General features: G+C 52.9%; 3 protein-coding genes across 5 annotated transcripts; 2 read left to right on the top strand and 1 right to left on the bottom strand.

The window, feature by feature from the left end:
* The first annotated feature begins 6168 nt into the window (after window positions 1-6168).
* On the top strand, window positions 6169-15764 carry NAPSA (napsin A aspartic peptidase). The gene is made up of 10 exons (XM_068993114.1): window positions 6169-6277; window positions 9110-9251; window positions 9369-9492; window positions 9683-9801; window positions 10124-10323; window positions 11399-11521; window positions 11729-11873; window positions 12436-12534; window positions 12715-12902; window positions 15680-15764. The coding sequence occupies exons 1-10, from the start codon at window positions 6198-6200 to the stop codon at window positions 15762-15764; spliced, it is 1305 nt and encodes a 434-aa protein (XP_068849215.1). The 5' UTR covers window positions 6169-6197.
* Window positions 15765-17254: 1490 nt separating this feature from the next.
* Window positions 17255-24939, top strand: KCNC3 (potassium voltage-gated channel subfamily C member 3). Its single transcript, XM_068992497.1, has 4 exons — window positions 17255-18142; window positions 22209-23316; window positions 24405-24596; window positions 24836-24939. The coding sequence occupies exons 1-4, from the start codon at window positions 17255-17257 to the stop codon at window positions 24937-24939; spliced, it is 2292 nt and encodes a 763-aa protein (XP_068848598.1).
* Window positions 24940-32877: 7938 nt separating this feature from the next.
* Window positions 32878-105912, bottom strand: MYH14 (myosin heavy chain 14). Of its 3 annotated transcripts, XM_068992485.1 has the most exons (42): window positions 105505-105912; window positions 100676-100832; window positions 99166-99193; window positions 98935-99037; window positions 98216-98239; window positions 96257-96349; window positions 95815-95878; window positions 92201-92299; window positions 91140-91280; window positions 80057-80152; window positions 77479-77597; window positions 76139-76291; window positions 75689-75862; window positions 75168-75341; window positions 73544-73658; window positions 71338-71436; window positions 69581-69768; window positions 66918-67039; window positions 64734-64803; window positions 64439-64599; window positions 62903-63011; window positions 61714-61845; window positions 60659-60865; window positions 59108-59245; window positions 56819-56942; window positions 56084-56255; window positions 54060-54272; window positions 53347-53491; window positions 51798-52004; window positions 49862-49966; window positions 49612-49764; window positions 48202-48450; window positions 44610-44822; window positions 43833-44045; window positions 42555-42716; window positions 41477-41605; window positions 40831-40919; window positions 40613-40736; window positions 37599-37807; window positions 35666-35774; window positions 33816-33988; window positions 32878-33620 (listed from the first exon to the last, which is right to left on the bottom strand). In XM_068992485.1, the coding sequence occupies exons 1-42, from the start codon at window positions 105910-105912 to the stop codon at window positions 33461-33463; spliced, it is 6123 nt and encodes a 2040-aa protein (XP_068848586.1). In that variant the 3' UTR covers window positions 32878-33460. The 3 variants fall into 3 exon arrangements, with proteins under 3 accessions (XP_068848586.1, XP_068848587.1, XP_068848588.1); XM_068992486.1 differs by lacking the exon at window positions 71338-71436; XM_068992487.1 differs by lacking the exons at window positions 71338-71436; window positions 98216-98239.
* Window positions 105913-116303: the final 10391 nt, after the last annotated feature.

The raw sequence follows: 116303 nt of genomic DNA, 5'->3' as shown, positions 1-116303 counted from the left end.
TCAATCTTGCCCAGCATCAGAGCCTTTTCCAAGGAGTCAGTTCTTCCCATCAAGTGGCCAAAGTATTAGAGTTTCAGCTTCAGCATCAGTCTTTCCAGTGAATATCAGGACTTATTTCCTTTAGGATTGACTGGTTTGATCTCCTTGCAGTCCAAAAGACTCTCAAGAGTTTTCTCCGTGCTGTGCTAAGTCTCTTCAGTCGTGTCCGACTCTTTGTCACCCCATGGACTGTAGCCCACCAGGCTCCTCTGTCCATGGGGATTCTCCAGGCAGGTATACTGGAGTGGGTTTCCAGGCCCTTCTCCAGGGGGAATCTCCCTGATCCCCTGGGATTGAACCCACGTCTCTTACATCTCCTGGGTTTTACCCTTAGCACCACCTAAGAATTGGGAATGGGAGATGCTGAATCTGGGTGAGGGGACCCCAAGGTGTCAAGACTGAGTATTCTAGCTGCTTGTTGTAAGAGTTATTGTAGAGAAAACTGGCCCTCCACCCTGTTGTGTCAGGGAAATCTCTCAGAGTAACCAGTGCTCAAAGTGGGTCCTTAAACATATTTATTGAGTCTTTGCAAGATGCTAGGTGCTGTCCTAGGTGCTGTGGACAGAGCGGCAAGGGGAACAGACCAAGGTCCCTGCCCTTGCATCGAAGAAGCATGTGGCTTACTGCTCTTAACATTAGTTATGTTGTGTTAATTGCAGTTAGTAAAATGTTAGAAGATGTCAATACTATGGGGACAAATTCCCTTGTGGTCCAGTGGTTAAGAGTCTGTCTGCCAATGCAGGGGACATGGGTTCGATCACTGGTCTGGGAAGACTCCACATGCCTCGGGGCAGCAAAGCACACGTCCCACAACTACTGACACCTGCACGTGTAGAGCCTGTGTTTCACAAGAGAAGCCAGCCCAGTGCAATGAAGAGTAAGTAGCCCCTGTTGGCCGTAACAAGAGAAAGCCGTGCACAGTAGTGAAAGACCCAGCACAGCCAGAAATGAATACATAAACTTCAAAGAAAAGTATATATATATTTTTAAAAGGTATGGGGGAAAATTAGATCTGGGTAAAAAAGATTGGAAATTCTGGAAGAGAATGGTTTCCATATTCAATAGGGTAGACAGGGTAGACATCACTAAGAAGGTGGAATTTAAGCAAAGATTTGAAGGAAGAGAGGGAGTGAGTAAGATTTTTCTGGAGGGAAAACACGAGGACAGAACAGCCTGTGAAAAGGGCCTGAGGCAGGAGTATGTCTAGGATGTTTGAGGAATAACCAGGAGTGAGGGGGGGAATGAGAACGGACAATGCCAGGGAGGTTGTTCCTCAGTCGCTCAGTCGTGTCCAACTCTTTGTGACCCCGTGGGCTTCAGCATGCCAGGCTTCCCTGTCCTTCACTGTCTCCTGGAGTTTGTTCAAACTCATGTCCATTGAGTTGATAATGCGGTCCAACCATCTCATCCTCTGTCTCCCCCTTCTCTTCCTGCCGTCAGTCTCTCCCAGCATCAGGGTCTTTTCCAATGAGTAGGCTTTTCACATCAGGTGACCAAAGTATTGGAGTTTCAACCTTGGCATCAGTCCTTCCAATGAAGATTCGGGACTGATTTCCTTTAGGACTGACTGGTTGGATTTCCTTGCTTTTCAAGGGACCCTCAAGAGTCTTCTCCAGCACCACAGTTCAAAAGTATCAATTGTTTGGCACTTGGCCTTCTTTATGGTCCAACTCTCACATCCATACATGATTACTAGAAAAACCATAACTTTAACTATGTGGACCTTTGTTGGCAAAGTGACGTCTCTGCTTTTGAATATGCTGTCTAGGTTTATCATAGCTTTCTGCCGAGGTCCAGCCCCGGTGGATCCAGGGAATTTGAAGCGGGGACAGAGTCGGTGAGGAAAAACTTATTTATTTGGAAATATAAAGAGAGATTAGGGAAGAATAGTGTAGTAGGAAAATTAGTGGAGAGAAGATGCTGAATAACTTGGTTTATGCGGAAAACCAATAAAGTTCCAAGACAAGGAACTTGCACCGTCTACGTAGGCCACTGGCGCCCACTTGAATAGCAGAGGGTGCCTTGCCTTGGGCTCCCTCTTGCGTGGGTCTTAGAAGTCAGGGCAAATAAGTAGACTGGGTGAGCCTCCACGCTCCAGATGGGAATTCAGCCAGAAAAACGAGAAAAGAATGGCATGGGGGAGGCAAGCATCGGTGCCAGACCCACAACTTTATTTTCAAAAGCAGCTTATATACCCCAAGTTGTACATAAAGAAATAATGGAATATGCAGAGTTATGCAGGGGCAGCAGTCCTGACCCTTATTGAGACCAGGCTTTCTCTTTGCATACCTTCCCGTATACAAAAGTTCTCAGGTGGTTTACATTATCTTCTGGCCAATAGGCCTGTTAACATTTTTATGGCTCTCTTCCTAGATAAATGTCTGTCAACCAGAAAACTCTTTTTCCCTTGAAGTGTTTTTTTCTTTAATCTGCATCACCCTCAAAGTACTAAATAAAGTTACATTCCTGCAGAACAAAGGTGCAGTGGGTTATAACAAAGAAAGTGCTTAATTCAAAGATCTAGTGTTGCTAATACCAGGGCTACTACCTGTTTTTCTATATACCAACTATATCTAAAAATAAAAGATATGAAAACTTGGCAGCAAGTATTGGCTCAACAAATGAAACCCTTAATCAGTCCTATTCTAATGATTTTGACTCCTCGGAAGCCCCTACATTCCTAGGATGTTTTAAGCTTCCTGTGCCTCTCGCAGTCGGGAGGCCGCAAACAATCACATGCGGAGCTGTAAGAGTCTGACAGGCAGGCTAGAAAGCCATCAGAGGGGTTTTTGGATTGAAATACTCTTATTATGCCCAGGAGACTTATTATCTAAAAGCTCTAAAGTAACTTTTTCCAGAAAAGGGTGGTGGGGGGACAGCCCCCTGTTAATGTCAGAAGAGTAGGTGGAAAGCATAACACAGTAAAGCAGGCAGACTCTGGTTTTGGGGATAGATGCTCGAGAATTTCCAGGGGGACCCCTGAGGCTCGATCCCGCTTTTGCGTATGCCGAGCCTCCTTCCTCGTGACCTTTGCCATGGGCGGGGTTCCTCACACTGGCTCCCGGCAGCTTTCCTTCCAAGAAGCTTGCATTTCATGGCTGTAGTAACTGACTGCAGTGATGTTGGAGCCCAAGAAAAGAAAATCTATCACTGTTTCCACTTTTTTCTTTTGTATTTGCCATAAAGTGATGGGACTGGATGCCATGGTCTTAATTTTTTGAATGTTGAGTTTTAAGCCAGCTTTTTCACTCTTTTCTTTCACTCTCATCAAGAGGCTCTTTAGTTCCTCTTTGCTTTCTGCCATTAGAGTGGTATCATTTGCATGTCTGAGGTTGTTGTCAGGCAGGGACAAATTATATAAGGTCTTTCAATTCAGGAATGTCATTGGTACCTCTGACTCTTAGATCCCACCTTTCCCACCCCTCCCCCATTTCTCTCATCTCCTCCTGTGTCCTCCCTTCCTTAGACTGCATAGATTCTGTGATCAACCACCATAATCGTGCCCTTGCACAAATGACATGATCTCCCTTCCTCTTTTTCCCTCAGTCATACTTGCCCAGCAAAACCCCAGCCCTGGTTAAAATGAACTCACTGCCTTCTCTGTGCCTGCTCCCACCCAGCTGAACTCAGGAGGGAACACATTTCAGATGTGTGGCTGCAAACACTCAGAACCAAACTGCAAGGCTGCCACAGTTTTCTTCTCCAGCCCCTAAGAAATCATTTTCTCATCTCTTCTCTCTAAACCTCCAGCCGTTCTCCCCGCTTTCATTCTCACTTCTTCTTTTGCTGAAAAAAATAGAACCAATCAGAAAGAAACTTCCTTAGGCTGGCCCCAGGGACACTACCAGCTCACTTGCAGAGGTGCACTCTTGCCCCTCCCGTGAGCATGTTTGGACAATCTGTAAGAGGCCAACCGCTCCACTTTGGCACTGAGTCTCCTCTCCTCTCTCTCCTCAAACATTTCCTTCTTGCAGTGTTTCCTTCTCTCCATTGCATCATTATTTGTGCAACACCTGAGCCTTTGCTCCTTTATGATTCCTCTTCACTGCCCCCACTTCCTCATGGTGCTCTTGAGAATGCTTCCTGAAACTCGGGGGTCCTAGGCCCTCCCTCTTTGTAACTTCACCCTTGACAATCCCTTTCCTCCAGCATCCAGCTAAGCTACAACACCCTAAAGGAAACCCAAAGTCCAGAGACAGAGTCCCAACATGATTTTGAAGCAGATCTTCTGGCCTTACTGAAGCTTTCTGATGATGGCTGCCTCAGCTGACATCTGCCTGCAACCCCACGAACAGAACTGCATAGTCAAGCGGCTTTCAAATTTCGAACCCAGAAAGCTCATCAAAAAATTATAGATGATTATTTCTTCTTTTTTTTTTTTTCAAATTTTCAACGTTTTATTTTGTACTGGGGTATAGCCAGTTAACATTGTTGTGATAGTTTCAGGTGAACAGTGAAGGGATGCAGCCATATACATACATGTATTCATTGTCCCCCCCCACCCCCTCCCATCCAGGCTGGCACATAGCATTGAGTAGAGTTCCACGTGCTTTATAGTAGGGGCTTGTTGATTATCCTTTTTGAATATAGCAGTGTGTACATGACCCTCCCAAACTCCCTGACTATACATCCCCCCAGGAACCATCAGTTTGTTTTCTAAGTCTGTGAGTCTCTTTCTGTTTCACAAGTAAATTCATCTGCATCATTTCTTTTTTAGATTCCACACATAAGGGATGTCATAGGATACTTCACCTTCCCTGTCTGACTTCTTCGCTCAGTATGAGTCTCCCTAGGGCCATCCGTGTTGCTGCAAATGGAGTTGCTTCATTCTTTTTAATGGCTGAGTAATATTCCAGTGTGTATGCGTACCACATCTTCTTTGATCCGTCTTCCGAAGATGGACATTTAGGTCGCTTCTGTGTCCTGGCCATTGTAAACAGTGCTGTTTCTGTCTTAAACCACTCGGTTTTGGAGTGATTTATTACACAGCATTAACTAACAAGTACACCCTGCTAAGTTTGCTTTTCTCTAGTTCTAATCAATCCTTGTAAATGGAAATACCATTAACACAGTTATAATTGTAATAATGTAAATGAATTTTTTTTTCTGATAGATTCTTGGGCTGTATCTTGGGGCTTTGAAATCAGAAACTTTGAGGGTGGTATCTAGAAATCTAAGGCACTTTTCAGTTGGATTTTTGGATGCTCCTCAATATTTAATTAGGGAAAGGGGGCAAACGCAGACACTGAATTATTTTTATGCTTCCCTGGTAGCTCAGATGGTAAAGAATCTGGCTGCAATGCAGGAGACCTGGGTTTGATCCCTGTGTTGGGAAGATCCCCTGGAGAAGGGCATGGCAACCCACTCCAGTATTCTTGTCTGGAGAATCCCTTGGAAAGAGGAGCCTGGTGGGCTACAGTCCGTGGGGTCGCAAAGAGTCAGATACGACTGAGCAACTAACCACAGCACAGCAATGGGACTATGAACTGTTTTTATTTGTGTGTGTGTTTCAGTATTTCCCAGATAAGACAATAAGTGGGTCCTAGGACTTCCCTGGAAGTCTAATGATTAAGACTTTGCCTTCCAGTGCAGCGGGTGCAGGTCTGATTCCTGGTCAGGAGTCGAGATCCCACATGCCTCATGACCAAAAGAAAAGAAAAGAAAACAGAAGCAATATTGTAACAAATTTAACAAAGACTTTAAAAACAGTCCACACCAAGAAAACCTTACAAAACAAAAAAGAAGCAGGGTTCTTGATACTCTGGCAGTCTGATTCTCTCACCCTTCCCCCAGACCCTTCACAGACACCCTGCCCATCCCTTTGGTGGCCCAAGAAAACCCTTGTGGTTAATGAGTCTCAGAAAAAAATGAAGTGAAAGTTTAAGTGAAAGAGACAATATCTAAAGAATGGAGGGGGCGGGGCACAGAAGACCCTCCACCACCACTGAATCTGGGAGTGAGGCACGCCAGTAACACAGGATAATACTTCTGGAGACCCTACAAAAATATTCTGCACATCCTTTCAAAAGTACCACCCGTTATCCCACATCACCCATCAAGAAACTCCATGTCTTAGTGGAGTGGGCAGTGAATAGGGCGGAGTCTCCACTAAAGAAAACAGAGCTGCAGGACGCCTGGGTCCACACAGGCCCCCGGAGATGTCTCTGCCACTGCTGCTGCTGCTGCTGCTGCTGCCTCCATTCCTGACCCTGGAGCCCGCCGGGGCCTCGCTGATCCGGTACTGGGGACCCCCATCACCCTCAAACCTGGGACAGACGCTCTCCCTCTTGCCCTCAAGTCCAGGGCTCCCCAGTTCAGGGACTCCCGAACCCGGCACCCCAACATCCATGACGCCTATCTTTTCAGTTCCTGGGTCTCTGAATTGGGCTTTCACCCACTGAAGGGTCCTCCCTGATCTCTCCTGAGACCCAAGCCCTTTCAGTCCAGGGTCCTCCGCCCTGAGACCCTGGGTTGGGGCCCATCCTGAAGTACACATTTTTGGAAGGACTCTGCTGGCCCCACTCTGAGCTGTGATCATCTGATACTGAAATCTCCATACCTGTGACACCCCTCTTCCAACAAAACTTGGAGAGACAGGTCTGTGACATTTAAATTGAGACTCCCCCAGTTTTGCATCTTCCAAACTGTTGAGGTCTCAAGCAGTCCCATTTTAGGGACCCCTATGACCTCACCCCCACCTCTGATGCCTCCCCATCTTTCCCTTCCTCTCCTCTCTTCTCTCCACTTTCTGGAACTCTTAATGGCAAGAGAGGATCTACTCTTCCAGGAAACATTTTACCCCCACTTCACATTCTTAAGCCTCTCAAGGATTGAGTCATGGGTGGCGGGGTTGGGGCGGGAGGGCATTGCGGAGAGCAGAGCCCCAGGGAGAAACTACAAGCAGGTACAGAAAGATTACTGCACATGATGTTTGCTAACCTACTTTTTCAACCTAATAGATCATGGCCACTTCCCAAGCTAATGCAAAGAGACTCTCTGAGTGTTGACTCAGGACCAACAACACTGGCATGAGCAGGACCCAGGAACCTGGTAGAAATGCAAATCTTTGGGCTCCGTCCTAGACACCTACTCAATCAGAAAGTAGCAGTTCTAAAATTTATTTCACTTTTGCTGCTGCTGCTGCTAAGTCACTTTAGTCGTGTCCGACCCTGTGCGACCCCATAGACAGCAGCCCACCAGGCTCCTCCATCCCTGGGATTCTTCAGGCAAGAACACTGGAGTGGGTTGCCATTTCCTTCTCCAATGCATGAGAGTGAAAAGTGAAAGTAAAGTGGCTCAGTCGTGTCCAACTCCTGGCAACCCCATGGATTGCAGCCCACCAACTCCTCCTGTCCATGGGATTCTCCGGGCAGGAGTACTGGAGTGGGCTGCCATTGCCTTCTCCAATTCCACTTTTGAATATGTACTTTTTTGGCTGCACCAGGTCTTAGTTATGACATACAAGATCTTCTCTGCGACATGTGGGATCTATTAGTTGTGGCACAGTAACTCCCCGTTGAGACATGTGGGATCTTAGTTCCCTGACCAGGGATGGAACCCGCGCCCCTTGCAGTGGGAAGCTCAGAGTCTCAACCACTGGCTGTGCTGGGACTCCATTGCTTTGCACAGGTTTTCTCCAGTTGCGGCGAGCGGGGGCTATTCTTCGTTGTGGTGTGAGGGCTTCTCCTTGCAGTGACTTCTCTTGTGGGGGAGCACGGGCTCTAGGCATGTGGGCTTTGGTAGTTATGGCGCATGGGCTTAGGTGTTTCGTGGTGCGTGGAATCTTCCTGGACCAGGGATGGAACCCATGTCCCCTGCACTGGCTGGCAGAGTCCTATCCACTGTGCCACCAAGGAAGTTCTATATACATTCTTTTTCCTATTCTTTTCCATTATGGTTTATTACATGATATTGACCATAGTTCCCTGTGCTATACAGTAGGCACTTGCTGTTTATCCATTCCTCAGTTCAGTTCAGTTCAGTCGCTCAGTCGTGTCCAACTCTTTGCCAATGAATTGCAGCACGCCAGGCCTCCCTGTCCATCACCATCTCCCGGAGTTCACTCAGACTCACGTCCATCGAGTCCGTGGTGCCATCCAGCCATCTCATCCTCTGTCGTCCCCTTCTCCTCCTGCCCCCAATCCCTCCCAGCATCAGAGTCTTTTCCAATGAGTCAACTCTTCGCATGAGGTGGCCAAAGTACTGGAGCTTCACCTTTAGCATCATTCCTTCCAAATTATCCATTCTATATATATGACATTGATAGTTTCCGGGACTTTCCTGGTGACCCAATGGCTAAGACTCCAGGCTCCCAATGCAGCGGGCACAGCTCTGTTCCTTGGTCAGGGAACTAGATCCCCCATGCCACAACTAAGTTTGCATGCTGCAATTAAAACATGTCACAAGTAAAAGATGCTGCAACAATGGCCACTCTCCCACGTGCAGTAACTAACACCTGACACAAAATATTAAAAATATTGATAACTTGCATCTGCTAATCTCAAACTCTCAATCCATCCTCCCACCCCGCCCTGATTATGTTAGAATCTTGGGAGAACTTCATGTACGTCCATTCTGAAATGGCTTATTTTACATTATTTGGAATGTCTTTTATTGAAACATTTTGGGGAGAGTCTGTTTGGGATGGTTTGCTCTTGGGAGAGTCTTCAGGGGGAATCTGTCATTGTGGTTTGGTAGGTGTTTGGTGGGGGTTTTCTGGAAGGTCGCTTTTGTAGGGCTCCTGGCAGTGACCCTGATGCTGGGAAAGGTTTAAGTCTGGAGGAGAAGGGGACAACAGAGTTTGAGATGGTTGGAAGGCATCACCGAGTCGATGGACATGAGTTTGAGCAAGCTCCAGGAGTTGGTGTTGGACAGGGAAGCCTGGTGTCCTGCAGTCCATGGAGTCACAAAAGGTCGGATGTGACTGAGTGACTGAACTGAACGAGTAGTGACCATCACTCCAGGACCACGGAAATGTTTACATAGTCATCATATCCTCTTTGGGGCAGTCTGTTATGGAGGATCTCTAGAAAGGGTAGCTCCTTAACTGTTGGCATCTCTTCCCCCACAGGATCCCACTTCGAAGAGTCAACACTGGATTCAAGGCCCTGAACCCACTGAGGGGATGGGAGAAGCTAGCAGAGGCCCCCAGGTTGGGGGCTCCATCCCCTGGGAACAAGTCCCTCTTTGTGCCTCTCTCCAATTACCTGAATGTAAGTCACAGCCCTACATAGGCTGCCAACACCGCCCCCCCCTCCGACAGCCCCCACACCACCCTTCCTGCCTCAAGTCAAGCTCTACATCCAAAACCTCTCCTGTTTTGCCATCAGGCCCAGTATTATGGGGAAATTGGGCTGGGGACCCCACCACAAAACTTCTCTGTCGTCTTTGACACTGGCTCCTCCAACCTCTGGGTTCCGTCTGTGAGATGCCGCTTCTTCAGTCTACCCTGCTGTGAGCTTTCATAGGGGAAATTAAGGTTGAACTTGGGCAAAGGGAGAAGGGGGGCGGGGCCTGGCCTTCCCAGGGTTTTTGAAGACCTGTTCTCTTCCGACACACCCTCACAGGTAAGTTGGCCAGAGGGGCAGGAGGCACCGGGAAGACCTCTCTTCCCCAGTGACGTCTCCCTGACCCTCTAACCTAGGGCTCCACCACCGATTCAACCCCAAAGCCTCCAGCTCCTTCCGGTCCAATGGGACCAAGTTTGCCATTCAATATGGAACCGGGCGCCTAGCAGGCATCCTGAGTGAGGATAAGCTGACTGTGCGTGACCTTGTTCCCGGGACGGCGGGAGCCTAGAAGCAGCCCATTTCTAACATTATCTGGCTTAGGGAGAGGTTTGGAGAAGCGGGTCCTCCTGGGTAAACAGGGAGACGGGGCTTCCTGGAGGAAGGAGCGTGGGGCGGGGGCTCCTAGGCAGGGGTGGCCCTTGGCCAGGCAGAGCTTCCTAGGGAGTTGGAGATATTCACAGCTCCAGGGGGTTTTGAGGACCCGATCTGGGATTCATGCCCCGGTTTGGGAGACCTCAGAGTTATGTAGGTAACGTCCTCCTAGAAGTAACTCACTCCTTTTGAATCTACCCCAGATTGGGGGAATCACAGGTGCAACAGTGACTTTTGGGGAGGCTCTGTGGGAGCCCAGCCTGGTCTTCATGTTTGCCCACTTTGATGGGATACTGGGCCTTGGTTTTCCCGTTCTGGCCGTGGGAGGAGTTCGGCCCCCGCTGGACAGACTGGTGGACCAGGGCCTACTGGATAAGCCTGTCTTCTCCTTCTACCTCAACAGGTAACGGGTGAGGGTCTACCTTCTGCTTAAGTTCTAGTCCCAAGAAGGAAGTCCTGCCCTCCTTCAGGAAGTCCCTTGCCCAATAAACGAAGTCCCACCCTCCATTCAGGAAGTCACTGTCCCAATAGAAGAAACACCTGAACCCTAGTCAGAAATTCCACTTGCTAAGCAACACCTTGAGACCTATTAAAGAAACACCATCATTTAAAATGTTCCACATTTCAAAACTCAAACCAGGAAATTTCATGCCCTACCCCATCAAATACTGAATTTAAGAACTCCATCTTCAGCATAAAGAAATCCCAATTCCATTTGGGAACACACATCAGAAGTCAGGAATTGGCCCTTTTAGCCTAAGAAGTGCCATCTACCTTTTAGGAACCTTAAACCTTACACTCAAAAAGCCCCAGCTGTCATTCAGGAAGTCTGCAGGGAGGAAATTCTGTCTTTTAGTTATCTGGATGTCCAACCCAGGAAGTCCCATCCACTTTTCTTCTTTTTGCCCGGTCAGCATAGTTCCCCAACTGGAGATCAGACCAGTGACCCTTGCAGGGGACGCACAGAGTCCTAACCACTGGACTGCCAGAGAATTCGTCCACCTAACACTAAGTATATCCTGTCCTTCCACACTTCTGGGAAGTCCCCACCCTCAACCCCCGTTCCCATCAGTCTCAGCCAACTGAGGTCTAATTCCACTGAATGTCTAGACATGCAATTCAGAAAGTCTCATCATCCACCTGGGGTGCCTCACTCCTCTCAATCATGCCACCCAGAGCCAATTCAGAAATCTCAATGCTCTACTCCCCCAAAATCCTACTTTCTATAGGCAAATCAAGAAGTCCCATGCCCACTTCAAGAAACCCCCAAGACCCTGAAATCCTAACCTCCCCCAAGAAAATCCCCATTTCTCTTCATTTCTTGCCTTGCTTCCAGTCCCCACATTGAGGTTCTGCCTGCATCCCACTATCCCACCTAGAACCCAGACACCACTCCTTTGGCAGGAAGTCCCTCCCTTGGCCATTCCTGGGGCTGACAGGAGAAATTCCCTGACACCTACAACTGTCTGCCTCTGCAGGAACCCTGAGGCAGCTGATGGAGGAGAGCTGGTCCTGGGTGGCTCAGACCCAGCACACTACATCCCACCCCTCACCTTTGTGCCAGTCACAATCCCTGCTTTTTGGCAGATCCACATGGAGCGGTGAGGAACCTGGCCTCCTAGGTCTGGGAGGAGTAGGCTAGAGCCTAAATTCCAATGTCCTGGGGAAAAGGGAGTTGGGGATCCAGATTCCTGGGTCTGATGGAGGAAGGGTTGTTGGCCTGGTCTCCTAGGTCTGAGGGAGGAGAGGGCTGAGGGTCTTGCCTCCTAGGATGCCGGCTCTAATGACTGTTCCCTTCTGCCTCACAGTGTTCAGGTGGGCACAGGGCTGACTCTCTGTGCCCGGGGCTGTGCTGCCATTCTGGACACAGGCACATCTCTCATCACAGGACCCACTGAGGAGATCCGGGCCCTGCAGAAAGCCATTGGGGCAGTCCCCCTGCTGATGGGGAAGGTGAGGACCTGGTGTCTGGTGCACATGGGCTGGGGAGACTCACAGGGATTTAACAGTGGTCACTGTACGGGATGCTGTGGCCTGAGGGTGGGAATCAGATGGGTAGGAGGGCATCCCAGGGCAGAAAGCACTGGACCTTGTGAGTGAGAGGTTGGGGGGTAGTGGGAGGAAGCAAAGACACCTCCCTAGAGTCTATCCTGAGTGTCACAGTGCATAGGAGAGGATGGTGATCCAGGTTTACTGGATGAGAGTGAGTGAACATAAGTATAAGACTAGTTACATATACCTGCAGGCCCAATATGGCCCGTGGGCCACCAGCTTTTGATTTTCAATTAGAGGTAAAGAGGACCTGATCAAATGGGAGCCTAGGATAAGTGGCAACAGTTATACAGGAGTGAGGAAGAGCCAGTAAGGCTACAGAAGACAGGAGATCTTGACCACACAAGGTCTTTAACACCTAGTTGCCCAAAATGGACATGACCCTGCTGCACTGGGGAGTCACAGAAAAAAATTGAGCTGAGAAGGAATCCCTCATCTCGGACTTGTTCCTCTTTTTCCTCAGTACTATATCAAGTGTTCGAAAATCCCAACGCTCCCCCCAGTCTCCTTCCTTCTTGGGGGGGTCTGGTTTAACCTCACGGCCCAGGACTACGTCATCCAGGTAAGTGGCAATGACGTCAGAGTGGCGCCTTTGGAAGGGCGGGGCTGGGAGTGAGACGTCACTAGGTCCAAGTATGCGGCACAGAAACATATCTAGTGGTGGGCAGGGCGAAGCTCTGGCTCCTAGGAGGAAGGCAGGCCGGTGAGCGTGACACCTGTTACTGGTCTTATCGCCTTGCAGATTACTCGGAGTGGCTTCAGTGTCTGTTTGTCCGGCTTCATGGCTCTGGACGTGCCTCCGCCCTCAGGGCCCTTCTGGATCCTCGGTGATGTCTTCTTGGGTAGCTATGTGGCCGTCTTCGACCGTGGCGACAGGAAAAGCGGCGCCCAAGTGGGGCTGGCCCGAGCTCGACCTCGCGGAACAAGACAGTAAAGGGGCGAGCTTGCGCAGCGTAGTCGTTCGGCTGAGGCCCTGGTTAGGCGCATGCGCACACCTTGATAGTAAAAAAATTTACTGTTTACATTAAACTTATCGAGGTCTCTTCCTTTTTTTTTTTTTTTAGAGGGAGATTTTAGGGGGAGGAAAAAAGTTAGTGTCCGGCTCTCTGGAGTTGAGACAGAAAGGCACTGCTCCTTTTCTCCCACAATACCGGTGGAAGGATCTTGTACTACGAAGCCCATGAAGCCCCTCGCCTACACTGCCTCTCCTTAAAGGCACTCGAAGCCGCAGAGCATCACGGACGTTGTAGTCTGAGCGGTGTTCACGCTCTGACGTGGGCGGGCGTAGCCACAACACGCGTAGGAAGCGACAGGTCGCGACCGCAGCGACAGGTGGCAGTGGCAGGGGCGGTGTCTGAAACCGTAAAGGGTTTACCAACCTTTGTTCTAAGGGGAGGGCATACCATTCCCGCACAGTTTATCTCCTGTTCCTCCTCTCGACCTTTGGGATTTCGGGACCCCTGGGTACGCCATAAAGGCGGGGCTTGAAGCCCCCGGGTGGGTGGGGGAGCTGAGCCGCCCCTCCTCCGGCGATGATGTCACTCCCCCCTCTGCAGCCTCTAGCTGCCCAGAGCTGCCGGGGTTGGGTCACCCCTCCCCCCATCGCCAGCCCCGGATCTCCCCATCCCCGCCCCGCCTCGACTTGGGGTGAGTACGGAGAAGGGGTGGGGGGGAGAAGGCTCAGGGTCCGGGGGTGGTAAGACAGCCCAAGTCCCAGTTTTGAAGGCGAGGGACAAGGGAGACGGGAACTTAGAGATTACAGTGGAGAGGTACTCGGAGGGTCTCTCGGAGGGATCAAGGATCCGAGGCAGAGAGTTCCCACATTTTCAGCTTTAGTGCCCGGGGGAGATTGTCCGTCCTGGATTAGGATCTGGTAGGAATGTGGGCAGAGGAACAAGGAAAGGGTCTTGGAAGTCAGAAACAATTCTAGGGCTTTGGGGAATGAGGGAGGGAGAGTTAGGAGGGGGCACCAAGGATGATGAGGGTGAGAGTTTGGGGCTTTCAGGAATTTTGTGTCTTGAAGGCCTGAGAAAGGATAGACTGGGAAGGAGGAGGGGCGGGGAAAGGGTCTAAAGACGTGAACATTGACCTCCCCTCCCCTGGTGTCTGTCGCCAAAAATCGAGCCCACTTCCCTGTGGTCTGTTTGCCAAGCTGGTGTCCCATAACCCAAGGCCTCCTTATGCCGTCAGAAGCCTTCCGTATGGATGGAGAATCCAGGCTCATAAATCCCCCCTCATACCCCGGTGGGGCCTGGAAGTGAGGGCATCCACGTTTCCCAGGGCCTGATGGAATCTGGATCATCATTGACCGAACCTCTTCCCCTCATCCAGGGTCTCTAATCCCGAGTCTCATTCTATATTCTTCCCTATTTCAGCCTCCTCGCTTCTTCCTCCTCCCCTCCCTTCTGCCCGGGCACCTTCTTCCACACCTTCTGACCTCTGCAAAAACGCTGATTTGGTAACTTGGTCCAGTGCCTGGCTGCTGTCAAATGCAGAAAAGTATAGAGTTGGGGTGGGGTTGGGGGGAGGGTATAAGGGGGGGATACTTAACTTAGGTCCTTACCCCAGCGCTTACTCCCAGCCCCTAATGCCCACTCAACACCTACCCTAGCATCCATCCTCACCCCCACCTGCCCCCAAAGCCTCACTCAACCCAAGCCCATTCCTCCACCTCAAGATTCACAGCTTCTGCCTAGGGATACACCAGAATTTGGAGCAGAAGAAGAGTAGGAAGTCCCGATATCCTCCCGGGTCCCATGGGAGCTTGAGGACTGTCCGAGAACCCTGAGGGGGCAGTGGGGGATCCTAGGTCTGGGGGTGAGGGAGTTGAAGGAAGCTACCTCCCAGGTCCGCAGGACGGGCCCCACTTCTGCAGCTCTGCAGTGACGCAGCCTCCAGTCCTGGCCAAGATGAGGGTTAGAGAGGGCGATTCAGTAGGAGCCGGAGAGAGAGGGACACAGATCCAGGAGAGGGACAGAGGCCAAAGGATAGCAGGACAGAGCCCCAAAGAAGTGGGGACAGAGACGCAGGAAAACGGGGACAGATTCAGAAAGGGGTCAAAGAGGCACGGGTGGGAGGGGGTAGAGGCCCAAGGGAGGGAGAGAGAGAGAGAGGACAGAAAGAGAAAAGGCAGTGACAGAGGGGCGAAAGAGACGGAGGAGGGGGAAAAGACACAGGGAAGGAGGTGGTCAGAGAACAAGAGCTGGGGGGACAGAGACCCAGAGAGAGGACAGGGGAGACCCTAGCGGGAGGGGAGTACTGAGGACAGAAACATAAAGAAGGACAGAGACAGGAGGGAAAAGAGACCCAGAGGGAAGGGTTCAAAAACCCAAGAGAGGAGAAAGAGGCTAGAAGAGAGAGAAATCAGAGAAAAAGGTAGAGGCCAAGAGAAAGACATTGAGGGTGGAAGACCCCGCCATGGTCCGGGGAGAGGAGACTGAGGCTTAGAGAGCAGAGGTAAGACTCGGAGGAGGGGGACAGAGACCCAGAGGGAGCGCAGAGACTTAGAATGGAGGGGTCAGAGTCTCGAAGGAGGAAGGGCAGAGGCGGGGGAACAAATATTCAGAGAAAAAGAGACACTGATGAGAGACACAGAAGCCGGAGCGGGGATGGGTAGGGAGGCGATACCAACCAGCCGCCGCACCTGCCGGCGATAGGGCAGAGCGGGGAGGCCCGCAGCCCGTGACCAGCCCCCTTCCCTCCCACAGGCACCGCCTCCGGCCGTCGCAGCCCCAGCCGCAGCCGCTGGCCCCGCCCCTGCCCCGCGCCTGCGCTCTACTACCCGGCGACTAGGCCCGCCCAGGGGGCGGGGCCGGACCCGCTGCTAGGCGGTCCGCCTAGTTCTGGTCCCGCCCTCCATTGCCCCCCCGCCCCCCGCAATCTCCCCGCCCTCTCTCCGGGATGCTCTGCCACTTGACTCCGCCCAATTTCCTATCGGCCCCGCCTGTTTCCTCAGCCTAGACTGTGCTTCCCGGTGATTTTATTAGTTTCTGCCCTCCGCCTCCCTTAAGACTCTCCTCACCAGTTCTCATCCATCCCTCGGTTCTCCTGGCTGCAGCCTGCCGTTATCTATTATACCTTGTCCCTTTTCCCTCACCGCGTTACCCCCTTTAAGGCCCTGCTGATCCTTAGGACTCTCTCCCAGGTTATTTGGCCTCCAAGACTTCCCGTTCTAGGTTCCACCGCTCCGTCCATTCCGATAGACTTATACTCTTTGCAGGTCTCACATTTTCTTTAGCCATTCTCTACACTCTTAGCCCTGCCCCGCCCCCGCCTACCCTGGTTGCTTTCAAGTCCCTGAAAGACCCTCTCCTCTCTTAGTCTTGCATTTCCACAGGCAATTCAAGACGTTTTCTACCATTCGTGGACCCCACCCACCTCTCTCAGTCTCTCCCCATCCATCTTGGCATTCTTCCGGTCCAGCCCCGGTTAATCGGGCCGAGTTTGCAGCTCCGACCTGGTACTTTCTTCACCTCGCCTCCTCCATTAGACCTAGTCAGAAGCTTTCAGTTTTCCAGGCCTCGCCCCATTCCGTCCCCTCTCTACTGGGTCTTAGTCCCTGTTCCCCTTTCTCTTTTCCTTTTCAGTCCAGCCTAGTGCTACTCTTCCAGTTCCCGCCCCTCGCTCAGTCCCGTCCCCTCACCCTCCCAGAATTAGGACTTTCTAATTTCTGTGGCCCTGCCTCTTCTTAAGATTCGCCCTGCCCCGTCCAAGCAATGTTAGGATCCCAACCCGGCAGTCTCCATCTGCCCTACTCCACTAGGTACTGCTTGCCGGCGCTTTAGGCCCGTCTCCATCCAATTCGGAAGGCCATCCGCCTTGTGGCGCAACCCCTGCCTCCGCCAGTCTCGGTCAGGCCCCTTTAAATAGCATGGACGAGTCCTATTTCTCTACCCGCCCCGCTCCTTTTTTTTGTTAAATCAGATATCTTTCTCACATCTAGCCCCGCCTCCTCTGTTCTCCTAGTGCGGCCAAACCGGGCAACTCTCTTGTCCCATCCAGCCCCTTTAACACCTCGCTCGGCCCCGCCCCTTATCTCAGAAAGACCCAATCGGTGTGTCGCATGTGCTGCCCCGCCCCATCCAGCTAGGCAGTGTTGGAGTCTGGGTCCTTTTCCCAGTTTCAGCCCCGCCCCCATCCCGTCCAAGGCCAATCCATTCAGCTCCTCCGTCCCTTCGGCCCCGCCCCTTTCCTCCATCACCTCCTCTCACCCAGTCACATCTGTCTCTCCCCGTGGCTCCGCCCCCACAAAGCCCCGCCCCCGCCGCTCCGCCCCCCATCCAATGCTGAGCTCAGTCTGCGTCTCGTCCTTCCGCGGGCGCCAGGGGGCTAGCAAACAGCAGCCGGCGCCGCCGCCGCAGCCGTCCGAGTCCCCGCCACCGCTACCCTCGCCGCGACCGCCACTGCCGCTGCTGCAGCAGCAGCAACCTGCGCAGCCCGGCCCCGCCGCGTCCCCGGCGGGCCCCCCGGCACCCCGCGGGCCCGGGGGCAGGCGCGCCGAGCCATGCCCCGGGCTGCCGGCGGCGGCCATGGGGCGGCACGGCGGCGGCGGTGGCGACAGTGGCAAGATCGTGATCAACGTGGGCGGCGTGCGCCATGAGACGTACCGCTCGACGCTGCGCACCCTGCCGGGGACGCGGCTGGCCGGCCTGACGGAGCCCGAGGCGGCGGCGCGTTTCGACTACGACCCGGGCGCCGATGAGTTCTTCTTTGACCGGCATCCGGGTGTCTTCGCCTACGTGCTCAACTACTACCGTACGGGCAAGCTGCACTGCCCGGCCGACGTGTGCGGGCCGCTCTTCGAGGAGGAGCTCGGCTTTTGGGGCATCGACGAGACCGACGTGGAGGCCTGCTGCTGGATGACCTACCGGCAGCACCGGGACGCCGAGGAAGCGCTCGACTCCTTCGAGGCACCCGACCCTGCGGGCGCCACCAACGCTGCCAACGCCGCGGGCGCCCACGACGCGGGTCTGGACGACGAGGCGGGCGCGGGCGGCGGCGGCCTGGACGGCGCCGGCGGCGAGCTCAAGCGCCTCTGCTTCCAGGACGCGGGCGGCGGCGCCGGGGGCCCGCCAGGGGGCGCGGGCGGCGCGGGCGGCACGTGGTGGCGCCGCTGGCAGCCCCGGGTGTGGGCGCTCTTCGAGGACCCCTACTCGTCGCGGGCCGCCAGGGTGAGCGCTCTCTCAGAGCCCCCATCCCCCTCCCCTCTTCTGGAGCTCCCAGACCCTCAGGGAGCTCCCCATCCTCGCCCTCAGCCCCTGGCCCCTCTCAGACACTCCTGGTCTCTCAGCCTCCCAATTTCTTAGAAGCCTCTCACCCCATTCCTGGGTCTCCCGTACCCCTCTGAACACACCCCTCTCTCTTGGCCATCCCCAGATCCTCAGAAGATGTTTCTCCAACCTTCAGAGCCCTCCAGAGCCCTCCAGACCCCTTTCAACCCCACCTTGCTTCTCTAGTCCATCCTAGACCCTTAGAAACTTCTCCGATGGGCCAATATCCTAAACAACCTACCTGAACAGCTCCACCCCCGCCTTTCCTGGACCCCGCTAGAGAGCTTTCAAAAGACCTTTCCTCAACCCTCAGAGTCTTCCCAGCCTCTTTTCACCTCTTCTCACCTCTCTGGGCACCTTTCAGACACTCAGCGGACTCTCCCCCAGCCTTCAGTTTCTTGGACCTCCTTAAATCCTCAGAAGACATCGCTTCTTCACCCTCAAAGTGTCCCAGGGCTTATGAACACTGTCTCCATCCCCTACAGACCCCATGAAGCCTGCTCTTCAGTTCCCCAACCTTCAGTCCTGCAGGCTCTCCCAGCACCTCTCTCATTCTCCCTCTGCCCATCTCCAAATCCCCGCCCTCTTTCCAAGTTTGCGTCTCCTGGTTATCTTTGAACCCTCCTGCTTCTTCTGCCCTTTAAGTCTCAGGATAGTTCCCACCCCACTCTCAGAGTCCCCAGACCCCTCTGAACCTCCAAACCACTTGCTCCTGCTAGGACACTCCCCCCTCACCCTCGCTGCAACGGTGAGTCTTGGGGCATCTTCTCTCCTGGAACCCTGCTGCCACCTCTGTGTTTCACATCCCTTCTCACATCCTTCACACCGACTCCTCTCCTGAGGGTTTCTCAATACAGCTCCAGACTTCCCCCAAGGCTTTCACACTCCTCAACGTTTCCAGAAGAGTCCGAGCCCCCAGAATGTCTTTCGTCTTCACAACTTCCCATATGCCCTCTAGAATCGCTTCTGCCTCATCCACAGATTCTCCCAGCTTCTCCGTTCCATTGTTTAAACTGCACAGCCCACTCTCTGTCTCTGGGACACCCCCACCCCCAGCCCCATCCTCAGCCTCCCAGTCTTTTTCCTAGTCAGTAAATGACTTTCCTTCCTGCTCCAGAACTTTTACCTAACCTCAATCCTTGGGACCCTCAAGTTTTTCAGACCCAAAGCTTCCTTCTCAAAATAGCTCCCAGTTTTTTCTTGGTTTCTTTCCGCCTGTCCCCTCATCCCCAGCTCCAATCCCTCCTCGCTTCATCATTCTCAACAACTTCTGCCCCCCCACTACCCAGTCTGAAGCCTAGAACTGGGCTCCTCAGCCCTTCCCGATCCCTCTCCCTCCAAAGTGAACCAAAGAGCCCACACTCCAGCCTTATCCTCTATCCCGCCTTATCGGCCTCTAAATTCTAGACTTCCCCCAAAGATCCCTTCATCTCCCCGCTAAAAAACTTTCGTCAAAAATCTGTAACTTCTTTGGCTAAATAGCTACCCTCCCCACTAGTTCTCACTTGAACCTCTTCCTCCTCCTAACTTCCTCCCTGTGTTGATGGAGAGAGGACAGTTCAAGATAGGGGCAATTAGAGAAAGGAGGGGAAGAGGAAGAGACTCCAGCCCCCCTCCTAGCCTCCTGGGGACCCAAACACCCGGAGGAGCCGTCCGGTACCCTCCCCCCACCGTGCCGCGTCCTGGGCCGGGAAGGACGCGGAGCCGCAGTGCCGCATTCGCGCCGGGGGAGGGAGTAAGAGGGAGGGGGGCCCAGAGACACCGCATAAAGTTTGGTCCCCGGGAAGCGCTGAGTTGGCAGGATTTGGGTTTGGGGTGGGGGGAGGTGGGGGAGAGGAGGTGCGGAAGGGACGTGGCCCTAGATGTCCCCTCAGGCCTCTGAGAGTCACCCTTCTTCCATGGCCTAGGGCGCCCTTCCCTCTTGTGACCCCATTGAAGGGTCCTGAGGTGAAGCTAGGGGTTCAGGACAGCTCCGGAGGACATTTATTTACTTTATAGCTGTGTTGTGAGTGTCCATGTAGTTTCAAGCACTTTCTAGCCTTCAAGTGAAAGTTTGAGAGTCGATAGCTGAAGCCAGAGCAAAGTGGAGGGTCCGGCTTCCTCCCCACTCGCGCCCCTCTCCGTAGTCTCCCCTTTCCTTCTTACAGGGACTCCATGCCCTCCTACCCCTTCTACTTTTGAACCATCTTGGGACAAGGGGGTAAACCAATCCTGACGCTGTCCAGCTGCGCACTGCGGCGGGTGCCCACCTTTCCTTTCTGTGTCCTGGGAGGGAAGGAGTTACTCAAGCTCCTGGCCTGTGGCCTCCCTCTGTGAAGCGGCACCGCGGCTGCGCATCGCCTGCTCCGCTCTGGCCCGGTAGGGGTTAAGACTGCTCCCAGGCCCTGCGGCTGCGCACTGCGGCGGGGGAGCTGTCCGTGGTGCTGGCCACCGCGCGCCCCGCCCCCTGGCCCGGCCGGCCCGCCCCCACTGCGGTGCCGCAGCCTGCGCGGTGCGCCGAGTTTGGAGTGGGGTGCGGGGGGCGGCGGGGGGGAGCGGCAGGCACCGGGCATGCGCTCTGTGCCGGCCTCTGGCCTGTTAAACCACTGCGGAGAAACGAAGAAGGGGGTGGGGCAGAGGGCCAGCACTGACCCTCCCTCCCCACAGGCCACCCCAAGGTCTAAAGTCATATCTGCAGCCTAACATTGGTTCTCCTCTCTTCTCTGCAGCCCCGTCTCTCTCTCCTCTACCCATCTGATTAAAGCTCCCTCTGCCTCAGCGCCCATCCCCTTCTCTCAGGACTAACCCTACTGCTTTGACCTCCCTTCTACATATTTGATAAAGCCAACTACAATTCCTAGAGGCCTTCAAGATCTTGGCCCTGCCTTCAGTCCTCAAGGCCTTTATCAAAACCCACACCATTGTGTGTTCAGGACATAGATCCTTCCCCATCTTGAAATGATCCAGGCACCCCATACCTCTGAACCTCTGACCAGTCCCCTCACCTCTCCTTGGACCTAGCCCTGCCCTCTCCCCTTTTTCTATGCCCAAGCCCCAGACATTCCCTTCGTTTCCAGAGCCTTAAACCCCACCCCTATCATCTTCCCTCTTTTTCAGTCTTGACCCTTCACTTCTTTCTTTCTTCAGAGCCCTGACACTGCTCCTTTCCTCTGTGGGTCCACCCCTTTGCTGTTTTCTCTGGGTGAGGGCCTCACCCAGCCTTCTCTGTTTTCTTGGACTCGGTCATTAGCATCATGGTCCTTAAACATTGGCACCTGAGGTCTCAACCTTGGCACCCCCTTTAACTGATGCCCCTATACCCTAACAAAAGCTCAAGCACTGGTTTTGGAGCCAAATCCTTTGTATATTCATCTAATGTAATCCTTACAATAATCCTTAAAAATAAAACACCAAAACTTGAGGTTCAGAAGGCTTAATCTCCTTGCCCAATTAGGCAAAGAAAACGCTGAATTCACACCTAGGCTTTCCTACTCTTAACCACCTCCTGGTTCTGCCTCCCCACCCGCCTTCTCCCCTTCCCCTTCCCCCCAGCTCCAAGCCAAGCCCCAAAGCTTCTGAGACACAGGGTGCGTGATTTTAGTCTCCCTTCCCCCACCCCCCAGCAGAATCACTGGACCCTGCCAGGGACCCCTGAGATATGACACAGGGAACAGGAGGGTTGGGGGGGGGGTGGTCTAGGAGACAGCACAGAGCCAGAAATTGCTGTTTCCAGGAAAGAAGTGGACCATCTGCTGCTGCGGCTGGGGCCAGCTCCTCTCCGGAGCTGGGGGAGAGCTGCCTCTGATCCTTTTGCAAGCTTTAGAGAGAACAGGATGCAAGAAGCGATGGACGCACTGGGGCTGGGAAACCCGGATTCCCCTGGAGTTTGGGTCTGAGAAAGGGGCCACCGGGAGGGTCTTGGGTAGATGGCTGGTTGACCAGATGCCTGGGTCACCTTTTGCCCTTTTTCTCCCACCCTGCCCCACAGTATGTGGCCTTCGCCTCCCTTTTCTTCATCCTCATCTCCATCACCACCTTCTGCCTGGAGACCCATGAGGGCTTCATCCACATCAGTAACAAGACAGTGACGCAAGCCTCCCCGATCCCTGGGGCTCCGCCGGAGAATGTCACCAATGTGGAGGTGGAGACGGAGCCCTTCCTGACCTATGTGGAGGGCGTGTGCGTGGTCTGGTTCACCTTTGAGTTTCTCATGCGCATCACCTTCTGCCCAGACAAGGTGGAATTTCTCAAGAGCAGCCTCAACATCATTGACTGTGTGGCCATCCTGCCCTTCTATCTGGAGGTGGGGCTCTCAGGCCTCAGCTCCAAGGCCGCCAAAGATGTGCTGGGCTTCCTGCGGGTCGTCCGCTTCGTCCGGATCCTGCGGATCTTCAAGCTCACGCGGCACTTCGTGGGGCTGCGCGTGCTTGGCCACACGCTCCGCGCCAGCACCAACGAGTTCCTGCTGCTCATCATTTTCCTGGCCCTGGGTGTGCTCATTTTTGCCACCATGATCTACTACGCCGAGCGCATTGGCGCCGACCCCAATGACATCCTGGGCTCCAACCACACTTACTTCAAGAATATCCCCATCGGCTTCTGGTGGGCCGTGGTCACCATGACAACCCTGGGCTACGGAGACATGTACCCCAAGACGTGGTCGGGGATGCTGGTCGGGGCGCTGTGTGCCCTGGCCGGGGTGCTCACCATCGCCATGCCGGTGCCCGTCATTGTGAACAACTTTGGCATGTACTATTCGCTGGCCATGGCCAAACAGAAGCTGCCCAAGAAGAAGAACAAACACATTCCCCGGCCCCCGCAGCCTGGCTCGCCCAACTATTGCAAGCCCGACCCACCCCCACCACCCCCCCTCCCTCCTCACCATGGCAGCGGCGGCATCAGCCCTCCACCCCCCATCACCCCGCCCTCCATGGGGGTGACTGTGGCCGGGGCTTACCCGCCGGGCCCCCACACGCACCCCGGGCTGCTCAGGGGGGGAGCGGGGGGGCTCGGAATCATGGGGCTGCCTCCTCTGCCGGCCCCTGGGGAGCCCTGCCCGTTGGCTCAGGAGGAAGTGGTTGAGATCAACCGGGCAGGTGAGACGGGGTCACCAGGGATGGAGGGAGGCGGAGTGGGCAGGCAGAGGTGGAGTGGTGCTGAGGGGGGCATGAGGTATGTGCTGAGGCTCAGAGGTGGTCAGCAACAGACACGGGAAAGAGGAGAGGGAACAGCAGGTGCTGAGGCCAGAGAAGCAGGGAAGCAAGCACTGATGGAGAAGCAGGTTTCATGTGAAAGAGTTTTAGGGAGAGACAGGCCTACAGCCAGGGTATTCAGGGGGTCTCGGGGGAGGGCAGAGTGATCAGCCATATGGAAAGAGGGACTCAGAGAAAAGGGGCGTGGGGTTCACGTGGGAATCGAGGGCCAGAGACAGGCCAGGGGCAGCTGCAGCTTATGTGATGAAGGAGATGAGAGGAAAGTTGACTGAGCCTGTGTGTCCCTCCCCCCAGGGGAGTCTGTGTCTCAGAAGCGATTGGGGCGTCTGTCCAGGGGGAGGGAGAGGCTTGGGGGCCCCCACCCCCATGCCTTAAATAGGTCAAGAAAGGGAGCTGGGCCGCCCGGCCCCCCATCTTGCTCCCTCAGCCGCTGACCCAGTTTCACACCAATTAAAAATAGCTGGAGTCAGAGCCTAGGGGACCCCCACCTCCCCATCCCTCATCTGTCACCTTCCCAACGCCTCCCCACTGTGCCCTTGCCAGCGTCCAACAACCCTCCCTAGACAACCACCTCCCAGCCTCCTCATCCTTCCCAACCACCCTTCCAAACCTATCCCACAGCACACACCCAGCCACAGCTGAACCCCATTCGGTCCATTTCAACCACGCAGCCCACCAGTACCCAGCTCACTTCCCAGCCACCTCTTCTGTTCCTGTCCTTCCAAAGACCCAACGCCCTAGTCTGGCACTGCCCTTCTCGACACCCGGTGCCTGGCCTGACTCCACTTCCTGGCTTTCGACACCCTTCCCTGCTGTCCTCCCCAAGACTCAACGCCCTCCTGGCCACGACCCCACTTCCCAAACCCGCCAGCCACACCCCCCTGACCCCCTGCACCTCTGGCACCCTCTCCTCCACGAGTTCCCACACCTCACTGTTGCCTTTGTGTCTCTGTCTGCCCCTCTGAACACAGATCCCCGCCCCAACGGGGACCCTGCAGCTGCTGCGCTTGCACATGAAGACTGCCCAGCCATTGACCAACCCGCCATGTCCCCGGAAGACAAGAGTCCCATCACCCCTGGGAGCCGGGGCCGCTACGGCCGGGACCGAGCCTGCTTCCTCCTCACCGACTACGCCCCATCCCCTGATGGCTCCATCCGGAAAGGTGAGGTGCCCTCCACTGGCCCCTGCCCCGGGACCCTCCCTCTCTGCCCTCCCCTAGGGGAGGGCAGAGAGGGAGATGGGGGAGGAGGTGCTGGACTTCCCTTCCCCCACCTGCTGGCCCCAATTCCCTCCCTCTCAGACCTCTTCCCCCGAATTTCCTCACCACTGACCCTTCACCTGTCTTTATTGCATCTCCATTCCCACCCCCCCCGACCCTCTGGCCTCTTCCCCCCCCCCCAGCCACCGGTGCTCCCCCACTGCCCCCCCCAGACTGGCGTAAGCCAGGCCCCCCAAGCTTCTTGCCCGACCTCAACGCCAACGCTGCGGCCTGGATATCCCCCTAGTGGACGAACCCCCTCCCCCCGGGGTAAGTAGCCCCCACCCCTGTGAACCCCTTCCCTCCTGACTAACCCATCTGAGAACATGCAGCCCCCACTGACCGAGACTCCCACCCCCTCACTGTGAATAGCTCCATCCAGTTAACTTCCAGCCCCGACACTGACCCCACACCCATCTACCCAGGACTTGCCCTGCCTCTCACTAACCGCTAGAACTCACCCCACCCCTCCCCACCTCAACGGCCTCACGACTGACCTCCATCCTCACCCCCATCCACATCTCTCCCCCTGCCTCCAACCCCCCGCTTGGTTTTGCTTTTGTTTGTTTAATCAAGAAAAGGAGGGCACACACCCAGGATGTTCTTCTGAGTACAGGATGAGGTGAGAAAGACTCAGCCACTTATGCGGTCACCTGTGGCTTGGCCAGCACTTACCAAGCACCCACATACATGCTCCTGGTGCTAAGCAGGGGGAATCAACGGGGAGCATATCAACCCTGCCCCCTACCCCCAGTTTGGTGGGAGAGGCAGACGCAGACCCAGACCTGAGGCAGGAGAGCAAGCTGAGCTGAGGAGCCCTGTCCTGGGATCTGGGAAGGAGCAGGTCGGACATGAGTGTGAGCAAGCTCTGGGAGTTGGTGATGGAAAGGGAGGCCTGGCGTGCTGCAGTGCGTGGGGTCACAAAGAGTCGGACACGACTGAGCAACCGAACTGAACTGAGGTCCACTCTGGGACTTCACGAGGAGGCACTAGAGTGGGGAGACTGCAGGTCAGGAGGCCGAGGTGGAGGCTGGGATGAGGGACCCGGGGGAGAGGACAAAGCCTGAGCCAGGGTCAGAGCTACAGGGATGGGGAAGAAGAGAGGCAGAGGAACAGGGCCAGGACTGGACAGTGGGGAGACCAGAGAGAGAGTGAGGGGACAGTAGGTGAATTATTCAGCAAACGTAACCACGCACTTTCCATATGCCATATAATCTGTAATCCTCACAACAACCCCAGCTAACCCCTAACTTCATTCATTCATTCAGCAACTAATGATTGAGGGTGGAGTTCCAGGCACTGGAGATTTGGCAGGGCACAAAGCACACATCTCCCATCACAGAGCTGATACTCTAGAGCCCTGTGGCAACATAATATAGCCAAGGGCCAAACCTGTCCACCAGTTGCTTTGTAAATAAAGCTTTATTGGAACACGGCCACTGTGTACAACAGCAGAGTGAAATAGTTTCAACAGAGATGGTAGGCCCACAGAGCCCTGGAAATATCGACCACCTGGCCCTTTACAGGGAAAGTTCTCCACCCCATGAGTGGGGGAAACAGGAAACAAGATAATTACTCTAACGAGGTCAGATAAAGGTTGAAGGTCTTTCTGAGAAGGCGACCTAAAACTTGAAGCTCAAAAAGGACCAGCGAGCAGAAGAAAGAGCAAGCTCAAAGGCCCTGAGGTGCTGAGGTGGGATGCCCCTGGTTTGTTAAAGGAATAGCAAGGAGGAAAGTGTGGTTGGAGTTGAATGGCCAAGAGGAGAGGGGAGGAGCCTGGGGGGAAGTGTTTTTGGCCATGGTGAGAGGCTGGATTTGATCTTAAAAGTGTTGAGAAGCCACCTGAAGGCACCTGGTCCATCACTTATTCATTCAACAAACACCTATGGAGTCTTCCTTCCAGATGCAGAGATGCAGCTTAAAGAATCCCTAGCCGCAGCCTAAGGAGATGGCAGAGCAGGACTCGGAGCCTCCAAGGAGAACCGCATCCAAAGCCCCTTGTTTCACAGAAGCTCAGAGAGGGCCATGGTCAACCCCCAGCCACAGAGCAGATGCAGGACAGGAAGCAGGCTTCCGGGCTCCTAGTCCAGAGGGGACTGTCTGGCTCTTCTTGTTCCGTTCCTGGACCTCTCCTATTGCAACCCTCCCCCCACTCCCCCCTCATCCTCCACTGTCATCTCATTACCAACCCCCACCTCCCTGTTCCCATCTCAGCCCACCCCCCGCTTGCACCCAGCCCTGTTGCCTACTCCCTTTGTTCCCCCACCCCCAGGTCTGGATGGCCCCTATGAAACTGAGGGGTGGGGCAGGAGGACTTGCGAACGTGGGTGAGGGAGGAGTGGAGGGACCGGTGGGGGTTGGGGGGGAGGTCTCTGCTTCTTTTGCCTCTGATGCCAAAATCCATTCATTGAACTCAAATAATGGCTGGAGCTGATGGGGCTGGCTGAACTCCCTCCCCCAAGGTCCTGGATCCCTACGCCTTCCACTCGCCTGTCTTCCTCTTTTAGCTTCTCCCTCACCCTCCACTGTCCCCTAGCCCTCCTTCTGTCAAGGCCCTTCCTCCTGTGCTCCCCACCCACCCCTTCAGCCCCCTCCTCTGTCTTCCCTCAGGTGCTGCTGGGTCCAGCACCTGACCCGCATCCCCTCCCTCCTCCCCAGTATTCCCCCTCCTCTCTCCCTTCACCCTCCCCCACCCCACCCCCCCAAGCCACCCCGGAAGCTCCTTCCATATTTGATGTCTCTGGCCGCCCCCCATTTCACTGCTCCCCTCCCGCGGAAAACACCAGAGAGGAGGAAGAGATCCCGGCGTTTCTCCGGCCCCCCAACAGTGAGGCTGTGTTGGGGGGTTCTCCCTGGCCACCCTCCCCCCGCCGTGACTCTGTGTATTTCTGTCCCCAGCTCTTGTCACCGCCTGAGACCTCGCGAGACCCTCGATCCCCCCCCGCCCCTTTCCCCCAGGTTAGCAACTGGGAATGGCTGGGAGGGGGTGACTCCAAGATACTGGGCTTCCGACTACCCCCCAGGCCCTGTCTCCTGTCAAGATGCCCACGTCCAGAGTGACCCCTTGGCACCGGCTAGGAAAGCCCTAGAACAGCCCAGATACTGGCAGAACTCTCAAGACATTCCTAAGTTTTCAAGAAACCCCACACCTGCCCCTAAGCCTTAGATCCCTTGAGTCTCGAGACACTATCAGGACCTTCCCATCAGAAGGTTCCCATCTGAAATCTTGAGCCTTTAAAGACAGCCCATTACAACCTTCGGCTGAGCCTTGCTGACATCAGACTGCTCTTGGAGCTGTCCTTCAGCACCACCCCGCCCCGGCCGCGTCCCGGCCCCGCCCAGGGGGGCACTGCCGACTTGTGCTCCATTCAGCCCCTCACAGTCCACCCCTCCACGCCCCGTCCTCCTTTCTCCATCTAGGTTAGCCCCCTACCTCCTGCGGCCCCACCCATCCCCTCCCAAGCCCTCCCCACCAGCTGCTCGCCCACTGGCATTCCACCCAAGCTCCCTCCCCACGCCCGTGCTGCCCACCATCTGCCTCGCTGCCCTCCCCCCACCTTTTCGCCTCAGACGAGGGGGCCAACTGGGGGGACGGGGGTTGGGGGGGCGGGCGGCGGTGGGGGCAGGGTGGGGGAGGCTCGGTGGGTGCCACCTTGCTTCCTAACCCTGAGTCTCTCCCCCCTCCCCATGTCTGCACCTTTCTCCTCGATACCAACTGACTGTCCGATTTGTTCACTTCTCTCTCTCTCGTCTCCTTGGTCCGCCTCTGTCCATCTACCCGTTTCTTGCCGTCTGTCGTCTTGTGTCCTGGTGTCCAACCCTCTTGTCTCCACCCTCTCCCTCTTGCCTTCTGTGTCTCACCTTCTCCTTCCACCTCTTCCTGTCTCTGTCTCCGTCTCTCTCTCCATCTCGTATCCCTTCTGTTTGTTTCTCTCCTGCTTCCCTCTGTCTTGGGGTCCCGCTGTCTGCTGGACCCTCCGCCTGCACCCGCATCTCCTCTCTTCCTCCTGTGTTTCTGCCCTTCCCCCCGCCCCCAGGTTACGAGAAATCCCGCAGCCTGAGCAGCATCGCGGGCCTGAGCGGGGTGTCCCTGCGCCTCGCCCCCCTTGCCACTCCCCCCGGCTCCCCCAGGGCCGCCCGCCGCGCTCCCCCAACCCTGCCCTCCATCCTCTAGCGCTCCCCTCCCCCCCGTGGGGGGACTCGGGGGTGACAGGGAAGAAGGTCAAAGGAGCTGGGGGTGGGGGGTGGGGGAAAGGGTTTTTTTTACAAAAAAAAAAACAAAAACAAAAAGTCATTAATAATATGCAACGGAGACGACGACGCCAGCAGACACCCCCGGGCCCCTCACCCCGACCTGGGCCCCCAGGATGGAGGGGGAGGAGCCAAAACCCATCCCCCCAACTCTGCCCCTCCTTAAAAAAAAGCCTTCTCAGGTCTCCAGAGCCATAGACCCCTCCCCATCAACTCGTGTAAATACGTCCAAATTATGCCAATCACATTTTGGGGCGCCTCCCCCCAACTCTGCATGCCTCCTCCAACCTGGACCCCCGCCCTCTCCAACTCCACCTCAGCAATAAGCCGCGGGGGGCTGCATGCCGTGAGCAAGGGAAGGGACATTCTGGGAAGCGGGTGGGGACCTTCAAGGGGGTCGGGCTGGCCTTTAAGCCACACCACAGGAGGGTCTCCTAGCCTCCTACCCTTCACCCCAGGAGGGCAACCCATCATGCACTGATTTTTTTAAAAATTAGCAGCAGTGTGGGGGAAGGAGGAACAGTCACCCAAGCCAAAAACGGGAACTGAGCTCAGATGGTAGAAGCGGAGGCATGAAGGGGGGCGGGGCGGGGAGGGCCTGCGGACAGCTGCTCCCTCAGCCTTTAGGAGCATCCCGCTGGTGAATTTCACTCTTTTCATCCGCCTCTCCTACTCCCCCTGAACACCCCCCCCTCCTCCCCCAGGGATCTGCTCGCCTCTATTGCTGCATGGACTCAGACCTCCCATCCCGGTATTCCTGGGATGTTCTGGTCCTAGCACACAAAATTCCGCAACACCGGCCCCCGCCCCCTCACCCCCCGCCCTCCCCTAGATTCCCAGGACTTGAGACCTGCCCTCAGAATTCCTGAGGCTGATTCTGGCACGCATCTTCCAAATCCCAGCACGCTCCTGGGACTTAACCTCTCTGCACATAGATGCTACCTGCCCCCCAAGTCCCCCCTCCCCTCAGTCCTAACCCCTGGGCTGCATCCTAGCACCTCTCAAACCTCCAAGACTTGACCCAGCCCTTGAACTCACGTTCAGCCTTTGGGATGCTCCAATTTTTGCCACGCTCTGAACACTTCCTGGACACCCCTAAACCTGACATCAGACATTCAGCTCAGGTTCCCCTGACTCTAGAATTTTCAAGATAGGCTCAACCTGTCTGCAATTCCAGGGAACCAGATCTTTCCGGGGCACCCCCCTTCTTATGGATAACTCTGTCCCCTCCAAGAGCCCCTTTCTTTAAATGGTGTCCCAAAGGCACCCTCATAGACGCCAATGTTTCCCAGAGGGTCATATTTGCACCCCTGGCGATGTGCTGAGGTTTTCAGCGGTACAAGGACAAACACTTTTTGTCTTTCCTGGCATTTCGCATATAAGCCTGTAAGTCCAGATACTGCTGCTTGGCCCGGACACCGTTTATTTAGGTTAGAGGTGTTTACATTTAAAATGTAGAGGCTGTTCCCGAGTGGAGGAACGCTGGAATATCAGAAGCTTGGGAAACAATGACATATCCACCCGGGCTGGGATTCCAGCTAGCCCCTCCCCCGCATTCCTCAACCCCTGACGCTCGTGGGTGGAAAATCTTCTCACATCCCATCCTGGCTCAAGGATGCGCTACCTCCCCCAAGCCCAGAGACCACACCGGTCCCAGAGTCCTTAGGGGACTCCCCTTTTTGGAGTTGGGGGCCCACGGAATTAGCAACCTCCCTCCCTCTGCTCCCACCGGCCTCAGGAACACCCCCCACCCGCGGCTTGGGGGGACGTCACTGAGCACGATTCTAGATGCAACGATTCCTATGCAAGGGGCATTTTGAGTCCCCCCATTCTGCCCTCGGACCCTGAACCCTGGCGAACCAGGGGCGAGGGGTGGGGCGGGTTCTGGTGGGAGCGGGGTGGGGCGGGGTAAAGGGCTAGAGGCTTCAGACACCAGGGTATGGGGTTGAAGACTGATTATATTGCCAAAGGGTTTAACTTCTTAAAACCCCAGATACCCCTGACCCTCACGGAAGCCGAAAGGTGCGGGGAAAGGGGGTGAGGATTTTTCTAAAGGGTACAGACTTCTTCCCAACGTCCACCCCCACCCCCTCCGGCTCGCCAATCTGCCACACGTACCCAGCTTTTTAGTTCAGCTTTTGAAAATAACCACAATCATTACAAACCTCTACAAACGTTATTCTCGTCCCCCGTCCCCCAAGTCAACAGTGTGGGAGTCGGGGAGGGAGAGAGAGAGCTGAAGGGACAGCTTCCAAGTCCCGCGCCCCTTTCCCCCCGGCCGCCAGGGTGCCTGCAACTACACGCATGCGCTGCATGATGCGCTCCCCACACGCACGTCGCGCCCCTCCTGCGCTCCGGGACGCACCGACACGGGGCAGGGGGCGGGGTGATTGGGGAGGAGTGGACGGCGGGGGTCTTTCTGAACACAGCGGCTCCTCCCGAACGCGCACACAGCAATAAGTTTCTCACTCAAAAGTGGGCGGGGCGGGCCTGGCCTGTCGTTGGGGTGGGGGGGAGTGGCAAGGGGGCGCTCTCAGGGATGGGGGAGGGTGTCCGGAGTCAGTCTGGGGAGGGGAGGTCTGCAAATCGTCCAACTCTGGTGCTAATGGCGGGTCTTCTCAACCCACCCCCAGGGCAGGGAGGGAGGGGTCGGCGTGGCCTCTCCCCCAAGCCTCCCCCACGCCCACCCTGGGTGCATGAACCGCCCGTTGCAGAAGCTGCCGCATGTCACCCCCTCTCCCCAAAGAAAAAGTGTCATGCCCCACCCTTCCCACCCACCCTGTCACTCCCCACCAAAATAAAAGTTTCCTTTTCATTTAAATGTTTCATCCTCCTTGTCTGCAGAGAAGGTCTCCTGAAGGGGGCTTTGGGGGGAGACCTAAGAGTTGGGTCTTCAAGAGCAGCGGTCGGACTAAAATGGCAAGGGCATGCACTTTGAGGGTGCAGACATGCCCCTCATCGCTGGCTCTCGCATTGTGATTTGGGAGGGAGCAAGTATCTACCTCAGTTTCCCTGATTGTAAAAATGGGGATCCATGAGATGGTTGGACGGCATCACGGACTCAATGGACAGGAGTTTGAGTAAATTGCGGGAGTTGGTGATGGACAGGGAGGCCTGGCATGCTGCAGTCCATGGGGTTGCAAACAGTCTGATACGACTGAGCAACTGAATTGAGCTGACAGTCCTAATTGGAAAGTCATATGACCCAGGTCATGTGAGCTCATAGATGAAGGTTTCTAGTCTCCAGAAAAGGGATGGACCTGGGTTCCCAGTGTGGGCTCAGGGGTTACCCACTCTGAAGCCAGACTGGGTTCTATTTCTTAGTAGCTGTTTGTCCTTGGGCAAGTCTCTTAACCTCTCTGAGCTTGTTTCCACCACTCAGAAAGTAGAGGGGGTGCTCTATTCATTCAACCAATATAAAAAGGAGGGGGTGATCTAGTCATTCAGCAAATATAAAAAGGTTAACTACACCAGGCAGTGTTCTAGACACTGGAAAACAATGAAATCTCTACATCTAGGGGTTGAGACTAATGTCCCAAATTTAGCACAGCTCAGTAAATAGTATTCAACAAACAGCTCAACAGTCGCTACTGTCGTTGCTTTGCGAAGATTTGAGAGTCAGCTAGAGTGCAGCTCCCCCTCCTACCACTCGCTGCCTGGGAGGCGTGAAAGCCAGGGACCCTGCAGCTCAGCCTCAGTTTTCCCATCTGTATAATGGAGGGGATACCTCGGAGGGAGGCCGGATGAGAGGGGAATGACTTCTTCTACATTAAATGCTGGGTAAGCAGGAGGTCCCCGACACCGACCTGCTGAATTAGAACCAACCGACTGCCCCCCAACGCATCACCGCCCCTTGCCCGTCCTGTCTCCCTACCCCTGGAGGAACACACATAGCCCTCAGGGTCCAGTCGGGGTTGGAGTTTATTTCTGCAACAGTTTGAAGGCTGGGAGGGTATGGGGCCTCCTCAAGCCCCCATGGGAAACTCCAGCTGAACTGTGATCACACAAGAGCAACGGGAGGGAACCTGAGGGTGGGGGGATGTGTGAGGTCCCCTTATTCTGCCCTTCTGCAAAGGTCGAAGGCTGGGGGCCGCCTGGAGCTCAGGGTGCTGTTGCTCATAAGTTCTGGGGTCGGTGGCTAAGTGGAGAGACAGGGAGAGGGAAAGGGGGAGGGGGCGGGGGGAGGGGAAGGGGCGTGGAGAGCCAAACTCCCTTCCCAACAAAGATCATTCATAACCGAAGGAAGGATTTGGAACTGGATGGGAACCCAGCTTGCCGCCCACACCCGAATTTCTCCCAAGTGAGATCGCCCCAGTCCGCGATCCCTGCTTGCCCACTCCTCTGTTTAGGGGTTCACGGGAAAGTCTCCCGGGACCCCCGGAGTGGGCTGGATAAGTGCTTTCATGCCGGAAGGCAGTACTTCCGAAATGCAAGAAGCCAGAGGGCGGTTCTCAGGACAGGCACCTGGCGGGGGTGGGCCAAGGAGGGAGGGCCCGGCGGCTGGGGGCAGGGTAGGGTCACTGCGGTGGGGCTGCAGCGGACCCTTCGGGCTCCGGGGGCGGCGGCCCGGACCCGGGCTCCGCCTCCTCCGCCGCCGCCTCCTCGTCGGACGCCACGCCCTCCTCCAGCCGGAAGACCTGGCGCACAGTGCGGGTGGTGAAGGTGAGGGGTCCGCGCCTGGGGGGGGGGCAGAAAGGAGGAGAGACCAGGAGGCAGTTACCGGAGGAGGGGAGAGAGAAAAGTGAAAGGCGGGAGGATACGGAGAAATAGAATAAAATGGGGAGGGAGGCACAGAGCGATGTGGGCACAGAGCGAAGACGGGGGAGCTGGGGGTTTATGCAGAGAGGTTGCGCGTGCACCGGGTGGCCTTACCTGAGCCGGTTCCTGAGCGTGTTCAGCTCCCGGTTCATGGACTCGGAGGCCTCTGTGACATCCTCCAGCTCGTGTTGCAGTCTCCTGCGGACCGCCTGGGCCCGGGAAGCCTCCTCCTCGGCCTCCTCCAGCTGCCGCTTCAGCTGCTTCACTCGAAGGTTGCCCTTCTCCAGCTTTTGCGGGAGCCAGGGAGTCAGGTCATGTCTCTGGGTGCGGCTCTCACCCAGAGCTCCCCACATCTCCATCCCTCCTCTGTCCTGACTGTCACACGCCCTGCCTTCTGTTCACACTTCTGTTCTGCTCTCCTAGATCCTCTCACCAGCCTCCAGGTCAGGCTCAAACGCGAGACCACCCACCACTCGGCCTCAGAGGGGTCTCTCTATGCTCGGATCTGACCCTGCCTCTGCCCTGCTCAAGGTCCTCCCATGGTTCTTCAGTGCCCCGGGACAAGGTCCCAGCCAGCACCTCCGCCTGGCGTTCCAGGCCCTTGCCTGGTCGTCTTCGCATAAACACATGGATCAGGCCATCTGTAGTGAGACCCTCCCCCAGACCCTGCCATCTCTCTCTCCAAGGAGAGGACACACATAATCTGCCTCCCGCCAACTTCTCTAACCTCATGTATCACTCAACGCCCCCAACCCCATTCTTCTCTCGAGTTATTCTGCTCTGCTTCTTTGCTTGGGACTCACTGAGCTGATTTCCATAGCCCAGGGTCCTTGCACCTGCTATTCCCTCTTCCTGGCTCTTTCTCACCCTTCAGTATCAATTCAAATGTCACTTCCTCAGAAAGGTCTTCTGGACCACCTCCCTCCCAATCTAGGGAGGATTCTCCGGTCCTCTGTACCCCCCTCTCTCTTTATTCTCTTTTTTCTTCATAACGCCTTTCACAATCTGTAATTATCTTTGCCTGTTTATAGGTTTACGGTGGTGTCTTCCTCTTCCTGTGTTGAAAATGTGAACGTCACGAGGGCCAGGGACATTCTCTACGTCGTTCACAGCCATATCTCCAATGCTTTGCACAGTGCCTGGCACGCAGGTTGAGCAGGTGCTCAACAATTGTTTTGTGAAAGAATTGGCGAATAAAACACAGCTGAGCTTTTAAGGGCACAGCAAACAGAGTCAGTCGCATTTGAGCCTGGGGTGGAGGCTGGCAAGAGGGTCTAGGAGGATCTGATCCAGACTGTCTTTACTAATTGTGTGACTTTGGATTATACCCCCTTCTAAAGTTTCCATTTTCTCACCTGTGAAATGGAGCTGATGAGAGAATGCAAGCATGCTTGCTGTCTGCTTGTTTAAGTAAGGAGCACAGTGTGTGGGACACATTCACCGATCAATAAATAATTAAGGGCACAGATATGCAGCCAAAGTGCTGAAGGTTGAACTCTGGCTCCATCTCTTACTAAATAAATAATTGTGAGCAAGTGACTTCAGTTTTCTGACACGAATAAGAGGGAAAATAATAGAACCTACCTCATGAGTTCTGATTAGGCTAATGTGTTACTACATGTTATGTCTTTAGCACTGGCTAAAGAAAGCTCTCAATAAACACCACTTTATTATTTAAGCTGTGGCCTAGCCTCTGGGTAGGATTTAACTTCTTCCCTCTCATTAGCTGTCTCAGCTCCCCACCAGGGCTTTTCCTAGAGTCCAGAATTCACAGATCACCAAGTCACTGATTCAGGCTCTCCGCTGATGCACCAAGGCCCAGGACGTTATCTGCACTCGGCTCTAGTCCAGCACCCACACGCTACCTCTTGTGATGGGAGCTCACTACCTCTAGAGATGTCGCGTGCCACTTCTCAGTCAGTGGTCCCCACCCCCACTGCTTCTCCATGACGTCAGCTGCTCACCTGGTCCCGGAGCTGGTCAGCCACCCTCCGCTCCTCCTCCACCTGGAGCACCACCTCTTTAAGCCTCTTCTCAGCCCTCCGCACCAGCTTGCCAGAGAGGATGCGCTCCCTGAGGAGAGGCACGAAGGGGAGAATCAAAAGAGTTGCTCACCTGGGGTTCTACCCCTGCCAAGCCTCATCCAGCAGCTGCCTGTTCTCGGAGTGGCCTCTGCCCACCTTCCCACCCACCTGCAACTGGTTCCCACAGTCTACGGAGGCCTGGTTGTACCAGGCTACCACCAGGGCACCTAATCCTTAACTTCAGCTAAGATGCTTGATGTTCCTAAAAGTGTCTCCATGACTACACGTTTTCCACATCCCACTAGGTCTCTTATATTCTATTGTATCCTCCACCCTGCTCCCAGTCTTCCTCCTCTTAGGGAACTGACCCACTGACCGCAAGTCTCCAAATCAGACCGCCAGGCACCATCCTCACCCATTTTCTCTCTTTTGCCCCACCCCCCCGCCTGTCAGTACCCAAACCTTGTCGCACTACCCCCTGGACTCTGCCCTGCCCCCTCCTTAGCCTCACAGCCCCAGCCCCCAGGGGTTCAGGACTTATCATCTCCCACCTGACCTCCCTTCTGCCTGGCCTGGGAATTTTCTTTCTCCCTCTCTTCTCTCAGTTTCCTTTTCAAGCTCTTTGTGTTTGTAGAACACTCTGGGAGCCCCAAACTCTATCCTTAACCACCTCTGCTGTCTTCCTTTCTCACTCACACACTTTTCTTTGGACACACTCAGCTGTGCCCCAGGTTTCTACAACCATCAACAGCCTGGTGTCCACTAAATCTGTCTCCTGAGCTCTAGCCTGGTTCAGCCCCCAGCCTCGGCTGCCCACTAGACCCTGTACACCCTGCACTGGGCTCAATGCCTTCTCCCAAACCTGCTCCTCCTCCCAGTTTCCCATGATCCACCTAGATCTGCAGGTCAGACACCTGGCACCATCCTTACCTCCTGTCCCCTGAATTTCCCTATCCTGATGCTCATCCATTCTCTCCTACATGGACCATCATACTAGGGTGAAGTCCAGGTGATGGGGCCCCTAGCAATGGGTGGTGCTTGGCAACCATGACTGGATATTCTCTTATGTCTGAGCTGGCCACGTGGCTTGCTTGACAGGATATGGCAGAAGCGACATTGTACCAGTTCCAAGTCTAGGCCCTAAGAAACTTTCTCTCTTGGAACCTTTACTCTGTCATATGAACAAGCCTGGGTCAGCCTAGAGCAGAGACAAGTTAGCCGAATTGTCCCAGGCAAGGCTGTAGACATGTGAGAGCCCAGCCAAGATCAGCAAATCCATCTAGCTGACTTTCAGCTGAGCAAAGATGTGTGACTGAGGCTCACCAAACCCAGATCAGCAGAACCTACCAGCCATTCCAAAGACTCATGAACAATAATAAATGATTGCTGTTTTAAGTCACTGAAATTTTAAGGTGGTTTGTTAGGCAGCTTCCCTGCATATGGGGCTTCCTTTGTGGCTCAGATGGTAGAGAATCTGCCTGCAACGCAGGAGACCAAGGTTCGATCCCTGGGTCAGGAAGATCCCCTAGAGAAGGAAATGGCAGCCCACTGCAGTATTCTTGCTTGGAGAATTCCATGGGTAGAGAAGCCTGATGGGCTACAGTTCATGGGGCCACAAAGAGTTGGACACGACTGAGTGACTAACACGTTATGCAGCTATAGCTAACTGCTAAGTTACTGTTTAAATTATATAGTGGGAATGCAGTTACTTGCAGCACAGAGCATCCTGAACGATACAGAAAACCATCAAGCATTAATATTATGATGCCTTTTGGATGTTTCTAAACCAGGTGCTTGTTAACACAGCTCCCCTTTGTCTCATTGCTCAGAACGTGAGGGTTGCCCTCCAGCTGTGCCCTCCCTTCCCACTTACCTGCTCTCCTGCTCCAGCTGCTCCTCAGCCTGGGCCAACTTGGACTCAAGGGCAGCGATGATCATCTTCTGGCGAGCTCGGGCCCCAGCGTCTTCCTCACCCAGGCGTTCCCGGAGCTCCTGGACCTGCCGCTCCAGCTGCTGCCGCCCACTCTCTGCCTTAGCTGAGAAACTGCGCTCAGCTGACAGTTCTGTGGTCAGTGATTCTACCTGTAGCAGTGGGGAAGGCAGGACTGTCATGGTGGACTCTCAGAGGGAAGGTGGGAGGTAAATGCCAGAACCTCCCATAACTAGGTGAGTTGATGCTTGTTAAGTGCCTAGCACAGAGCCTGGCACATAATAAACACTCAATAAATGTACTTTTCCTTGATTGGCTTATCAGCCAACAGCTGTGCCAGCTCTGGGTTTTAACCTTTTGGATAGGTTTTTGTTATTTTAATAAGACCACAAGAGGAGAGTGCTGGTCCAGTGGTTAGGACTCTGAGCTTCTAATGCAGGGGGGTCGGGTTCGATCCCTGATTGGGTAACTGAGGTTCCACATGCTGTACAACTCAGCCCAATAAATAAACGAGTCGAGATGACTATCACAGGCTTGTTTAAATGCTGTCAATTCTATCTTTGACTGTGAATGAGTCTATTCCAAGGGTTATCACATTTTTGTTTGCACCAGGCTCATCCAGAGAGCTTGTGGGAAAAAAAGAAAAAAAAATGGACCACAGGATCCCACCCTCCAGAGATTCTCATTCAGCAAGTCTGGAATAAGGTCCATGAATCCACATTTTCAACAAGCACTCAGGTGGTTTTGATAGAATGATATGCAGGATCGTTTTGAGAAATGCAGGCTCAATTAACAGGAGCTACTATATTGCTAATGTGTAACCACACCCCCTAATAATAGTGCCTGTTTATTTATTCATCTCGTACTCCGAGTGAGATCCTATGCTGGGGACACGGAAATGAGTCAGATGCAGTCTGATTCATACTTGACTTCATTTCACCCTCACAGGAAGAGACCGACTTGGTGATTAGCATACGCTATTTTTTTTAACCTCTTATTGGAAAATAAAACCGTGAGACAGAAAAAGCAAAAAACAGATCAACTATATGGTTTAATAGGTTGGGCTTCCCTAGTGGCTCAGATGGTAAAGAATCTGCCTGCAATGAAGAAAGCCTAGGTTTGATCCCTGGGTTGGGAAGATCCCTTGGGCAAAGGAATGACAACCCATTCCAGTATAGGTTAATAAAAAGCAAACATCATTGTCACCCCTGCCCAGGTCAAAAAACAGAACTTCATGCATCCATTCTACTAACAGCCTCTTCCTTTCACCCCAAACAACATGCCATCCTGACATTTTTCTTAATTTGGATGTGCTGTGCAGCTTGTGGGATCTTATTTTCCTAACCAGGGGTTCGATCCGAGCCTCCTGCATTGGGAGTGCAGAGTTTTAACCACTGGACCACCAGGGAATTGCCGCCTCCTGACTCCTAGGGTGATCACTTCCTTGCTTTTTTTCTTTTTCCTTTTGAGTTTTATTATTCAAAGATGCATCCCTAGATTCTATAGTTGAATGGTGCCCATTAAAATTTTTTTGTACATGATTTTTAAGTCTCTTTTAATCTACAGTTTCCTCCTCCATCCTTTCTGAAGTGTGTTAGTCACTCAGTTGTGTCCAACTCTTTGTGACCCCGTGGACTATAGCCCACCAGGAGTTTACTGCGTCTCCTACATTGGCAAGTGGGTTCTTTACCACTGGGCCACCTGGGAAGCCCATGCTGGATTGGAATGGGCCCTAAATCCAATGGCCTTCCCTCGTCGCTCAGTGGTAAAGAACCCACTTGCCAATGCAGGAGATGCAGGTTTGAACCCTGGGTCAGGAAGATCCCCTGGAGATGGAAATGGCAACCCACTCCAGTATTCTTGCCTGGAGAATCCCATGGACAGAGGAGGCTGGTGGGCTCAAGTCCATGGTGTCGCACAGTCAGATGTGACTTAGCAACTGAACAGCCTCGCACTAAATCCAATATGACTGGTGTCTTTGCAAGAAGGGAAGGAGGCACAGACACACAGAGAAGACACAGGGAAGGTCATATGAGGCAGAGGCAGAGACCAGGCTGATGGATCTACGAGGCACGGGTTGCTGACAAGCAACCAGGAGAGAGGCCTGGAAGAGACGTTCCCTCAGAAAGGACGAACCTGATGACACCTTGATTTTGGAGCTCTGACCTCCAGAACTGTGAGAGAGCAAGTTACTGTCTTTTTAAGCCACCCAGTTTGTGGCAATTGGTTGCAGCAGCCTCAGGCAGCTAATACAGTGACTAATTAGTATTTTTTTTAAATGTCATTGTGTACTTGAGGGTTTAAACAGATTTGATGGATTTAAATCAGTTGTAATTATGACCGTGGTTGAAGCTCAAGCTGCTCCATTTGGGGCCAGTTGGGACCCTTTCCAGGTTGGCTTCTAAATGCTTTTGAGATCACCAGGCTAGCTTCCTGGGGAACTGGTGTATTATGGACTGAATGTTTGTTGCCCCACAAATTCATATGAAGTCCTAGCCCCCAGTGTGTATCTGGAAATGGGGCCTTTGGGAGGTAATTAGGACTAGATGAGGATAAGAGGGTGGGGCCCCCATGATGGCATTAGTGCCCTTATAAGGAGATATCAGATAGCTTGCTCTCTCTTGCTCCCCCCACATGCACAGAAAGTCGAGCCCAGTGACTGCAGGATGAGACAATGGTCACCTATAAGTCACCACTTACAAGCCAGGAGAAGAGGCCTTGGAATGAAACCTATATTACCAGCATCATGCTCCCTGGATCCAGCCTTCAAGAAGCCTCAGAAGCACAACAGAATGAATGCATCTATTCCTCCCCCACCTTGAGAACTCCTATTCAACCTTCAAAACCCAACTCAAATATTCCCTTTTCCTATGTGGATTGAAAAAGAGGATTGAAGGTGTTATGGTCCCAGGTCAGTGGGGCCTCAGGCTGGCAGGGGGTGATCCAGCTGTGCTCACCTGCAGGAGCAGCTTTCGGTAGCGGTCATTGAGCAGCTCTGCATTGCTTTGCTCCTCCTCCAGCTCCTCTTCCATTTGCCCCAGGCGCCCCTCCAGCTGACGTTTCTCATCCAGAATGGCAGCTCTAGGGAGAACAGGCAGGCCAAGGTCGCGGGAGGGTGAGAGGGCAGGATGGCCAGAAGAGGGCGCCCTGCCCCACATTACCATGGGCCACTCACTTGCTAAGGCTGCCGTTGGCCACCTCATCTGCCATCTCATCCCTCTCCTGCTGGGCCTGCCGACGGGCACGGTCAGAAGCGGCCAGTTCCTGCAACGAGCAAAATAGGCAGGTGGTCAGCTGCGGCGATGGGAGGCTGGCTGAGCACTGGCCTCCCTACCCCTCACGCCTCAAGTCTCTTGATCTTTTTTTCACTGCACTTGGACATGCTGCCCCTGGATAACCTTGGAATGAGCTTCAGTCTATAGGCCGATGTCTCCTAAATCCATCTCCGCAGCCCCTGATCCATGTCCACTTCTTGCTGCCCGCCTGCTCGGATCTTTCACCCTCATGGCCTCCTCACTGAGCCCAGCATCTCTTTTCAGACCAGTTCCTCCTCCAGTTTCCCTCAGTCATCGGGCCAGACCCCCTCTCCTCCCCTCCTCTGCCGCCTTACCACCCAAAGCCCTGTCCATCCTGCTCCTTTACGCTCTCTGTTCCCTCTTCTGCGTCCCGGCTCAGGCTTCATCGTCCCTCTCCAGCCTCCTTGCCTCCAATCTCTCTACTCTAGCCCATCCGCACACCGACCTTGTGGCTTTCCGGTTCGGGTCCCTGGCCCCGCCCACCAGCGACCCCACCCTCCTGAGCCCCGCCCACCCCGGCATCACCTCCTGCAGCCGCAGCACTTCCGCCTCTAGCCCCTTGAGGCGCTTCTCACTCTCCCGGTTCTGGGCAAAGATCTCCTCTCGAGAACTCCGCGTCTCCTCCACCTCCCGCCACAGCTCCTTCATCTGGGCCTGGGAGGAACGAAGCGAGTGAGTGGGCCCAGCCAGGCCACAGGGAATGCCCCCAGCCCCGCTACCCTCGCAGTCAGCCCTGTGGGGGCTCCCCGTAAGCAAGCAGAGTCCTGAGGACTTGGGCTTCTGCACCCTGCTCCCAGCCGCTGGCTGTGTGACCATGGGCCAGCTCTCCCCTCGTCTCTGGGCCTCACTTCTTTAAAAAAAAAAAAAAAGGCATATCAAAATTAAAGCAAGCGTAAAGTGGGGATAATATGTGGACTCTGGAGTAATAATAGAGTTGGGAGGCACTTCCATGGCGGTTCAGCAGTTAAGACTCCCAAGTTTCCACTGCAGGGGACGCGGGTTCGATCCCTGGTGGGGGAACTAAGATCCTCAAGTCAAGCAGCTTGGTCACAAAAAAGTGCTGGAAAACACCGATCACTTACCTTGGGCCAGTCTCTATTCTGTACACATACTGAAAACCTTAAGCCTCACAACTCCAGTTGGTGGGGACTATTTTCCTACCCAGTTTACAGATGGAGAAACTGAGGCACAGAACGGTTCAGCAACTCACTGAGGGTGGTGAGTGGCACAGTCACGACCTGAATCCTGCCTGACCCTGGCGTTTACACTTTCGGCCACTTTACTACCTGGCAACTATTTATTTGTGTCCCCATCCAGCGGCATGTGGGATTTTAGTTCCCTGACCAGGGATCAGTCCTGTGCCTTCTACAGTGGAGGCGCAGTGTTTTCATCACTGGGCCGCAAGGAAGTCCCAAAGACTAAGCAATTTAAGTAAAGGAACTAAAAAATATAAAAAGAACCAAATGAGCCTTTGGGGCATGGATAGAGCTGTTGCCTAACGTGGGTGCTTCTCCTGGGATCGAGAGGGCGGGGTCCGAGCTGGTTTGGGAGCAGGAACGAGGGCGGGGCCTCCCCTTTCCGCGGCTTAAGCCCCACCCCTTACCTGCATCTTGCGAAGCTGCTTCACCGCCTCCTCCTTGCCTTGCCCGGCCGCCGTGGTCTGAGCCTTCAACTCCTCCAGCTCGGCCTCCAGCTTCTTGCGGGCGGCCATGGCCAGAGCACGCTGCTTGCGTTCCTCATCGCGCTCCACCTCTGCGTCCCTCAACTGGGAGAGGCGAGGTCGGGAGGGGCGGACTCAGGGGACAGGAGGCCCAGGCTCCCCCTACATGCCAGTAGCATAGAGGTCTATCCTCCAGCCCCTGCCCAGGTCTCCAGCCCCACTCCTCCTGCCCCTTGCCTCTCTCTACCACAAACCCAACCATCCTCTCCAACCCCACAGCCCTGGCTCAGGCCTTATCCCTCCCTCTTGCCCCAGCCTCCTCTTTGCTCCCATCACTACTCTCTAGCCCATTCCTGAAGGCTCTAGAAAGGTCCTTCTACAATCACAGCTGACACTGCTCATGGCCCTCCTGTGGCTGGCTCCTTGGTGCCCTCAGGACAAAATCATGCATGAACCCATGGCTGGATCAGTGGGGCCAAGGGAGATTTAAAAAGAAACGGTCAGATACTGCTCCCCAGCCTGGCCTTGGATCATCTCTTCATCACTTGCTCTGGGCTTCCCAACTCCAGTCTCCCCGGCTCCAGTCTGCTGCCCACATGGCCCCAGAGGGCTCTTTCTGATACTCATGGCTGACCCGCCCCTCCCACGCTCAGCACACATCACTGAGTCAAAAGCCTTGCCCGCTGCAGACCATAGGAAATTCCTTCACTGAGTGAGGAATGAATGAATGAATGTGCAGAGAGAAACATGGAGTGAATGAGGAAGCAGGTGAAGAAATAAATGAAAAAGGAAGGAAGGTCACGGATGAAGTGGGGTGAAGACAAGCTGGTCAATGAGCAGGTAAATGGGTATATGGGTTGGTTGGGGGTGCAGAGGAGGTGGGTAGATACTGGGGCGGTTGGGCTGGAGAGAGGAGGTTGATTGGAGCGGGTATTGGGTGGATGGAGAAGTCGGATGCAGAGTTGGTTGTTTAGACGTCTTGGCTGGTAGGGAGGCTGTGTACGGGCGGCTGGCTCAGTAGACAGGATGGTGGTTGGGTGGACCAGTTAGTGGATAGAGGGTGTCCGAATGGGTCCTTGTGCGTGTGGGTTCTCGGGTCATGGTGGGTTGGGGAACAGGAGGATGGCTGGCTAGTAGGTGGGACTTGGGTAGAAACCCAGAGTGGCAGGTGGATGGGTGAGACTTCCGGGCACGCCGAGCTGGGCGGCGCCCTGCCCATACCTGCTTGGCCAGCTGCCGCCGCCTCTCCTCGCCCGCCTCGTCGCGGCCCTGCAGGTCCCGCTCGTGTTGCGCCTTGAGGGCCTGCATGGTCACCTCCAGGCGCAGCTTGGCATCCTCGGCTGCCGTCAGCTCGTCCTCCAGCTCCGTCACCTGCATCCGCAGGTCGCTCGCTGCCTGTTCGGCCACCCGGCGGGCTCGCTCCAGCTCATGCACCTGGGACGGTGGGGGGCAGAATGAGAGTGAGCCCTGGGCACCTGGACCACCGAGGTGGCAGGAGGCCAGGCCCGGAGATCTATGCTAGGCTAGAGGGGAGGGGAGCTCTGATAGACGAGGGGGAGGCAGCAAGGGGACATGTCCAGCCTAGCTCCTTCTTGTCCGGAGTCACCTGCACACACCGTGAGCGGCTCTCAGTGTGTACACGTGAGCAAGTGTGTTTGACGGGAGAGTCCGCTTACATTTCATGAACACGCACCTGCACATGGGTGTTTTCTAAGAAGCTTGCGTGCTCAGTGTGTGCACACAGGTTTGCTGGAAGATTCTCCCCGTGTGCTCAGCCCATGAACCGTTGCCTGTTGATGCCTGGCTTTCCTCACTTCCCAAGTGTGTGCGTGAACACGGGGACTCTCTGAAGACGGTTCCCTTCGCCCTCCGTGTGGGAGAGCACACACGTGTGCTTGTGTGCCCCAGCGTCATGGGGTGGGGGTGGGGCGCGTGGTCGCCCACGTGTGTGTGTGTATGTCTGTGTGTCCCGGGGACCCGGGGACCCGGGGCGCTCACGCTCTTGCCGACGTCGTCCTTGCTGCTCAGCAACGCCTCCAGCTCGGTCCGCAGTGCGCGGTTCTGCCGCTCGAGCTCCTCGCGCGCCTCCTGCTCCTCCTCCAGGGCCCGGGTCAGGGACAGCGTCCGGGCCTCGCGTTCGCGGCCCTCGGCCTCCGCCCGCTCCCGCTCCTCCACCGCCCGCAGGACCGCCGCCTTCTCCTCTGCCAGGAGCTTCCGGGGTGAGGGAGATGGGGTGGGGGAGACAGGTTAGCTAAAAGGAGTGTACAAGGGGATGGGAAGAGACAGGGGCCGAGGACGGAGGGACAGACAGACAGGCAGAGACACAAGAGGGAGGCAGAGGGCTCAGAGTTTCCACTGGGTCCCAGACCAGCTTGCGCTTCAGTGGATCACTCTGGTGATGGGAATGTGAACCGGCGCAGCCGCTCTGCAGAAGAGTGAGGAGGTGCCCTTAAAAACTAAGAACAGAGTCACCCTGTGCCGCAGTGCTCAGTTGCTTCAGCCTGTCGGACTCTGCGACCCCATGGACTGCAGCCCGCCAGGCTCCTCTGTCCATGGGATTCTCCAGGCAAGAACACTGGAGTGGGTTGCCATGCCCTGCTCCAGGGAATCTTCCTGGCCCTGGGACGGAACCGAGTCTTCAGTGTCTCCTGCTTTGGCAGGCAGGTTCTTTAGCACTTGTACCACCTGGGAGGTCCTAGAGTTACCATATAATGCAGCAATCCCACTCCCGGGCATAGAAAACCTTAATTCGAAAAGATACATACACCCCAGTGTTCACTGCAGCACTATTTACAACAGCCAAGACATGGAAGCAACCTAAATGTCCACGGATGAAGGAACGGATAAAGAAGACGTGGCCTATATACACAACGGAATATCACTCAGCCACAAAAAAGAATGAAATAATGGCATTTGCAGCAACATGGATGGACCTAGAGATTATCATAGTAATTGAAATAAACCAGGCAGAGAAAGACAAACATCATATGATATCACTTCTAGGTGGAATCTTTTAAAAAAGGATGTAATTAAATGCATTTATTTACAAAACAGAAACAGACTCACAGATGAACAAACTGTTTTCTCACAGAAAACAAACTAACAAACTCGTGGTTACCAAAGGGGAAAGGGGGGATGGATAGATTTGGAATCTGGGATTAACAGATATACACTACTATATATAAAACAGATAATTAACAAGGACCTGCTGTAAAGCACAGGAAACTCTACTCAATATCTTCTAGTAACTTATAAGTAAAAGAACCTGAAAAAGAATATATGTATCATATATAAATATATGAGTCACTTTGCTGTACAACTGAAACTAAGGCAGCAGTGTAAATAAACTACACTTCAAGTTAAAAAAAAAAATTAAATGAAAGGAAATTTTGAGCCAAAAAAAGGAAAAACCTTAAATGGATCAAACTGATCAGCCCCTCACTTTATATACCCAAAAGAGGAAAGGGTTTTCTTTCTTCCTCTTGTAGTCATAGTAGGAAACAAAATACATAAAAACTTAAAATGTACTTCAAACCTTCACTGTTTTTTTATGACACAGCAATTGATGAACAATAAAACAAGACATGCAAATATATATATATATTTATATGTATATTTGTTGCTGTTCAGTGGCTAAGTTTTGTTGACTCTTTGCGACCCCATGGACGGCAGCACGCCAGGCTTCCCTGTCCTTCACCATCTCCTGGAGTTTGCTCAAACTCATATCCATTGAGTTGGTGATGCCATCCAGCCATCTCATCCTCTGTCGTCCCCTTCTCCTCCTGCCCTCAATCTTTCCCAGCATCTGGGTCTTTTCTGATGAGTCAGCTCTTGTGTTGTTGGAAGAGGCTGTTTGCTATGACCAGTTTGTTCTCTTGGCAAAACTCTGTTAGCCTTTGCCCTGCTTCATTTTGTACTCCAAGGCCAAACTTGCCTGTTACTCCACATATCTCTTAACTTCCTACTTTTTCATCCCAATCTCCTATGATGAAAAGGACATCTTTTTTTTTTTTTTGCTGTTAGTTCTAGAAGGCCTTATAGGTCTTCATAGAACTGGTCAACTTCAGCTTCTTCGGCATCCAGTAGTTGGGGCATAGACTTGGATTACTATGATGTTGAATGGTTTGCCTTGGAAATGAACTGAGATTATTAGGTTGTTTTTAAGGTCACATTCAAGTACTGCATTTCAGACTTTTGTTGACTATGAGGGCTACTCCATTTCTTCTAAGGGATTCTTGCCCACAATAGTAGGTCATCTGAATTAAATTCACCCATTCCTGTCCATTTTAACTCACTGATTCCTATGATATCAATGTTCACTCTTGCCATCTCCTGCTTAGCTATCCCCCCCCCATATATATATATATATAAAACACAAATTAATTATTTAAAAATTTTTTCAATGATCTATGAAATAGTATTAAGCAATCGAACATACATGTATTTGGAGTTTGAGAAGAGAAGGGAAGAAAGAGAAAATGGGGCAGAAAAATATTTGAAAAAATAATGGCTGAAGATTTCCACATCTGATCAAGAACACTAACCCAAAGCTGTTGGAAGCTTGGCAAACTGAAGTAGAATAAACACAAAACCCCACAGCTGGATATCATAGTCAAACTGCTAAAAAGCAAAGATAAAGAGAAAACAGTCCAAACCAGCTAGAAAACCACATCACATTACCTACAGGGAAACCATGACTTAGATGATTGTTAACTTTAAATATGAAACAGTGGAGGCCCCAGAACATGGAATGATCTCTTCCCAGTGTGGAAAGAATAAAACCTGAAATTCAACAGCCAGTGAAAATTCCTTTCAACAATAAAGGCAAAAATAAGGACTCTCCCATTTTCCAGATGAAGAAAACGAGGCAGAGAGATTGTGCAATTTACCCCAGCCACACAGCCAGAAAGGGCCCCAACTGGGATGTGAACCTCAGGGTTGCCTGATCTTAATGCTCTGGGGTTCTGAGAATTTTATTCCATTCTTAGATTGTCAGATGCTTAGTATGACCCCCACTTTCAATTTCTTTCTTCTTCTTCTTTCTTTTGGCTGTACTGCATAGCTTGTGGGATCTTAGTTCCCCAACCAGGGATCGCACTGGAGCGATGCAGTCCATGGGGTCGCAAAGAGTCAGACACGACTTAGTGACTGAACAACAGCAGCAGCAGTGAGAGCACGGAGCCCTAACCACTGGACTGCCAGGGAATTCTCTTATCCCCATTTTCCAGATGAGCAAACTGAGGCTGAACCGGAACAAGCAGTTTGCCTGAGGTCCACAGTGAGTCAGTAGGAGAAGCAAGATGTGTTATTTCCTTTCGCCTTCCTAAGTACCCTCTGGTGTATCTGCAGGACGCCTTTGGGAGTAACAATGGGTACCAGCAATAATTATTTGGGGGCAGGAGACATAAGCCAGGATCAATGGGCATTCTATCCTACAGAGGCTCAGAGGGAAGAGGCATCTTGCCCGAAGGTCCTCACAGGTTCACAGCTGAGCTGTGACATCACCTGTTACTGATCGCTCACAATGACCATGACGGGCAGCGTGGGTGAGCATCCCAGTTCCCCAGGTGGCTAACCCAAGGTGCCTCACCTGGTCGAACTTGCGCTGCTTCTTCTCCAGCGCGCTCACGAGCTGCCGCTGCTGCTCCAGGTCCACTGTGGCATCGTCCAGCTCCTGCTGCAGCCGCCGGCGGCCCCGCTCCAGCCGCTCCACCACTTCTGCCTTTTCTGCCAGGCGTTGATTCAGGACCTCAGCCTCTCGGGCTGCCCGGCGCCGAGCCTCCTCCCCTGCCTCCAGGGCCCCTGCCTCCTCTTCCTGGCGCCGCCGCCACTCTGAGAGCTGGGGTTGGGGGTGGAGGAGAGACAGGGAGGGTGGCACCCATGTCAGTGACCCGGGTGTGAGTTGGTGGGGCCCCATTTCCCAGATGAGGAGACTGAGGCCCAAAGAGGGAAATGATTCACTCCGTTGGGCACTTCTGCCTGAAGAGTAGGGATGAGGTTGTGAATTCTCGGAGCCCCAGCTCCTCCAGGACGTTTAAATGGTTTCCACAGGACCCAGAAGATGAATCAGACATGGATTCTGCCCTGGGGAACCCCCAGTCTGATGGGGAAGACTGAGTGTCACAACCAGGATGATAGAGGCTAAGGTAGAAATAGGGAAGCCACAGGAGTCCACCAGACGGGTTCAAAAATCTATTGAGAACATTCAAGAGACTTCCTGGAGGATGGAGCATTTGTGATGGATCTTGAAGTATGCATAGGAGTTTTCCAGTTAAAGAAGTATATTCACAGGTATACATTCATCATTCATTCAACAGGCATTTCTCAGGGCATCCCACATATCAGGCACTATGTTGGCTTAGGCTGGGGACCCAGATCTAACTCTGATGGGGTCCCACCTTCAGGGAGCTTTCAGTCTGGCGGGGGGACTCATGGGCAATGACAGTTCTAGCCAGTCAGGGTGACTGGAGTGGGGACAAAGGAGAAAGAAGGGTTAAGGAAGCTCAGAGAGGGGTAGTGAGGAATTTCTTAGAACAGGAGAGGTGGATGCTAAGTCCTAATAAATGAAAAGCGTTTTCCTACATGAAGTGAGGAAAGAGAGATGAGAGATGAATATAGCTAACGGTGAAAGAAGGCCCAGAGAATGCAGGTTCTCTGACAACCTGGTGAGAGGCATGGGTTTTGTCCAGGGCGGGTAGCTGGAAAGCCCTGGGAGGTCTGTGAGCAAAGACAGGGCAGCATCAGCTTGGGGATTAGAAAGACCACATGAAGGATGAGCCAGAAGGGGAGAGACTAGAGGCAGGGAGGTGTGAAGGTAGGCTGAGAGGAGGACCCAGGTGACAGAGGATGAAGTTTGCGCAGGGCTAGGGCTGTGGGGACAGCGAGGAGGGGAGTCTGGCTTGCAGCGGTCTGGCTTGTGACACGCTGGCCTGTGGGGTCACCCCATGAGCCATGGAACCCAGGAGGAGCCGTGTGGGGGTCTCCCTGCAGGGCTGTTCACCTGAGCCTGGGCAGCCTGCAGCTCGCGGCCTGCCCGCTCCCTGGCGGCGGCTTCCTCGTCCAGCTGCTCCCGCAGCCCGGCTGCCTCCGCCTCCAGGGCTCGCGCCCGGGACCCCAGGGCCAGCTTCGCCCTGGTCTCCTCCTGCAGCAGCTCCTGCAGGTGGACGGGAGGATGATGTTTAGTGTGGGCAGGAGGGTGGGGGGCGCGGTCTGGGTTAGGGAGCGGGTGGTGAGATGGGGGCTGGAGTCACCTGGGCATCATGGAGCTGGGCTTCCATGCTGGTCAGCTCCTTGCTCAGCCTGATGGCTCTGGACTCGGCCTCACTCAGGGCTCCGGACACATTCTCGAGTTCAGCCTGTGGGGAAGGGGCATCTTATCATGGCAGCTTCCTGCCAGCCGACCCCCCTGCTTTCCTGCCTCAGATCCCCACTACCCACTGCTGGTGGGGATGTAAAAGGGTGCAACTGCCACGATAATCAGTCTGGCACCTCCTTAAAATGGTTAAATGCAGAGTTTCCACGTGAAAGTGAAAGTGTTAGTCATTCAGTCCTGTCTGACTCTTTGTGACCCCATGCACCATAGCCCACCAGGCTCCTCTGTCCATGGGATTGTCCAGGCAAGAATACTGGAGTGGGTTGCCATTCCCTTCTCCAGGGGACCTTCCCAACCCAGGAATCGAACCCAGGTCTCCTGCATTGCAGGCAGACTCTACCATCTGAGCCACCAAGGATGTTAAACCAGAGTTTCCACAGGGCCCAGCAATTCCACTCCTGGGTCCGTACCCAGGAGAAATGAAAACAAGTCCATGCAAAAACCTGTACAAGGGTCTTCACAGAAGCAGCATTCACAACTGCCAAAAGGTGGAAACAACCCAAACGTCCATCCACAGATGACTGGATAAACAAAATGTGGTCTCTCTAGACAATGGAATATTATCCAGCCATAAAAACAAAAGCACAGATAGATGCTACAACGTGGATAAACCTTGACGACATCATGCTAAGTGAGTGAAGTCAGACACAAGACACACAGTGTATGATTCCATTTCTATGAAGTGTCCGGAATAGGAAGTCTAAAGAGACAGAAAGTAGATTAGTAATTGCTAGGCCAGGGAGTGAGACTGGGGGACCTTAACCCTAACTCTCGCACAGGATTTCTTTCCAGGGTGATGAAAAAGTCCTAAAATTAGATTATGGTGATAAATGTACAACTCTATGAATATACTAAAACTCGTTGTTCAGTTGCTCAGTGGTGTCCAACTCTTTGCAACCCCACGGACTGTAGCACACCAAGCTTCCTTGTCCTTCACTATCTCCTGGAGTTTGCTCAGACTCATGGCCATTGAATCAGTGATGCTATCTAACGGTCTCATCCTCTGTCACCCGCTTCTCCTCCTGCCCTCAATCATTCCCAGCCTCAGGGTCTTTTCTAAGAGTCAGCTCTTCATATCAGGGGGCCAAAGTATTGAAGCTTCAGCTTCAGCATCAGTCCTTCCAATGAATATTCAGGGTTGATTTCCTTTCGGATGGACTGGTTTGATTTTAAATGGGTGAGTTATACAGTATGTGAGTTATATTTCAATAAAGGTGTTCTCCTGGCACTCAAATCACTACCACATGATCCTGGATGCAGCTCCTGGCCTCGTGTTCTCAGCAATAAAGAGGTATTGGTCACTTAGTTAAAAAACATAATATAATTAAAATAAAAAACCCACATCTCTCCTAGCAATCACAGTATGACATTTTCTACCTACAGGTTTAAATGTTTGCCCTGGGTTTTTTTAACCAGACCGTGGATTATTTACGGCCAGAAGATAAGAGGGTGAAAGGTGGGCACTACGGCAGGGTTAAGAGCCACAAGGTCAGCCATGCCTGGATTCACGCTTTGGCTCTGAGGGACCTTAGACAACCAGCTTCACCTCCCTGGGTCTCAGTTTCCCTGTGTGTAAAATGGGAACAATATTAGCACTTCCTTCAGAGGAGGGCCAGGAGGCTTTAGTAAAAATACACAGGATGTTTGGTATATAGCAACCACTCACCAGTTACTAGCTGTTAATGTGTGATAATGCTGAAGAAGTTGGCAGGGACAGCAGGGTTGATGTGGACCAAACTGAAGCCCAGAGAGGGCAGGCATCTCACCCAAAGTCACACAGCAGACACCACTGCTGGGCTGGCCGCCCCACTCACCTGGGCTCGCTGCAGCTTCTCCGCAGCCTCTGCTCGGGCCCGCTCCCCGTCTCCCGCGCGGCCCTGCACCTCCTGCAGCTGTGACTCCAGGCGACGCCTCCGCTGCTCACCCTCCTGCCGCGCGGTCTGCAGGTTGCTAAGCTCCGTCCGCAGCTCAGACACTTCAGCCTCCAGAGTCAAGCGGGTCTTCTCCCATGTGCCTTTGCTCTGAGGTGGGAGAGAGACGGCAGAGATTCATGACTCCCTTTCTCTGCCAGGCCAGGCACACGCATGCCCCATGTCCTTTGCACTATTTCCTCTGGAACCCCTCACCGTTCCTTAAACAGCCAGGCGCACTCCTGCCCCAGGGCCTTTGCACTGACTTTCCTCTGCCTGGAACATGTTTCCCAGGATGCCAAGATGGGGTCACCCTTCGCGTCCTTAATTTTTTTTATTATGACCTTGTTTATTTATTCCTGGCCATGCTGGGTCTTTGTTTCTTCGAGGGGGCTTTCTCAGGCTGTGGTGAGCAGGGGCTGCTCTCTAGTTGCCGTGTATGGGCTTCACATGGCCGTGGTTTCTCTTGTCGCAGAGCATGGGCTCTAGGGCACGTGCGCTTCAGTAGTTTTGGCTCCTGGGCTCTAGAGCACACGCTCAATAGTTGTGGTACAGGGACTTAGTTATCCCAAGGCAGGTGGATCTTCCCGGCCCAGGGACTGAACCCATGTCCCCTGCATTGGCGGGCAGATTCTTTACCACTGAGCCTCCTGGGAAGCCCCTTCCTTCAGCTTTTGACTCAGAGGTCACCTTTTCATAGACTCTCTCCATGGCTTTCTCTATTTCAAATCACAAAATGCCCCCCTCACCCCACTATTAGCATTCTGACCCCACTTTTTGTTCATCATTTTCCCATAGCACTCATAACCCTGATCTATACTATGAATCTGTTTAGATTGTTTACACTCTGCCTCTCCTGCTAAAACACCACCTGCACAATAAAAGTGGGTACTGACTGTCTGGTTCATACTTGGGGCCCTCAGTGTCACACCGGGAACATAGCACATGTTCAACGAACGTTCGCTGAATTAAAGATGGATCGGGGGGCTTCCCTGGTGGCTCAGTGGTAAAGAATCCACCTGCCAATGCAGGAGACATGGGTTCGATCCCCGGTCCAGAAAGATCCCACACGCCTGCAGAGCAACTCTGCCCCGGGGCCGCAACCATGGAGCCTGTGCTCCAGGGCCTGGGAGGCACAACCACTGAACCCTGAAGGCTCTAGAGCCTGGCTCTGCGACCAGAGAAACCACTGCAGTGAGAATCCAGAGCACGGCAGCTAGGGAGCAGCCCCCCTTCACCACAGCTACAGAAAAGCCCGAGCAGCAACGAGACCCAGCACAGCCGATAATAAATAAATAGAATTATTTTTTTTAAAAAAAAGATGGATCAGAGACATGAACACCTGAGAAGAGAGGCGAGCTGGCCTAGGACCAGCCAGACATGCCTCCTCCACCCAGCATCCCCCTTTGCCTCCCCATGGCTCCCCAGAAACCCCAGCCCCGTTCCGACCCACCCTCCGGGCTTGCTCCAGCTGCTCCGCCAGCTCTCCCAGGGCCTGGCCATGGCGCTGCCGCAGCTCCTGCACTGCCACCTCGTGAATGCGCGTCTCCTCCTCCAGAGCCTTCTTCAGCTCCGTCACCTCCTGTTCTCTCTTGGACCTTTTATTGGGGAAGGGGGACAGGGAATAGAATTTCAGAACAGAGGAAGAGTGGGACTTTAGGGCAGCCCCCGACAGCTGGTTGTGCCTCTTCTTACTCTTTCCCTCCAAGGATGGGGACTTCATTCTATATTCCCCGAGGAGTATGGGTGGGGATGCTGCAGGAGGAGTGTGGCTTTAAGAGTGAGCTCCTATGCATCTGTCAAAACCCTATTCAAAACACCCCCTTCTCAAGAAGTCTTCTTGGACTCCCTCCCATAGAGTGATACAGGGGTCTTCTCTGATCACCCACGATGGCCTGTCCTACTCCATTAAAGCTCGCTTAGCTCTGGACCGGGTCTGTCTTTGCCTGAATCTGCCTACTCCTAGACTGGGAGTTCCAGAGGACAATGCCTGAGTCTGATCCATTTATGTTCCCAGCTTGGTCCACAGCCAGTGCCCAGAAAACAGCTGGTGAATGGCTCAGCATCTGTGCAGATGGAGAGTTTGGACCCATGTCCTTTTCCTCTCCTCCCAACCTGGCTCCACAGGTGCCCAACTGGGGCCAGCTGCCGGCCGCCCAGCCTCACCGGAGCTCCTGCTGTGCGTTGGTGGAGTCCAGCGTGTCCTCCAGCTCGCCCCGCAGTGCCTCCAGCTCCTCGCCCAGGTCCCGGCGCTGCTTCTCCGCCTTGGCCCTGGCTGCGCGCTCAACCTCCAGGTCCTCCTGGGCCTCGGCCAGCCCAGCCTGTGCCTCCCTCAGGGATTTGAGTAGCTGGGCCCGGGCTCCACCCTCTTCCTCTGCCCTGGGGGTAGACAAGAACCAAGGGGGTTAGTACAAGGACAGGCAGGGGGTGGGGATGATTTCTGGGGCCGTGGAGGGACTAGACATGGCCAGTTCCAGATTCGAATCCCAGCTCTGTCCTTGGACACGTGGCTCTAGGACTCAGAGCCTCAACTTCCCTAGCTGTAAAATGGGGATGACACCATTGGTATCACAAGGATACTTATTAAGTTCCCTCCACTTGAGAGCCCTCTGCTTTATCATCCCATGTGATGTTCATGGTCACGCAGGAAACTGGGGCGCAGAGTGGGAAAGTACTTGTCCTGGTCATGTGGTCATTGGGTGGCTGACCCCTGAACTCCTCCTCATAACCCCTCTAGGACTGAGCTCTTGCAAAGAGGAGCCGAATGAAGGGGCAGTGTGGACTGCGGATCAAACAGCTCAGGGAAATATGCCAATCACAGTTTGTGTCCCCTGCTTGGCCACCCGCCCTGGCAAGTGACAACCTCTCTGCACTGCAAGCTCCCGGCTTGTGAGAGAGCATGCCCGCCCACGTCACAGGACTGCCACAAGGGTGGCAATGGAAACAGTAATACAAGCGCCAAAGGCTACATGTTATATAATTCCACTTATGAGAAGTAGCAAGAATCAGCAAAATCTAGGTGGACGGAAAGCACACTGGCGGTTGCCAAGGGCTGAAGGGAGGGGGCAGATGGGGAGTGATTTTTTAATAGGATTTTTTTTTTAGGTGATGGTAGTGATTGCACAGCATTGTGAATGTACCAAACACCACTCAGTGGTATGCTTTAAAATGGTTAATTTTGCTATGCGAATTTCACCTCAATGCAAAAGGGAAAAAAAATAACAGTAATAATGGAAAGTAGGAAGAAACACACCACAGCATCAATTGAGGCCTTGGGGTGTGCCAAGCATGTCGGGTTCTTATTTAACCCCCACACTAACCCTGGGCTTCCCTGGTGGCTCAGATGGTAAAGAATCTGCCTGTAACGCAGGAGACTTGGTTTCAATCCCTGGGTTCGGAAGATCCCCTGGAGAAGGAAATGTCAACCCACTCCAGTATTCTTGCCTGGGAAATCCACTGGACAGAGGAGGCTGGTGGGCTACAGTCCATAGGGTCACAAAGAGTCCGACACGACTAAGTGACTATTACACTAACCCTGAGAGAGCTTCTATAATCGCCCCCATTTTCCAGATGGAGAAACTAAGACTTGAGAGGTGATGTTACTTGGGTAAGTTCATGTGGCCAGAAAGGGGAGGAGTTGGGATTTGAACTCAGAAGTCAGGCTGGACGGTGCACGTTCTTAACCCCCTCCACCAACCCCTGTTCCATCAATTCTGCAATGCATGTTTCCCCCAAGTCTAGCTGCTCTGAAATCCAGCTACATCCATACACAAGGGCGCCTGAGGTCGCAAGGGTGAAAAGCATCTAAAACACTGAGCACCATATCTGGCACACAGAAAGCACTCAATAATTGTGAATGCCTGGCATTATGATGATTATGACTCCTAAGACGGCCAGATCACTTATCCAATCACAGCGGATTCTGAGTTCAGCTTTGAGGGGCTGGGGAGAGGATGGGGGGGTGAAGAAGAAAAAAGCATTTTCTGGCCTCAGCGCAAGAAACTGTTAAGTTACTAGACACGCAGGGCTCGCTTTCAGTTTTCCCTTAACCAGACGGGCTTGGAACTCTGGCTGTGTCCATTTTACAGAAGGGTACATTGAGGCTTGTGGGTTAGCGGGTCTCAGCGGGGCGCCTCCATCGCCGCTAGGCGGCGCCCTCGTGCCGCGCGCCCCGCCGGTCCACCTCGCACCTGGCCAAGGCGGCCTGCAGCTCCTCCTCCTTGCGGCCCAGCTGGGCGCGCAGCTCCTCCGCCCGCTGCTGCTGTTCCGCCATCTGCTCCTGCAGCTCCGAGCCCTCCACGTCCAGCCGCCGCTTCAGCTTCTCCAGTTCCTGGCGGCTCTTCTCCTCCTTCCGGAGGCGGTCTGGAGGCGGGAGGGGTGCGGGCCACGCATGACGGAGCCAGACCCACACCCCCAGGGACACCCCCAGCCCCCTCGCCCCAGTCATCAAGCTGAGCTCAGCCTCTCTTTCCACCCCTCCCCATCTTTCCCAGCTTCCCCACCCCTGGGAGAGCCCACTGGCCCCGATCCGCAGCAGACCCCAGAGGCCGTCCTCCCCTCTCGCCCTGGCCCCTGCCGGCTAGCCGGCTCGCTCTACCCTGTCCTCTTCTCCCTGCCTCCCCAGCCTCCTCCTCTGTTCCCTCTCTTCTGTTTCTGCTTCTGAGTCCTCAGCAAGGGACAGAGCGAGAAAAAAGAAAGTGTCTGAAACAGTTAGTGGGACCATCAGCTAGAGTCACCGAAAATACCAAGGAGAGAGGAAGAGAACTAGGTTGGGAAGGAGGACACACGAGTCCCCAGCCTTCTTTCCTGCCCCCATTTAGCAGATATGACCACTGAGGCCCCACAGCACATGAGGGCTGTCCCCCCACCCCACCCTCGCCCCTGCTGGAGCGTGCATAGGCCCCTGCTGGGGGGCGGGAGCTCACCCTCCATGTCCGCAATGGTGGCCTCATATTTGAGTCGAAGCTTATTGAGGCTCTTGACTTTCTCCTCCTCCTCCGCTGCCTGGGATGAGAACTCAGACAGCCGCTCCTCCAGCAGCTTCCGCTCCTGAGCACAGTGGGAGGTGGGGGTGGGAGTCAGGGGCTCGCCGCTCATCTTGGCTGTCATTCCCATCTGTTTCTGCTCACCTTCCTTCCCTGACCCTTCCAGCTCCCACCCCTTCCCTCCTTTCCCATTCCCTAGTGTCTATGAACCCATCACACCCCCATCAGACTGTTAACTGCATCAGTCAATCAGTTCAGTCGCTCAGTCGTGCCCGACTCTTTGCGACCCCATGAATCGCAGCATGCCAGGCCTCCCTGTCCATCACCAACTCCTGGAGTTCACTCAGACTCACGTCCATCGAGTCAGTGATGCCATCCAGCCATCTCCTCCTCTGTCGTCCCCTTCTCCTCCTGTCCCCAATCCCTCCCAGCATCAGAGTCTTTTCCAATGAGTCAACTCTTTGCATGAGGTGGCCAAAGTACTGGAGTTTCAGCTTTAGCATCATTCCTTCCAAAGAAATCCCAGGGCTGATCTCCTTCAGAATGGACTGGTTGGATCTCCTTGCAGTCCAAGGGACTCTCAAGAGTCTTCTCCAGCACCACAGTTAACTGCATAGACTCCCACTATTGGAAGGATACCCCTATTCATTAACCCGACAGTCCTCGGATGGATGCTCATGTTGATTCGCATCACCTGCTATTATAAACAACACCGCACTGAACATCCTTGCACTTCAGCCGCGTGCACGGGTGAGCTCTGGAGCCTCGTCACTACTCCAGGTCTGATTCACGGACCAGCGGCATCAGCACCAAATGGGAACTTGTTAGGAATGGAATCTCGCCCCCCTCCCCCAGACCTGCCAAGTCAGAATCTGCACTCTGACAAGTTCTCCCTGTGAGTCTTGGGCACATGGGAGTTTGAGAAGCACTGGCCTGGACCAGCACTTTTTTCTTTTCTGTCTTTTTATTATTTTTTACTTATTTTCATTATTTGTTTTTTTTTTTTTGAGCAGAATTTTTTATACTGTGAGTGGTTTTGGAAGTCTAGGCAGTGGGTTGGTACTACCTTAAAAAGGAAGATACAGAACAGAGTAGCAGAGAAGAGCCATTGCATCCAAGGAATGTTCCAGAAGACTCCTGTGCATCGTTGAGCTCTCAACTCAGGCACCACTGCCTCCGGGAAGCCTGTCCTGACCACGCCTAGGTCAGGCCATCCCCTTCTACAGTTTTCTGTTCTTTTCTGACAGTTTATAATTAGTTCACAATGTATGATTATGTTGATTTCCTGGGGTGACTCAGCTAGCATCCCCCTTGCCCACACCCTTGTGAGGACAGAAACGTTTTTCTAGTTAGTTAAATGCCATATCCTCTGTGCCTAGCCCAGGGGTTTAACCCTGAGCAGGTTAAAGATGGTGGCAGACTCTTCACCACATGCCCAGCCACGGGCAGAGTCCAATTTTCCATCCCTTGAATCTAGACTGAGTCTGCTTTAAGCTTAGTGGTCTGCAAATCACAGCCTGCAGGCCAAACCTGGCCCACTGCTTGTGTTTACAAATAAAGTTTTATTGAGACACAGCCACGCCCATTTGACACAGGCCATCTGTGGCTGCTTTCACATTACAATAGCAGAATTGAGTGGTTGGCACAGAAACAGAGCGGCCTGCTGAGCCCTGAATGTTTACTATCTGGCCTTTTAGAGAAAACCTTTGCCAACACCTGATGTATAGAGTTCAGAGAAAGTGATGTTAGTTCCAGGCTTAAGCCTTTAAGAGGCCTGGTTGCTTCTGCTTCTTTTCTGGCAGTCCTGAGCTGCCAGGTGAGAAACCCAGGCTTTCCTGTGAGCAGAGAGGCCACATGAAGGAGCATGCAGATACCACCTTCCAGCCCCTGCCATCATGTCATGGCAACTCTCTAAGGGGACCATAGCCCCATGGACCCACAGAACAGTGGGATGTAATAAAATGGGGGCTGTTTTTAGCAATGAGGCTTTAGGGTGTCTGATGACATGGAGATAAAGAATGACTCATAATAGCTGCTCAGTAAACACTGGCTGGAGTGAAGCTGTGACAGAGAGGCTAGGAGATGGGAAAAGTTCAGGGAGACACAGCCAAGATGGAGAGTCCAAAGACTCCTAGAGGTGGGGCATGCTGGGGGTGGGCGATGCAGAGAGGGACCCAGCCCACCCGTGGGCCCACACCCTCCACCCTTGGGGGCTCACCGGCCACCGACCTTGCTCAGCTTGGCGTTCTGATCTTCCAAGAGTAACAGATCTTCCCCCAATTTTTTCAGCTTTGCCTCCGTCGTCACCTTCTCCAGCTGCAGCTTCTGCCGGGCCCCTTCCTCAGCCTCGAGGTGAGTCTCCAGCTCCTGGAGTGTGGAGGAGGTGGGGTGAGGACCCAGCGGCTGGGGACTGGGGTGTGATGGGATGGATAGGGGTGGTGGGGATGGCTCACAGACCCCCGGGGCTTGTGGCTCAGACAGGTCCACACTCTGGGCGGGGCTGGGAAGGACCCAACCATTACTTTCATTCATTGGCTCAATAAACATTGATTGAGTGCCTGGCAGGGGGGGCCAAGCACTGTTGGAGACATTGAACCTGGTGCCCAGCATACAATATCTATACACTGTCTACACTGTCTGTATAGATATCGATACACAATATCTCTACAGGATACAGATATTATATCCTGGGGACCAGACAGGGTATCTGCTTATCCCTATGTAATGCACTTCAATTACCTGCTAGTCCTTGGAATTATTTAAACAAAGCAATTGGGACTTCCCTGGTGGTCCAATGGTTAGGACGCCTCACTTCCAATGCTGAGGCATGAGTTCAGAGGCATGGGGGTGGGGTCCCTGGCCAGAGAACTAAGATCACGCATGCCATGTGGTGCAGCCAAAAAATAAACTAATTAATTAAATAAACAAACCAATCACATCTTCCTGCAGGAACCTGGGTCACCTCGTTCTCTTGTTACTACTAAGCCTGCCTCCCACAGCAGCAGCTGGTTCACCACATTCCTGAGCGCAACCCCACTGTGACTCTCTGTGTCATAGTGTCCGCCTCCCTCAGGCTGTGAGTATTTGCGACCAGTAACTTGCTTTCTAGCACATCTGTCCAGGATCAGGTGTGCTGTGTTAGGCCATCTCCATAACCGTAGGGCAGGGCTCTCCCTCTCCAATGGGGTCAAGAGGCGGTGACTGAAATGCTACTGAGTTCTCAAAATGTGACCAGTCTGACTGAGGAGCTGAATTTTCAATTTAACTCAACTTCTCTTAAATTGAAAACCAGTCACTCAATTAATTATTGGGAAGCTTTGAAGTATGTCTGGACCAAGTTGGGGATGTGAATCTACTTGTTTCCACTGAAGAAGTTATGAAGCACAAATGCCGATGAAGTCCTGCCAGTGAGAATTCACCATCTGAACTGAGATGTGCCTTAAGGGTAGAACACATCTGTGGATTTTGAAGGGGAACCACGGGAGGGCAGCCAGCCTGGGAATGCAGCAGCACAGAGGCAAACGGAGCCAGGGGATGGAGAGAGGCAGAGTACTGAGGCTATTGCTTGAGCACCTGGATCCAGCCATGCCTGAAGCTTACACATTCTAGAGTCTCCCGTTATTTGAAACGAAAAACAAAAGTAGTCTCTTTGCTTAAGCCACTTTGAACTGAGACTTGTTTTTAAGAGGCAGGGTTTGCTGAAGCAGAGGTGGGCGGGGTCAACAGAAGGGGTGGGGGGAGGTGGCCTCGGCAGGCAGGCAGGGGGTGGGGTGGGCAGACCTGTATGTGTTGCTGCAGCCTCTTCTTCTCGGTTTGCAGCTGGCGACTGCACTCCTCCTCCTCGCCCACGCGGGCCTCCAGCTCGGACACCACCAGCTCAAGCTCCTGCTTCCGGGCTGCCAGCCGGCCCCGGGTCTCCTCAGCCTCAGCACACAGCTCTGCCTCTGAGCGCAGCTGCTCTGCCAGGCGGGCGCGCTCCTCTTCCAGCTGGGGAGAGGGCGGAGGTGGGGGGTCAGCGGCTGCAAGGCGGTGCTCCCAGGATGGCCCTCCGCGGAGCGCCAGGGTCTCCTGCCCCCTGATCTAGTCTGCCATGGGGGGCTGGGGGGGGGGCAGGAGAGAGGGATGGAAGACAGTCCCCCAACCTGCCCGTCATCTCAGGATGAGCCCCAGTCACCGAGTCAGCCCGCTGGGTTCCGCCCTCTCGCTCACTTCCCTATAGTCCGTCAGTCCCCCTCCATCCCTCCGGCCCTGCCCCCCCACTCTGCCCACAGAACCCTAACTGGATCAGGTTTCATCCTCTCCCAGCGGACTCTTCCCGGCCTCCCAGCCTCCAGCTTCTCCATCTCCAGTCCATCCTCCAGAGAAATGGCCTCTGGAGGACTTTCTGTCAGCTCACATTGCATTTACTACTCCCACGCCTAGAAATTCAACCAAAGGAAATAACTCCGAAAAAGCAAACAGAAAAAGTGAACGAGAAGGGCTTTGCCTCGGCGTTATTTTAAGATCCCAGAAATACTGGCAACAGTGGAAGGCCCACCGCCTGCGGACGGTGGCCCCGCCACAAAACTGGGCTCCTGCCCTGCCCCCGTGCTGGCCCAGCTACCCGAGCATCTTGTCTCAGCAGCACCAGCCCCACTCCCACCAGATACCTCGGCCACATCCCCAGGACCCTGCTCCCTGCATCTCACTGCTCACCATACCACAGTTTCCGCCCCCATTCCGCCCCCAGCGAAACTCGGCGGCAGTCTATTCCTGCCGCGGGCTCCGTCAGAAGCCCCGCCCACCACCACCAGTCCCGCCCCGCCCCACCCCCGCACGATGGCCCCGCCCCTTACCTGCGCCACCCGGCCCTGGAGCTCGCCCACCTCGCGGGCACTCTGCTGCTGCAGCTCCTGCACTTTCTGTAGTTCCTGAGCCCGCGCCTGCAGCACCTCATCCTGCCGCGTTACCTGCAGCAGCGGCTTCACCTGTGGGGACAGGAGGGGGTGTGGATGCCTGGCTCCCACCGTGGGAGGCCACTGGGCTCGGAAGCTAACAGCTCACCTCTGAGGAGAGCCCCATTCCTGGGTCCCCATGCCATCTCCTCCACTACTGGCTGTTACCTCATCTATAAAAGTGGAATGAGAGGGGCTTCCCGGGCGGTCCAGTGGTTAAGACTCAGCCTTGCAATGCAGAGGGCACAGGTTCGATCCCCTGGTCAGGGAACTAAGATCCCACACGCCCGCTGGTTTGGCCACAAATTTAAAAAAAGAAGAAAAAGACTCCGTGCTTTCAATGAAGGGGGTTTAGGTTGGATTCCTGGTCGGGGAACTAAGATCCTACATGTCCTTCGCTGGGGCCAAAAAACAAACAAACAAAAAAAGGGAATAATAGCAGCCCCTGTTTCACAGGGTTTTCAGAATGCATGAATGACTTCATATTTACCAAGAGTCTAGAACTGTCCAGGGTACATGACAAGCAGCGCTAAGTGTCCCGTTGTGCTACAGGATCGCTTTGCCTACAGCAGCCACTGGCCACTCACAGTGTGCCTCAAAGTTCTTCGTCCAAGTCCGTGGTGGACTTTACCACTGTGTGATTCTGGCTGGAGAGACAGGCCAGCCCCACCCACACCTGAAGAACCCAAGTGGAAGTTTGGACTATGCCCCATGCGCCTTTTACCTTTCCCAACTTTAATGTCCATCCTTTCACTGTAATAAACTGTAACCATGAGTGTAATAGCTTTTCTAAGTTCTCTAAGTCCTTCCAGTGAATCACTGAATTCTAGGGGATTTTAGGGACACCCAACTCAACCCTAGACCTAGCTGCACCTAAAGCTATCCCGAATCTATTACCCATGCTGGTTGGAGTCGGATTTTCTGTCACTTGTTAACTGAAGAATCCCAAGGAACAAGAGTTGGGCTGACTGGTCCCATTTTACAAGCGCAAAAAACTGAGGCTCAAACCAAGGAAGTCACTTGCCTAAGCAGACCTGGCCCCAAGGACCTGTCTCCCTGCCACTGGGGTCACCCCTCCAGGTGCCCTCACCTTGATGAAGAGCCGCCACCACTGCCAGTGTCTCAGCTTGAGGTAAGCCGCACAGTTCCGCTGCATCACCCTCAGGGCGCTCTGCTGCTGCTGCCGCTTCTGGAAGGCCCTGGGTGGGGAGACAGGCAGGTGGGAGAAGGAGACACGGCCCCTCCAGGCCCTATCTCCTTGCTGCTGCTGCTGCTAAGTCGCTTCAGTCGTGTCTGACTCTGTGCGAACCCATAGACAGCAGCCCACCAGGCTCTGCCGTCCCTGAGATTCTCCAGGCAAGAACACTGGATTGGGTAGCCATTTCCTTCTCCAATGCATGAAAGTGAAAAGTGAAAGTGAAAGTGAAGTCACTCAGTTGTGTCTGACTCTTAGCGACCCCATGGACTAGAGCCTACGAGGCTCCTCCATCCATGGGATTTTCCAGGCAAGAGTACTGGAGTGGGGTGCCATTGCCTTCTCCGCCTGTCCCCTTAGCAACCATTATTAAATGCCTACTGGGCTTTCCAGGTGGCGCTAGTGGTAAAGAACCCGCCTGCTAATGCAGGAGATGAAAGAGGCTTGAGTTTCATCCCTGGGCTGGGAAGATTCCAACCCACTCCAGTATTCTTGCCTGGAGAACCCCATGGACAGAGGAGCCTGGTGGGCTACATTCCATGGGGTCACAAGAGTCAGACATGACAAGCAACGTAGCTGCACCAGCCATGTGCGAGCATTGTTCTATTGTCGGTAAATCTTGTTGTGTGCAGTCCATCAGTCTTTCTGCCCTTGACTCTGCCCCTGCCTCAGCTCCAGTTCAGATCTCATTTTCTACCCCACCAGACACCCCAGCTTCCTTCCCAGCCTCCAACCCATCCCTGACATGCCTCCAGAGAGGTCTTTCTATGCCCACAGCTGACCTGGCCCTCTGCTGCTCCCCACTGCCCCTGGACACAGTCCCTGCCCCTCAGCCTGGTGTCTGAGGAGTCCTTTATTCTCTGATCCTTCCTCTGGGCCAGTTCCCAGGGAGAAGGGGACTTTCCTGAAAACTCCCCGCCTTCCCTCTCGCTGTAGCTGTACGATCCCCACTGAAGCACATCTCACCCTGGACTGTAACACTTTGTGTTGGTGTATGTCTCCCCCTCCAGACTGGAGTCCCTCGAGGTACCGGCCACTAGGGTGACCACCTCAACCCGGTTTGCCTGGGGCTTCCTCTGTTTTCGCACAAAGATCATGCATCCCAGGAAACCTCCAGTCCCAGGCAAAGTGGGATGGTTGGTCACCCTATGGCTGAACTGAACTCTTCTCTGTGGTCCTAGCATGACTCAGGAGCCTCAAGGGACTGTAGAACCAAGAAGCCTGGGCATCTAGTAGCTCCATCCTTTTGTGTCTTGGCCCTTCTACCATCTCAGAGGTCCTGCCATCTGGAGCCAGCTGCATCACCTTCCTGCATCACCTCTGGGGACATCTGGTCAACCCCTCCCTGAACCAGCCTTTGGGGACATCTGATCAACCCTCCCTGAACCAGTCTTAGCCAATGTGACCCCAAGAAATAGTGTGGAGCCCTACTTGCGAGCTAGGTATCCCCGGGCAGCTGCCTGGAAGGACACGATGATATCTGTGACCTTCAGGTCCCGCTCTTCTTCTAGCTGGGCCAGAACGCCTGCCCGGAAGAAGATCTTGCTTTGTCCCACACGGTAGAGGTTGGGGTCCAATTCTAGGGCCTGAATCTGTGGGGGTGGGGGAAGGGTTGTGAGGAGGAGGGGCGAAGAGAGGGGAGGTTTCCAGCTCAACCTTCTCCACCCCTTGAGACCATGCACACACACACACACACACACATACACACACTCCACCTCTCACTCACCATCTTCTCACAGGCCTGCTTCCCATCCATAAAGCCCTTGGGGATGGCATTGGGCGTCAGGATCTCATACCTGCAATGGGGGGAGAGGGGTGGGGTAGGGTGAAAAGTAACAGCAAACTGTCACCAAGGCCAGGCACTGGGCTCAGAGGGACAAATAGCAATAATAACAATGACAATAGGAACAGTAAGAGAAAGAAATATTCAAATATCACTGAGGGTTGCTCACCAGGCTGAGAGCATTGATATCACCACCAAAAGCAATGTCATCAATAAAAGCTCTCCTCCTGGGACACAGCACGTGCTGATAACAAGTGTTTAATTACAAGAACACCATAGGTAACTGGGGCTTCCCGGGTGGCGCTTGTGGTAAAGAACTCCCCTGCCAATGCAAGAGACTAAGAGACACCGTTGTGATCCCTGGGTCGGGAAGATCCCCTGGAGGAGGGCATGGCAACCCACTCCATTATTCCTGCCTGCAGAATCCCATGGACAGAGGAGCCTGTGGGCTACAGTCTATGGGGTTGCAAAGAGTTGGATGCAACTAAAATGACTTAGCATGCATGTATGCGTGCATAGGTCATTGAGATGTAAAAAAAGGGGTGTCTCAGAAGTGTGAGAATAATAACAAATGGGGGCTGATGTTTTTGAACTTATTGTCAGGTCCTGAGTTAAGTGCCTTACAGCTGTTTCTTTCACATTTCTCTGTGCAAATCCGAATTTGAAAAGTACATTTCATTAAACACAGACGTGTCCATCCTCAGCGCCTTTCTCCTGCTGTGCCTGCTCCCTGGATCATGACATTTCATTAAAAATATGGATATGATATATACAACATATACACACACATATATATCATATGCATGATATATTAATGTCATATATTAATATGCCATATTTTTAAACTGGTGATTGGGAAATGTGTGTGTGTGTGTATATCTGCGTGTATCAGAGTTTCTCAGTCGCCAAGGATCTTGTTAAAATGCAGATCCTAATTCAGTAAGTCTGGGGAGGGGCCCCCAAATATGCCTGTCCAATAAGCTGTTGGGTGATACTGATGCTGCTGATCCAGGGCCACACTTTGAGTTGGAAATTGCAGACCTGAGCCGTCCAATGTAATGCGATCGGCCACATGCAACTACGAAGAGCGCTGGAAAGATGGCTGGGGCAACTGGGGACCAGGATTTGTAATTGTATTTCATTTTAATTAAATGAAACTTCAATTTAAAAACGGAAGCAGTGCAAATATGCTTGTTTTCAACACAATTTCATTGTCTTAATAGGAGTATATTTCCCTTTGACCACTGGAAATTTTTGTGTCCAAGCTGAGATGTGCTATGGGTGGAAGACATACACTGAACTTCAAAGATTCAGTAAGAAACAAAAGAATGCACACTGTCTCACTACTAAATATTTATATTGACTACATGTTGCACGGGTGCTAGTCGTGTCCGACTCTGGTGACCCCACGGACTGTAGCCTGCCAGGCTCCTCTGTCCGTGGAATTTACCAGGCCAGAATACAGGAGTGGGTTGCCATTTCTTTCTCCAGATTTCATGTTAAAATGATCTAATATCTTGGCTGTATTGGGTTACATAAACTCTCTTGTTATCATTAATTCCCCCTGTTTCTTTTTACTTTTAAAAATATGGCTAATAGGAAAATTTTAAATTATATATAGGGCTCTCATTCTCTAGCCAATGATTCTGCTACATACAGCTTGTGTGAAGCATAACTTTTGTTTTAATATTTACCGTATATATACATGCACATAAATATCATATACATAATATATTAATATCAAATATTAAAGTGCCATAGTTTTTATTGGTGATTGAGAAACGTGTGTATCAGAGTTTCTCAATCACTAGGGATCTTATATGTTGATATTTTCTGTTCTCTTGCTCGACTGCATTTTTGTAAGAAACTCTTGTTGCGATAACCGATTGCAACGTAGCGTTCTATGCCCTTTCTCTTGGGCAGCCCACTGAAGACGTTGCTCTGCCACAACACAGAGAAAGCTGAGAGACTCGGCAACCAAAGGAACTCGCCCAGAGGCCCCGCCCCTCCCCTCGCGCCGAGGCCACACCCCCGCCCCGCCCAGAAGTAGCGGCGGGGGAGAGGGGAGCTTTGAATGCAGAGGCGGTGGCTTCCAAATCTGGCCCCACCCCAACCCATGCAGCTCACCGCTGCCGGAACTCCTGGAAGAGGATGCGGTTGGGAAAGCCCTGGCGACAGATGCGGATGCCCTCCAGAACGCCGTTACAGCGCAGCTGGTCCAGCACCAGCCGGGGGTCCAGCTTCCCCGCCTGCGGAGAGCAGTGACAGACACGCGAGGTCAGCGGCCACCACACGGGGGCGCCACTTACAGGCCGGCAGCCGGCAGGGGAACGCAGGTGGACCGCAGTCTGGGCAGGTGGCAATTTCATCTAGTTCAACCTATAAATTTGGGCTTCCCAAGTGGCCCTAGTGGTAAAGAACCCGCTTGCCAGTACAGGCAGATGGAACAGACGCGGCTTTGCTCCTTGGGTCGGGAAGATCCCCTGGAGAAGAAGATGGCAACCCATTCCAGCCTTCTTGTCTAGAGAACCCCAGGGACTCAGCCTGGCAGGCTACATACAGTCCATGGGGTCACAAGAGTCGGACATGACTTAGCCACTGAACCACCAACCTATAATTTACTGAGCACCTACTATATGCCGGGCAGAAATGCCTGCCCCCGGGGAAGCTCACTGTCCACTGCAAGAGACTGACAGTAAGTGAGGTCAAGACGTCACTGCTGCTGCTGCTGCTGCTAAGTCGCTTCAGTCGTGTCTGACTCTGTGTGACCCCATAGATGGCAGCCCACCACGGCAGCCCACCAGGCTCCTCTGTCCCTGGGATTCTCCAGGCAAGAATACTGGAGTGGGTTGCCATTTCCTTCTCCAATGCATGCACGCATGTCGCTTCAGTCGTGTCCAACTCTGTACGACCCCATGGACAGCAGCCCACCAAGCTCCTCTGTCCATGGGATTCTCTAGGCAAGAATACAGGAGTGGTTGCCACTTCCTTCTCCGCAAGACATCACTGATAAACGTCAAAAGTAAATGATTAACGGCGTTGCGTGGCAAAGAACAGAGTAGAGGGGAAGGAGTGCAGGAAGGCTGAATTTGCATAGCATAGTCTAGGAAGGCGAACAAAGCACAGACGTTATTATTTTTGGCAGTTAACTTTCAAGGACTTCCCTGTTGCTCCAGTGGCTGAGACTCTGGGCTCCCAATGCAGGGGGGCATAGTCCGATCACTGGCGGCAGAACTAGATCCCATATGCTGTCACTAAGACCCAGTGCACCCGAATAAATATATAAATATTGTTGCTGTTGTTCAGTTGCCAAGCTGAGTCCGACTCCTTTGTGACCCTATGGACTGTATGTAGCCCCCCAGGCTCCTCTGTCCATGGGATTTCCCAGCAAGAATACTGGAGTGGGTTGCTATTTCCTTCTCGGGGGATCTTCCTGACTCAGGGATGGAACCCTCATCTCCTGCATTGGCAGGCAGATTCTTTACCACTGAGGCACCAAGGAAACCCAGGAAGTGTTCACCTCCTCCAGGGAGCCCTCCCTGATTTCACTGTATCCCTACTACCTGGCACTTGGTAAAAAGCTAAACACTACAGAAATTACGCATTCTAAAAGACAACTCTTGCCTTGCCCAGGCCCCCAGAGCAATCAACACAATAACCAGTTTTTTTATGGAACCTCTAGATCAGTTGTTCTCAACGTCAGCTACACACTGGAATCTCCCTGGAGTGACACCTTGATACCATTGAGCACACCAAACACTCACATCTTAAACTCTAAGCACCATTTTCCACTTAAAAGGACCAGGGCTCTATGGAGAAGTGGCTGAGTCTATGTATGCCATAGTTCATCAAATATAAGGCACCCTCAATTATAAAACACATTGTTATTTTATATACCACCAAGAAAGAAAAACTCCTGTCAGTTACACCCTGACAGGTCATTGATTGTTAAGCCACTTTCCAACTTCAGAGGGGGCTTCCCAGGTGCCACAGTGGTAAAGAATCCACTTGCCAGTGCAGGAAATGCAAGAGATGTGGGTCTGATCCCTGGGTTGGGAAGATCCCCTGGAGTAGGAAATGGCAACCCACTGCAGAATTCTTGCCTGGAGAGTCCCATGGACAGAGGAGCCAGGCGGGCTACAGTCCCTATGGTCGCAAAGAGTTAGAAACAAGAGAGCAACTAACACACAGACAGTATTTTCAGAGAAGGGAGACACACACACACAGGACCACCTCCCCAGTAACTGCAGCTCCTACTTTCTGAGGACAGTATAAGCCCCAAGCGCCTAATTTTGTAGTTTCATCTTCTGTTATGTTGACCCTTCTCTACAGGGTCTATCCTCTGATTTTGCCGACTAGAAAATGTTACAGATGGCCTGGGAGGCCAGGCATGGTCTCCTTACACCTCCCCAGCTCCAGCGGCCTTTTTTCTATCCCTTGCACATTTCATACTCCAACCAACTACTGGGTTTTTGCACAAGCAGCTCTCTGCTTGAAATACCACTTAGCCTTCCAAGTTCAGACCTCACCTCTTCCGGGGAGCCCTCCTTGATTTCACTGTATCCCTACCACCTGGCATTTAGTAGGTACTCGATAAAATGTAAGCCCCATGAATGAATGAATTTTCCTAACAGGGCCATGAGCCTGGGAGGGAAAGCAACGTACTTAAGGTCACACAGACAGACAGTCAGAAGTGAGCCTGGGACCAGACATAGCTCCAACTAAATTCAGTGACTGGGAATTTTCCTCCCCCCAGAGCCGACTTCCCTCCCCAGGGCCGGGTCGCTCACCCTCTTCTCGTGGTTGGGGATGATGCAGCGGACGAAGCTGGGGTTGGTGTTGCTGAGTGTGGCCATGAGGCGGCTCAGGGACTCCTTGTAGAGCTGTCCCACCGTCCGGAACATGCCCCGGCGCGGGCGGCCACCAGGCGGGCCATCCCCAAGGCTGCTCACTTGCTCCAGCCCCACGATGCCCTCCACTGTGGGAGAAAGGATAAAGTCAGGGGTCAGTTTAAGGGGACTGAGTTGGCCAAAGTCAAGGATCTCATTATTTATAAGACCTGATACTTTACATATGAGCCATCTCTCATAGCCCAGCAAGGCAGGTATTATCAGCCCATTCAGCTGATGAGCAAACTGAGGCTCAGAAAGCTGGACAACTGTGCCCAAGGCCACACAACTTAGGATCTGAAGACCCAGGATCTGAACCAAAGTGGTGTGAATCCTCTCAAACCCTGACCCTTCTTCTCCATTTTCCTTATCAGCAAATGATGATGATAGCAAATGCTTCCTTAGCACTGATTCTCTGCCTGGTTCTGCTCAAAGCACTTGACATACATCAGCTTATTTATAAGCCTGTAAGAGTCATCCCCATTTTACAGATGAGGAAACTGAAGCACAGAGAAGGAAAAGGGTGATAACCACAGGTGCATTTTTAGGAACTTAAAACAGTCTCATGTTAAAAATGCAGTGAAATGTGGCTTTGAAATAACGTAATATTTAAAATAAGGCCAAAAATAAAAAAGAAATTTTATAAAAGAAAAGAAAAAACAAATAACACCAACTACCTCCACAGTCACCATTTTCCCAGAAAGGCCTGATGGTAACTTTGTCTTAAAAAAAACAAAATTTATTTATTTATTTGGCTGGCCGGCTCTTATTTGTCACATATGGGATCTAGTTTCCTGACCAGAGATCAAACCCAGGGCTCTTGCATTGGAAGCATGGCGCCTTCGCCACTGGACCACCAGGAAAGTTCTATAACTTTTATTATCTGACGGTGTCACTTCAACTAGTGAGCAACAGCTACTCCTTTGTCACAAATTCAATGTATTAAATCACGTGAGGTTCCAGGACCTGCAGCTGATGGCCTGCAATCCCCAGTCGTGAGGGTTATGGAATCAATAGATAATTCTCTCGGAAAGCAGAGCTTGGTGAACAGTGGGCGTTCAGATATGACATTTTTCCTCCCCAGGTCTAAGTCTCCCCGCCCCCACCGCCATGCTCCTAGTTATTATCGGAAGGACAGGTGAGAGGGGAGGCTCTGGGTTTGAATCCCAGCTCAGTCCCTTACTGGCTGTGTAACCTCAGGCAGGTGACTTCACCTCTCTGGGCTTCCACGTCCTCATCTATAACAGGATAAGAGCTCTACCACCTGATTGGGTGTCTGGAGGATTCCACGGGTTAATGATAGTAAAAGGGCTCTGCGCAGCACACAGCACATTTTATATGCTCGGTTAATGCCAGCTGATAGAGCGGTGGCCAAAGATTGGCCCGGGATTTTGTACGATATTACAAAAAACCCTGAATGAACTTAATACTATCATAATTGTTTGTATGTTCACATGCGGTTTAGTTCGAAGAAGGCCTTGGGCTGCAACAAAGAATCTGGAATCTGCTGAGGGAGCCGACAAGAGGGGGGAAAAGAAGAGGGGGAGATCTCTGGATGGAGAGGAAAGGGGATAGACATTCAAAACAGGTTCCCCGGACCAAATGGCCCACCCTCCTCATGCAGGAAATCTCACCCGTTGATGCAGAGCAACACCCACCCCCTGATGGAGAAATGGCAGAGCCGTGCCTCCCTGAAGATCCTGGGGGCGACGGTGGGAAGGAGCCAAGGAAAGAGAACTGCTGCAAGCCCCCGTGTTCTGGGGAGGCGGTGAGGACAGACGGGGAGAGGCAGGGAGATGGGGTGGGAGATGCAAGGGGAGTGGCATGAGAGGGCAGAGAAGGTGGCAGGAAGGAAAGAGAAGAGAGGGTTATCTGTCAACAGCACACAGCAAAGCTGGAGCGGAAACCTGACCTTGGCCACTAACTTTTTTTTTCCTTTGGCCACACTGTGTGGCACGCAGCATCTTAGTTCCCCGACCAGGAATCGAACCTCAGCCCCCTGCATTGGGAGGGCAGAGTCTTAACCACTGGACCATGAACTTTTAAGCCAGGGAGACTGTCCTATTCACATTTATGTTACTAGTGACGGCACCAATGTTGGCTGAAAGGATAAATGTCCTCTGAGAATTTAATGCCCAGGGTTGGGGCGGGGGGAGAAAACCTCTCTCCCTAGAGGCTGAATCTGTATCTATTTTTATTAGGTATCCCCTTTTTGCCCTGGCTGCCAGGAAGCTCAGGACTAACTTAAGGTTCCCACCCAGCTTGTTGCATTTGCCTCTCTGAAGAGAGCATGTCTCACAGGTCTTTTCCCCTGAGCTGCCAAGGATGCTGGGTACCCAATGCTGGGCTGTCAGGATGCCAGAAAGCAGAGCCGACTCTGGACTCAGGGCAGCTATAGTAAAGACTGATGTAGAAATGGACCCAATTCCCCATCCCACTCTGGGACTGGCAGCTCCTTGAATCTGGGCTGGTCTTAGGACGTGCTTTGTTTGGGAGAACTGTGGAGGAGACAATACTGTGCTGGGTTTCAGACTAGGACACTCAAGAGGCTTCACCACTTCTACTTTGTCTCTTAAAGCCTTTGAGAGCCAAGCACATATGGGGTAGAGCATGTGAGGGGTTAGGGGGAAGCAAGTGGCCATGAGCAGGGCATGAATTTTAAGGAAGTTGAGAGGGGAGATTTTCGGGCTGAAGGAGATGTTTCTCGGCAGAATCTGGTACTGTGGCATGAGTGTGCATGCTAAGTCTCTCAGTCGTGTCTGACTCTTTGCAACCCCGTGGACTGTAGCCCACCTGGCTCCTCTGTCCATGGGACTCTCCAGGCAAGAATACTGGAGTGGGTTGCCATTTAATCCTCCAGGTGATCTTCCTGACCCAGATATCAAGCCTGTGTCTTTGATGTCTCCTGCATTGGCAGGTGGGTTCTTTACCACCAGCGCCACCTGGGAAGTCCTTCTGGTTCTGTTACTGAAACTCAAACACTGCTTTTCAAACCTTCTTGTATAAACGGCATGAGATACTGTCTAAAATCAGCTCACTGTATCAAGATGCCGATGCCATTTTGCTCTGAGTTTGTTTTGGAACGACTCTTTGTGATTGTTTTGTTCTCTTGTCTAATTGCATGGGCTGACATTTCCACTACTATGCTTTTCACTTCAATAAAAGATTACAATTGACAGATTCTGGAAACCTGGAATCAGGGAAAACAGAGATGCTGGTTTTGCTAGTTTTATAAATCATCTCTCAAACTTCCTCTAAGGATCGGAGACAAGCATGGACACAGCTTTTCTATCTGCCTCCTAGGAGTGTCCATCTGAAAAGACTAATGCCCAAACTCACATGGGTCTTGTTGGAGCAGGAAACCAAAACTCTCTCTTGGTTTTTGCTCCTTCCTTCTTCCCTGAATCCCCGAAGGGAAAGCAAAGTCTGAAAGTTGACTAACATGTAAAACATCAATCATCTGAGTTCTCTTGTTATTTATTTTTTTTCAGTCAAATCTCTTGATCTTTTTTTTGTTGGGCGGGAGCATATGACATCTACAATTAACTTCATAGCTTCCTTTTGACTATTCATATGCTCATTTATCTTGCTGGTCTGATTGCATAAACTGCTATCACCAAAACAGTGTTTCACAGCAGTGTTGTCAGGGGGCATCCTTGTCTCATTTCTGATTAAGCTGGAGTGTTTCATCACTTGATGCGAAGCTGGTTTCAAATGTCGATCCCTCAGTCACTAACTGGAGACACTATTGTGAGGATGTCGGTCCTGGTACCAGTTCCATATCTGAGCAGACAACTCAGGTTCAGAAACAATGAAGGGATGCACAGAGCTCCAGGGACAGGGCCGGGGGAAGCGTGTCCTCACCGTCTTTCCAGATCTCTGCCGTCAGCCGGTCTGTGCTCTGGTGGAGCAGGGTTGCGACGTTGTCATTCAGAGGGTCCATGTTTTTCATCAGCCACTCGTTGGCCTTGTAGTCGACCTGAATGAGATCGGGCAGAGGAGGGTGGTGGGGGAGTGGACTGAGGCTCTTCGGATTTCCCAAGGAGCCTCCCAGAAGCTCTGAAAACCCCCAGTTGGGGTGCGGGTGGGGTGGGGGGCGGAGGGCGTGCTCACGGCTCACGAGCGCGCTGGCGCCACCTTGTATCTCTCTCCTGAACTTCACCCACCCGCCGCCTGGCTCTTCTCCCTTTCTGCCTTGCCCTTGGGAAAACTCTGCCCCCGCCTCTATGACCTCACAAACTGTCATCACTTCTTTCCTTATTTTTTCAGCCACACTCTTCCTCAAACGTGCAAGCTCCTTTCCACCTCAGGATCTTGACGCCTGCCGTTCCCGCCTCCTGTGACTCGACCCCCGCGGATTTTCACAGAGCCGGCTCCTTCCCCAGGGACTCACAATCTTGGACCACCAGGAGTCCCTGCCGGTGCCCTCCTGCCCCACCCTCCGCGGTGGCTCCCAGAGGCCAGGGTCTGAGTCTGAGTCAGAATCCAGCACAGCCCTGGGCACGGGGGAAATCTTAGAAAGTGTGTGGGAAACAACTGAGTTCTAGGACAGGACACATGGGTCTCCTGCCGCTCAGCCCTGGGGTATGTGGTTCCCTCAGCCTGAAGACCGCCCCCTCTCCACAGGTCCCTCACCAGCTAAGTGTTACTCATCATTTAGACCAGGGGTTGCCAGATAGCCGTGGTCCACAGGCCAAATTCAGCCTGCCACCTCCTTTTGTGAATAAAGTTTTATTGGAATACAACCTTCATTTACGTGTGAACTTGTGGCTTCTTCTGTGCTATGATGGCAGAACTGAGTAGTTGTGCTAGAGACTGCTCCACAAAGCTGAAACTAGTTACAGAAAATGTTTGCTGATCCTCTAGTTATTTGGCTGCACTGGCTCTTAGTTGTGGCGTGTGGGATCTAGTTCCCCAACCAGGGAACAAACTCCAGCCCCCTGAATTGGGAATGCAGGGTCTTAGCCACTGGACCACCAGGGAAGTCCCTGACCTTTGATTTAGAGCTCGATCAAGCATCAGTCTCCTCTGGGAGACCTTCCTTGGCTTTCCTCCTCTGGACTTTGATACTCTCTGTAACTGCCTCCGTTAAGGCACTCATCAGCCTTTTATCCCAATGGTCTGTGTTAGTCTCCCTCCCAGATAAGGAATTTTGTGAGGACAGAATTATATCTGATGTGGGTCCCCAGCTTTGCTCAGCACAGGGCTGAGCACACAAAAGGCATATGCTGGCCAAATGAATGAATAAAATGCACTGAATTCTCCACCTGGTGAACTCCTATTCATCCCTCAAAACCTACTGCAAATACTCCACCTTGAAGAAGGCTTTGCTGACTTCATCAGACAGAGTCCTCACTCCTGGCCCCTGGCCTGGCTGTGACTTTTCCCAGTGGACACCTGGTGGCTCCTGCCTTCCCCTTGCATCCTCCCTCCATCCTCACTCCCACCCACGTGCCTCAAGGCTGCCCCACCACGCCCTGTTCCCTACCTTGCCTGCATAATGCAGGACACTGAAGTCGGCCTGATCCCGAAGGTGCCTTGGCCTCTGGAATTTGGGGTGACCACCCTGCTCCTGGGCCACCTTTTCCACAAAGGACTTGTCCGTGGCTTTTGGGAACCAGCACTCCTCATCCAGCAGAGCCAGGAGTCCGGGGGGGTTGGCCTGACCGTTGACAGAGCAGGGAGAAGCGTTAAGTCAGATCCCCAAAAACTGGACACTTAGGTTGCTGCTAATTTTTAGCTCTTGTGCCGCTTGGGACCTACTAGCAAACAGGAGAACCACTATCACCGTTCTAGCTGTCAATCAGCACTTGATTGGAGCCGGGCTGCTGGTAAGCACATTCTGGGTTCCAATCACCTAGCGGTCACACAGATCTAAGCCGTTTTCCCCATTTAACTGATGGAGAAGCCTGAGGCCCGAGGCCCGGAGAGGAGGAGGGGCTGGACCAAGCAACAAGGAAGGCAGAGGAGATGAGCGGCGGGATGGGGCGGGAGGGGCCGTGCGCTCACCGGCCGCTCGATGAGGTCGATGCAGGGCTGCAGGTCGAGGCCGAAGTCGAGGAAGGTCCAGGGGATGCCCTCGCGCTGGTATTCCTCTTGCTCCAGCACGAACATCGTGTGGTTGAATAGCTGCTGCAGCTTCTCATTGGTGTAATTGATACAGAGCTGCTCGAAGGAGTTCAGCTGCAGGAGGGCAGGGACGCATGAGAAAGAGGGGCGGGGACCCAGAGGGGGTGGATAGAGACCCAGGAAGAGGGGAGAGGGACCCGGAGGGGGGACAGAAGCCAGAGAGAGGGGCACAGAGACCCGGGAGAGGGGGACAGGGACCCAGGGAGAGGGGGACAGTGACCAGAGAGAGGGGGACGGGGACCAGAGGGAGGGGGACAGGGACACAGAGAAGGGGAGCCAGGCCGGCGTGGTGGAGCCCTCCCAGCCCCCCACCAGACACAAACAGCAGACCTGGAAGATCTCAAAGCCCGCGATGTCCAGGATGCCCAGGAAGGAGGCGCCCTGCCGGGGGCTGCGGTCCAGGGCTCTGTTGAGACGCAGGACTAGCCAGCGGAAGAGGCGCTCGTAGGTGGCCTTGGCCAGCGCCTCCAGCGCGAAGTCAGCCTGCGGGGCGGGGCGCACATGAGGACCCGGCCTGCCCGTCAGCCGCCCCGGTCCCGTCCCCCGGGGGCTGGCAAGGAGACTCTGGGTGCAGACGCCGCCCCGTCGTGGGTCATCAAGAGTGATGACATTAACACAAGCGGACCGTTATTGAAGCCCTACTGTGTGCCGGGCCCTGTATGAGGTGCTTGGGGGTTCGTTAGTTCATGAATCCTCCACCCAACGCTTGAACCAATTTCCACTGTAAAACAGGGAAGAGAGTGGGGTCTGGGGCCTGACACCGAGGTTGGAATCCTAGCTCTGCCGCTTAGAGGCTGTGTGACCTGAGGCATGTGAATAAACCTCTCTGTGCCTCAGATTCTTTATCTGCCCTTTCACTGAGAGTGGAACCTGGGTCAGTGTGACAGTCTCCTGTCCCCCCATGCCAGGACCTCGAGTGCACTTGAGGGTCAGGCAGAGGCTCCAGCCCAGAATTGGATTATGAAAATAGCTGGTCCGTGTCCACCTCTCCCCACCCCACTGCACCACCTGTGTGCCCTGCTATCGTCACTTGCCTAGACTGTGACAGTGGCCTCCTCCTGTCTCTCTGCTTCCACTGGTGCCCCCTGGAGCCAACTCTCCACATAGTAGACAAGGGAATTTTTATAAAAGACAAACTGAATCAAATTGGTCCCTGGCTTACATCCTCACTGGCCTCCTAAAGCACTTTGAAGAAAACTCACCTCCTTACTGTAGCCCTTAAGACCTTGGATAATCTGTCCCCTTCCAACCTCTCTGGCTGCAGCTTCTATCACCCTCTCCCCAGCTCTCTAGCCTCACTGATCCTAATGTTCCCAACTCACCAAGCTTGTTCCACCTTCAGGGCCTTTACGTACGCTATTTCCTTTGTCCTAAACCATCCAAGCCCTAATTCAAATGTCACCTCCTCTGAGAAGGCTTTCTTGACCAACCCAACCCCCTCCTGCATAGAAAGCCTCCCCGTTTCTTCTATTATCTGATTCCTTACTACCCTGAGCTCCCCGAAGGCATGGTCCTTGTTTCCACCACGGCCTTTATGCTAACACCTAGACCAGAGTTGGTAATTGAACAGATATTCAGCCAAAGTTTGCTGAGTGAGTGAGAAAGAACAGGCATAAGTTGCTTAAAAATCCAGGACTCTCCCTGCACCCACCGCGCCCAGCCTCACCCACCTGTTCCTTGGTCTGTGCTTTCTGCACGTAGTCCCGGCCAACTTTGATGCGGGGGGTGAGCAGGGCGCGGGAGAAATCCGTCACCCCCAGGCCCAGGAGGCGGCAGAGCTTCTGCGCAGCTGAGGGCGAGAGGCACCAAGATGGGGTCAGCACTGGGAGGTGGGGACAGCGAGGAGTGGGGGAGAGGGTGTGACCTCCCCAACCCCAGCCTTTCCCACGAGAGGCATTAGGGGTCCTAAAAGTGTGTTTTCTGGCCTAACAATTCTCCTCCTGGGACCCCAAGTTGGCAAAAATAAACCTGGAGGTAAGTAAAGGCTAGACTAAGAGGGTGTTCATCACGGTGTTATTTACAATAGAGAAAACCAGGAAGCAACCTGAATGCCCAATGGTTGGGGATTGGTTAGAGAGTCAGGGTCCATCCATTTGAATGAGTGTTCTGCAGTCACTAAATATTATTATTATATATAATTATTTATAAGTAAATGATAATTATAAATTATTATGTGGTACACTTAAGCCATGTACATTTCATGATATGTATGTTTCACTTCAAGTTCAGGAAAGAACTGTAAACACATGTTGGATGCCAGTAAATGATACCCATGCTGAAGGGTCTTTATCAGTATCTGCAACTTTGAAATGTGCCAGGAAAAAAAGACAAGTGAACAGAGGAGGGAAAGATAGTCAATGAAGCAAATGTGGCGAAATGTCAATGGCAGAATCTTGGTGGTGGATCCGAGTGTTTGGTATAAAATTCCTTGAACTTTTCTGTACGTTGGAAAGTGTCTCAATAAAATGTTGGGGGGACAGCTCTTGGAATAAGAATTCACTGAGATGGCCAAACCCAAAAGAAATCTTTAAAAATTCATTGATCTTCCTTACTTCTGTAGGAAAAATAATAGCCAAAATGTTAACGGCTCTTTTGGCAGAAGATGGAGGCAGGACGGTGTGGGTAGGTGTGTTTCTTCTTTCGCCTCTGAATTCAAATGATCGTTAGGAAGTGTTTTGAAGCTTCTATCACTTGCATCATGGGAAGTTAGCTACTACAAATACTCAGCACCAGCAAAAAGGAAATACACCTAGGAGGGGTTTTTCAACAGTGGTTATTTCTGCGAGGTGATTAAGATTTAAATCTGTCTCTCTCTCTCTCTCTCTCTGCCATTGCAATTTCTAATTCATCTGCAGTGATTTTGCCTTAGATAAGAATATTTTTATTTTTATTTTTTTAAGAATATTTTTGCTAAGTTGCTTCAGTCGTGTCCGACTCTGTGCGACCCCATAGACGGCAGCCCACTAGGCTCCCCCGTCCCTGGGATTCTCCAGGCAAGAACACTGGAGTGGGTTGCCATTTCCTTTTCCAATGCATGAAAGTGAAAAGTGAAAGTGAAGTCACTGAGTCATGTCCAACTCTCAGCGACCCCATGGACCGTAGCCTACCAGGCTCCTCCATCCATGGGATTTTCCAGGCAAGAGTACTGGAATGGGGGTGCCATTGCCTTCTCCAAGAATATTTTTAAATGGAAAAAAAAAACACAAAAAAAACCCCAAACCCAACACGGAATACTACGCTGCCAGTAACAGGATGGCCCACCAGGGTTCTAAGCCCTCCATGTGTACTTTTTTTAAGGTTTTTTTTTTAATGTGGACCATTTTAAAAGTCTTTGTTGACCCCCATTTATAAACCAAATGAATGAATGAGTTCATACCACACACCTGCTGGGTGTGTGAACCCACCGGATGTCACAGGAATAGCTCAGATCAATGACACTATCAGAGATGCTCCTTCCGGATTTCCCTAGTGGTCAGTGGTTAGGACTCTGAGCTTCCACTGCGAGGGGTGAAGGTTTGATCCCTGGGTCAGAATTAAGATCCTGAATATTGCATGGCTCCATATGGACATTGATATACATCCCACCACCACCGAGGAAAAAAAAAAAGAGAGAGACAGAGGGATGCCCATTCCTTCATATGCTCTGTGTCACACAGCTTGTGAAAATGAGCCCATAGGGTTTCATAATCAGGACAGCAAGCTCTTCCCATCCCGAGGGGAAGGGGGTGTCAAGCATGATTCCATTTCTGTGATAATTATCTCCGCATTGATACAGACATAGAACAAAGCCCAGAGAGAGCTGCCCCAAAATGTGAGCAGTAATTATGGGTAATTTGCCTGCCTTTATCCTTCGCTGTCTTGCCAGAGTTTCTTCCCCATCCAGATTGTATTATTTTATAATAAAGAGGCAGAGCTATTTTCATTTTGATAAAAAAAAAGGAATATCAACTATACTTCTGCTTTTGAAAGGCAAAAAAAAATAAAAAAGCAAAGCACAGAGTCCAGGAGGAGACATGCCCTGCACTAACGGTGGTTCCCTGGGAGGGGCTGAGATGATGGGGGACCCTGCCCACCCCTTCTTTGGCACACTGGTGTTGTTCACATTTTCAGCAGAGCTCACACTCTGTATAATCAAGTAAAGAGTGGAAGGTGTTTTTCAGTAAAGATTCAGCCAAGGGCAGGAAATCAGGGCGGGCCTGTGGGGGCGCAGCTCTGTATGAGGGTGGGTAGTGGGCCAGGTGGCGGTACCTGTGTTGTCGGGCATGGAGGCTTGGTCAGTGTTCCGTTCTCTCTTCAGGACGATGTTGCCAAACTGGAGAACGGCTGAGACCATCCGCAGCATGGCTAAGAGGCAGCAGAGAGAGAGGTCACGACACATGGCAGAGGGTGTGAACTAGCCCCGCAGAAGCCCAGCAGAGACAACGAGGACGTGCCGCGTAGCCCAGGGACTACACTCAGTCTCTTGTGATAACCTATCATGGAAAAGCATCTGAAAAAGGATGCACACACATACAACTGAATCACTGCGCTGTACATCTGAAACTAACACATAATACATCAGCTATACTTCAACTCCTCAATTACAAAAGTAAAATTTTAAAAATAAATCTAGCTTAAACCTTATGTCAAATTGCACCACCACCTGACTCCAGGCAGGTCTTAAAATACCTGAATGGATACATGAATTCTGTATTTTACAGACGTCCGTCCATGCTAAGTCACTTCAGTCATGTCCGAGTCTTTGTGACCCTGTCGACTATAGCCTGCCAGGCTCCTCTGTCCATGGGATTCTCCAGGCAGGAATGCTGGAGTGGGTTGCCATTCCCTTCTCCAGGAGATTTTATATACGAGGTTTGCTTTATTGCCATTTGGTGTCTGCTCATATCTGTTTTGGGCTTCCCTGGTGGCCCAGCGGTGAAGAATCCACTTGTAATGCAGGAACCACGGGAGACACAGGTTCGATCCCTAGGTCAGGAAGATCTTCTGGAGGAGGGCATGGCAATCCACTCCAGTGTTCTTGCGTGGAGAATCCCACAGACAGAGGAGCCTGGTGGGCTATGCATACATGTCCATTTTATAAAGTGATGTGCATAAGATTTATATATAAAAAACTATATATATATATATGTATACATCACTCTGGTGTACAGCAGAAATTAACACAACATTGTGAATCAACTATATTTCAATAAAAAAAATTTTTAAGACACCTTATCAGATATACATAGCATTGATTCACATTGAACTCACAACCAACATTCACTACAGCTGGAACCTGAAGGAAGCTTTTCTTACACACCTATTTTCTCTGTATCCAGCAACACAGCCTTCTTGCTCCTAGGGACACCAGATGACATTAAGCACTACCGTGAAATAGCCAACCAAAAGCATCCCCAAAGTGAAAAACGTGGCACTCAGTAGGTTGCAGAAAGGATACTGGTTTGCAGTATGAGGTAGAACAAGAAAGCGGAATGTAGCCCCCAGGACCTTGGCTGGGTGCACCCTGGGCAGATCAAAACTTTCACTCCTCTGTGAATGACCCCAAAGACCACACAAACACCAGGACTGTTGGTTTGGGGGTTACAAATAACTGCCATGTGTAGCGGATTTCTCCAACTCGGACATTGTAAAAGATGGATTGTATTTATTTGCATGTCTGTGAAGAGGAGCCTGGCTGGCTACGGTCCACAGGGTCGCCAAGAGTCAACTGAAGCGACTTAGCACTCACGCACCAAAGCGGGGGTTAGACACCTCGCCATAAGTGGGCAATGCTGCCCCCTAGAGGACATCTTGGGAACGTGCAGGGGTTGGTTGGCAGAGGGATGGGCGCCACCCCAGCAACATATTGGGGTGTTTCTGGACATCACAGAGACTGCGCGGGTGGGCACCAGACGCGACGCAGAAGCCTGTCTGTATCACAAAGAGATGTCCACATCCTGAGTGATTGCGAAATGTCCCAGTGTACACTTGTGTCTATGAATAATGGTCTCAAATGGTCTGAGACTAATCCGAGCTGTTTTACATATATATATACACATGAAAGTGTTTGGTGTTTGGTTTTTATACCCAGTGCATTTTCCAAGAGAGTAGTCACTGTGGAATCCAAAGGAACGAGGGTCTTGGTTTTGTTCAGAACTTGATCTAGATTTGGTCAGGACCTCCCTAGTGGTCCAGTGGTTAAGACTGGTGCTTCCAATGCAAGGGGTCTGGGTTCAACGCCTGGTTGGGGAACGATGGTTCCACATGCTGCTAAGCAACTGAGCTCTTGCATGACAACTAGAGAATCCAGGCGGCACAATGAGAGATGCACATGACTCAAAGACCCCAAGCGCTTCAACTAAGATCCAAAGCAGCCAAATACATAATTAAGAAACAGAAAGTGTGCAGACTGTGTGGGTCTGCTTGCTCCAAATTCAAGAGGGCAAGAGGAGAAGGGGGCGACAGAGGATGAGATGGTTGGATGGCATCACTGACTCAATGGACATGAGTCTGAGCAAACTCAGGGAGATGGTGAAGGACAGGGAAGCCTGATGTGCTGTAGTCCATGGGGTCACAAAGAGTCGGACATGACTGAGCAACCGAACAATAAAATAACTCCGTGCTGTTAGATGCCAGGTTAAGGGGGTTTCTGGTGACCGGAAGGAGCTTGAGGGGACTTTGAGGTGCTGGTCATATGGGGTGTCACTTGCAGAAACTTTCCCCAGCTGAGTGCTTCAGCGCCAAGCTCACTTTTTGGCATCTGTGCTCCATAAGCTTCTGCACAAAGTTTACTTAGGAGAAAAGCATGGTGGGAGGTGGAGAGGGCAGGGAACTCTTCTGGGAGACCCGTGCCAAAAACGCGTAACCCGAATCTAATCAACAGAAAGTGCACCCACGCTGAGAAAACAACTAGCCTGTAATCTCCCAAAGTGTCAAGGTCACAAAAGATAGAGAAAAATTCAGGACCAGTTCCAGACGGATGAAGAGTAAAGTGTGACAGCTAGATGTAATGTGTGTGATCTTGGACTGGGGAAGTGTGCGTGTAACAAAAACTTTTTTTTTTTTTTTGGCTATAAAAGACATTACTGGGGAAATTGGCATAAGGTCTGTGAAAAAAAATTTTTTTTTGCCATAAAGGACATTACTGGGACAGTTGGCATAAGGTCTGTGGATTAGATAAATAGTACCCATACTGCCAATGTTAATTTCCTAATGATGACACTGTACTGCGTTTGTGTCGGAGAATGTTCTTGGGCAGTATGCTCTGACAGATTCAGGAGGTGGTAAGATGAATAATGTCCCTGCTCCCAAATGTCCGCGGCCTGAATCCTACGAATATTACCTTGAAGGGAGACACAGACTTAACCGATGTGATGAAACAGAGGATCCCAAGACAGGAGATTAATCTCGCATTATACAAAGTAAAGCTGCTCAGTCGTGCCTGACTCTTTGCGACCCCACGGATAGTAGCCTGCACCAAGCTCCTCCGTCCACAGGATTTTCCAGGCAAGAGTACTGGAGTGGGTTGCCATTTCCTTCTCCAGGGAATCTTCCCAACCCAGGGATCGAACCCAGGTCTCTCACATTGTAGACAGACGCTTTACCGTCTGAGCCATCAATGTAATGGGAAGGTCCTTATGAGAGGGAGGCCGATGGGGCAGGCCACGTGAGCAGCGGTTACAGTGATGTTCTTTGTTTCTGTTTTCTCTTTCTCGGCCCGCCAGACAGCTTGAGATATCTTAGTTCCCCGACCGGGGATGGAGCCTGGGCCCCAGAAGTGAAAGCACTAAGTCTGAACCACTAGACTGCCAGGGAGTTCCCTGGAGCAACGCATTTTGAAGATGGAAGAAGGGGCCAGGAGCTAAGGCATGTGGGTGGCCTCTGGAAGCTGAGAAAGACAAGAAAACAAATCTCCCCAGAGCCTCCAGAAGGAACCAGCTCTGCTGACACCTTGATTTTAACCAGTCAGATTGACTTTCAACTTCTGACCAGGGGAGGGAAGTGCTTCTGGTCAGGGAGTAAACGTGTTATTATAAGCCGCGCCATTTGTGATCATTTGTGTCAGCAGCCATCAGAAACTAACACGAAGGGTGAAGGGGCCCCTGGGCAACACCCCTCCTCTCGAACGACTCAGAACAAGTAATTAGAAAGACAGACGAGCACGAAGTAGACGTAGCAAGGTGGTGACACTTGAGAATTCTGGGAGAAGGCAGGCAACGATTTTGTGGGCTCTATACTACTTTTCTGTAAACCTGAAATTATTCAAAATAAAGAGGGTTAAAAAAAATCCCTGAGGGACTTCCTTGGTGGTCCAGTGGCTAAGACTGATTTCTAGTTGGGGACCTAGATTTCTAGCTGATTTCTAGTTGGGGACCTAGACCCCACATGCCACAAGTAAGACCCGGTGCGGCCAAATAAATAAATATTCTTTAAAATCTCTGAAAATAGAAGGGGAGAGGGTGGTGGTCACTGGCTTGACAGCTTCAAGAAGGCTTGCTCTGAAGGACACACAAGAAACTGCTAACCAAGGTGGCCTCCTGGGAGCCCAGGACACAGGAATGCTCACATACCTTTAATGTGTGGGTTTTTTAAATTTCATACTCTTTCAAATGTGAGACCTAGTCTGGAAAACAAAATCATTGCTGAGAAAAGACTCAGTTTCTGGAATTAGGCAGTGAGATTGCAGTGATGATCTCACAGCCTTGGGAATATAGTATTAATACAAACGCTGAGCTGTGTACTTGACAATGGTGAATTTTACTGGTATGTGAATTCTAGCCCTCAAAGAAAAAAGGAAAAAGGCTTTGGCAGAGTTTGTGGGACACGCCGGGTTGTGCAACAAATGTTCATTTTTCCACCGAGGTCATAATTCCTTATCTATCGGTTCCTTATTCATCTTCTAACTGCTTCTAAGCCCTCTATCAATGTGTTCGTGAATGAACTTCAGCTTGCCACTTTAGGGGGCAAGAGTCCCTTCCACAATCATCACTGCCTCTGGGATTCAAGCTAGTCCCTCGTCAGGATCCTTGGTGCACCCTGTCCCCAATCCTCCCATCCGCTCCAGCCCAGGGTCCCCTCACTCCAACTAGCCAAGCCAACCGCGCTCTGGACATGCAACACTCTCTTGCCCCCAGGCTTTTGCCCTGGGACTTCCCTCCCTCTACAGGCCTTCAAGGCCCATACAATCCATGGAATTCTCCAGGCTAGGATACTGGAGTGGGTAGCCATTCCCTTCTCCAGGGGACCTTCCCAACCCAGGGATCGAACCCAGATCTCCTGCATTGCAGGCGGATTCTTTATGAGCTGAGCTATCAGGGAAGCCCAGTAGGACCATCTGCTGCTGCTGCTGCTAAGTCGCTTCAGTCAACTCTGTGCGACCCCATAGATGGCAGCCCATCAGGCTCCCCCGTCCCTGGGATTCTCCAGGCAAGAACACTGGAGTGGGTTGCCATTTCCTTCTCCAGTGCATGAAAGTGAAAAGTGAAAGTGAAGTCACTCAGTCTTGTCCGACTCTTCTCGACCCCATGGACTGCAGCCCACCAGGCTCCTCCATCCATGGGATTTTCCAGGCAAGAGTACTGGAGTGGGGTGCCATCACCTTCTCTGAGTAGTACCATCTCAGTTCAGTTCAGTTCAGTCACTCAGACATGTCCGACTCTCTGTGACCCCATGAATCGCAGCACGCCAGGCCTCCCTGTCCATCACCATCTCCCGGAGTTCACTCAAACTCACGTCCATCTCACGTCCATCAAGTCTGTGATGCCATTCAGCCATCTCATCCTCGGTTGTCCCCTTTTCCTCCTGCCCCCAATCCGTCCCAGCATCAGAGTCTTTTCCAATGAGTCAACTCTTCACATGATGTGGCCAAAGTATTGGAGTTTCAGCTTTAGCATCATTCCTTCTAAAGGACACCCAGGACTGATCTCCTTCAGAATGGACTGGTTGGATCTCCTTGCAGTCCAAGGGACTCTCAAGAGTCTTCTCCAACACCACAGTTCAAAACCATCAATTCTTTGGCGCCCAGCTTTCTTCACAGTCCAACTCTCACATCCATACATGACCACTGGAAAAACCATAGCCTTGACTAGATGGACCTTTGTTGGCCAAGTAATGTCTCTGCTTTTGAATATGCTATCTAGGTTGGTCATAACTTTTCTCCCAAGGAGTAAGCGTTTTTTAATTTCATGGCTGCAGTCACCATCTACAGTGATTTTGGAGCCCAGAAAAATAAAGTCTGACACTGTTTCCACTGTTTCCCCATCTATTTGCCATGAAGTGATGGGACCAGATGCCATGACCTTCGTTTTCTGAATGTTGAGCTTTAGGCCAACTTTTTCACTCTCCTCTTTCACTTTCATCAAGAGGCTTTTTAGTTCCTCTTCACTTTTTGCCATAAGGGTGGTATCATCTGCATATCTGAGGTTATTGATATTTCTCCCGGCAATCTTGATTCCAGCTTGTGCTTCTTCCAGCCCAGCGTTTCTCATGATGTACTCTGCGTAGAAGTTAAATAAGCAGGGTGACAATATACAGCCTTGACGTACTCCTTTTCCTATTTGGAACCAGTCTGTTGTTCCATGTCCAGTTCTGTTGCTTCCTGACCTGCTTAATTCCTGCGGATCAACGGGGCTCAGCCAAGCGCCGCCCCCTCCAGGGGCTGCCCCGCCCCTACCGAGATAGCACGCCCCGCCTCTCCAGCCCCCTCGCCGCCAGTCACCGCACCATGAACCTTCCACTGGATCGACTTTAATCTATTTGTGTCAGTGCTCCAGGGGGCAGAGGCTTGTTCTGCTTTGGCCACGGTTCCTTTCCCCCGGTGCCTGCAGAGATCCGGCCCGCAGATTCCATCAGGTGTCCAATGAATGAAGAATGAATGAATACACGACAAAAGGTTAACTAGTGGAGGTGTTCTCTGGCTGTGTGACCTTGGGCAACCCGGATGGCCTCTTGGACCTCGGGTTCCACCCCCTCCCCCTGCAGCACAGTGGGCGGGGTGGGGCTGGGGTCAGGGGGCTGGCTAGACGGGGACAGCCAAGAATCCCGGAGACACTGGGAGGTTTTGCGGGGGGGGGGGGGGGTGGGGAGGGGGGAAGCAGAGAGACACCTCCCAAAAAATAAATAGATGAGGACATCTCCTGATAGACAGACAAGGCCACCATCAACTGAATGATCATTCATCCTTAACGTCAGCTCAAGCCCGACTCAGACTCGCGTTCCCCCGGTGGCATTTAAATGGCCTTTCACGGCTGGCTTAGCAACCTGCGTGGGTGCGGAGCACCTGGTGAACCTGACGCCCAAGGGGTTGGCAGTCAGCGCTCGCTAGTGACTTCAGCCCAGCCGACCGCAAGCAAGCCCGGGCCTGCGGGGGTGGGGGCGTGGGGCTGGCGATGCTCTGACGGCCTCACGTGAGCGCGGGCCCGCCTCTCTGCGTGCCAGGATCCCTGCGCAACCTCCCCGGTGGCATTGACGGCGCCAGTGTGGACGGGAAGTCGGGGTGGGGTGGAGTGCTTCCCTCCACCGGCCTCCAGTGCTCTCTGCCCTGGGCCTCCAGAGGGTGACCCAGAGGCACCCACCTGCCTCTCTGGGAGCAGATCATTGGCTGGCTTTGGCGTCAAACTGGGTTCCACCATCTCCTGGTCAACTGCACTGACTAGGGCGGACACCCCACTTCCCTGGACCTCTGTCTCCTTTTTCGTTTTTGTCTTTTGGCCGAATTGTGAGGCTTATAGGATCTTAGTTGACAGATCAGAGATCGAACCCTGGGCCATCCCAAACCTACGAATCCTAACCACTGGACAGCCAGGGTTATGTGTGTCTCTTTTGTTCAAAGGAGAGTCTAGAGAAAAAAACAAAACCGTCTGACCCCACTCCTTGGAAGGGAGATACAAAATCACACTGTTAGGAGACCCCAGCCACCTGCCACACCAGCAGAAGCAAGAAAGGTAACAACCCTGGCTGCCGGCATCCGCGTCGGGGAACAGGCGCGACAGAGGCAGGGCTTGGAAACTAGCGCCCCCTTATGGACGGCGGCGAGGTCGATTCAGCACGATTCTAAAAACAGCGGGTATCTCCCTGGTGGTCCACTGGTTAAGAATCTCCGCTTCCAATGCAGGGGCCGCGGGTTCCATCCCTGGTCGAGGAGATAAGATCCCACATGCCGCGGGGCGCCACCAAAAAAAAAAGGGGGGGGGGGGGGAGGAAAATGGCGGTGACGGGATGGAGATTAGAGCTGAAGACCAAGAAGCCATGAGCAGGTCGTTGTTGGTGCCTGGGGATTCATGATCTTCAGGGGCTAGTGGTAGAAACGGGCAGGAAGACGGCAAAGGGGCCCACGTTATCTTCTTGGGTCACTGAAAATGTTCTAAATTGATTTTGGTGATGGCTACACAACTCTGTGAAGCTAAAAGCCACTGACTCATACACTTGTTTGCTGTATGAATATCTCAAACAGTCGTTTAAATGTCCGTCAAAGCTGGGTAAAATTTAAAACTGGCACTTCTCCTTGGACTTAGAATTTCGTTGCTAAGAACTGATGCTGCAGTTCTGTTCACCTGTGAGCACAAAGACCTACCTCTAAGGATGTTCTTGGGACTTCCCTGGTGGCCCACTGGTTAAGAATCCATCCGTCAATGCAGGGGACATGGGTTCGATCCCAGGTCCCGGAAGATACCCACATACCACGGGGCAACTACGTCTGGGCACCACAACTACTGAGCCCAAACCCGAGAGCCCCTGCTCTGCATCGAGAGGCCACCGCAGTGAGAAGCCCGTGCATTGTAACTGGAGAGCAGCCGCCCCCAACCTCGCCGCGACTGGGCTCACTAGACCCAAGTAGCAGTGAAGAGCCAGCACAGCCCAAAATAATTTTTTTTAATTATAAAAAGAATATTTTTGGCCCCCTTTTGGGGGTACGTGTCATCCCAACAGCAATGGGATGCAGTCACCTTAAGAGTGTGTCTGCAAGGGGCAGACACGTTCCAAGAGTCACAGTTCATCAATACAGTGAAAGAGTACTGTAGGAGATGTGGGTTCGATCCCTGGGTCGGGAAGATCCGCTGGAGGAGGAAATGGCTACCCACTCCAGTACTCTTGCCTGGGAGATCCCACAGACAGAGGAGCCTGGCGCATTACAGTCCATGGGGTCGAAAAGAATCAGACACGACTGATCACACACACATGCCTGAACCTCAGTCCTGGAACTGGAGAATACTGTGTGTCTTTTCTTTCCTGTCTAAGATATTTCTGGCAGGAGATGCAGGAAGCTTAACAGCGGGCAAACTAGGGCTTAGGGAGGCTGGGGGAGACTCGGTTTTCACACGATGACCTTTGATCATATTCAGATTATGTCATTACACACGAAGTTGGTGCTGCAAAATTTTTGTCTCAGGTGTGCAAAAATCGGGGCTGCTGGCCGTGCCCACTACACTGCAGGAGGGTTACTTGAGGCGACCTGTGTCCAGAGGCCAGGAGGGACCTGCGGGGCCCAGGCCCTCATGGTCACTTTCCTCCAGAAATTTGTCAGCTGCCCAGGGAGGAGAGTGGAGACACACAGGCGGGGCAGTTACGCAACCTGCGGTTGGGAAATCGAGCAAGGAGGCCTGGGACCCTGTGTCAATATGCCCGAGGAAGCCTGGCCTGTTTGCAGCCTGGGTGAACAGCCAAGCTGGCACTGGGTCTCTAGCCCTCCCCACTGGCCCTGGAGCCAACAATAGCTCCCGGGCCCTCCTGCAGCGCCGGAGACCGGAGGAGAATGAGACCCAGTCCCACCCCCACTCAGTCCTGGAAATCAGGGTCTTTCTCTACGGGACTGGTGAAAGGAATCACAGTTCATCCAAACAATGAAATGCCAAGCAGCCACAAAAAAGACTGAGATTCGCCCTCTACATACGTGTCACGGGTTGAACCTTGTCCCTCTACTCCCTCCAAACATATATTAAAGTCTTAACGCCTGCGACCTCACAGAACATGACCTGATTTGAGTACTGGGTCATGGCAGCTGCAATTATTTAAGTGAAGACGGGATTACACTGGAGTGCGGTGACCCCTAATCCAAAATGACGGGCATCCTATAAAAAGGGGAGGCTGCAGGCAGATGCACAGGCAGGGAGGTGCGCCCCGTGAAGCTGAAGGCAGAAATCAGATGATGCTTCTACCAGCCAGGAGAAGCCAAAATTTCCAGGAGACCACCAGAAGCCAGGGGAGAGGAAGGAAGCAGAATCTTCCAGGACCAACCAACCCCACCAACACCCTGCTCTCAGACTTCCCGCCTCCAGAACAGGGAGACGATTGATTTCACATGTTTAAAGCACCCATTTGGGCTTCCCAGACGGTGCTAGTGGCAAAGAACCCACCTGCCAATGCAGGAGAAGTAAGAGACCCAGGTTCGATCCCTGTGTCAGGAAGATCCCCTGGAGGAGGTCATAGCAATCCACTCCAGTATTCTTGCCTGGAGAATCCCATGGACAGAGGAGCCTGGAGGGCTACAGTCCATGGGGTCTCAAAGAGTGGGACACGACTGAGCGACTTAGCACACAAGCAAGGCACTTGTGTATAGTACTCTTGACGGCAGCCCTGGCCAAGGAAAACAGTATTCAGATGAACTACTGTCAGAACGCACTGTTTGGTGAGAAAGGGGCGGGGCAAAGCGGCAGAACATGGGCTGATGAGCTGAGTGTTTCACCCCAGTGCTCCAGGGCAGACTTGGGGCCACAGTCAGTGTCTTCCCCGTACCCTCATTTCAGCCTCCTCCAGCCTCACACAACCCAGAGCTGCTTCTCCGTGGCCCCCAGCCCTCCCATGGCTCCCTAGTGCCCTTGGAACAAAGTCCCCCCCCAACGGCCTCTGCAGCTTCATCTCCCCATCCACCTGGGTCACTGACTAATTGAGGCCATTAGAGAATTAGACACGTTTCTTTCTTTCTTTTTTTTTTTTTTTGGCCATACTGAGCAGCGTGCAGGATCTTAGTTCCCTGACCACGGCTCGAACCTGTGCCCCTGGGGTGGAAGCATGGAGTCTTAACCACTGTTAAGTGGTTAACTTCTCAAGTCCCTAGAGGTTTCAACGCCTCAAACACACCATGCCTTTCCTGCCTCAGGGCCTCTGCACATACTGTCCCGTCCCTCCGCCGCCGAGTACGTTCTTCCCTGATGGCACCAACATTCACATGTGAGCTCGCCAGACCATCGTGCAATCATCACCATCTCACCATGTCCTTCCTGATCCCCTATTTAAAGCTCCCTCCCTTCTCCGTTCCCTGTTGCAGTTTTCAAACCCAGCCATGAACGGCCAAGTGCCCCTCCTTCCCGTGCAGCCCACCCCCACCCTTTACCAGGCAGGGTCTGGGCTCACTCACAGGTAATCTCCTCATGGGTGAATCCCAGGACCCGCAGGGACTCCAGCGTCTCCTGGAAGAGCTCGCGCTCCTGGCCCGGAGAGGAAGACGGCCCGTTGGTCAGGAAGCGGTAGTGGGAGAAGGGCTCCAGGAGCAGGTCAGCTGTAGGGGTAACGGCAGAGGCCGAGGTCAAGTGTGAGCCGTAGCGTCAGACTCATGTCCTGGCTTCCTAAATAGCTACCCGAGGACGTGCATCACTGCCCCACTAGGAACCTCGGTCTCTTCCTCTGTCAAATGAATTGGGATCCTTTCTTCACGGGTTTGGTGGGAAGGGCTGGCCTGTGAAGTGGGTACTTAGCACATCTCAGACCTTTCCTCTTCCTTCCTTTCATAGTGATTCTCAAGACGCAGAACTGCCCAGAGCAGGTGAGAGTCACCCACCGGCAGAAGCAACAGGGCTGCGGGTGCCCGAGTTAGCAGAAGCCACGGGACAGCAGGGCTCGGGCGGCAGAGCGTGTGTGGGTTCGGAAGCCACCGGGAGCGGGAGGCTGGGTGCGGAGGGATCAGGAGGCGGCCCAAGCTACAGGGCGGAAGGAGCCAGAATGCGAGGGAGCCGCACTGCAGCGGGGCCGCCATAGAAGAGAGAGCCTGGGGCGTTTCCGCAGCCAGAGGGCTGGAGGGGCGCAGAGCACGAGACAGAAGGGGTTTCAGGCAGGAGCCAGGAGGCAGGGGCTCGGCACGATCATCATCGGGAACCACGCGGCGGCAAAGCTGGAGTCGTCACAGCGCGCGGCTGGAGGAAGCGGAGCCCCGTGGAGGTTCAGGAGAGGGTGGGCAGGAGCCATGTCCCCGCGGAGCTGGCGTGAGCAAGACCCAGGAGACAGCAGGAGCCAAAGGACAGCAGAGTCTGGGGGCGGCGGAAGTCGAGAGGCAGCGGGATCCAGGAGGCGAGACAACCGCCACCCAGCAGGAGCCTGACATAGTGCAGGGGCTGAACAAAAAGGTTAGCGCCCCCACGTCCTCCTCTCCAGGGGGTCCGCATGCAACTCGCGCCCAGTCCCCCAGAGCCGCCCGACACTGACCCTTGAGCTGCTCCCCGGCGCCTCCCAGCAGCTGGTAGAAGATGTGGAAGCTACACTCGTCCTTAGCCTGGCGGATGGCGCGCGACTTCTCCAGCAGGTCTGGGCGGGCCGAGTCAAGGTGCGGCAGAGGAGGGGACCCCCTCCTGCTCTCTCATGGAACAGTAGGGGCGCTCACAGACCTGGCGGGCAACCTAACTGGACCAGTGACTGTGCACATGTCACTTTAGCCTCGTGCCTCAGTTTCTTCACCTGTGCAAGGAGCCTGATACTGACACCCATGCATGAGTCCCTGAGGTGCCCTGGGGGTAAATGAGTTATTCTGTAGCCAACACCTAAGCAGGCGCCTGGTTTGTCCTTTACCATGGATAAGAATGCTTACTTTCAGGGCTTCTCTGGCGGTCCAATGGTTAAGACTCTGCACTTCCAGTGCAAAGGAGGCAGGTTTGATTCCTGGTAAGGGAACTAAGATCCCACGTGCCATGTGGCATGGCCAAAAAAAACACAAAACCTCCTGTCATCATGACCCTCCCAGCCTCAGTTTCCCCCTACTTGGGCTCTCAGCTTCTCCCTTCTGGGAAAGCCAGATGGGTGGTTTACACACTAAAAATTGGTAAGACACCTTAAAGGAAAATAAAACAACTGATATTTGGTGTAACCATCTGTGTCCTGTATTCACGGACCACCAAGCACATGATTCTTCCCAGGTGGCCCAGTGGTAAAGAATCTGCCTGCCAATGCAGGAGACACAGGTTCAGTTCCTGTGTCAGAAAGATCCCCTGGAGGATGAAGTGGCAACTCAGGACTCTTGCCTGGGAAATCCCATGCACAGAGGAGCCTGGCAGGCTGCAGTCCACGGGGTGGCAGAGAGTTGGACATGGCAGTCCAATGGTTAACACCTGGCCTTCCAAGTCTTAGAAGGGGGTGAAGATTCAGTCCCTGATCTGGGAACCAAGATCCCCACATTTGCAGCCAAAAAACCAAAACATAAAACGGAAGCAGTGTTGTAACTAATAAGGATGTTAAAAAAAAAAAAATGGTCCACATTAAAAAAAAAAAGCCTTAAAAAAAATAGCATCTGCCTCACAGGGTTACAGATATGAGGCACTGAGTTAACAGACGGAGAGTTCTCAGGGTGGCCCCAGACACAAGGTCAACCCTCCAAATTGTTGGTCATGAGGATGCTGGTGTGAAAGGGATCAATCCATCTGTTTGGGAGTGTCACCACCCTCGAGAGCATCAGTCCACAGTCTGGTCACTGGCCCTGAGGCAGAGACAGCCAAGCAGGAGAACCGTGCCCAGTGGGAGCGGCCCCAGTGGCATGGGGAGTGTGGACAGGAGAAAGTTAGCATTCGGAAGCTGACAGGGAAGACACAGGTGAACAGAAGAGGCTGCTGGAGCCCTGGGGTCCACGGATGCTCAGGGTGGCAGGATGGAGGAAGGGGCGGGGCAGAGAGAGCCCTGAGCTTTAAGAAGCTATGTGAGCAGGAAGCACCATGAAGTGGGGTGATGGGCCGCAAGAACTGTGGGGATAGGGGGTTGGTGGCTGCAGGGGTCACGAGGCCTTGAGCCCGAGGAAGTGCTTACCAAGCAGCAGTAGAGTCTACGGGGCCCAGGGCTTGACAGGGAGGTCCCTGCTTCCTTACTCCCTAAGCCTCTAGTGGTAATGAATCTGCCCGCCAATGCAGGAGATGCAAGAGACTCGGGTTTGATCCCTGGCTTGGGAAGATCCCCTGGAGAAGGAAATGGCAAGCCACTCCAGTATTCTTGCCTGGGAAATGCCATGGACAAACAAGCCTGGTGGGCTACAGTCCATGGGGTCGCCAAGAATCGGACACGACTGAGCGCGCACACAAGCCCTCTTAGGAAAAACTCTTTGCCAACACACTGCTTCTCAATCTCTCCCTGGATGACAGAGAGAGGGGACAGGTATGGGACAGTGAGCTGACACCCCAGGGGTGGAAATATGATTTGTTATTAATATCGCCCACATTACAAATCACAGTTACTAACCAATATTAACATATTAACATTATAAGGACAGTGCTAACTTAATCATTCATTTCTAATAATGATAGCTCATTTTTTTTTTCTTTTGGCCCATCCTTGCAGCGGCTTGTGGGATTTTAATTCCCAGACCAGGGATTGAACCCAAGCCCTTGACAGTGAAAGCACCAAGTCCTAACCTGGACCGCCCACCAGGGAAGTCTCAGGTAGTTCATTCTTCCTTTTTTAAAAATAAGCTTAAATATATATGTGTGTGTGTGTGTGTGTATTTGTATATATATATATTCGGCTGCACCGGGTCTTAGTTGCAGCATGCAGGATCTAGTTCCACTGACTAGGGATCGAATCCGGGGCTTCTGCATGGAGAACATGGGAGTCCTAACCTCTGGACCATCAGGCAAGTCCCCAGGTAACTCATCCTTGAGTGCTTGTGTGGCAGGAGGCATGCTAAGAATGTACCTCACATTGTCCTTCAGACCCTTCAAGGGTAGGTTCTATGATTTGCCCCCTTCTACAGATGGGGAAACTGAGGCCCAGAGAGGTCAAATCACAGGCTTAAGGGCCCCCAGCCTCAAAGCCGCTGAGCTGGGATTCAAACCCAGGGTTGGTGTGATGTCTTCCCTTGTTCTCTTAAGCTTTGCACTCCTGGACCTTCTGGGTTCTATCTTGTAAATTTCTGCTGCTGCTGCTAAGTCGCTTCAGTCGTGTCTGACTCTGTGAGACCCCATAGATGGTAGCCCACCAGGCTCCCCCATCTCTGGGATTCTCCAGGTAAGAACACTGGAGTGGGTTGCCATTTCCTTCTCCAATGCATGAAAGTGAAAAGTGAAAGTGAAGTTGCTCAGTCGTGTTTGATTCCTAGCGACCCCATGGACTGCAGCCTACCAGGCTCCTCCGTCCATGAGAGTTCTAGGGAGCGTTTTTGCCACCGGTGGGGAAAGTTGGACACAGCTTGGCGGGAGTCAGCAGGCTTGCAAGGCCCGTCTTTGGCTGGTGTCTGGGAATCTGAACTTCAGGCTGATAGCACGGGCTCCCTGCACCTAAACTATGTAAACCAACATGCTTTCTGCTGAACATCTGTTTTCCTTCCCGGACTCTGAAATTTGGGTACGCACTGGGCAGGCGGTGCCTATGTGACCAGCCCCCAATAAAACCTCCCAGTGCGGAGTCTCTGATGAGTGTAGCTGTTGGAACACCTGGGGATTAAGCACGTCTCACGGGACTCCACGGGGCCAGGGCTCTGGAAGCTGGTGTCGGGCCCCACACGCCCTGCGCTTTGGCTGCATCGTTTCTCTGTGCTCGCGTGCCCCCCCTCACCCCCCCCACCGCCGGTGGCGAGGTTGGGAGGGCGTTCTCTTAAAGGCTACGGGAGGCCCCGCCGTCCTCCCCGCAACGTGGAGACGCTGCGCCTGCCCCTTCCGGAGGTTCTAGCGTCCCTCTCCTTCTGCCGAGAGGGAAACGGAGGCACAGGGTCGGCAGCAGGGAGCCAGGGTTCCGGGCGAGTGTGGATCCCTGTTTCCTATACGCGGTGAGACCCCGAGGGCCGCCCTCTATGGCCGCCGCCGCTCTTCCCCGCCCCCGGGCACCCCCTCTGGGCGGTGAGAGGATACAGGTTTCGATGTTGGCGCCCACGATGTACCCGGCAACATCGAAGTTGATGCGGATGAATTTGCCCTGCGAGGGAGGCGGGTGGAGGGGCTTAGCGGAAGGTCCTGCGGGCCTGGGGAGCACCCCCAACCCACACTCACCCCTCCGAGAGTCAGCCCGTCTCTTGACTATCTCCCTACATCTGAACCCCATCCGATCCAGCGGGGGCCGTGATGCGGTGGGGAGGGGCGCCTCCCCGGGAGAATTCAAGGTCCACCCGCCTCGGACTTCTTTCCTTAGGACCCAGGTCCCCAGTTCTCCTTCATCCTTCAGGCCCAGGTGCCGTGGACCCCAGGCCCCTCCCCTCTTACGGACCCACGCGTCCTGTCTGTCCCCAACCTTCCTTTGCTCCCAGTTCCCGGTTCATTAACTCGAGCCCAGGCCCCGCCCTCCCCCAGCACTCACGAAGCGGGAGGAGTTGTCATTCTTCACCGTCTTGGCGTTGCCAAAGGCCTCCAGGACCGGGTTAGCCTGAAGAAGCTGCCGCTCCAGCTCACCCTGCAGGGGGTCGGGGGATGGCCTGTCAGTGGCGGGGTTGGGGGCGGGGGGGGGGGGGGGGGGCGGGCGGTGAGGGCACTGGCCCCGCTGGGGTAGGGGTTCTGGCTGAGTGTCTGTGTGTTAGGGGCCTTTTTGTGTGTCTGGGCGTGTGCCAGGTTTCCCGGATCTGGGCTTGCCCTTCAGTCTGTTGTGAAGGGAATGAGGAAACTTCTCGAAGATCCATTGTCCAGCAGAAACAAAACAAAAAAAAGCAAGTCTCAGGACAACACCTACAATGTGATCCTATTAATAAAAAAAAAAAAAATGAACCGAGAAAACACCACCACAGAACAAGACTCCCATGTCTATACGTATAGATACATGTTTGTAGACATTTAGAGAAAGGTCTGCAAGGATACACACCAAAATGTCAACAGAGTAAGCCACTCCAAGGACAGAGGACTGAGAGAAGGAAAGAGGAATTTCCTTTTGCCTGCTTTGTTTGTTGTTGTTGTTACAGTGAATGCGTACTCATGTATCACTTGTGGAGCTAAAGAAAAATCTATACCATCTATGTAAAGTTCTTCAAACTGTTTGACACATAGTACACATTCAAGAAATGGTAGTTTCCTTCCCCAGTCAGGCTAATCCTTGAGTGGGGACTTTTTTTTTTTTTTTCAAGACAGCAATTTTAAAAAATTGAAGTATAGTTAATATTGAGTTAGTTTCAAGTGTACAGCAATGTGATTTGGATATATATATATATATATATATATATTCTTTTTTTCTGATTCTTTTCCCTTAAAACTTACAAAATATTGACTATTGTTTCCTATGAAAGTGCTAGTTGTGCAGTTGTGTCCGACTCTTTGCAACCTCATGGACGGTAGCTGTCAAGGCTCCTCTGTCCATGGAATTCTCCAGGCAAGAATACTGGAGTGGGTTGCCATTTCCTCAGGGGATCTTCCTGAACCAGGGCTTGAACCCGGATCTCCCACATTGCAGGCAGATTCTTTACTGTCTGAGACACCAGGGAAGTTCAGTTGTTCCCTGGGTATATAGTAAATCCCTGCTGTTTATTTTATATATGGTAGTATGCATCTGTTAATCACCTACTGCCAATTTATCCCTCCTCGGGCCCCCATGGCTAGAGATCTTATTCTGAGCTTCCCTACAGCCACTTGGGTGTCAGAGCCAGGAACACAGTAGGTGCTCAATACATGACAATCCTCTTCTCCTCTTTCCTAGCCAGGTTCTCAAAGATCCCAACTATTTCTTTAAATGCCCTGTGAGCCCTCAGACACTAGCCTGAGCTAGGGGTACAGAGTAGGCCTACCTACCATGAATGGCAGTGTGGGTCCCTGGGCTGTGTGAAAGCGTGGTGTCCGTGGGCTCTGTCTACATACATTTAGCAGATCAACAATAGATGGTAGTTATAGGCTCTGGGTTGTTTCCCATTGGGATCTGTGGCCGCTCTGCACAGATACAGTAGGGCTAATATACACAGCTATGTGGGAGGGTCTGCACATGCACAACAGGACCACACTAAATGGCCCTGGGTGTGTGCACACAGCTGTTCAATCGCTAAGTTGTGTCTGACTCTGCAACCCCATGAACTGCAGCACGCCAGGCTTCCCTGTCCTTCACTATACAGTCGGGCTGCCATAAGCAACAATGGGGGGCCTGGGTGTGTGCCCACTGTAGGGTTGCATGAAATGACAGCGTGGTGCCTGCTGTGCATAGTAGGACCATCAAAAGTGACAATGTGGCCTCCAGGCAGGGGTGACCGTCAGTGCCTTGGGACCTGTCTGCCAGGAAGACTGTGGGTTGGGGTGACCCGGGTGGTATTAGGGGTGGCAGGACTCGAGATGATTCCCTGCTACTCACATAAGACACGGCGCCGGCGGAGGCCTGAGGACGTCACAGGACACGAGACACGGACCAGGACACAGCACATGGAACATGGACAGACACACAGGTGAGCTTGAGGTTGGGGGAGGGGGCAAGGGGTGGGACAGAGAGACAGGGGCTGGGGAAACTGGCCTGTGGAGCGGGGTGCCTGGGGGTGGAGAGCTGGCGGCGGCCCCGTCACCTGGGGTTTGAATCTGGGCTAGCCCTTTCTGGGCGTGTGACCTTGGACAACCGACCCACCCCAGGTGTGACTTTGCTTTCCCATCTTTAACGCAGGGAAAACCACACCCACCTCACTGGGGTGTTACGGTAATATAAGTCAAAGGACTAGGGCTACATATAAACGCTCGCTTACAAAGCAAACCTGGGCACTGCGGGAACCTAAACAGACCAGACACATAGTGGGTGCTCTAGGATGTAAGCTCCTACTACATGCCAGAGGCACTGTTCCAAGGGTCAGCGAGGCAAAGGACTGGCTGTTGCAATTTTTGTGTCCATCCTGCCTCGGCTCCCAGCACTATATATCAGGCACACAGTAGGGATTCGGGGGTGGGGGTGGGGCAGGGACAGCCAGGAGAAGGCCTGTGACTGTGTTCTTCCATGAGAGGCGGGGAGTTAGGAGGGGAAGCAGAGCCTGAGAGGGAGGGAGCATCTGGTGGCAGGCTCCAGAGTACGTCCCAAGGCAGGTCACTTACCGGGACACCAGGCTCCTTCCGGCCCTTTGGTGATGATGCCACGTGGGCGAGGTACTGGATGACTTTCTTGGTGTTTTCTGTCTTCCCGGCCCCGGACTCCCCACTAAGGGGGGGCACAAAGGGAAGCAAAAACGGTCAGCCCAAGTCACCTGGTAAGCCCCATCCATTCCAAGCAGAGCCATGCCCAGCTGGGATCCCACTTCCTCCAGGAAGTCCTTCAGGATTACTCACGTGCAGAGAATGGACTGGTCCTCACGATCTGTAGGGAACAGAGGGGGACGGGTCACCTGGGAGGGTTTTTCCAGCAAGACGCCGGCCACCCTCTTTTCAAAATCCTTCCCGAGGGCTCAGGAAAAGCTGGGTTTTTGACATATGATCCTCCTAGATTCTAATACCTGATCCTGACTCAGCCTCTTTTGGCTGTGTGGCTCTGGGAAAGCAGCTGTCCCTCCCTGAGCCTCAGTGTGTCCTAACCTGTAAAATGAAGACAACAAACTCCAACCGAACAGAATGTAATTCATTCAACAAACTTCAATTTGAGCCCCTACTGTGTGCCGCCTCGGGCTGAATGATGAGATTCAAAGATATGAGAGTGAGATCCTAGACCCCAGGCTCAGCCTGTAATAGCAAACAGGCCACAGAATGTAGTGATGGTGACTGATGGCCCACTGGGGGTCGTCTGCCCGACCTGAGGGCAGAGAGCACAGCTCGGTCCCCACTATCTCCTCCTCTGCTCATCCTGGGTCTGACAAGTTGCTGTGTTAGTCATTCAGCCGTGTCCTACTCTTTGTGACTCCATGGACTATAGCCTCCCTCTCCAGGCACCTCTATCCATGCAATTCTCCAAGCAAGACTGGAGTGGGTTGCCATGACCTCCTCCAGGGGGTCTTTCCGACCCAGGGATTGAACCTGGGTCTCCCTCATTGCAGCAGATTCTTTACCATCTGAGCCATCCCTTCAAAAAATGCACACAGACCACCTACTCAGTGTTAGACACGAGGGACACTGGGAACTGGCAAGGTCCATGCCTCTCCCTAGGCTTTCTGACTCTGCAGGTCAAGAGTAAAGACTGAGTTGACATTTCAAACAAGTTCCTAAGTGATGCTGAGGTTGATGATGAGAGGACTACACTCTGGGAACCGCTGTTTTGTAAATACAGCTTATATGCTGCCTACTATTAATGTCATGATAGAAAGATACAAACTTTAAAATGTTTAATATGTATTTTAATATATACAAATATTTATTAAAATAGATGACCTACAATAAATAGATAATGAGTGTATTATGTGTACCACATGGAATTATGGAATTTTGCCCTGAGTTATCAATTGTCAGGGAGTAAATGGCACCCCTCTGATGGACATCAACCTGCCCAGCTGTACACCCATTCTCTAAGGGGTGACATTCATTCGTAACAATGTAGATCATGTCAGCAATATAAATGTTGAATGAATGAACACTCTTAAGAGTCACTGTTTCAAGAGGAATTTTTGTAGAAGCCTGGAACCAATGAGCTTCCAAGTGATGCTTGTTGCGGGGAGGGGTAAACAGAGGCGGATGAAAAGGGACCTGTCTGGTGGAACTCAGAGCATTGCCCACTTGGCCCTCCATTTGTGTTCCTTCCTGCCCCACAAAGAAGCCTTGCAGAGTCTGAAATCCTTGAGCTGACATCTAATCCTGACCCCCAGCCCAGTCCCCATTGAAGAGGCACCTCCAGCAGCCCCCAGCCCACACTCACCCTGAAGCATGCTTCGGTAGGCTCCTTCGGTCACTGCGTACACGTGGGGCGGCACTTCATGGCGCTTCTTGCCCCGGTACATCTCCACGATGGCCTCTGTATAGATGGGCAGCTGCTTATATGGGTTGATGACCACACAGAAAAGGCCGGAATACGTCTGCAGTGGGCAAGAAGGGAGACGGCCTCAGCTAGCTACCTGCCTGTGACCCAGGGGCAGCACAGAGTTGCCATGTACAGCTGGGCAGGTTCTGCACAACGACATCCAGCAAAGGGACAATGACAATGTAGATTTCAGCATTTGTTATGGTTTCAGGCTGATGGTTGAAAAGAAGCTTTCCAAATTGCACAAAGGTGCGGTATGAATGAGGATTCACAAGGGGAGAGAATGGAGGCTTTGTAGCCCTGTCACTGCTTGGACTCACACGCATGAAAGGACCAACTGCAAGTTCATCTGTAGCATCATTCCTTTAAAATAACAAAGGACCGGAAATGATCGGGATGCATGGTCATACAATGAATTCCTGTGAGGTTTCTGGCCTCTACAGACAGAGAACTATCTCCAAAACAACATCACAGAAAGGAAACAAGAACTTTGCAAGAAGAACACTTTTCTGAATCTGCTTGAATACACATAGAATATTTCTGGAAGAGTGCTTCCTGTATCTGCAGCCGCTGAAAATTGACGGGAGCATGTCTGTGGTTTCTGTTGATAACAGACTCACAGGACCTGCGTCCATGATGGTCTTGGTGGTTCTCTCTTATTGGAGGACATGCTAAATTTCAGGTTTGAGGTCCGTGAAAATAAAGATGTAATTTTTTTTTTTTTTTTGCATCCAAGTTCATGGGTGCCCTGAATTTGTCCACACACCTGCTGGACCTGAGTTCAGGAGCTGGTAATCATTTAAGCACTGTTCCAGCTCTAACGGAGCCTCAGGTAGACAAGAGACAGGATGGATCAAGGCAGTTAGACTGGCTAGAGAACTAGCTGACCACCTAGCTAACACAATCCGGAGAGCTAACTAGTTAACTTAGCTTGGTCAAGCTAGCTAATACAGCCAGAGAGTTGCTTAGGGGCTCAGCTGACGTTTAGTTGCGCAGTCATGTCTGACTCTTTGCAACCTCACGGACTGCCAGGCCCCTCTGTCCATGGGATTTCCTAGGCAAGAATACTGGAGTGGGTTGCCATTTTCTTCTCCAGGGGATCTTCCGGACCCAGGGATCGAACCCATGTCTCCTGCACTGGCAGGCAGATTCTTTACCACTGAGCCACCAGGGAAGCCCCAGGGTCTCAGCTAGTTAACTATGAAACCAACTAGCTTCTTAGGCAGCTAGTTAGCTACTTAGCGAGTTAAATGACTAGCTGTTTACTTGTCGATTGATAGCAGAACTGCTTTAAGCTCCCAGACAACTTGAGCTTCTCAAGCAGAGTGAGGGTGTGGCCACCGCAGGCTGCCCGATGCCAAGCTTTTAAGGATGGGAGGGTGGGTGGCCAGCCCGGAGCAGAACAACCGGTTTGCTGGGTGTCTGCCTGCCCCGCCAGCAGCTCCCCAGAGCTCTCAAAGGGCGGGGCGGCCAGACCACATTCCCAGGGAGGGTATCTCATGGCTGCTGGTGCCCCGGCCCCCACTTCTGGCTGGCGGAGGAGCCCACCTCCTGCACCCCATCCCCGTCCCAGCCCCCTCCTGCCAGCCATACCTTATCACCAGGGCGACACCCTAGAGGGAACCTGAGCTGGCTGCCAATGCCAGGGGGGAAAGGGCTGAGGCCGGTGCACCTAGAGAGGGCCGGGGACACCTGAGTGGCCAGTGCACAGCTGAAGAAGCCTGGCTGGAAGGGCCTGGGGCAGGACTCTGAAGGCGGACCCACCAGGTCCAACTCCCCGCTGCCACCACCCCTCCGCAGCCCAGCGACTCTCCCCTCAGTCTCGGTTTCCTCCCTGAGAAACCCTCCCCAGCTCATTACAGAGGCGGTGGGGATTAAGGATGACTGAATAAAAACCAGACAGCCCAAGGCAGGGCAGTCAAAGGCGCTCCAGTCGCGGTGCTGAGACACTCTCAGGTTCCCAGCCCACCTGGGAGCTAAGACTTCACTCAGACTCAGGTGCTGCGTCATCCCACGTTTCTAGCCTGTGTGACTCGACCCCAGGTGTTTGCCCTCTCCAAGCATGAGTTTCCAGCTCTGGGGAAATGGAGCTCTGAACCTCCACCATCTAGAAGGATTCTGAGAGTGACACGATGCCACGCATCTTCAGGTGCCTCCCGGAGCAGAGGGCACGGCCAGCGTCCAGCAGATGGGGTCCCCTTCTGCCCTGGGCATCCCAGGGAAGGGACCTCACCAGGCCAAATAGCTTATGAGCAGCCGGAACTGGTTTCTGGAATCCCGGACATCCCCATCTCCCTTTCCACTGGGAAGCACTGTCTTTCCCTTTGGCCAGTTAGTATTTACTAAGCACAGCCCGAGGACAAGCCAGGTGGAGCTTGAATCGAATCTTCTAGCTGGGTGGCTTGAGCACACACCTTAACTTTCCTGGGTCCCCTTTTCATCACACGGGGATGGGAACAGCGCTTCTACAGAGGGCTTCGGAGAGCTACCCACAAGTTCATGTTGCAAATACCGAGCTGAGTGTGGGCCCTGGAGCCCTGTGCATGCTTATTTTTTATTTATTTACTCAATTATGTTGCATCTTGAAGCACGTGGGATCTTAGTTCCCTGGCCAGGACTCAAACCTGCACCCCCTGCAGTGGAAGCGTTGAGTCTTAACCACTAGACGACCAGGGAAGTCCCTATGCACGCCTAATACATTAGCTGTTAACTACTCCTGGACAATGTCTTTTCCTCTCCAAGCCACTGGCAAAGGAGGTGATAACCCCTACCTCACAGCCTTATGTGGTGAGGAGGTCAACAAGATCATACTGAAATGAAGTTTAGAACAGCACCTCATGGAGAAAGCAGGCACTCCCTGAGTGCTAATGATTATTGTTAAGGCCCAATTTCCTTCCTGTCTGGGCTTCCAGAAACTTCCATCTCACTTTCATTTGTCAGGGCCCAATTCTCTGACTCTCAGACCACAAGCTTTGCTCAGGCCTCACCATTTTCCCCCCTGAACTTTCCCAATGATCTTCCCACTGCTGTGGATAGAATGGGGGCCTGGGTTCAAATTCCAGTTAAGCTGGTTGGTAGCTGGTGGGGCGTGGCCTAAGTCTTGGCCCCTCTCTGAGGCTCAGTGTCCCCACCAACAGAATGGGGATGATAGGAGATACCCTACAATGTTACCATGAGGCTTCAGAGTGTTTATTAACAGGAAAGGGGTGGCTCAGGGTTTTGGGTGCCTCTCTGATTCCCTGATTTTGATGAGGTTCAGAGCAGTGGCCTAGACAGAGGCTCACAGAGCTCCCATGGCTCACAAAGGCAAGTGAGAAATCCTAAGGGCCCAACACAGGCTGCAGAAGGTGTCACCTCAATCCAGGGCCAGATAATCCTGAGGTCAAATCCCACCTCTGCCACCAAAAGTGGAGGGGCCCTGAGCCAGCTACTGGCCCCTCTCACGGCCTCAGTCTCTCCCCAAAACAGGAGTCAGAATTCATAAAAATACCCTCATCTTGTGCTTATGACCCTTAACGGGGTGGACATTGAGGCCAGCTTATTTATTTTTATTTTTTGATACATCTCATCATTTAGTGACATATTCTTTTATTACTTTCATGAAAGTTTTGTGGTTTTTAAAACACATAAAACCAGCACTTTTCCTTTTGGGGTCTTAGGGAGATATTTTGTGGCTATTCTTGACAGGCCAGTTTCAATGAGCAAGGCAGTGAGACTCCAGCCCTCTAAGCTGGGATTCAGAGCGTGACTCTGCGGCCAGCTGCCTGGGTTCAAATCCTTCACATCCATGTGACCTGGGACTCAAGTCACTTAACATTCCTGAAACATCAGGCGATAAGGACAAGTCCCCAGCCCAGAAGTGAGCTGATAACCCACACGCAGCACTTAGAACAGGACTTGGCACATCGTTAAGTGCTCGATAAATATTTGCTAGCCACCCATGATCATTATTTCTCACTATTATTGTCGACATTCCTGGTCAATGTCTCTAATCCTGTTTACTCTGAACGACACTCTGGCTGCCCATTAGAACCACCCTGGAAGCTTATTAAAAATGCCGGTGTCCATGTCACACCCCCAGAGAGTCTGATTCAAATGGGGTGGGGCAGGGCTCCAGCGCTGGTATTTTGTAAAAATTCTCCAGCTGATTATAACGAGAAGGCAGAGCTAAGAACCACTGCCCTACCCCACCTGCTTGCTGTTAAGATTAAACAACGTGAGACATTGAAAGGTTAACAGTAACTAGGGCACAGTCAATCTCACTATGGCCAGTGCTGTCTTAATCCTGCTGCTGCTGCTGCTAAGTCGCTTCAGTTGTGTCCAACTCTGTGTGACCCCATAGACGGCAGCCCACCAGGCTCCCCTGTCCCTGGGATTCTCCAGGCAAGAGCACTGGAGTGGGTTGCCATTTCCTTCTCCAGGGGAACTTCCCTACCCAGGGATCGAACCTGCATCTTCTGGGGCTCCTGCATTGCAGGCGGATTCTTTACCACTGAGCCACAGGGGAACCCCAATACGGAGCATCTACTGTATAATATGAAACGCCTGCACTGGGGTCTGAGGCAGTCCTGATAATCCAATAATTTATCATTTGGCAACTAAGGGTGGGCATCGTCACCCGCCCTGAGGGGAGAATTAGAAACAGCCTCACGTCGGTTCCAGCTGGGCTGCTGACACCCAGCCGCCCCAGCCCAGGCAAGGCCCTCCTAGGGAACGAGGCCACTCACGTAGATGAGGCCGGAGTAGTAGCGCTCGCGGAGGTTGTGCAGCACGGAGGCCTCGTTGAGGCAGGTCAGCTCGGCCATGTCCTCAGCCTTGCTGAACTTGGGCGGGTTCATGCGCTGGATCTGGTCGCGCGGCAGCCGCAGCCGCCGGCCGCTCTCCGCCAGCTCCACCTCGGCCTCCTCGTCGCCCTCGTGCCGCAGTGCCGCCGCCTCGAAGCCGTGTAGCTCCGAGGGCACCCACACCAGGCGCCGCGCCGTCCACTCCACCTGCGGGGACGTGGCCGAGCCCCCGGGCCCGCTGCCCACGCCCGGCCCGCGAGGCGCGAACAGGAACGGCTGGGCGGCCTCGGGCACCGGGCCCGGCCTGGGGGGCGCCTTCCGCCCGGCCACCGACACGGTCACTGCTGCCATGGTCTGCAGGAAGAGAGCAGAGGACCGGGGTCAAGGAGGGGCTCCATCCCCACCCCAGATCCCCCTGACAGTCGCCACTGCCTTCCCCACCAAACCTCAATTTACACTTCTGCAAAATGGGTTCATAGACCTTTTTTACCCATTCTACCATCCACCTCTCTATCCATTCATTCATTGAATAAATTCGTGTCTGCGTCTCTCTGTGTGTGTATGTGTGTGTGTGTGGCTGGACCACGAGGCTTCCAGGATCTTAATTCCCCCACCAGGGACTGAACAGGGGCCACTGGCACTGAAAGCTGGGAGTCCTAACCACTAAACCGCCAGCGAATTCCCAATTCAATAATTCTTGAATAACAACCTGAACGTCCATCGACAGATGAGTGGATAAAGATGTGGTACATATATACAATGGATGCTACTCAGCCATTCAAAAAACAGAATGAAGTAATGGTATTTGCAGCAACATGGATAGACCTAGGGGTTATCATATTCAATGAACTGTCAGAGAAAGACAAATACCATATAACTTATATTAGAATCTAAAATATGTAACAAATATACTTATCTAGGAAAGAGAAACCGGAGAAGGCAATGGCACCCCACTCCAGTACTCTTGCCTGGAAAATCCCATGGATGGAGGAGCCTGGTGGGCCGCAGTCCATGGGGTCGCACAGAGTCGGACACGACTGAGCGACTTCATTTTCACTTTTCACTTTCATGCATTGGAGAAGGAAATGGCAACCCACTCCAGTATCCTTGCCTGGAGAATCCCAGGGACGAGGGAGCCTGACGGGCTGCCGTCTACGGGGTCGCACAGAGTCGGACACGACTGAAGCGACTTAGCAGCAGCAGCAGGAAAGAGAAACAGACTCACAGACATAGAGAATAGACTTGCGGCCAAGGGGTGGGGGATGAGAGAGACAAGGATTGGAAGTTTGGGATTAGCAGATGCCAACTATTATAGATAGAATGGATACAAGGTCCTACTGTATAGCTCAGGGAATGCTATTCAATGAAGAGTGATAAACCATAATGGAAAAGAATATGTATGTATAACTGAATCACTTTGCTATACAGAAGAAATTAACACAACATTGTAAATCCACTATATTTCAATAAAATAGATTTTCTAAAAATAATTCTTTAATAAGCCAGGCTATGATACTGTTCAAGGTGTCAGCATATAGCAAAGGACAAGCCAGAAAAAGATTCCTGCCTTCCTAAGGTGTTTACATTCTAGCCCTGATCTGGCTATCATAGGAGCCACAGTCATGTGTGGCTACTGGAGAGCTGAAATGGAGAATCCATACTGAGATGGGTTCTGAGCATAAGACACACACCCAGTTTCAAAGACAGCACAACAAAAAGCTCATTCGTGTTTCTTACATTTGGTAACATATTGGATTAAAAAAATACATCATTAGCACTTACGTCACTTGTTCCTTTTTATTTCGTTATTTTTAATGTGGCTAGAAAATTTTAAATTACACATTTGGCTTGCATCGTGTTTCTGTGAGTTAGTGCTGCTCTAATCCCAGGAGACAGATTCAAAGATAAATAAGTAAATTATACAGTATGTTAAATGATGATACATGCCAAGAGGGAGAATGAAGCAGAGAACAGGGACTGTTAGGGTTGAGGGGCATTGAAGTTTTAATTGGGGTGGCCAAGGAAAGCCTCTCTGATGTGGCATCTGAATAAAGACCTGGGGGAGATGAAGGGAACGGGCCATGGGAATGTCAGACAAAAAAGCATTCCAGGCTGGGAGAACAGCTCTTGCAAAGTGCCTGGGGCAGGCATGTGCCTCTATGTCTGGGGCATTGTGAGAGGCCAGTGTGGCTGGAGCCAGGTGATCCAGGGAGAAAGGGTGGTAAGTAAGGAAAGATTAGGGACAAAGGGGGTCAGACTGGGTCATGCTGAGGACCTTGACCTCATAGATGTAAGCCCTAGGACAGTGTCAAGTTGATTTCTGTAACTCAGGTTCCCTGACCACCTCTAGGTTATCCCAGAACAGACCTGAATTTCATCACTTGGTTAGCACTGGCTTTCTTCCCTGCAACCTGAAATCCTTCTCTTTACCACAGGCTAGCCCCATTTATTAACTTCTGCATTCACTCAACATTCCCTGAAGTTTTCTTAAGTCCTGAGCTCTGCCCAGAACGAGTCTGGGGATCCAGAGATGAGTCAGACGAGGCCCTGCTTCGAGGAGCACCTGGTCTGGGGTCGATCTGGTCTCAGACACATCTCAAACAGTCACAACCCAAGATGAGCTTTGAGATCCGAGCCAGCCTGTGCTAGACCCCTTTCCCACCCTTAAAGGGGCTGCAGACCAGCAGGGAACAGAGCTTCGCAATTGCAGAGTAGTTTAAGCACCTGCGAGGAAAACTATGCCCCCTGTCCCTCACCGTGCCCTGCCCCTGAAGAAGCTGGACTCTGTTGTCTCCCACGGCCTCAGATGGCCACTTCGCTGCCCACACGCCAGTCACAGGACCCCCCAGTGCTCTGTCTCCCCCTCCTTGGTGCTTCTGCCTCTGCCCTCCAGCCCCCCCCCAGCCCCCACCTCCAACATATCTCTGGAGAAGTCCCTCCAAACACCCAACTCCTCTTGGAAATCTCCGGGTCTGGTCCCATCAGGCCCTTCTTTCCCTTACCTGGACGCTCAGCTCCAGGCCACACGGCCCTCTTACCCCCAGGCCCTCTCCCCACCACCACTGGTCCCAGGCCCCCACCCTCACCCCATGACATCTGGTCCTGCTGCTCTCTGGCCTCAAACCCAAGGCCCCTGCGTTCAAACAGCGGGCGTCTCCCGCCATCCAGTGCCATATCTCTCTCCACGTCCCAGGCCCCAGGTCGCCCAGGCTGACTCCAGGCCTCCTAAGTGGCCCTCATCCCTTCAGAGCCAAGTCCCATCCCTGGGACTTTACCCTCACCCTCGCCCCACCCACTTCCTCTCCAGCTCATGGCCTTTGACCAGGAAGGGTTTGGGAGTTTTTTGCAATCACCCAGCCCTGTGCCTCCCCTCACTAGAGCCAAGAGTCTGAGCCCTGGGTCCCTCCTCCCTTGGACCCAGGAGTCCAGGCCCCCAGCCCCTCCTCCTCCAGACTCAGGAGTCTGGGCCCCTGGCAGCCTACATTTCCAGGAACCCTCAGACCTCTCCTCCCTTGGACCTGTGAATTCCAGCCCCCTCACCTCACTGCAGCCGGCTAAAGGTGAAGAGGCTAGAGATGAAGACGCCTGGGACCAACTTCTGAGAGCGGATAACAGCTCTGATGGGGTGGCCTGGCCCTCTGGCAGCCCCGCCCTCCTTAACCAGCAGGAACACCTCTGCCAGGACTCATTTCTGTCACCAGTGCAGGTGAAAGCACCTGTCTGGGAGGGGCAGGGACTGCCGGCTGGAAGGTACGGAGCCAGGGATCCGCCCCTGGGGCAGGGGTTGGGGCCCTTGGCATCCAGCCCCCTGACCTCAGTCTAGTGCTAGGCTCCAAGGGTCCTCTCTGCCTCCAGACTCAGAAATCTGGGCATCCAACCCCTCCTCCCTCAGACCCAGGAGTCCGGGCTCCCAGCCCCCTCTTCCCTCAAGACTTACACATTCCAGCTCTCAGGGGAGTCCTGCTCCCAGCGCCTTCCTCCCATGAGCCCAGCCTCCCAGAGTCGTCCTTAATCAGACCTGGGGTTCCTGGCCCCGGGGCCCGCTCCTCGGATCCTGGAATCCCAGCGCCCAACCCCCATCTCCCTAAGACCCAAGCCTCACCCCGCGGACCCTCGGGGTTACCTGGGGGGCGCGGGCTGGTACAGGAAGCGGGAAGCTGGGGAGGGGGCCCAGGAATCCCCCGGCCTCTTCAGAGCTCCCAGGTGCGGCTACCTCCGCGGTCCAGCGCGGGGCGGGGCCACGTCGCGTCACCGGGAGGGAGCCCGGCTCTGATGTCACCTAGCACCTGCCCGGCTGGGGAAGGGGGCGGATCCCGGGGTTGCAAGGCCCTAGACAGGGGGATGGGGAGAGGCGGGGATGAGTCTGTTGCCAGGTGGGCGGCGGCGGCGCCAGGGCCCCTCCTCCTTTGGGCGAGCAAAGGTCAAGTACCCGCAGCGGAGAGGGCTGAGGACTCCGGGGGTTCGAATCCCGCTCAAGCTTTCTGGGCTTTGGCTTTCCTCTTCGCGAATGGAGGCCAATGAAATGAATAAACCCATGTGGGAGAAAGTGCCCAGCCCAGCGTTTAAACAAGTAATGCCCCGAGACATCATTTAATCTCGCAGAACTTTAGTTTCCTCAACCCTGGAAACGGGGCCGTACAATCCACAGGGAGCTAGAGACGTACCGAAGAAGACGAGAACATGATTTTCTAGACTCTGGAGCTTCAGTTCTCTGAGTAGAGGACTAAATAATGGTAACTAAGTGCACCTACTATGGGCCGAGGGTTTTCCAGCTTTTAGAACAGTGGGCCAAATTCATAGAATGATCACAAAACCAGTGAGATAAGGACAATCAGCATCTCCATTTCCCTGGAGAAACTGAGGCATGGAAAGGTGAAGGAAGTAACCGGCTCAAGGTCACACAGCCAGTAAGGAGGGCTGGGGTTCAAGCCCAGACCATTTTCTAAAAAGCCGATTTGGGTGGAACACGTAGTAGGTCCTCAAAGATTTTAATTTCCTCTTCCCAGGTGGTAACTCTCAACCTCCCTCCCCATCTACTTCTCAGGAACTACAGCCTTCCTTAGCGGACTACTGTTGGATTAAAAACGTTAAGGAACCCAGCACACAGTCGGTCTTCAAAGTGTTGTTCTCGGCCCTGTCGCCCTGCAGTCACCGCCTCTGTGCGGCCTGTTTTTCTTTCCCTGTTAAATGGGTGCAATATAACCCATCTCGGGTTAATATAATCTAAAGTTAATTATTTAGTTATAAAAGTGCCCAAGTACATCGCGGGGGCTCAAAGATGTCTTTCCCCACCCCTCTGCTCTGCCAGTCACGATGATCCGTGTCTCCGGTCCTCACTTTTTACACGTGAAGACAGAGACAGAGTCATCGAGAGCGGGGAATTGAAGGCAATGACTCAGTATTAAAGCGCCCAATGTCCCAAAGCGAGCCTCAGTTTCCCCATCTGCGAAACAGGCCTGGGGCCTCCTGCTAGGACCCCGACCCGGCCTCCCCTAGAGGAGGAACTCGAGCTGTGGGGGCGAGTGGAGACGCCCCGCCCCACCCCGTCCCCTGGCCCCCCGCTGCCGTCCGGCTGAGCGCAAGGTGAGTGTCCACGTCACCGCCCCTCCCCCGCAGCTCGCGCCGGCCTCCGGAGCCCCGACCGCAACCTCGGAGCTCCAGCCTCCCGGGACCCAGTTCCACTCCCCGCCGCCTCAGGCAGGCAGCGGGTCCCGGGCACTCACCGGCTTCCAGGGCCGTCCCGAGGCTTCGGCCTGGGGAGAAGGAGGGGCGGGCCAGCCAAGAAAGCCCCGCCCACACAAGCGCAACAGGGGCCAATCGGCGCCCGCTGCGACAAGCTATGGACTCGCCCACAGGGTGCGCACCCGCCAATCAAGAGGAGCGGCTGGCGGGCGGGGCCAATCAGAAGTTGCCGGAGTGTGCCAGCCGTGGGAAAAGAACGGCTCTGGAGCGTGGAGCTAGGCGGCACCGCAGCAGGCAAGACCTGAAGCCTGACAGGCAGGGGGTCCGACCAATGGCGAGGCACAAGGGGCGGCCAGGGGAGGGATGCCCAAGGGACCAGGGTGAATGAGCCGCTTTGTGCACCAGACATGAATGAGGGCCTTTGTAAGGGTCGGCGTTGGGGGGGCGGCCGGAGGCCGGAATGCCTGGGTCCCCCGGGAGCCGGCAGGCATGAGAGAAGTGCGAGAGAATTCACTTTTGTCAAACGCCAACCGCGTACCACCAGGCACTCTCCAGGCTCTCACCCACCCAGAGGTGTGGGCATTACTGTCAGTAATAATAATAATGATCATTTATTGAGTGCCTGATGTATGCCAGGAGCTGTGCTAAGCGCTTTACCTTCATGATCTCATTTAATCCTTACAACTACCCCCTTGGAATTAGTGCTGTTAAGATCTTCATCTTCCAGATGAGGTAAACCGAAGCTTAAAGAGGATGTCTAATTGCTGGAAGCCATAGAGCTGGCAAGTGGCAGACCAAGGACTCGGATCCTGCCAAATCTGACGCCAGAACTTGCACTTTTAACTACCAGGCTACACCCAGACGTTGGTTAATGCTTCCCAGATTATAGATGGGAAAACAGAGGCTTAGGAGAGAGGTAGGCACCTTCCCAAGGTCACAAAGTGAAGGCTCCTTTGAACCCTGAGGTGGTGCCCACTTCAGGGTTCAGGGAGCTAGCATGTTGCTGGTGAGCCGTGCACCACTGGTCTCTAGGCTGTGTCCCGATTTTACAGGTGTACACTGAGACTTCAGGAGGGGTGAGCAGCTAGGCTTGAGAAGGGGGAGGGGAGGCTGGACTACACAGGACTCAAGTCCCAGCCAGCCTGCCAACCTGTCTCCACTGCTCAACAGCTGTGGGGGCTTGAGCCTGTTGCTGGCCTTTTTTTGACATTTCATTTATTTCTGCATCTGTCAAATGGAGAGGATGGCCCCTCTGTCCCTCGCCACCCCTCCCCCACAGCCTATTGCCAATGGGATCCTGTCCAACTTTGTCCAGACTGCACCCCTCCTCTGCTCAGAACCTTTCATGGCTCCTTGTCAGAGTAAAAACCAAAGTCCTCACTGTGACCCACAAGACCCTGCATGATGTGGTCCCAGGGCGGCCCTGTGTGAGATCAACTCTCCTTCATTCAGCTCCAGTGATACAGGCTTTCCAGCTGTTCCTCAACTCCTCAAACACTCCCCAGGCATGGTTCTGCCTCAGGACCTTTGCACTGGCTGTTTCTTCCCACAGATTTTGCATGGCTGCCCCACCTCACATCATCAGGTCAGATCCAACGTCACCTCCTCCAGAAAAGTATAAGTGATAGTAGCTCAGTCATGTCTGACTCTTTGCGACCCCATGGACTGTAGCCCACCAGGTTCCTCTGCCCATGGGATTCTCCAGGCAAGAATACTGGAGTGGGTTGCCATTCCTTTCACCAAGGGATCTTCCCGACCCAGGGATGGAACCCGTGTCTCCTGCATTGCAGGAGAATTCTTTACCATCTGAGTCACTAGGGAAGCAAACACCTCCTCCAGAAGGCCTTTCCCAACCATTCTATAGAAAACATTTCACTTTCTTCCTTTGACTTCCTTGGTTTTTTCCCCCATAGCACTAGAAGAGGTCTTTTTTGTTCGTTTGTTTACCTTTTTATCTTCTGTCTCTCCACTAGAACGTGAGTCCCACGAAGGTGAGGATCTTTCTTTTGCTCCGAGCTGGATTCTCAGGGTCTGGCACACAGGAGGCACTCCGTAAGTGTTTGTTGAACCAACAGTAACAAGTCTTTGTGTGAATTAAATGAGTTAATATGTGCAAAGAGCTGTCCTAGCATGGGGGAAAGATTAAATACACAAATTATGATTGCTATCATTATTTATTGCTCTACAAACAGTCTTCTGATAGCATGCAGGAGAGAAACAAGAGAGAAAGAAAAAGTCTAAAACAAGGGAAAGAAGCCAGAGAAAGGGGAAAGTTGACAGTTAAGAGATGGGGAGTGAGGAGACAGAAGGAAAGAGCTGGTGCTGGGCTGAGGGCAGACACGGGTGGGAGCATCCATCTCCGAACACCTACATTCAGCGATAGCAAAGGTGAGTCCTTATAGGCAAGAAGCCTTGAGGTTGCCGCAGTCACTGCCCATTTCTTTGCAGATGGGCAAGTGGTTCCAAGGAGGGGAGGACCTTTCCAAGGACATCCTCAGTGATTATACAGTTCACGTGTACGAAGGCTAACTGTGTGCTGGGAGCATGACCATCATCATGTTGATGCCTCCTTGTGCCAGTCCTGTGAGCTGGCACTGTCATTATTCCCACTTTCAGGCCTGCAACATGCCCAGGGTCTCCTGGCTGCCTTTGAAGGCAGATCTGGGCTCAGACTGCAGTGGGTCAGACCCCTGAGTCTGTGCTCTTAGCCAAGACTCCCAGACAGAGAGGAGAGCACCTGTTACTCTAGCCAGCGTGTCCACCGTGGAGTCCTCTTGCCATGAGGCTAACGGAAGCTGCTGTCGATTGGGAGTGCCAACTGTGCGTGGGACATTGTGGCCTTGGTATGTATCTAACTCATGGGATTCTCTCAACAATCCTATGAGATTGATAATTTTATTATCTGCATTTGATTGATAGAAAACTGAGGCACAAATAGGTAATAATCCCATGTGCCCCAGAGAAGAGTGTGGACTGGGACACAACAGAAATTCAAGTGGGAATGAAACCTCTGGCATGTACATTCTAACCATTTTCTACCTGGTAACTGGTGATGTCATCATTCCCACCCAGGATCTAAACTGGAGATGTCCTTCTTTCTGCTCAATCTATAGGATAATTGATGACATCACTAAATGATAGGATGCCTGTTGCTAAGCAGTTTTAATAGTTGCTGATATTTACTGGGTGCCTACTCTGCGCCAGGTGGGCTTCCCTGGTGTCTCAGCGGTAAAGAATCCGTCTGCAATGTAGGAGATGCGGGTTTGATCCAGGGCTTGGGAAAATCTCCTGGAGAAGGAAATGGCAACCCACTCCAGTATTCTTGCCTGGGAAATCCCATGGACAGAGGAGCCCATGGAGAGAGGAGCCTGTTGGGCTATATATAGTCCATGGGTTCACAAAAGTATGGGACACAACTTAGCGACTAAACAACAATTGTGTGCCAGACACAGTTCAAAGTTCTTTGTATGTATTAATCCCATGATCCTCCCAATAACTCTTAAGTGGTAGGTACTAGTCATACCCATTTTACAGTGAGGACATTGAGGAAAACCTACCCAAGACTACCTAGTTAGAAAGCATGAGAGCCTCTGGATTTGAACCCAAGCAATCTGGCACCAGTGTCTGGGGTGTGGATACCTATGTAAGATCACCAGAATGTACACCAGGTCAGAAGGAGGCACCCTGCTCCCTCAGAGCCCTCCATCTGGCCTCCATCCAAGTCTGCCAGAGAGGGTCCTCAGTATCAAACTTCAAGCTCATTCCCTTGACGGTCAAGTCATCCCTGCCATGGATGGTGGATGGATGCATCCCACCGTGCATCCATCTCTTCACCCGCAGCACTGGGATTGTCTCCGTTAAACTGTGAGTTCCCAGCTCTCAGGGACTGGCTCTGATGTCTCTGTGGATACTGAGGGTGCAGGACAAACTGCAGTAAAGAAGCTCAGAAAGTGAGGACGGATAGAATGCTGAGATCGATGTGTGTAAGAGGAAAAGGAAATTGGAGTGTGAGAGCTTTCTCAGTTCCCAGAGGGATTCCTGCCAGCTGACACAGCCCCATTATTCTTAACTCATAACTGCCTCATTATGCAGAATCTGAATAATGGGCCGCAGAAGCATGGGAAAAAAAAAAAAAACAGCTGGGACCTAAGTCATGTACAAAAACAAAACACTGGAGTTCACAAGAGAGGAGACAGGAAAGTCAGGGAGGGGGGCTTCTTTATGGAAGAGGGTTTGGGGGATTTTTTTAAGAGAAAAAAATGGGGGGAGCAGTTTCTACGCCTGGCAGGGGTAAAGGAGCCCCAAGTCTTAACAAAGAAAAATAAAAGGACAGAGTATGCTGAGTTTCTCTGTGGGTCCTGACTATATTCCTGCCTGAGCAATTCCTCTGTGGCAGAGATGTGAATGGTTCCAGTATTTTATTTTTGGTCCCTGGGCTGTTGTTTTCCCGCATGTGACTGGAACTGGCTCTGAGACAAGAGCAAGCTGGCAGCCTCGTGTGGGTCACAGATGAGAGACCGGCTCAGTTATGTGACAACAAATATTTACTGAGTGCCTACTATGTGCCAAGGCCTTGTTCCTGACCAGGGGTCAGCACAGTTTTTCTGTAAAAGGCCAAACAGTAAATATTTTCAGGTTTGAGAGCCAGATTGTCTCTGCTGTAACTATTCTATTTAGCAGGAAAGCAGCCATAGATAATATGTAAACAAATGGGTATGGGTTTGTTTCAATAAAACTTTATTTATACAAACAAGAAACCCAAGGATTTAGCCTGTGGGCCGTAGTTTGCAGACCCTTGTACCAGAAGCCAAGGAGACGGAAGGGACAAAGAGGTAGTTCCAGCCCTTAGAGAGCTCACATCGATCTACTCCTACATGGCAGGCGGAGGGAACCTGTTCACACCTAAGTTAGATCTCGTCCCTCCTCTGCTCAGCGTCCACCCCTGGCTCCAGTCTCAAAGTTAAAGCAAGGTCCTACCCCACCTGGCCCCCTTTGTCCCCTCTCTACTCACAGCTTCCTCCCTCTTCCCCTTGATTACTTTGCTCCAGCCACACTGGCCT

Source organism: Capricornis sumatraensis, chromosome 20, assembly GCF_032405125.1.
Source record: "Capricornis sumatraensis isolate serow.1 chromosome 20, serow.2, whole genome shotgun sequence".
NCBI lineage: Eukaryota > Metazoa > Chordata > Mammalia > Artiodactyla > Bovidae > Capricornis > Capricornis sumatraensis.
This window is presented reverse-complemented; position numbering and strand designations above follow the sequence as displayed.

What these genes read in the sequence shown, in the direction of transcription:
- NAPSA (XM_068993114.1), top strand. Translation starts at nt 6,198, where the DNA reads ATGTCTCTGCCACTGCTGCTGCTGCTGCTGCTGCTGCCTCCATTCCTG. An exon ending in CTTCTTCAGTCTACCCTGCT is followed by an intron (nt 9,493 to 9,682) that starts GTGAGCTTTCAT and finishes CCTCTAACCTAG; the next exon opens with GGCTCCACCACCGATTCAAC. An exon ending in CCCAGGACTACGTCATCCAG is followed by an intron (nt 12,535 to 12,714) that starts GTAAGTGGCAAT and finishes ATCGCCTTGCAG; the next exon opens with ATTACTCGGAGTGGCTTCAG.
- KCNC3 (XM_068992497.1), top strand. Translation starts at nt 17,255, where the DNA reads ATGCTGAGCTCAGTCTGCGTCTCGTCCTTCCGCGGGCGCCAGGGGGCT. An exon ending in ACTCGTCGCGGGCCGCCAGG is followed by an intron (nt 18,143 to 22,208) that starts GTGAGCGCTCTC and finishes CCTGCCCCACAG; the next exon opens with TATGTGGCCTTCGCCTCCCT. An exon ending in TGATGGCTCCATCCGGAAAG is followed by an intron (nt 24,597 to 24,835) that starts GTGAGGTGCCCT and finishes CCCCCCCCCCAG; the next exon opens with CCACCGGTGCTCCCCCACTG.
- MYH14 (XM_068992485.1), bottom strand. Translation starts at nt 105,912, where the DNA reads ATGGCAGCAGTGACCGTGTCGGTGGCCGGGCGGAAGGCGCCCCCCAGG. An exon ending in GGCAGAGATCTGGAAAGACG is followed by an intron (nt 71,437 to 73,543) that starts GTGAGGACACGC and finishes CCGCCTCCCCAG; the next exon opens with AACACGGGGGCTTGCAGCAG. An exon ending in CACCATTGCGGACATGGAGG is followed by an intron (nt 56,256 to 56,818) that starts GTGAGCTCCCGC and finishes TCCCGCCTCCAG; the next exon opens with ACCGCCTCCGGAAGGAGGAG.